Source organism: Enhydra lutris, unplaced genomic scaffold, assembly GCF_002288905.1.
Source record: "Enhydra lutris kenyoni isolate GAN:26980312 unplaced genomic scaffold, ASM228890v2 scaffoldscaffold17, whole genome shotgun sequence".
Lineage (NCBI taxonomy): Eukaryota > Metazoa > Chordata > Mammalia > Carnivora > Mustelidae > Enhydra > Enhydra lutris.
Genome location: NW_019154101.1, coordinates 48,525,858 through 48,649,290, shown reverse-complemented (window position 1 = coordinate 48,649,290; position 123,433 = coordinate 48,525,858). Strand labels below are relative to the sequence as shown.

Sequence of the window (123,433 nt, the reverse complement as noted above, 5' to 3'; positions counted from 1 at the left end):
TTTTTTGACACACAGAGAGAGATCACAAGTAGGCAGAGAGGCAGGCAGAGAGAGAGGGAGAAGCAGGCTCCCTGCTGAGCAGAGAGCCCAATGCGGGGCTCCATCCCAGCATTCTGAGATCATGACCTGAGCTGAAGGCAGAGGGTTAGCCCACTGAGACAACCAGGTGCTGCATATATTCAGGGTAACTATTGAGAGATGTTAGTTAGTGCCATTGTATTGCCAGTAAGGTGACTGTTACTGTATATTGTCTCTGTTCCTTTCTGGTCTATTACTTTTAGGCTCTCTCTTTGCTTAGAGGACCCCTTTCAATATTTCCTGTAGGACTGGCTTGGTGTTTGCAAATTCTTTTAATTTTTGTTTGTCCTGGAAGCTTTTTATCTCTCCTATTTTCAATGATAGCGTAGCTGGGTATAGTATTCTTAGCTGCATATTTTTTTCATTTAGTGCTCTGAATATATCATGCCAGTTCTTTCTGGCCTGCCAGGTCTCTGTGGATAAGTCTGTTGCCAGTCTAATATTTCTACCATTGTATGTTATAGACTTCTTGTCTTGAGCTGCTTCAGGATTTTTCTCTTTGTCACTGAGACTTGTAAGTTTTACTTTTAGATGACGGGGCATGGACCTGTTTTTATTCATTCTGAGGGGGTTCTCTGAACCTCCTGGATTTTGATGCTTGTTCCCTTTGCCATATTACGGGAATTCTCTAGTATAATTTGCTCTGATATACCTTCTGCCACTTTCTTTCTTCTTCTTCTGGAATCCCAATTATTCTATGGTGTCACTTATCTCAAATTCTCCCATTGTGGTCCAGTAGTTCTTTGTCTCTCTTTTGCCCAGCTTCTTTATTCTCCATCATTTGGTCTTCTCTATCACTGATTTCTCTTCTGCTTCATTTATCCTAGCAGTAAGAGCCTCCATTTTTTGATTGCACCTCATTATAGCTTTTTTTATTCCAAGTTGATTAGATTTTAAGTTCTCTTATTTCTCCAGAAAGTGATTTTATTCCTCCAGGAAGGGTTTCTCTAATATCTTCCATGCCTTTTTCAAACCCAGCTAGTGCCTTGATAATTGTCATTCTGAACTGTAGTTTTGACATATTACCAATGTCTGTATTGGTGAGGTCTCTAGCCATTGGTACTGCCTCTTGTGTTTTTTTTTTTTTTTTTTTTTTTTTTTTTTTTTTTTTTTTGTGGTGAGTTTTTCTGCCTTGTCATTTTATCCAGATAAGAATATGTGAACGAGAGAATAAAATGCTAAAAGGGTGGCAAAGAGCCCAGAAAAATGTTGTTTTGGGATGGAATGGAATGGAATCAGAAGAGACCCAAAACTGGGGGGAGAAGCAAGGGGGGAAAAATGTACATATATATATTAGAATGTGGATAGAACAGAGCCACCCATTTGATTTTGGGTGTATTTTGGTCTCTTAGAAGAAACTACCTCCCAAAATTTTAAAGAAAGAAGAACATATATATGTACAAAAATGAAGGTAAATACAATGAAGGGATGGGCTATGACCCTAAAGATGAAAATTTTTAAAAAATTCTAAAAAAGGAATTGTTAAGATAAGCTGAACTCCTGGGACCTGATGTCATATCAATCTGCTACTCCTCCACTGTCTTGCCTCTCTCTCCTTGTATATAATTTTTTTATCCATTTATCCATTGATATCCATTTATCCATATCTTGGCTATTGTAAATAATGTAAATAATGCTGCAGCAAACATGGAGTTAGTGTTTTGTTTTCTTTGGATAAATACCTAGAAGTGGACTTGCTGGATCATAGGTTAGTTCTATTTTTAATTTTTGGGGAAAGCTCCACACTACTTTCCATAGTGGTTATATCAATTTGCATTCCCACCAGTAGTGTATAGGGTTCCTTTTCCTTTATGTCCTTGGCAACACTAATTATTTCTTATTTTTTTGAAAATAGGCATTCTAAAGGAGAAAGGTGATATCTCCTTTTGGTTTTAATTTACATTTCCCTGATTATTAGTGATGTTCAGCATTTTTTATGTACCTGTTGGGTATCTCTATGTCTTCTTTGGAAAATCTATGTAAATCTTTTCGCCATTTTTAAAATTAGATGGTTTAGTTTTTTGCTCTTGAATTGTATGGATTCTTTGGATACTTTATATAGATTAGCCCTTTATCAGAGGTATGATTTCCAAAAATATTTCTCCCATTCAGTAGGTTACTTTTTCATTTTGTTTATGGTTTCCTTTGCTGTGCAGAAACTTTTTAATTTGGTGTGGTGCTACTTGTTTATTTTTGCTTTTGTTGCTTTTGCTGTTGCTATCAGATTAAAAAAATCATCTTCAAGACCTATGTCAGGGAGGTAACTGCATGTGTTTTCTTCTAGGAGTTTTATGGTTTCAGGTCTTAAATTTAAGTCTTTAAGCCATTTGAGTTAATTTTTGGGTATAGTGTAAGATAGGGGTCCAGTTTCATGTTTTTGCATGTGGCTGTCCAATTTTCCCAACACCCTTTATTGAGGAGATTGTCCCCTTGCTATTGTATATTCTTGGTTCCTTTGTTGTAAATCATATATACATGGGTTTATGTCTGGGCTCTCTATTCTGTTCCGTTGATCTATTGTGTTTCTTTGTATGCCAATATCATACTTTTTAATTACTACAGTTTTGTAACATAGTTTGAAATTGGGGTGTGATGCTTTACCTTCTACTTTCTCAAGATAACTTTGGCTGTTTGGGTTTTTTTGTGGTTTTAGGATGGTTTGTTCTATTAAGTATTTATGATCAATACCTTGGAGAAGAGAATTAACATAGAATTTCTATTGTATCTAACCATTATGAAATGGGTTCACTAATTTAAAATCCAGAGGACTAAAATAAAATAGAATGAACTTGAGAGTACAAAAATATTGAAATAAAAATAATTAGGAGATGATAAATAAAAAGATGAAGAAATGTTGAATGTAAAGTCATCCACTCTAGTTATAAAATTTCTGGTATATGGGTGGTTAGTTTTCTTTCCGGTAGTTAAAAACCTGAGGGATAGTAGTTTATCAAATAGTTGACAAATTGTATTTCATTTCTCCAGATCCAAACAGGGCAAAGCAGACAGGGTAGCATATTGGAAAAATACTAGAGGCTCTTTATTTGGTGGCTGAGTTTTCTGTATTTTCCTACAGCCTCCCTAATCAATATATTAGCATTTCTTTTTATTTTTTAGGTATTTATTTTTGAATAGGTAATCATGCTTATGGTGAAGCATTCAGAAGTGGTTTGTAGTAAAATACAAGTAAGATTGCCTTCCATTTCTGTCTCCAGCTATTGGTGCTCTTCTCCAGAGGAACCACTCTTAACCATTTTGTTGTGTCTTCTTCTAGGCATCTTTCATACATGTTCAAGCATAAACATGTAAATGCATATACAATTTTTCCATAAATGGTATTGATATACATCTCATTTTCAAGGACATTGTACAATGTATCTTGCAGATTATTTCATATCTGAAAATATATAGTGGCTTCATTTGATACACGAGTAATATTCTGTTTTATGGACATAATTACTTCTAACTATTTAGGTTTTTTCCATGCTTTACTATTTCAAACAATGACTCAGTGGATATTCTTATACTAACACCATTTCACACATAGATACAGTTTTCCAAGATAAATTCCTGGAAGTAAAATTGCTTGGGTCAGAAAAAAGGTATATTTTACATTTTCATAACTATATTAAATTGCCCTCCAGACTGTATGAGTTTATACGCTTACTGGCAATGGAGAGAGTACATAGTTTCTTACAGTCTTGTCAGTACATAGTAATATCAAACTTTTTGATCTTTCCTATTTTGATGGATAAAAAATAGTATCTCATTATAGTTTTTTAAAAGTCTTTATTTTAATTCCAATTAGTTAACATACAGTGTTATATTAATTTCACATGTACAGTGTAGTGATTCAGTAATTTCATGAATCACCCTTTGTTCATCACTGACAAGTATACTCCTTAATCCCTATTTTACCTATTCCTCCCACCTCCTCTCTGGTAACTGTCAGTTTTTTCTCTATAATTAAGAGTCTGTTTCTTGATTTGTCTCTCTCTCTCTTTTTTCCCTTTGCTCATTTGTTTTTTTCTTAAATTCCACATAGGAGTGAAATCATGTAGTATGTCTTTCTCTGACTGACTGGCTTCACTTAGCGTTATACTCTCTTGCTCCATTCATGTTGTAGCATGGTATCTCATTATAGTTTTAATTTATATTTCTTTTGAGTAAGGTGAGTCTCTTTTTAAAAATCTGTTTAAATTTCCTCTTTTTTTTTTTGAGAAATGTCTTATTCTTTGAGTTTTATTTATTTGGTCTCCTTATTTGTAGAGATTATATATTTAAGAAGCTTTTTCTCCTTTTTTGTCTTAAAATTTTTTAATGCAGGCTTTAAACTGATTAAATGTATTAATCTTTTATTCATAACTCTTGAATTTCAGATCATACTTATTAGAAAGGCCTTTTACTTTGAAATTTTAAAAAAGAGTCTTCCATGCTCTCTTCTGGTGCTTTTATGGTATTATTTTTATGTTTGTCATTGATCTATCTGGAATTTATATTGGTGTAAGGTATAAAGTAAGTATCTAAAGTTCTTTTTTTTTTTTCAGGTTGATACCTAGTTGTTTTGCTACCTGATATTTAATTATCATCTCCTCCTATGGTCCTATGGTAAAGGACTTTCCAGGCACAGAGAACATTATCACAGTGCCTGGCCGTAAAAAGTGAATGATGAGAGTGTTGGTTATTGTGATGGTGATGGGTGGTGGGTGCAGTAAGACAATTTTAGGGGGTAAATTACAGTTTGAGATGCGATTGTTATAAAGATGGTGGATTTAAGTGTGCTTATATCTTGTGGGGACATAGCTAGTAGAGTGTAAAAATACAAAGGAGAAGAAACGAAGCTTTTGGAAAGAAAGAGGTGAACTCCAGAGATACAGAGGTTAACCTTAAGCAGAATAGAAAAAAAGGAGGTGAAGATGATTAATGTAGTTCTAGAATACTGTGGATGTGAAGCTGAAAAGTTGGTATACTTTTATTTTTTTGAAATAGGAATTAGGAACACTTATTTATTTTTAGGGGCACTTATATATAGAGGTGGTTGTAAAGTATCTGAGAGCAAGAGGCTGATTTTGTGCTTTTTTTTTACTTTCTCTCTCTTTCCTTTTATAGGTCACTCTTGCAATTATGGATATTTAAAAGGATCAGACAGTGTGGAGGGGGAGTTCCCCTCCTCACTCCCCCTTGGTGCTTGACTCCAAGAATAATTTATAAACTGTGGAAAGTTTTTTTTTTTTTAAATAAAGGACTTGTATTTGATATAAACTTTATAGAACTATTTATAATTTTTTGATTTAAGTGCCAAAGTAAATTGTACAAAGATATATAGTTTTATACTGTTGCCATTGAGGATTTAAATTATAATCCTAAACAGGTCATTTATTCTCTATAAATCTTTCTGAATAGTACCTTTTTGTCCTGGCTTTTTAATTTTTAAAAATTAGTCTTAACTGACTACTTTAAAGAACTAAACTAAGGAGTATAAAAACAATTAGGATGAATTCTTCCATCCCTGACTGCACATCAAAGTGTCGATCCCTGAAACATGCTTTGGATGTCCTTTCTGTGGTAACAAAGGGGAATGAAAATCAGATTAAGGCCTTCCTCTCCAGTTATTGTTACAATGCTGCAACTATCAAAGATGCTTTTGGCAGAAATGCCCTCCACCTTGTTTCCTCTTGTGGAAAGAAAGGAGTGTTAGATTGGCTTATTGAGAAAGGAGTGGATCTTTCGGTGAAAGACAAGGAATCAGGATGGACAGCTTTGCACAGAAGCATTTTTTATGGACATATTGATTGTGTTTGGTCTCTATTGAAGGTAAGTGTCATTTGTTTATTTAAAACTATTTGGTCTGGCATATATTTTTCTTAGTGTTTTTCAAACACCTCATTTATTTTCCAGAGATTTGAGTTTGTTCTTTTTAGTCGTTTGATGTCTTTTACTGTTGTAACTGACTAATCTTTAGAATTCAAATCCCATATATATTTTTATTTAGATTTTTTATGATGTAGAATTTTAAACATATACCAAAGTTTATAATACATAATGCACTGTTGGTTAATTGTGTCTTATATATGTCTCTACCACCTTTGTTTATCTCACATTATTTTGAAGTGAATCCCATACCTTTTATCATTTAACCCATATTATGTATCTTTTAGTATTCTTGAGAAAAATGGTTTACTTTTCTGTAACTTTTATTAGCTACTTTAAAAGGGCACTAGTTATTGAAATACAACATTTGGGACTGTTTTTTCGGATAATATGCTTATTTCTTGTTTGGCTAGGATAAAGTGTTTATAGTTGTAAAAAACCAATAATTAGAATCAGCTTTATTTATTTGAAATTTCCCATCAAGTAGATTCAATCTAGGTTTGTTGTACTGTATAGTCAAATAATGAAGTGTTTTGAGATGCACTCCAAAGTCATTTCACTAATGAGTGCACATTAAAAACTCAGAAGTCATGAGTTTTAAATTAAAAAATTTTTTTTTTGGGTACAGGCATTTTATCATGCTTGTAGAGGACACAGAGAGGAACAAAACACTTCCTGTCCTCAAGGAACTTATGGTCACATTAGGGAGCTTATTATCTTCAGTGTCTTCATCTATTTTTGATTTTAAAAAAGTTTACCAGTAGTTATGTTAATTCATTCCTCTTACATCTAAAACATTTGATTTAGATGGTTTAATTCTCTTACTTTAATCTATTTTATATAGAAAGCTAGGTTGGTAAGAGTTAAAACATCTCATCAGCCCTACTCTTACCCTTTCCCACTTCTACAGACTCAGCTTTTTTCCTGTTTCTGCTAGAAATTTGGATGATTGCCAGTCCTGTCAAGCTTGAGAGCATCCTTGGATTTTCTGTTGTCATAGGTGTTGCCAATTCAGGTGTCAGGATTTGGGGCTTCAGTTTGAAACAGGGGCTGGTCTGAATTTTTTTTTTTTTTTAATTTTAGCATGGTGTTAGTCTGTATATTCAAGACAAAGAAGGCTTATCAGCTTTGGATCTTGTAATGAAGGATAGACCAACTCATGTAGTATTCAAACCTACTGGTAAGAAAATTCTACAGATAAATTCCATTACGGTACAACTTAGAAAATTTTAATGAAACTTTGTTTTTATTAAAATACCTGAGAAAATTTATTTGTGTGTGGATATCTGCAAAGAACTTTTACCTTGGTGTATGTTAGCTGATAATTTTGGGCATTTATTCAGAACACTGATTTATTTTGCATTTTCAGTTTCAATCTATATAATGTCAGTTTCAACCTATATTATGTCTGTAAGAGTAAAAACACACCCTAAGTGGGAAGACAGAATTGTAACTACTGTTACATCTGGAAAGTGCATCCATCCAGAAAGTAACATTAATACTTGCGGTAGAGGGAAAAAGAAGTGATTCTTCTGCCCTCACATCCTTCTGATTTTACTTATTTCTCTAATTTGTTTGCCTTTGAATTTTGGAAATGGAAATTGGTGGAAAGGGAGAAGAGTTTTAAATGGGCCACTCTATACAATTTGCATTTAAGTAGTGAGCAAGCTAAGTAAGGACACATTTTTCATTTTTATTTCTACCTTGGGTACTGTATTGCAAGTTATAGTTGTAATTCTATTCAAGAAATTTATATGCCTTCCAAAGTAAAAATGAAAACTTAGATCATAAACTTAGCTGCGATTAAGTTTTTCCCACTTTAAAATAGTCATTACTCTGATTATAAGTGTGATTTTTGCATCTATCAAGAGCATACTATTAAAGTTAATGTTTCTATAGGAACAGTAACTGATACCACATTTGCTTCATCTAGAACCCTTACATGTATGTATATAATATATAAATAATATTACTGTATATTATGTATCTGTTGGTAACATTCTGTATTTAAATAACTATAATTATTATTTTCATAGAAACTAAGTGGCTACAGCAGGTGGTATTTTACTCCTCTGGCAGTTAAATTAGCTGCTAATGAAACAAGGAACAAATGTTAGATTCCTAACATTGAGATAGCCCTGTGCTGATTTGGATTTTCTCGTTTCTATTCCTAGAATTAGATAATATGTTAATAGTATCATAATGTAAAAAATAATGTTGGCAGTGTCTTTCTAAATATGCTGGTTGAATTAGTTCCTATGAAGAGTCTCTGTTTGAGGTAAACTTATTAGTAGAGTGTATATATAATTGAACTCAACTGATACTTGTTTTAAAATATAAAAGTAAAAATTAATTTACATTTTAGATCCTACAGATGTCTACACTTGGGGAGATAATACAAATTTCACCCTGGGGCATGGAAGCCAGAATAGCAAACATCATCCAGAGTTGGTGGATCTGTTCTCCAGGAGTGGGGTTTATATCAAGCAGGTATTTTGAGTACGGTCTGAGTACTTTCAGAGATTAAAGAGAACTTTTGTGTTTGATAGTTTATCTTTTCATTTGGATTATGTTAACTTGGTTGAAGGGATAATAACATTTTAATGAAGAAATCCAACAGAACTTCATTAATTCTATTTCAGATTTTGTGTTAGCTTTAATCATATTTAGATTGTGTTAAATACCATAAAACTATGAGATGTTTGTGCAAGCAGTGTTGGAAATTAGAAGACACTATAGAGATACTACTTTTAAAGGTTGAGCTTCTACTGATTCTCTAGGATTTGTTTTCATTTCATAAAAATAGAGTTCTTCGTATTGTTTCTCAAGTGGATTTGTTGTTGAAACTAAGTGTTACTAGTTTTAGGTGAATGAACTTGAGTTCTTAAATATAAGTAATTATAAAATTTGAGTTGATATATTGGAAAGTTTTGGTCTTTGGTCTTAGTTCATTTTGCTGGATGATGTCTTCCACTTCCATGGATTTTGCTACTGTTGACATACTCATCTTTTTCCATAATGCAGCGTCTGTGTGTGTATGTGTGTTCATCTGAGCTTAACTAGGTCCTCAGAATCCTTAAAATGCTCTTCTACCCGTTAGCAGCCACTAACAATTGATCATAGTTGGGGCACTTAAAAAATTTTCCTGTTTTCCTTTTCCGACTTAATACATGATCTAGTCATCTTTCATGAGCTGAGCTTTTTCAGGAGCAAGGATTTTTAAATAAGAGTGAAGGAATAAATGATAGCATTAGGAAACCAGAAACGTTATATCTTCTGGTCCTAGGATATATGTGCTATGGAGGAAATGAGCATATTCAGGAGAAAGCTACACTTAAGGCAAGAAAGTGAGAGTATTTTGTGAAGAGATTAAGAATATAAGGAATTTTATATTCTTATTTGAGGATTGAATGAGGGTTGAAGCAAGCACTATGGATAGGGTAGGAAGGAAAACAGTATAAATAACAAAAGAGAAGGCAAGTTTTATGGAAATATTTATTGAGCACCAGTTATGTAGAGAGCCCCCATTAGTCACTGAAATGAGCTAATGCTATACTACCATGGAGCAGAGATTATTAATCTCAGCATAATATATTCCAGAGTATTAAGCTAATCACGTATCTCCTTAAAAAATTCAGAGGTTTTAAGGTTGGAACACTTAAACTCTGGTATTGGTTGCTGAATATAAGTCAGAAATTGTAAATGGCATTCTAATATTAACTATAAAATTGAACAAAATGTATTATTTCTGGCTTCAAAAAATGATTTTTCTTTTACACATTCTAAGTTTATACTATAAATATGAATATAATTTTGGGTTTTATTTTAAAAGTATTTGTGTTATAGTTAAATGAGATAATGACTTTTTACATTACTTATGATAAGTATATGTATTCACAGAAATTACCAAGTAGTTAAAGGATACGTGTAAGTAGAGCTTGTAATTCAGCTTCTAATTTTCTTGTTTTCCATAACTTGACTTTCTGGAAAATAATTTTAAGATTTATTTCATAATCACTTTTTGTGTCCAAAGTTAGAAAAATGTTTATAGATGACATAAGAAATGTATATGTACATACTTTTTAAAAGTAAGAAAAAAGGATTTTTAAATAATATTAAAGTAAAATTTAATATACTCAATATTAGATGCTTTGAAAAATAGCAGTGCAGTGTAGAGGTTATGTGTGTATGTACATGCAAACAGGCATACTTTGTTTTATTGCACTTCACTTTATTGGACTTTAAAGACACCAGATTTTTTACAAATTGAAGGTCTATGTGAGTCCTACATTGAGTCTTTCATTGCCATTTTTCTAATAGCACTTTCTTACTTCGTATCTCTATAATTCTCTCAATTTTTCAAACTTTTTCATTAGTATTATACAGTTGACCCTTGAAGAAACTGGGGGTTGGGCACTTGACCTCCCCATGCAGTCAAAAATCCATGCATGACTTCTTACTCTCCAAAAACTTAACTTTTCTGACTGGAAGTCTTACTGAGAACATAGTCAGTTAGCACATACTTCTATGCATTATATACTGTATTCTTAGAATAAGGTAAGCTGGAGAAAAGAAAATGTTATTAAAGTCATAGGGAGAAGAGAATACATTTAATTAAGTACTGTACTGTATTTACTGGAAAAAAATCTGCATATAAGTGGATGCATACTAAAGTTCAAACACATGTTGTTTAGCAGTTAACTATATTTCTTCTTGGTGATCTGTTATCAGTGATCTTTGATATTACTATTGTAATTGTTTTGGGGTACCACAAACTGCATCCATATAAGATGGTGAACTTAACTGATGATTGTGTGTGTTCTCTCTGCTCCACTGGCCATTGTTTCCCTCTCTCTCTACCTCTTCTTGGGCTTCCTTAATTCCCTGAGATACAAATTATTGAAATTAAGCCTGTTAAGAACTTGGCAATGGCCTCTAAGTGGTTAAGTGAAAGGAAGAGGTTGATGTCTTCTCACCTTAAATCAAAAGCTAAAAATGATTAAGCTTAGTGAGGAAAGTGTCAAAAGCTGATAGGCTGAAAGGTGGGCCTTTTGAACCAACAAGTTGGCCAAGTTGTGAATTACAAGGAAAATTTCTTGAAGAAAATGAAAAGTGCTTAGTCCAGGGAATACCCAAGTGGTAAGAAGGTGAAACAGCCTTATTACTGGTATGGAGAAAGTTTTAGTGGTCTGGATAGAAGATCAAACCAGCCATAACATTCCTTATAGCCAAAACCTAATCCAGAGCAAGGCCCTAACTCTCTTCAATTCCATGAAGGCTGAGAGAGGTGAGGAAGTTGAGAAGAAAAGTTTGAAACTAGCAGAGGCTGGTGGGTTCATGAAGTTTGAGGGAAGATGCTTTCTCTGTAACATCAGCGTGCAAGGTGAAGTAACAGGTGCTGATGTAGAAGCTGCAGCAAGTTATCCCAAAGATCTGGGTAAGATCATTAATGCAAACGGCTACACTAAACAAGATTTGCAAAGCAGGCAATGAGCTTTTTTTTGGGAGAAGTCAGGTGAGTGGCTTCAAAGTTTCAAAGGACAGGCTGACTGTCTTGTTAGGGCCTAATGCAGTTGGTGACTTGAAGCTGAAACCAGGGTTCATTCTCTTAAGCATACTGAAAATCCTAGGGTTCTTAAGAATAATGCTAAATCTCTGCCTGTGCTCTAAAACTGGAACAAAACCTAGAAGACAGCACATCTGTTTACTGCATGGTTTACTGAATATATGTTTTAAGCCCACTGTTGAGACCTAGTGCTCAGAAAAATAGATTCTTTTAAAATATTACTGCTTATTGATAATGCACCTGGTCAGCCAAGAGCTTTGATGGACACGTACAATGAGATTCATGTTTTCATGCCTGCTAAGACAGCATTCATTTTGTGGCCCATGGATCAAGGAGTCCTTTTGACTTTCAAGTCTTATTATTTAAGAAATACATATCAAATGGCTATAGCTGCCATAGATAGTGATTCCACCTGCGGATCTGTGCAAAATAAATTGAAAATCTTCTGGAAAGGATTCACTGTAATGATATTAAAGATGTATTTGACAAAATCAGAAAAATTAAAAGGATATACTATCTAACTACCAATACCTGTATAGGTGATGTTGGTTTTTAAAAAATGTGCTTAAGCCATTGCCATTATTTTCTTTAATAACATATATCCATATTTGTTGATCTTTGTGCTTCCTGTTGCACTGCCCAGTTCTCATTGTTTGGGATTCCATAAAGTTGGGAAACAGCTGGCTACTGCTTTTTGTAGTTGAGCATTTGAGATTTGCATTTCCTTTGTTTAGTCTCTTTTGTGGGTAACATATGCTAATTTCTTTTTTGTTCTTTTTCTCATTTGTCAGTGTTTGTAGACATGGTTTTAAAATAGAGTGTGTACATTTTTAATTTTTATTACAGAACATATTCAAAGTAGAGAGAACATATAATCTCCATCTCCCCATCATTCTGCTTCAACAGTTAGCCGTATTCTGTAATTTATTTTTTTATAAAATAAAGGATTATTTATTCAGAGAAATTTAATAATAATCTTTTGTTTTCTCTTAGGTGGTGCTTTGTAAATTTCACTCAGTGTTTCTGTCTCAGAAAGGGCAGGTTTATACCTGTGGTCATGGTCCTGGAGGACGTTTAGGCCATGGAGATGAACAGACATGCTTGGTAATTGAAATGTCATTACACATTTTAGGTAACTTCAGTAAAATTCCCATAAAATGGAGACTTCAGTTAAGTTAAAAAAATTTCTAATCTACTATAAGCAGAGAGTAATATAGCAACTGATAGTAGAATTTTAAAAAATCAGTTATTTGGGTCACTTTGGTGGCGCAGTCAGTTAAGCCTTTCTTTCTCAAGTCCTGTTCTCCAGGTCAGGGAACAGACCCCTGATATGGGCTCACTGCTCAGCAGAGAGTCTACTTCCCCTCGCCTTCCCGCCCCCCCCAACTTGTGCACTCTCTCTCTCTCCGAAATAAATAAAATCTTTTAAAAAAATCAATTAGTTTCTTGTTCTATCATGTTCAAATTAAAGGATTTAGATATGCCGAATTCTAAAACGTCAAAGGAAAATTATATTTTGCATTTGGCAAATACTGGGACAGGAGAGCATATAAATAAGCTTTAAAATGTTTCCATAGTTGAAATTGTAAAAGTCAGACTAATTTTTTTTAAAGATTTATTTATGGGGCACCTGGGTGGCTCATTGGGTTAAGCCTCTGCCTTTGGCTCAGGTCATGATCTCAGGGTCCTGGGATCGAGCCCCACATCGGGCTCTCTGCTCAGCAGGAAGCCTGCTTCCCCCTCTCTCTGCCTGCCTCTCTGCCTACTTGTGATCTCTCTCTGTCAAATAAATAAATAAAATAAAATAAAAATAAAAAGATTTGTTTGTTTGACAGAGAATGTGAAAGAACACGCGCATGTGCATGAGCAAGGGGAGTGGCAGAGGGAGAGGCAGATTCCCTATGTAGGGACCTCAGTACAGCTCTATCCCAGGACCCCAAGATCATGACCTGAGCTGAAGGCAGACAGATAACTGACAGCCACCCAGGTGCCCCATAAGTCAGACCAATTGCAAAACCTTGGTGTTCTAATTTTTTTTAACTTCTCATCAAAGTATTGTGGTCTAAAAGTTGAGTTGGGGGTGCCTGGATGGCTCAGTCAGTTAAGCCTCTGAATCTTGGTTTCAGCCCAGGTCATGATCTCATGGATTGTGAGATTTATCCCTGCCTAAGGCTCTGCACTCAGGGGAGAGTCTACTTGAAGATTCTTTCCCTCTGCCCTCCCCCCAACTTGCATGCAGACACATGCATGTTCTCTAAATAAATAAATGATAAAAATGTAAAAGTTGAGCCCATATTTTCTTTGTATAATCACAAAATTGAGTCTTATGGTACAGAAACTTAGTGCTAATTGGAAACCTAATAATTATTGCATTCAATAAGTTGCCTCAGTAGGTTATTTTTTTTTTTAAGATTTTATTTATTTATTTGACAGACAGAGATCACAAATAGGCAGAGGAGCAGGCAGAGAGAGAGGGGGAGGCAGGCTCCCTGCTGAGCAGAGAGCCCTATGCGGGGCTCGATCCCAGGACCCTGGGATCATGACCTGAGCCAAAGGCAGAGGCTTTAACCCACTGAGCCACCCAGGTGCCCCTCAGTAGGTTATTTTTAAGGTAGATTTTTTTGACGGGATTACTGGTGTATTTATCTATTAAAGGGTACTTTAAAAAGAGAGAGAGCTATGACAACAGCTTTCATTTTTCATGAGTTTATTATGTTCCAGATATCAGTGATGCTTTTCATGTAGTATCATTACCTTGACTTAAGCCTCATAGCAACACTGTGAGATTACAGGCATTATTATCTTCATTCTGTGCAGTGTCAGAGACTGTTGTTTTTTATACTTACCAACTCATTTACTCCTCACACCTGTATTTTCCCGTTTATTTATTTATTTTTTTCAATACATCAGTGAATACTTTGGCTAAAGAGCTCTCTTTATTTATACCAACCAAATTTCCACTTGGTGTATGATAAGGGCTCAAAAATCATTTGTTGGATTGAATTATTTTACTGAAATGTCATACTGGAGTTTTGTATTTTACTCATAAATCAATATCCATATCCTGTTAAACTCACCTATCTTTGCTAAACTGTAGAGTTTACTTATGATAGATCAGCCATTTATTAGTCATATCATTTTGGATATAGAATCACCAGATTCTCTTTGTATTTTTGTATAAATGGTTAATATATTATACTAAAGTTAATTTTATTTTGTAGATCCCTAGGCTTGTGGAAGGACTGAGTGGTCATAATTGTTCCCAAGTGGCAGCTGCTAAGGATCATACTGTGGTACTGACTGAAGATGGATGTGTTTATACATTTGGTCTGAATATTTTTCATCAGTTAGGAATTATTCCTCCACCCTCTAGTTGTAATGTACCGAGACAGGTAAGCTTCCTTTTTCAAAAGAAGGTGACTTTTTGCTATAAAACCTGTATGACAAAAGGTGGAAGGTATTGATAGGCAATTTATTTTACTTATATTTGTGGTATATACTTTATTTTTCACAGGAGACATTAAGCATAATACAAATTAGCATTTGTTTGGAGTAAGGGAGAAGGCAATTGGGAAATTAGGCCCCAAAGTGCTTTAGTTTCAGCTTTTAAAGTATTTATAAGCAGAGAGGGATCCACATTTTTGGGGTTTGAAACAAATAATTTTGACGCCCTCCTTAAGAAAAAAATATGAAGTTTTAAAATGCAAAATGGCCATGTAAGTGAGTTACCCAGAAGACTAAGCTTATTGGCCTCATGGAAAATGTGCCTTTGCACCGAAAACATACATGGCAAGTTTATGTGAGGTGTGGACATGTGTCCAAAGCCACTCTTCTTTGTTGTGATTTCCCCCTCCCAATTGCACAACCACCTCCAGAAGGTACCCTTTACTCAGCTTCACAGACCTAGTTCAAAAAACTGGGACTGGTACTCTAATATGTTGCTAGAATCATCACTCAATAACAAGTGAGATTTCAGATCATAAAATTTTGTATTTTCAAAGGTGAAGTTTCTTTATTGATTTAATCCTCTGGATTTAAAGTTATTATTAGGTATATATTTTTAATTAATAAGCTTTTAAATCTAAGCTTTTCCATTCTGGATGACTAATGAATCAATAGGAATTACCAAAAAATTGTTTGAGGCAGTCTCCAATCTGTGGTACTTTTTGGTTGGAAAATCCATTTTCTGTAGTCATGGACTTCATGGATATTTAACCATTTTGTAGATTTCTTTATAAATGGTAGATTTCTTTCCTGTTTTTATTCTTATTGTGTGGCTGTCTTGGAGCTTTAGGTTGATATGGACATATTCAGTATTCTCAGTTACTTTTGCATCCCCAGGAGCCATCTGACAACGTGCAGAGACCTTTTTAATTGTAACAACTGGAGTGGGGGGTGCTACTGACATCTAGTAGGTAGAGTCCAGGGATGCTGCTAAACCTATGTAGTTTAAAAGGTAGTCCCTTACAGCAAAGATTCCTCTGGCTGAATATTAGTAGCGCCACTGTTGGGAGACTCTGAATATGTCCAGTATTTTTTCTCTTTTTTTTTTTTTTTTTCCATTTTCTTTTTTATTTCCCCGACATAGTAAGTGTACTCTTTTAATCCCCACTTACTTGTTTCATTCATTCCCCAATCTACCTCCCATGTGGTGACATTAGTTTGGTCTCTGTAGTTAAGGGTCTCTTTCTTGATTTGTCTTTGTCTCTCTCTTTTTTTCCTTTGCTCATTTTTTTCCTTAAATTCCACATATGAGTGAGATCATATGGTATTTGTCTTTCTCTAACTGACTTCTTTATTTCCCTCAGCATTGTATTCTCTAGCTGTATCCATGTTGTTGCAAATAACAAGATTTAACTCTTTTTTATGACTGAATAATATTCCTGTGTGTGCGTGCATGTGTGTGTGTGTGTGTGTGTACCTCTTTATCCATTCATTTTTTGATGAGTACTTGGCTGTTTCCATAGTTTGGTTATTGTAAATAATACTGCAGTAAACATAGGGGTGCATGTATCTCTTTAACTAGTGTTTTTGTATTCTCTCTGTAAATACCCAATAGTACAATCCCTAGATCATAGGGTAGTTCTATTTTTAATTTTTCGAGGAAACTCCATACAGTTTTCCACAATGGCTGCAGTAGTTTGTATTCCCACCAACAGTGCAAGAGAACTTCCCTTTCTCCACATCTTTGTTACCACTTACTATTTGTGCTTTTTATTTTAGCCATTCTGACAGGTGTGAGGTGGTATCTTATTGTAGTTTTGAATTCTGTTTCCCTGATGTTGAGCATCTTTTTATGGATCTTTTGGCCGTCTATATGTCTTCTTTGGAGAAATGTCTGTTCATGTCGTATGCCTATTTTTTAATTGGATTATTTGTTTTTTGGGTATTGAGTTGTATGAATTCTTTATATAGTTTGGATACTACCCTTTATTGGATATCCCATTTGCAGATATCTTCTCCCATTCCATAGGTTGTCTTTTAGTTTTGTTGGTTGTTTCCTTTGCTGTGTAGAAACTTTTTGTTTTGATGTGGTCTCAGTAGTTTATTTCTGCTTTTGTTTCCCTTGCCTCAGGAGACATGCCTAGAAAAAAGTTTCTATGGTCAGTGTCACAGACCTTACTGCCTGTGTTCTCTTCAAGGATCTTTGTGGTTTCAGGTCTCACATTTAGATCTTTCATCCATTTTGAGTTTATTTTTGTGTATGGTGAGAGAAAGTGGTCCAGTTTATTTTTTGCATGTTGCTGTTCAGTTTTCCCAATACCAAGAGACTGTCTTTTTCCCATTGTAAACATTCATTCCTCTGTTGTAGATTAATTGACCATATAATTGGTTTATTTCTGTGTTTTCAGTTCTATTCCATTGATCTATGTATCTTTTTTTGTGCTAATACCATACTGTTCTCATTACTGCTGTTTTGTAATGTAACTTGGAATCTGGAATTATGATACCTCCAATTTTGGTTTTTTCTTTTGAGATTGCTTTGGCTATTCTTGGGATGCAAGGGTGGTTTAATATTCATACAAGAATCAGTGTAATACATTACATCAATAAGAGTCATCTGGCTGAAAATGTCATTAGTGCCACTGTTGAGAGACCCTGAATATGTCAAATTTAAAAGTACTTTATTTTCTGATAGAATGCCTGTTTTGCATATTGCTTGGTGACCGGTTGGATGATTTGGCTTTTCTACCGTGTTAATTTTTTATATGTTAGAACTGCTGACTTGAAGTGGCTACATCAGAATATCTTGTGTTCTGAGAAGAGTTGGAGTCTTAGTGTTAGTGCTAAGATCTGTTAATGAATTCTGCCATTAGAACTTAACGGGGCACTGGTAGTTAGTGTGCCATATATTTGCTACTCTGGTTTACTGGATCTTTGAAATATTATGTTTGTTCTTAATAATATAATAAACTGTTGTCTTAATTGTCTTTTTGAATAGATGCAGGCAAAATATCTAAAAGGAAGGACAATCATTGGAGTAGCAGCAGGCAGGTTTCATACAGTGCTGTGGACTAGAGAAGCTGTTTACACTATGGGGCTAAATGGTGGACAACTGGGTAAGAAATCTTGATGACATTATCTGAAAAATAAATTGAATTTTTGGATATTTTGTGATTTATTTGTGTAATTTTTTTAGGTTATTTGCCAGATCCCAATGGAGAAAAGTATGTAACTGCTCCTCGTCAAGTCTCTGCCCTTCATCATAAGGATATCACTTTGTCTTTGGTTGCTGCAAGTGACGGGGCCACAGTCTGTGTTACCACAAGAGGAGATATTTACTTACTTGCAGACTATCAGTGCAAGAAGATGGCATCTAAGTATGTGTATTTTTGTAAAGAAATATAACTTTAATAATAATTCAGTTCTTCCAACAAAAACTCTGAGGATTCACTTTATGCTATGCTCTGGAGTGTCAGATGAAGAAAACTGGACAAAGACAATTTAAAGCTGAAAGGAAAAGTTAAGAATTTTTGCCTTTGATAAGCTTAGTCTTTGACATGCACCCAGGAAACATATGTAGAAGTTCTCTGCAAATCATAAAAAAGTATTTCTGAATTATATTTACCATGTGGTTAAATGTGACCTATAAATTTTTCTTCCTTTTTTTATGCTTCAGGTACACAAATCTAGATTAATTATAGTTCTTGGTTTGTGACGCAATCATCATTGGTTCATATGTAGCCTTTTTTTGTTATGTACCTATTTATTTTGAAAAAAAAAAATAGTTACATATCATGGATTCTCAGTCCCTGTGTTTGTAACTGACTGGTATATTTTTTATCTTTAAATTTGTGTAGCCTTTTGTTACCTGAAAGTAGGTTATAGTAGCATGCAGTAGATTAGCAGTTGATTGGCTCATTGAAAAGGTCAGGTAATGCAGGGAACCGTAAAACCTAGGTTTAAGTTTGGATGGGTCTGCCAATTGGAGTTCCCTAGCTTTTGTGCATAAACCATACCTGTAATGTGTCATCTGTGATTTCATTTGAACAGTTTAAGGAGCAAGCTCTTAAAATCAATTGTGAGGTAAATTAATATGGTAAGAGTCCTTTACTTCTCATATATTTCAGTCTTATATAGTTGACTAATTTATTTCTGATTTGACAGCAATTTTTGCTGTGCATTTTTTTAACAGATTTTATTTATTTATTTGACAGAGAGAGAGCACAAGTAGGCAGAGAGGCAGGCAGTAGGTCATATTTTAGTTTTAGAAACATGAAAATGTGAACATAAGTGTTTCTTAGAATTGACTGACTAGGTTTTTCTTTTGAGCATGAGGTGATTTGTGGGATGTTAGGTTTTGTTACTGATTAACATTTATAAAACTTGCCCTGATAACATTAAATTACATAAACATAAGTTATATCCAGGTTTTAAATAAGAAAATTTTTTGTTATAGATTGTTATTTTGGAAAGTAAAAATCTTTTAATGCAGGCAAAATATCTGAAAGGGAGGACAATGATTAGAGTAGTAATAGGCAAGTTTCACACAGTGTTATAGACTATCCCATGTATAGGTATAATGAAATGGCTAGTAGACGAGTTATTAAATTAGCAACATTGCTGATGATTTTCCTGGTAGCTATAGCTATTTAGGCTTGTCCATATTTGAAATTAAGGATTTCTATTTCATTTTCAGGTTTAAAGTTTTTCTTGTCTGTTAAAATGTAAATACTCTTAAGAGCTTTTAGTCTTAGCAGTTATATCCAGTAGAGTAAACGTGTGCGTTCTAAAGTGGGGCTTTAGGTGTCAGAAGTGTGTATATGTATGGGTAGAGGCATTTGGGAGGGAAGTACTTGCTATGAAAAGAAACGGCCATTATATAGGGGACACATACAGAAAGGAGAGACTAAGGTTACCAAAGGCCAAATCATCTTACTTCACCTTTCGTAGTAATCACCCTAGATTATTGTTTGATTAGTAATTTCTTTAAAATTGAGTGTGTCTATTTTAAAGAACATATTAATGAAGAATTTTCTTTTTCACTTAGACAACTAAACTTGAAGAAAGTTCTTGTTTCTGGGGGGCGTATGGAATACAAGGTTGATCCTGAAAATTTGAAAGAAAATGGAGGTCAAAAAATTTGCATTCTTGCAATGGATGGAGCTGGAAGGGTGAGTGTATATTTATGCAAAAGTGTTTTAAAGTAATTTTATTCTGAGTTGATAGCTATAAGGACCTGATAATGTGAACATGTATTACTAGATAATGATGATTCCTGTTGACTTTGTTTCTCTACCCATTTTTGATGTCCAGCACTAATTAGTATGGACCTGGTATTTCAAAGAAAATTTGATGACATTTAACTAATGTTGCATAGTATAGCTTTGTTAAACTGTAGCTTAAAATTTCATTTACTGTGCTTGAAATTGAAATCAATAGGGGATTTTGATGGATTATTTGATATGCATATTGAGTACTGATGAAGATAGCAAATTACATAGATAGGAGATATTTTATGTAACTGCTTCTTAAATTAAAAGCTAAACGGGTGATATTAAAAATTTGTTTCATAATTAGAAAATTTTTCCCAGATTTAGTTTTTTTTTTTTTTTAAGATTTAAAAAAATTTTTTTAATTTATTTGTCAGAGAGCGAGAGATCACAAGTAGGCATAGCAGGCAGAGAGAGAGGAGAAGCAGGCTCCCCACTGAGTGGAGAGCCTGATGCGGTGCTCAATCCCAGGGCTCGATCCCAGGACCCTGAGATCATGACCTGAGCTGAAGGCAGAGGCTTAACCCACTGAGCCACCAAGGTGCCCCCCAGATTTAGTTTTAAGTAAATGTACACATAATGTATATTTTTAGAGATTATAGATGTCATATTTAAGATAATGCCTTCATGGATCACTATAGATAGAATCGCTAATCTCTTTCTGTTTAAGTAGAGTTCAATTAGTTCCCTATGCAAATATATCAGTACATTTCTCTAATAAAATTGTTAAATTAAAATTATATTATACATAGTAACAAAGAGTTTTACACTGTAGCTAGAAAAACACAGATTGCCTTCTGCTTTTTGCTTATCAAATAGAAAAAACAAGAATGTTTTCTGAGGTTTATAAAGTGCTATAAAATACATTTTGGAAATTGAAGAATTAATTATAAAGCTCCATCTACTGGTATAAATCTGTGGTCTATCATTTTAATATAGGGAACTATAATAGAATTAGATCTCTAATTTTATACTAATAGGAGGAGGCAGTGGCATGGGATTATATAAAATAGTGAGTGTAAAAAACATTTGACTCTAGCATGTGTTTCATTTATATTAATAGGGATCTAGTCTATACCTTTCATTGTTACTTTCTGGAAAATTAGAATCTTACTATGAAAACCAGTCTCTGAAGGAATTAATCAGTATAGTCTTTTTTTTTTTTTTTTTTTTTTTTAATTTTTAACGTAACTTTTGAGTGACCTTTGCAGGTACCATTTTGTGTTTTACTTTTCTTAAATATGAGGAGAATTGAACTTTTAAAAATCAGCAGTATTAATTTTTCAAATAAAATCTTTCTTGGGGGGCACCTGGGTGGCTCAGTGGGTTAAGCCGCTGCCTTCGGCTCAGGTCATGATCTCAAGGGTCTTGGGATCGAGCCCCGCATCAGGCTCTCTGCTCAGCAGGGAGCCTGCTTCCTCCTCTCTCTCTGCCTGCCTCTCTGCCTGCTTGTGATCTCTGTCTGTCAAATAAATAAATAAAATCTTTAAAAAAAAAAAAATCTTTCTTGGAATGCAAATATATGAAGCAGATAAGAGTTACTGTTCTGGATAAAGCTGAATTGGGAAACTCAAGACCATACCTCTCTTTATTCTTTCCATCCCTGTGCAGCGGGTTCCAAGTCATTTTTTAGGAATACTAAGGTTTGTAGAACCATTTGGAAGCCATTGAACTCTTTTAATTTTTCTATCTGTAAAATTTTGTTTTAGTTATAAAATAGGGTTATTCATACCACTGCTTTTTTTTCTTGAGAGTTAAAGTTTGGATTTTCAGTAGGCTGATTTTCATTCTTCTTGCAAACAGATGGTATTATAACAAGTGTGATATCTAAATTTTAGCTTTCATACTTTTGTTTTCCTTTATCATTGTAGTAGATTGATTTGTGAAAAGCAAGTAATACTAAATGATACTTCTTAAAAGGAGTGTCTTTTAAATATTTTTAATGTTTCATATTTGCTTAATGTATTTTTTCTGAAAGATACAGTTCTTTAAAAATAAATTGATTTTTATAGTATCTTTTTCTGTGAAAGAATGAACATGATACATTAATTGGGGCTTTTGTTTTAGAGGTATTATTTCTTGATTTCAGTTTTTGGTTGGCCAGGTGATGATGGGAATATATATTCCAATGTAATTTGGTTTTATTTTAGGTATTTTGCTGGAGATCAGTCAGCAGTTCTCTGAAGCAGTGTCGATGGGCCTATCCACGCCAGGTCTTCATTTCTGACATTGCTTTAAATAGAAAAGACATTTTATTTGTCACACAGGATGGAGAAGGATTTAGAGGGAAATGGTTTGAAGAAAAAAAAAAGAATTCTGAAAAGAAAGGTCAGTTCATATATGTGAATAATGCGTAAATTATCTTTCAGTTAACCTTTAATTTCACAAGTGTTTATTACTAGGTTTGACAAGTGTTACTAGGTTTTACCTTTAAGTCTCCTCTTTCGATTTTTGGGGTGTGTGTGTGTGTGTGTGTGTGTGTGCGCGAGTGCGCAGATAAGCTGAATTCAGTTCACTTAAATCTGGTTTTCAACTGTTTATCTGTCTCAGTATATCCTGAGGTCTTGGCTGTAGGGTCAGGGAAGTGTAAATTTTAAAGAAAAAACTTCCCAGATACTTTTAAATCATCTTCCAAGCTCCATTTTTTCTCTTCTTTAAATTGGGAATTGAGTGGCTTATACATGTGTGTGTGTGTGTGTGTGTGTGTGTGTGTGTGTGTGTGTGTGTGTATGTGTAAATATATATATATATAATTTACCCACTTGTATATATAAAATTAAAGTTTTTTAAATGTACATTTCATAGCTTAAAGGGAAATTATGGGAAGAACAAAGTCTATATTAATGAGAATTAAATAAAAGTAGTATTAAACAGTTGCTGAATAGAGAATAGTTTTATTTCATTACTTGGTGAATATAAAGGATAGCTTTAATTAAGATGCCACGACTGAAAATAGAAGTTATTCATTATGTAGTTCATTTTTTTTTTAATTTTTTTTTTTTTTAAAGATTCTATTCATTCATGAGAGAGAGAGAGAGAGCACAAGCAGGGGGAGAGGCAGAGGGAGAAGCAGGCTCCCCAAGGAGCAGGCAGCCCAATGTGGGACTCGATCCCAGGACCCTGGGATCATGACCTGAGCTGAAGGCAGACACTTAACCTTCTGAGCCACTCAGGCGCCCTATATACTTCATTCTTAATTTTATCTGATTATGAATTTATAAATTTTTGGATTACTTGCATTGTTCTTTTAACTTAGGTTACCAACTTTTTTCTTTCATCCATAATTATTAATCTGTTGATTTTTCTGCTGGAAAAACTAGAATTCATTTACCACTTCACAGTTCGTTGGTCCCACTCTGTCCCTACTCACATGGACTACTGTAAAAAATAGGTTTTCCTTAATCATACTCTTATTTCTTCTTATTTATTCTTAATTGATAATCAGAATGATCTTTTAAGATCTGATTCTAATATTCCTGTGTTCAGAACTCATTAATGGTTTCTTCACTTCCTGAACATTATCCTGAAAGCTCCTGCTCTGACCCTTGTTTGTGTCTCTGAACTCCCTTTCATTTACCACTCTCCAGTCAGATTGACCTTCAGGTTTTCAATTTTTTTCAGTAGTACCAGGGCTTTTTCTAATTTTTCACATCTCAGCTTTATTTATACTTCATCAGAGATGTTTTCACAGATCTCTTAATCTAAATTGAAGTACCCTGTGCCACTTTTCATATTCCCTTGGTATTTTCAGGATACAGGTCATTTTTACTTGTTATTTATTTATATTTGTGATTAATTTTTCTAATGCTTACCTCCTATCAGACTGTAAGATGGCAAGGACCTTGACTATTTCACTGTATCCTTAGCATTCAGCATATTTCCTGACACATAGTAGTCCCTTATTAAATCATCTATTAAATGAATAAATTCGTTATTGTATGGTAAAACATATATAAGGAACATTTAAAATCATTCAGAAAATTATAAACCTATTCTTCAAAATCGTAAAGCCACAGTGAAGTGATTACTGATTTGTTGTATTTCTTTTTTTTCTTATAGATTATATAAGTGTATAAACTTTTAAAGTAGATTTACTATGTGTCAGATATAGGGCTATGCTTTATTGATAACAAAATATATGTAAGATAGGCTCGTTTTCAGACATTCATAAGTTTGTAGTGACAATAGACATATACCTAACTATTTACAGTTTACAAATACTAATATGTATATGTTAGGTTTGAGAGTATAGAAATTGCAATAACTGAGTGTTTGGGAAAGATTAGTGAAGCCCCATAAAACAGAAAGAGAGTAAATTTTTTTTTTTAATTTTTTAAATTTATTTTCAGCATAACAGTATTCATTGTTTTTGCACCACACCCAGTGCTCCATGCAATTCGTGCCCTCTCCAATACCCACCACCTGGTTCCCCCAACCTCCCACCCCCCCACCCCTTCAAAACCCTCAGATAGTTTTTCAGAGTCCACAGTCTCTCATGGTTTACCTCCCCCTCCAATTTCCCTCAACTCCCTTCTCCTGAAAGAGAGTAAATTTTGATGGAGTACCCAAAATGTTGAAACTTGTAAATGTTGAAAGTCTTGGAATTGTATCTTAGTCATATTTAGTGGTCTAGAACTGAATTCATGATCTCATGCTCCCACATTTGCTTTTCAATGTTTTCTAAGTAAATGGTTATCTTTGACACCTCACATCCCCCCACTCCAGTATCTGATTGTCACTTCTGTCTCAATTGTTTCTGAAATCTTTCCACTTTTCTCTGCTTGTATTGCTGCAACTTCAGTGTGTTATTTATTCTTTTTTGGACTCTTATAGTTTCCTAAGTGATCTTGTTGTCTTTATTTTTAATTTCTTTCAGCATTCTTCCTATTGCAGCCAGAATCATTTTTTGCATGCAGATTTCATACTTCTTTTCATAGCCTTATCTGACTTGTAATGAAACAATCATTTGTTTAAATGTCTGTCTTCTCTGCTGGATTGTGTATTCTGAGATGGTAGGGATGCCTGTCTTGTTCACTACTGTATCATTAGGGACAGACTGATGATTGCTGTATCACAGTAGCACAGTATGGTCACTCAGATATTTGGAAACAAATAAACATGCAAACAAATTATGAAAAGGCTAAGTTTACATATTTTTAATGCAAGCTGAGGAATTTTAGAAGCCAGTATAGTACTAGATTTGCTTTTTAGAAAGATAACTTTGGTTGCAGTGTGGAAGATGTTTTTGTTGAAAGAAATAAAGTCATGGATAATTGAGAATTGACTAACCAAAATTTCCTGTATAATACCTGTACATAGGGTACAAATTGTGTTTAAGAGAGAGAGGATATACTTCTTCAAAAAGACATATATGAAAGATATTTCTATATTTTAATTGTTTTTCTATTTTCTTTACTCCTAAACCATTTTAGGATTTTCAGTAAAGCCTCCATTAATGGAAGTTTGTTTATTTTTCTTTTTAGCAGAGATTTTATCAAATCTCCATAATTCCTCATCAGATGTGTCTTGTGTCTCTGATATAAATAGTGTATATGAAAGAATTCGGCTTGAGAAACTTACTTTTGCCCATAGAGCTGTTAGTGTCAGCACAGACCCAAGTGGATGCAACTTTGCAATCTTGCAGTCAGATCCTAAAACAAGGTACACTGGTATATATTAAATTTCATTTTTAGAAGGGATAATCACTGGGTTTTCTTTTGTTTTTAGTAGCTCGTGGAGCAAATTTAATTGAAATGCTTTTGCCAAGACTTGTAGAGGCTTTAGACATAAAATCATGTTACCTGGATATCTCAAAGGTAGAATTTGTTACAGTGGGAATGATAAGTGTTTCTCTTAGTTTGTAAACTGTTGTTTATTGAAAGTATTAAAGATATATATGTATATGCACAAAGTTTATATCTTAGTACTTTATGATGTACTCTAGGTTCTCAGATTCTGAGACATATATAATAAGCATTAAATTGTTAGCAAAACTTTCTAACACTTGAATATGATAATTAACAAAAGAAGAGATAGTATAGAGTGGTTTGTAGGGGAGTTTGAATCTCAGTGCAAATCTTCTCTAAGTCACATTAGTAGGGAGATGACAGGTTAAGATAAATATCAGGGGTACTCTTGGAAAGAAGTCCTAGAAGTAGGGTGACCATCCATACTGGTTTGCCCAGGTCTGTCCCATATTTAGCACCAAAACTCTCATCTTCTGAGAAAGCTCTCAATCCAGGGCAAACCTGAAGGTTTGTTTCCCCTACCTGGAAGGGTGAATAGTGGATTGGGAAGGTGTGATAATCATCTTACAATACTGAAAGAACATACTGTATGTCTGTATGTGTATTTATCTTTATATTTAGTTTCTGAGTTTCTATCCTATTCTGGGATTTGGTTGAAGTATTTGCTCAGTTCTTTGTAGATTTAGTTTTCTTCACTTAAAAGGATAAAGGATAAAATAAGAGGATATAAAAGGTTGAGGACTGTATTCTTTTTTGGATATTTTTAGTTTTAAAGTCATTTGTGTTTAGTTACAATCATTTAAAAAATTTCTGTGAAATGGTCATTTGAATTTATGTCCTCGTATTTCCTTGTAGAAATAGAAAACACTGCTTTAGAAGGAAAACTTAAATCTTGTCATTTTAGTGTAGCAGAAAAATATAAAAAGGAATAAAAATATTTTAATGTGTGATATGGTATATAAGACTTTGCAATATTCTTATATTTTAAGAAATGCCAGATTTAAAATCTTGTAAGTTTAATAACGAAAAAAGAAATTGTACTTTAAAAGGAGAATTGATTAGGGATGCTTTTTTTTTCATTTCTTGAAAGTAAAAATGATTTTCGTTTCATTTCTAGCCTTTATGAAATTCCAGCTGTATCCTCATCATCCTTTTTTGAAGAGTTTGGCAAACTCTTAAGGGAAACTGATGAAACGGACAACATACATGATGTGACATTTCAAGTTGGCAATAGAATCTTCCCTGCACATAAATATATTTTGGCAGCGCATTCTGACTTTTTTCAGAAATTGTTTCTTTCAGATGGGACCTCTTTAGACTTTACAGATGTTTATCGGAAAGATGAAGATTCTGCAGGATGCCATCTCTTTGTGGTAGAGAAGGTTCATCCTGACTTGTTTGAGTACCTTTTACAATTTATATACACAGATACTTGTGACTTTTTAATTCATGGCTTCACACCAAGAATAAACTTAAACAAAAAGCCAGAAGAATATCAGGGCACTATGTATTCTCATTCAAATAAAATGAATTGCCATGAAGATAATCAGAAGTCAGCATTTGAAGTTTATAGAAGTAATCAAGCTCATATGGTTAATGAAAAGCAGAAAAGCAAACCAAAATCTTCCAATAAAGGGAAAAGTGTTGGGGAAGATGATCCTGTAAGAATGTTGCAAAATATTGCAAGGAAATTTGGTTTCAGTAATTTGAGTAGTAGGTATGGCTCGTCCTTAATATCTATTCTTGAACCTCTTTATGTCCTTTTAAAAATTCTTCTCTTTTTCTTTACTACCCCTCTTCCCTCCCTCAACTCCTTCTGTTTTGGATGTGTTTTTTCTCCCATTTTTTGCTAAAACTATCTCTGTAGGACTCTCTGGATTAAAACTATGGAGGCTATTAGTGGGTTTGAACTCTCCATGATGTTTGTGTAACAGGAATCTGGAATGGTAGGCAGTGTGGTATACTGGAAAAAGTACTGTCTTAGGAGTTAGACCTGTATATGCCTCTTAGCTCTTCTATGGCTATGGCAGATTTCTTAGTTTCTTTGAACTTCAGTTTCTCAATATATAAAAGGGAGGATAATAGTGATCTCAAATTGTTGGTGTAGTTCTGTCATGTAGCAAGTGTAAAGTGCCTAAGACAGATTTGTCATTTAAGCCAGATTCTTTGGAATTCTCTTTTTTTAAGGTATGTATGTTGCTTGTGGCAGTATAACTTCTAATGTGTGGGGTAGAGAGAGAATCATATATCAGGTTTTCTGTTTAAAAACACTGAAGGACTTTGTGCTATGGCTTTGATATGTTTTATTGTCAGTAACTGTATTTAATGTGCATTTGACCCTTGAAAATCATGGGTTTGAACTGTGCAGATCCACTTGTATTAAGATTTTTTATGATAGGGGTGCCTGGGTGGCTCAGTGGGTTAAGGTCTCTGCCTTCGGCTCAGGTCATGATCCCAGGGTCCTGGGATCAAGCCCCGCATCGGGCTCTCTGCTCAGCAGGGAGCCTGCTTCCCTTCCTCTCTCTCTGCCTGCCTCTCTGCCTACTGTGATCTCTGTCTGTCAAATAAATAAATAAAATCTTTAAAAAAAAATAAAAAAAATTAAAAAAAAAGATTTTTTATGATAAATTCAGTATGGTACTGTAAATGTATACTCTCTATGATTTTCTTAACATTTTCTTCAGCTTTTATTGTAAAAACAACATGTAATGCACGTAACATACAAAGTATAAACATACCAATCTGTTTATGTTATTGGGAAGTCTTCCAGTCAACAGTGGGGTATTAGTATTTAAGTTATGGGGGAGTCAAAATTTTATGCAGATTTCAACTCTGTAAGGGGGGGGTACATAGTGGTGACTAACTGCTGCGTTGTTCAACAATCAACTGTACTTTGAAGTAAAATTGAAGAATATATGGTACTCTTTTATCACAGAATAGAGTTTGTTGAGATCCTTTTCTGGGTGATATAAATTATATGATTATATAAGGTAATTTGTTGGATTTCTGTTGTTTGTTTTGGTCCACCAACTGTTAATTTTTATTTATTCTTGATAGGTTAGATGGAGTCAAATTTGAAAATGGAAAAATTAATGTTATTGAGAAGAAACCTGGTAATAAATCGAAGCTAAATCAGAAAAAGTGGTAAGTTAGGAAATGGAGATAAACTTTTCATCCTTAGACTTTGAAACCTAAGTGTGAAAACAGAGCTCTTCTGATATATGAAGCAAAATATATGAGTAGATACCATTTTATCTTTACTAGTCTTCATTTCTAGGAATGTTGGAGAGATGTTGAGGTAAATGGATAAAATATTAACTATTAACACCTGGTCTGTAATGCAAAAGGAAAATTAGAAGGAATTAGAAGGAAGAACTTTTTTTTTGAATATTTATCAACTGAATATTATCAGTTCCCTTTAAATATTATCTTTATTGTAAGGCCCTTATTATCTTTCCTCAAATGGAAGGAGATGAAGTTCTTTATCTGTATGTATATCCTCAGGTTGTTTGTTCTCTGCTGTCTTTAATTAAAAGAAAATCAACTTAAGCCAAATCCTATAATAAATTTCCTATTTGCTAAATATGTAAAGAAATCATTCTCATTTCAATTTAAAAAATTTATTTTTCAGTTCATTTCTATGTGATGTGACCATGAAATCAGTGGATGGAAAGGAATTTACTTGCCATAAGTGTGTTCTTTGTGCTAGACTTGGTAGGTATACTTCTTAATTAATTGCTGACTTATTAGTATTGTTTAACAGTTCTAATGAATTGTACCTTTTCTTTCCCAGAATATTTTCATAGTATGCTGAGTAGCTCATGGATTGAGGTAAGTTTTAAGCTGAAGCCACATGGCTGGTTTTTCATTTTGGGGAAATTATGTACTAAAGAAATGCAGAATGGGAACTGCATATTTTAAGTCAGTTTCACTTTTGTTTTAAACTTCATTTATGCTCTGGCCTGCTGGAAAATAGAAACATTTGGAATTAAAAATTGTTGCAGAAAAACTTCTTAGGTCAGAATTTCCCCTTTATTATTTGGACATGTGTTTGGAATACCAGTGTGATTGGTTTTTGTTTCAATTTTTCTTGATTCCCCATGTTACAAGGCATTTTAAAATTAAATGTATGTCATTTTAGATTTGTGTTTTATAAATGTTCTTTTGCATTTGATGTTATTCCTATTCAGATTTTCTGTTCCAGTCAGAATGAGATAGTTTTTTTAGTTTAAAATTAATTATTTTACTTTATTTTATTTAGGCTTCCACTTGTACAGCTTTGGAAATGCCAATACATTCTGACATACTAAAAGTTATTTTGGACTACCTCTATACTGATGAAGCTGTGGTGATAAAAGGTATTAATAAGAGGATGTTTTAGATATTTAAGATATAATTGAGTAATGGCAGAATCAACATGAATCTTAATTTCTACTCTAATTGAAATAAGCCATCAACAGAGGCTAAATTTAGAATCAGCAATAGGGATACTTACTAATATTAAACGAGTGGAAAAAGAAAATTTTCAGTACTTATGTGAAAATGAACTCTATAAGGATTATGTATAATGGTTGAGATTAGATTTAACAGTTTCATACCCAGCTGCTTCTGTGATTGAGATCAGGAACAGACAATAGGGAATAGTTTTGGACAAATACTTTACAAGTCTTTTCTTGTTTGTTTTCCTCCTTGTGATAATATCTCTGAAGTAAAAGAAACAGACTAAGAATTGAAGCAAAATTTATGGAGAGATTGCGTTTATATACTTTTTCAAGTAACACACCAATCTTTTAGTTACAGAGGGTTTTCAGTCACCCTTGGTGTACTACTGTGTTTAATTATATGTGTATACCACATTTTTTTAATCCTTTCTTTCTTCAGTGGACATTTAGGCTGTTCTATATCCTCACTGCTGTTAATTGTGCTTAGTGAACATGGGAGTGCAGATATATCTTCAAGATCCCGATTTCAATTCCTTTGGCTAAAAATCTCAAAGTGGGATTGCTATATCGTATGGTAGTTCTATTTTAATTCTTGGAGGATCCTCCATGCTGTTTTCCATAATGGCTGTATCATTTTACACTCCCACCAGCAGTGCACACAAGTGTTCCCTTTTCTGCACATCCTTGCCAACACTTGTTATCTTCTGTTTTATTAATAATAGCCATTGTGACAGGTGTAAGGTGACATCTCTTGTGGTATTGATTTGCATTTCCTGGATAATTAGTGACATCGAACACCCTTTTCATGTACCTGTTGGCCAATTGTATGTTTTTCTGGAGAAATGTCTATTTAGCTCTTTTCCCATTTTTTTATTTGTCCCAATTTGTTATTGAGTTGATGAATTCCTTATATATTTCGGATATTAATCCCTTATCAAATGTAGTTTGCAAATATTTTCTTCCATTCCAAAGGTTGCCCTTTTTTTAAATTTAATTTTTTTATTAATTCTCTTTGCTTTGCAGAAACTTTGTAGTTTCATGTAATTCCACTTGCTTATTTTTGCTTTTGTTGCATGTGATTTTTGATGTCATATTCAAAAGATCACTGGCAAGACTAGAATCTTTTACCCTGTTTTCTTCTAAGGGTTTTACAGTTTCAGGTCTTTTGTTTAATTCTTTAATCCATTCTGAATTGACTATAGTGTATAGTGTAGGTCCAGTTTTCATTTTCTTGCATGTGAATGTTCAGTTTTCCTAGCACTCTTTATTGCAAAGGTCATCCTTTCCCTACTTTGTATTCTTTATACCCTTATTGAAGATTAATTGACTGTAAAATGAGGGTTTATTTCTGGCTCTCTCTTCTGTTCCATTGGTATATATGTCTGCTTTTTATGGAAATATCTTAAGATTTGATTACTGCAGCTTTGTTACATATTTTGAAGTCAGGAAGTGTGATGTTTCTAGCCTTGTTCTTCTTTCTCAAGGTTACTGAGGCTATTCAGGGTTTTTGTGGTTCCGTATAAATTTTAGGATTACTTTTTCTGTTTCTGTGTAAAATGCCATTGGAATTTTGATAGGATTTTATTGAATCTATAGATTGTTTTGGGTAGAGTGGATGTTTTAACAGTATTCCTTCAGTCCCTGTACATGGAATATCTTTCTATTTATTTTTGTCTTCAATTTCTTTCATCAGTGTTTTATAGTTTTTAGAGTACAGATCTTTTATCTCTTTGTTAAATTTATTCCTAAGTGTTTTATTCTTGATATAATTGTGAAAGAAATTGTTTTCTTAATTACTTTTTTGGATAGTTCATTGTGCATAGAAAAGCAACTGATTTTTGTGTTGATTTTGTATCCTGCAATTTTACTGTATTTATTACTTCTGATAGATTTTTGATGCATTTAGGTGCATTTAGGGTTTTCTAGATACAAGATCTTGTCACCTGCAGACTGTTTTACTTCTTCCTTTTCTGTTCGGATGACGTTTATTTTATTTATTTATTTATTTATTTTCCTCATTACTCTTGCTAGGACTTCCAGTACTATATTGAATAGGAATGGCATGAGTGAGCATCCTTATGTTGTTCCTGGTCTTAGACAAATAGCTTTTAGGTATTTACTGTTGAATATGGTGTTAGTTTTGGAGTTGTTGTAGATGGCCTTCATTATGTTGAGGAACATTCCTTCTCTACCTAATTTGTTGAAAGTTTTTATCATGAATGGATGTTGAGTTTTGTCTTAATGCATTTTCTGCCTGTACTGAAATGATCATGTGATATTTGTTCTTTATTTTGTTAAGATAGCATCAACATTTGTTGATTTGTATGTACTGAACCATCCTTGCATCCAAGCATAAATCCCACTTGATCATAGTGTATGATCTTTTTAACATGCTATTGAATTTGGTTTCTTACTATTTTATTAAGGATTTTTACAGGTATATTCATCAGGGATTTGGTACTGTGATTTTCATTTCGGGTAGTGTCCTTGACTCCTTTTGGTAACAGGATGATCTGGCCTCATAAAAGAAATTTGGAAGTTCTCCCCCTTCCTCAGTTTTTGTTTTTTGGGGTTTTTTGTTTTGTTTTTGTTTTTGGTTTTTTTTTTTTTTTTTTTTTGGACAAATTAGAGAAGGATTGGTTTTAATTCTTATTTAAATGTTTGGTAGAATTCATCCATGAAGCCATCTGGTCTAGGGTTTTTCTTTTTTGGGAGATTTTTGATTAATAGTTTCAGTCTCCTTACTCTCTTATTGGTCTATTCAGATTTTCTGTTTCCTCATTCAGTCTTGGTAGATCATGTTTCTAGGAATTCATCTGTTTCATCTAGGTTATCCTATTTGTCTGCCTACGATTGTTGAGAGTAGTCTTTAAAAATTTACATTTCTATGATATCACTTGTAATGTCTTCTCTTTCATTTAGAATTTTATTTTTGAGGGGAATCTTTTTTTATAAGGGTTTGTTAATTATTTCTTTTCAAACAACCAACTCTTAGTTTTGTTGATCTTTTTTGTTCTTGTAGTGTCTAGCTCATATATTTCTGCTCAGTTTTTTTTTTTAAGATTTTATTTATTTGAGAGAAAGCATGAGTGGGGAGAGGAGCAGAGGGAGAGGGACAAGCATACTCCCTGCTGAGCACAGAGCCCAGTGTGGACTTTAGTCCCAGGACCCTGAGATCATTACCTGAGCCTATGTCAGATGCTTAACCTACTGAGCCACACAGGCACCCCTCTGCTCAATCTTTATTATTTTCTTCCTCCTGCTGACTTTCGGCTTTGTTTTTTCTTTTTGTAGTTCCTTTGTTGTATAAAAACCTTCAGTTGTTCTTTCTTTCTTTCTTTTTTTTTTTTTAAAGATTTTTTATTTATTCATTTATTTGAGAGAGAGAGATCACAAGCAGGCAGAGAGGCAGGCAGAGAGAGAGGGGGAAAGCAGGCTCCCCGCTGAGCAGAGAGCCTGATGCGGGGCTCGATCCCAGGACCCTGAGATCATGACCTGAGCCAAAGGCAGAGGTTTAACCCACTGAGCCACCCAGGCGCCCCTCTTTTTTTTTTTAAGATTTTATTTATTTATTTGATAGAGAGAGACAGCGAAAAGAGGGAACACAAGCAAGGGGAGTGGAAGAGGGAGAAGCAGGCTTCCCACTGAGCGGGGAGCCCGATGCAGAGCTCAATCCCAGGACCAGGGATCATGACCTGAGCCGAAGGCAGACGCTTAACGACTGAGCCACCGAGGCGCCCCTCATTTCTTTCAAGATCTTCCTTTTTTGTTAAGGCATTTATCAGTATTAACTTCCTTATTAGAAGTTCTTTTGCTGTATCCCGTAAGTTTTGGTCTGTTTTATTTCCATTTGCATTTGTCTCAAGGTATTTTTTGCTTTCTCTTTGATTTCTTCTTTGAATCACCGTGTTAATTTCCGCATATTTACTCATTTCCCTATTTTCGTCCTGTAATTCTAGTTTTATGCCACTGTAGTTGGAGAATATACTTGGTATCATTCACTCTTAAATTGTTAAGGCTTGTTCTGTGGCCTCATATATGATCTATCCTGAAGAATGTTTTATGTGCTCTGAGAATATGTATTTTGCTGTTGTGAATGGAATGTTCTGTATATATGTGTTAGGTTCTTTTGGTCTCTAGTGTTGTTCAAGTCAGATGTTTCCTGGTTGATTTTCTGTCTCCATGGTCTGTCCATATTTGAACATGAATATTGATATTCAAGCTCTCTTATTACTGTACTGATGACTGTTTTGCCTTCAGCTTATATATTTTATGTATTTAGGTGCTTCACTGTTATATGTTTGTTGCATGTTTCTGTATAGCTGTTAATATCCTACTGATGAATTGACCTCTTTATTATAATGACCTCTTTGTCTTTTCTATTTCTTACTTGAAGCCTATTTGTCTCATAGAAGTATAGCCACTCCAGCTCTCCTTCAGTTACCATTTGCATGGAATATTTTTTTCTATCCTTTCACTTTCAGCCTATGTGTGTTCTTAAAGGTAAAATGAGTTCTTGTAGGCAGTATACAGTTGAATCTTGTTTTTTAATCCATTCAGCCACTTTGTCTTCTGATTAGTGAATTTAATCCTTTTAAAGTAATTCTTGAAAGGGATTTAATAATGCCATTTTGTCAGTTTTCTGACTTTTACAGTTCCTTCTTTCTTATTATCTTCCTTTGTGATTGAATGATGTTTTGGTAGTGATATACTTTGATTCCTTTCTCTGTATCTTTTGTGTATCTACCGTAGGTTTTTCCTTTGTGGTTACCATTAGGCTTACATATAACAGTCTATTTTAAACGAATCATGACTGAATTTCCATTGCATACAAAACCTCTACATTGTACTTCTCCCCACTCTGCCTTTATTTCTTAAAATATTCTTTATGCCTTTTTTTTCTTTTCTCCTGCAACTCTCATATGTATGTTGATATGTTAGATAGTGTTCCATAGGTCTCTAATGTCATGTTAATTTGTATTCATTGTTTTTTCTTTCTGTTCTGTTCTTCAGATTGGACAGTTTCAGTTGACCTATAATTTCTGTCTCTTCATTGATGTCCTTAATTTGAGGAGACATTACTGTCATACTTTCTTTTAATTTTTTAGACATGATTTCCTTTAATTCTTTAATTCCTTTATTAAAAGAATTAAAATAATTAAAATAGCTGATTTTAAAATTTTATTTATTTATTTTTTTAAGATTTTATTTATTTGACAGAGATCACAAGTAGGCAGAAAGGCAGGCAGAGAGAGAGGAAGGGAAGCAGGCTCCCTGCTGAGCAGAGAGCCCGGTGCAGGATGATGCAGGATGCCGGGCTTGATCCCAGGACCCTGGGATCATGACCTGAGCCGAAGGCACAGGCTTTAACCCACTGAGCCACCCAGGCGCCCCTAAAATAGCTGATTTAAACCCTAATAGTTCAGCATCTTGGCTTCCTCAGGTACAGTTTCTCTTTGTTACTTTTTTCCTATATATGAGCCATACTTACATGTTTTTTGCATCTTTCATAATTTTTAATGTATTTTAAATAATATAATGTGGTAACTCTTGAAATCAGATTCTCCTCCCTCCCCAAGGTGTGTTGTTTGTGCTATTTGTTTATTTTTCTGAACTGATTAATTCTGTAAAATCTCTATTCTTTGTCTTGTGTGACCACTGAAGTTTCTGCTGGGTTAGCTTAGTGGTCAGCTAATAATTAGAAATTTCCTTAAATGCCTAAAACAAATAAATTCCCAGTCTTTACCATGGATTCTTTGTGTATTTTGGGGCATGCTTTCATTTCTCAGGCAGGTAATTTATGACTCTACTTTAGCTCTTACTTCCTGCTTTAGCAGAGCCTCATGTCCAGCCAAAGGTAAAACTTTAGGGCCTAAGTTTTTCCTTGGCCTGTATATAGTTGTCTGTATGTGTGTGTGTGGCCTTCTAGATTCACAGCATTGTGTTGGAACTTTTCAAAATCCCCTAGGGACATCTGCATTAGTCAGCTGGAACTGCTATAACAAAATACCATAGCTTATATTAGGTGGCTTAAAGAATAGAAATTAATTTTTCATAATTCTGGAGGTTAGAAGTCCCAGATTAGGGTTTGGCAAGGTTGGTTTCTGGTGAGGACTTTCTTCTTGCCTTGTACACGGATCCCCATATGGCCTTTCCTCTGTGTGTGTGTGTGTGTGTGTGTGTTTGGGGGTGGGGGCAGGAGAGAGGGAAATAGACACCTCTTTGATACCTCTTCTCTTAGAAGGACCCTAATCCTATTGGACCAGAGTTCTACCCTCACAACTTCATTTTTCCTTAATTACTTCCGGAGAGGCTCCATCTCCAAATACAGCCACATTGGAAATTAGTGAATTTTCAGGGAATTTTCAGGGAATACAAACACCCAGTCATAACAACTTCTCTTTCCCTACCTTTTTTTTAATTTTTATTTTTTATTTTTTAAGATTTTATTTATTTGAGAGAGAACAAGAGCACATGCAGGGGGAGGGAGAGAGAGAGAAGCAGGCAGGCACCCTGCTGAGCAGGGAGCCTGATGGGGGCTTGATCTCAGGACCCCCAGGATCATGACCTGAGCCAGAGGCAGAGGCTTAACTGACTGAGCCATCCTCCCTTTTTTCAAAACAACAACAACAACAACAACAACAACAACAACAACAAAAAACCTTTCTTGATCTGCTTCTTGTTTCTACCATCTGTTGTCATTGTCTCAGTCAGCTTCAGTGTTAAACAATTGCTACTGATTGTTTTTGATAAATACCGTGAAGGAAGTACCTCTTATCACCAATAAAGCTTTGAGTCAGGTCAAAATAAAGACAAACCCTGCTAGTAGGATTTCCAGGAAACTGCCAGGCATGTCAAATAATGACAGTTCTTTGATAATGTAGCTTCGTAACTCTTCTGCCTCCTTTAATGGCTGTAGTTGTTTGTTTCTACTGTGATTGCAAGGTTATTGGTTTTTAAGACAACTGTGGAGGAGGGGAGAAGAGGATTTAAATAGAAAAAGCTCCAGTGTCCCATCACTCCCTTTTCCTACCAAGATTCAGACATTTTTTTTTGAGTCAGCACTCCCCAGATTATTGTAATCCTTTGACTAATTTCTTGAATTTTGAAAAAGTTGATTTTGACAGTTTTCATAGTATCTTCATTGCTTTTGTGGAGGAGTTCTAGTAGTCCTTAGTTTGCCATTCAGTGACTTCACCTCTTCCTTCTTTGTTAAAAATGGTTTTTCTATGTTTTTTTTTCTTTGTAATCTTTTTTTCCCCTTTCCTATTGTGGTTTTGTTTTGTTTTTGTATTTATGTTTTTATTCTGGCAGTGTGTTAGGGTGATTGCTCAAGGCCATTAGTAGTACTCAGGACCGAGATTATTTTAAATTAAGGAACTCCTATAGTTTAAAAAGAAAATATACTCTTAGGCTTCTTTATTTAAAACAAAGATGGTTATCTAAGAGCATTATTCACCTCTCTCTCCGTATATATGTATATATTTGTTCTTAACAAATGTAAATGTATTTAACATGTACCTATATAATTTTGATACTGAGATTTGGATTTTCCTTTATTAGATTGAGAAATGTTTAACAACATGGGAGATTTTAAATAGGTCATGCATTCTTGTAGCCTTCTAGACTTAAAGATCAATTCAAGTTGCCCATTTTATGTCCTAGTGTGAACCAGGGCATTTTGGTCTGTTTCTTTCCAGCTTTCTACTTAAAAGGTAGAAAATTCTCACATTATTACTATTTATCAGAGTTGCCATTGCAACATTTAGAAAACAGTCATAATCCTCTTTCTTTGTGTCTTAATTACTTGGAGAGCTTTTTTCCTAGGTATAGCGTTTACAAAGTAATAGTTTTGCTTGTTTTCTTTTTTTTTTAGAATCTCAAAATGTGGATTTTGTTTGTAGTGTTCTTGTGGTGGCTGATCAGCTTCTTATAACTCGATTGAAAGGGATGTGTGAAGTTGCATTAACTGAGAAACGTGAGTACTTTTGAATTTGAGTATTACTACGTTTTCAGGTTGGTATAGGATTATTCATTGACTTCATGATTCCATTTGTGGTAAAATGCACCATTATTTTTTGAATCATGGAAAATATTAAAACATTTAAGCTATTTTGTGTCATTGTAAGCACATTCTTATTTCAGATGTGTCAATAGGTGAAAATACGTACATCTTATAATTGAAATATGTTAAGTTTTTTGAAATGTTGTAAAACCTTGAATTATGAAGATGTTAGGAAATTTATTTTGAAATTTCAAAGATGAGTGTTTGAAAGAAATTTTTTCCTTTTGCCCTGGTCTTGGCTGTAAGTCTGTGTTTAGCTACCTGTTATTATTTGCTGGAATTTTTATATAATTGTCTCATTGATGTATTTGATCAAAACACCTCTCTTTTAAGCTCTTATTTCTTTCTCTGTTCATTATTTCATTTAATGAATACTTCATTTTTAAAAAAATGCTATTTATTTATTTGTCAGAGAGAGAGAGTGTGTGCACGCACAAGTAGGGGGAACAACAGGCAGAGGGAGAACCAGGCTCCCTGCTGAGCAAGGAGCCTGATGCAGGACTTGATCCCAGGACCCTGGGATCATGACCTGAGCGGAAGGCAGATGCTTAATCAACTGAGCCATCCAGGTGTCCCTGAATACGTCATTATTTCAGTTAATTGTATTGCTGTCTTTTTGAACATTCAGCTTTTGAAACCCAAAGCTGTTTTTTATGTTATTTTGTTCTTTGCATCCAAATTCTTTCAGTTGCCAGAACTGCTGCATCTTTAACTATATTTATTGACCACTTTCCCCCCACCTTTTTATTCTGTCACTCTGCTAGTTGAGTTCACTGATATCTGTCCCTTCTGTGTAGTGTCATGGTAATCTTTTAAGTCCTCTTTCTCTCTACTTCTCTTTTTATTCAGTCTTTCTGTTGGAAGTATTATATGTCTTTCTCTCTTTAGGTATTTTTAATTGCTTACTCTAAGATAAAGGTTAGGTTTTCTTAGCCTGATGTAAAAGCTTCTAATTTTATCTTTGTTCATCTTCATTGTCTCATTTCCACTTTAGGAAATATGAAGTGATTTCCTGTCAGAATTTCTAATTTGTACTTGCTGATAATTTGTCTTAGCTCTAGTGTCTTACTTAATTACTTTTCTTGAGCTTTATGGAATATCTTCTCCTTGGTTATCAAAAAGAAATGTTTGTTGCATTCTTTATTTTAATATAACAGGAATAAAGTATACATGTTGGAGATATTTTCAGCTATTCAATTGACTTTCCTGGCACTGCTTGGATATTTTTTTTGGCCTATGCTGCACAACTGTCCTATAAATGAATAGCTTGATCATCCTAGAACTTAGCAAGAGAAGGGTTCAACAGAAGTCTGGTCTCTTAGTATAGGGCAGTCCTTGTTACCAATTCTAAAATTTTTGTATGATCCATTTTCATGAAACGGGAGACTTTGGGTTCATATTTAGTCAAAACTTTAGGTTTGGTTAGGAGTGGGACAAAGACCATAATTGACTGCAGTTGTACCTTTTGATGGAGTTATAAGGAAGAAAGAAAAACAAATGTGGAATATGCCAAGTATAGAAAACAGTTGTGTTCCTCTGTTGGTTCATAGTAAATAAAGAATAGAGGGGTTTGGGAAGCCAAAGTTACATGCTAGGTAGGTAGAATATTCTGAGATGGTCTCTAGCAAATTAGGATACTTCATATGTAAAGTTACTGGGATTGTAATAAAATCCAGAGTCTTTTGTACAGTATGCCAGATTCTGCACTGGCATAAATAATAATACAGTGATATTTAAATGCAGTTGTTTTCCAAATATATAGAGAATGTATTTGTATAAATACACCCACATAAATTCTGATGGATTACTCAATATAAATATGTTTTATAGACTGATTTCATTAGTTTCTCTTGGTGTTTTTTTAAAATTACCCTTAACATTACCTTGACTTTTTAAAATTTATTTATTTATTTATTTATTTATTAAAGATTTTATTTATTTATTTGACAGAGAGAGATCACAAGTAGGCAGAGAGGCAGGCAGAGAGAGGGGGAAGCAGGCTCCCTGCCAAGCAGAGAGCCCGATGCGGGGCTCAGTCCCAGGACCCTGAGATCATGACCTGAGCTGATGGCGGAAGCTTAACCCACTGAGCCACCCAGGCTCCCTTAAATTTATTTTTTTAAGCATATTCTATTTTTTAATTTTTGAAAGTCATCTCTGTGCCCAACATAGGCTCAAACCCATCCCAAGATAATAGTTGCAGGCTCTACTGACTGAGCCAGCCAGTTGCCTCTAGTTTATCTTAATCTTAAGATCTTTTTAGTTTTATAGGAGAGAGAATAACAATTCTGTGTTATATAAATGAAAAGGAAAGTTATTTATCGATGGAAGTTGAAACTGTTCTAAAAATGTTAGGTGGAAGTTTGTCAGTTATTACGTGTTTGCTTTCAGATGACACTGTAACACGTCATCTGGATTTTCTTTTGGTGTGTTTATTTCTCCTCATAACCAGTCATTTAAAATTACTTTGGCACACTGGGATGGAAAGTAGCTTCTAAATTTGCCTTAGTATAAGTTATTTTGGCAAGAAACTACTTTCAGTTTTTCTTGTTCTTAATGTTCAAAGCTGACAACTTTAAAAATAAGTATATTGTATTTGCTGTAGTAACATGGCTTTCATCTCATTTTGAGTATCTTTTCTTTGTAGTTACCCTAAAGAATGCTGCTATGATACTGGAATTTGCAGCAATGTATAATGCTGAACAACTGAAACTGTCTTGTTTACAGTTTATAGGACTGAATATGGCTGCTTTACTTGAAGCAAGGTAGGTTGGGTGCATACATTATATGACTGTTGTAAAAGCAATTATTTATACATGATAGCAGATATATTAGTAACTTAAAAAAGCATAATGATAAATTACAGCTTTGTAGAAAATAAAATGTAAGGGATTTCAGTCATTCCATCAATATTTGAGTGCCTAATATATGCCAGCCACTGCTAAGATACATCAGTGAGCAAAACAGACAAAATCCTTGCCCTCAACAGAGAGCTTCCATTCTTATTGGAAATTTGTAGGAAAATATTATTACGGTATATTCTTTATATGTATGCATATCTCTTTGCTTGTCTAGGCTGATTTACTACTATGTAATTGTTACCTAGGCTTTTGGAAACTATATATAATACTAATTAAGACAGCACATAATTATTTCACATGTAAACATGTGAAAAATTTGTTACTGGTTGATTTCCTTTTCTCTTTGCATTTTTCTCTTTGGATATTTCTTATATTACATATTGCTTCTTTAGTCAAACTTAGGCTGCAGCAGATGGCCTGAAAAATTTAGTTGGTTTAGTTTGTTGGAAGCTGGTATGAATATTTAAATCTTTATGTTGAAATTAATGAGTAATGAAATGATTCTTTGAGAAATGACACATTTTATATAAAACAATTGGCTGAATATATACACCCTATTTTATAAGCTAGTATTTCATATTACTGATGTTTACTTGGATTGAAAAGATTTGTTAATGCTAATAATTTAGGAGTCATAGGTATTTTAGAATTAGACGGATCTTAGAAACTTCATCCCGTTGTTTTTCATTATCTTTAGTGGAGTTGTTTAATGAAATAAATTTACAGATTCCGTTTTTAATATAAGGTCAAATTTTTATTACTATAAAGTCAGTGGTGAGAAAAATGAGTGTTCTGGGGAAGTTTTAGATGAGAGTTCTTCATGCACTTAGCATTTTTCAAGCTCCAGTATCATTTATTTGTGTATTTTATTTTAGCCATAAAATGATAACTAATACTATGTGCCAGGAAGCATCCTAAAAGTGCTATGCAGATGTCAGTTGATTTTCATGGAAACTGATGAAGTAGATTCTGTTTATATCCTCATATTACAGATGAGAAAACCCAGGAACCCTTTTTTTGCAAGAAATCAAAATCTTGATCTATATAATTTATTATAAATGAAAACAGGTTTTTAAAAAAATTTATTTATTTAACTGAAAGACACAGAGAGAGAGGGAACATAAGCTGGGGGGAGTGGGAGAGGAAGAAGCAGGCTTCCTGCTGAGCAGAGAGCCCGATGCGCAGGGAGCCCAGTGTGGGACTGGATTCCAGGACGCTGGGATCATGACCTGAGCCAAAGGCAGACGTTTTATGACTGAGCCACCCAGGTGCCCCTGGAAACAGATTTTTGATATCTCACCTTTCACAGTCAGGATAATCTTAATGAAACTGATTCTAAAATATGATTGAAATAAGAGTGTTCTGATTTTTAGAGGTGAATCACTAATAGGTTCTTAATAATTGCTATATAGGGTTAAATTCAGAGGAAAGTGTTTTGGCAATGTAATGCTTTGTTATTTTGTGAAAATGCTTTTCAAATGTAAATTAATGTTATGGGATGTTAGGCAATAGGATTTTATTTTATTTCAGTTTTTAAAAGATTTTATTTATTAGAGAGTGAATGAGAGAGCACATACAAGTGGGGGGAGGAGCAGAGGGAGAGGGAGAAGCAGACTCCCCACTGATCAGGGAGCCTCACATGGGTCTTGGTAGCAGGACCCTAAGATCCTGACCTGAGCCAGAAGCAGATGCTTAACCAACTGAGCCACCCAGATGCCCCTTCGCAATGTGATTTAAAATGCCTCTGGTGTTTTAGTATCAGAACCTGGCTAGGTTTCAGAATAAATTTCTTTGCTGACATTACATTAATAATTGTAATCAAAGCAGTTTTTTTTTTAACTTTGCCTTGCCAAATTAAGCTCATGCAGTTTCAGACAAGAAATCAATCAAAATACAAAACAGACACCAAATCTATCTAAGATATGATATTGGAAAATGATGTGTCTCAGTACCATTGTTCGGTTGTTATGTTGTGACAAGTGTGTCAGGCGAACCATTAAGAATGGCACTTAGTAGATATCACTTGTATAATTTTACACGAGTAGGTGTGCATAACTTGCCATAAAACAAAGATTTGTACAAATTTAACCATTCCTTATCAAATATGTGTTTCCTAAGGGTGTAAATAAATATTTACAGAGATGTTAAAAAGGAGAACTGTACCAAAACAGATTAATTATCATCAAAATGTTAAGAACTGTTATGGTACAGATTTGACTAGGCAAGTTGTTTTGCATTTGTAAAGATAGGTTAAAATATATTTTAGAATGTAAGTTTTGATTTAAGTTTTCACTGATGCTTTAGAAGTATCTCTTTGGAACTTGGGAGTTCCTTGAACTTTACTTTGAATACAGCTGATCTAGTCCAAACATTATTTTATGCATCATGAACATACTAAAGCCTAAACAGGTAAATTGAGTTGCTCAAAGTCATGCAGTGATAGTTCTAGATAGAATTAAGGTATCATGTTAGGCCATTGTTCTGTCAGTATAGTGTACCTACTGTAGCTAAAGGTTGGAAAGTTGGAGAATGAATACACATGGTCCCTGATTTACCATGGTTTGACTTAGGATTTTTCAGCTTTATGGTGGTGTGGAAGTGAAACACATTTAGTAGAAACTGTCCTTCGAATTTTGAATTTTGATCTTTTCCTCATGCTAGTGATAAGTAGTACAATACTCTCTGGTGATCCTGGGCAGTGGCAGTGAGCCACGGTTGCCAGTGACATACAGGAACACAAGGGTGTAAACAACTGACATGCTTGTTTTTTACTTTCAATACAGTAATGAATAAATTCATAGGATATTCAACACTTTATTATAAAATAGGCTCTGTAAGCTAATGTATGTGTTATGAGCATGTGTAAGGTAGTTTAAGCTAAGCTTTGATGTTCAGTAAGTGGGTATATTAAGTGTATTTTTGATTTAAGAGATTTTTAACTTTTGATGGATTTATTGGGATGTCAAGGAAGAACTGTAGTTGCTATTTTGCTACAATATAAATGATAGAAAAATCTTTTCGAAGAGTTGAGTTTTATTGAAGATGCTTGAAGATTGCTGTTTATTTGAAATATATAACTATACATACTTCCAAAAAGAATTTATAGCAGCTGGCATATTAATGATTTAAAAAATAACTGTTGCTTATTTAGAAATGTAAAATGTCTCTACATATTTGAAAAATCTTGATAAATATTAGGTTACTTAAGTCTTAAAATAGAATTTTGTATCTTGTTTTTTTAGGTCTCTTGATGTTTTAAGTGAAGCTGTTTTGAAGGATCTTTCTGTCTTTTATAGAAAAATGGTAAGGTTTGGGGCGCCTGGGTGGCTCAGTGGGTTAAGCTGCTGCCTTCGGCTCAGGTCATGATCTCAGAGTCCTGGGATCGAGCCTCGCGTCGGGCTCGCTGCTCAGCAGGGAGCCTGCTTCCTCCTCTCTCTGCCTGCCTCTCTGCCTGCTTGTGATCTCTCTGTCAAATAAATAAATAAAATCTTAAAAAAAAAAAAAGGAAAAAAGAAAAATGGTAAGGTTTATGTTTTTTTCAATAATATGATCAAACTAAAGTAGTATTATTAGGTCAGACTTCTCAGTGGAGTAATTTCCTAATGAATTCTAACATATTAGGATCTTTTAAAAATGAGGATGTAAATTTTTTTACAGATCCCACAGATTAGTATGATAATTTTATCCTTAAATATTTTCAATTTTGATTATTTTAATTGCTTTATAAATGAAAGTTCTTGAAAGCTTTTCTTTAGTTATTAATTTACCAAATGTCAGGGCAGTAAAAGTACGTGGATTCACACGATCCCTAAGAAATAGATTAATTTGTATTTGATAAAAAGTAGAGCTTTTTTGAAAAGGTGACAGTTTTTTAGAGTAAAAATGAATGAACCTAACCAGCTTTTTCTCATTATCGTGAACGTAGGAAGTCATTAAGCATTCTAGACTTTTCCTTGTTAATGTTACCACATTATCAGTATGAACAAGTGGGATATACCTATTTTTTTTTTAAAAAGTCTTTATACATTTTGTATTTAACAAGGGACACTTTTTTTTTTTTTTAATAGATTCCAGCAATGGATAGAAGAGTCATTACACCATATCAAGATGGACCAGATATTAGCTATTTGGAAGTAGAAGATGGAGATATCTTTTTGAAAGAAGAAATAAATTTAGAACAGAATTATTCGTAAGCTCTGTTGCTCTTTTTTTTCTTTTCATTCTTTTCTTCTCTCCTCCTCCTTTGTCCACCCCCAATCTTTTACACTAGTAACACTTCCATGCTTAAAAAGAAAAATTGGAGAATCCTGACTTAAGTATATATTTATGTTTATTCTTAGCCTTATTATAAGAGAATAAGTGCATAATTGTTTGCAGATGTAACAGAATTAACTGTAAATATAAAAGGAATACAACCTTCAAGTTAACAATCTGGTTGAATAAGTGCATTTATCTTAGCTACCTTCCCAAATCCTGCTGAAATTATAATAAATAAGAAAGACATACTGCACTAGAGAGAACAGGAAAGGATAAAATAGAGGATTTATGGTTTTTGAAGTTGGAAAGGGGTTGCTGAGAGTAATGACTTAGAACAGAAAAAAGACTAAAACAGAATTCCAGAAAGGCTTAAGAATTAGAGGTAGCAGATTTATGAAGATTAGGTTGAGTCGTTAGATTCAGAAAAGAACATTTTTAGAAATTCTGATATAGAGCAATGACCTCTTTCTGAATCTCATTTACCCAAGTGATTGCCTCTCCCATCCATCTTGACAGAAAGATTTGCTCTCTAGAGAGTTTGAATCTAAGAAGAGTGCACTATGGATTTTTTTCTATGAGAACTTGACTGGTTCAAGAGATAGGGCCTATAGTGACTGACATTTGGGAATTCTCCAACAAAATATCCCAGGTTCTACATTATCTCCCTGTAGTGTGGCCAGCCCTTTAACAAGCCCTGTTTAGAATTTCCAATCTTCGTCTTAGACTCAATTATCAACTGGTTACAGAATTACTTTCCTTCTACTTGATAAATGACTTGTTAAAATCTTTGGGCATTCAAGTCAATTACTATATATATACTATGTATACTAACCATGTAGCTTACTGAGAAACTGGTCTTGGGTTCCAGAGGTTTTTTTTTTTTTTTTTAAAGATTTTTATTTATTTATTTGACAGAGAGAAATCACAAGTAGGCAGAGAGGCAGGCAGAGAGAGAGGAGGAAGCAGGCTCCCTGCTGAGCAGAAAGCCCGATGTGGGGCTTGAACCCAGGACCTGGGATCATGACCTGAGCCGAAGGCAGTGGCTTAACCCACTGAGCCACCCAGGCGCCCCTCCAGAGGTTTTTTTTAACCCCTTTAGCATCTGGGTTACTTGCAGTTTCTGATACCTGATTATTTTACTTTTCAAAGTATTTTCCTATATACTATCTTCTTTTTTTTTTTTTTTTTTTTTTTTGAAGATTTTATTTATTTATTTTGAGAGAGAGCGAGCAAGAGCATAAGCAGGCTGAGAGGCAGGAAGAGGGGGAAGTAGGTTCCCCAGTGAGCAGGCAACCTGGTGTGGGACTTGATCCTAGGACCCTGGGATCATGACTTGAGCCACTCAGGTGCCCTATACCATCTTATTTCTAACTTTCACAGAAATAATAGAGCCAGAACAAGTAAGATTATCACACTGAATTTCACTAAAACATGTAATTTGCTCTGGGCCACATAGATAAATGCAACTAGAGCATGTATATTTTTTGTGTTCTTTGACTAAAATGCTGTATGTATTCATTTGCTCAAAATACATAGTTCTGTTAATCTGTAACTTCTAAAAAATGAATTTCATATTTGCTTTTTTCCTAGGGAAAGTTTGTTCAAGAAGGCAAAAACAAAAGCAAAAAAGAAGCCACGTAAGCGTTCAGATAGTTCTGGAGGTTATAACCTTTCAGATGTTATTCAGAGTCCACCATCCACAGGTTAGTGAAAATATCTTAGGATATATTTCCTGATCTAATCTTTCATGTCTCTGTTCTCTAATTCATTTAACATGTATTAAATACTATTGTATGCCACTTGCCAGGGTTAGGGTTAGCCTATTGTAATAGAAAATAGTCTTTGTCTTAGGGAGGCTACAGAAAATGATAGTATATTTTAATAAATATTCTGATTGAAGTTTGCTTTGGGAGCACAAAAGAAGAGCCCATATTAGTCTGAAGAAATCGGGGAAGACCTCTTAGAGGAAAATAATACGTGAGTTGCATCTTCAAGAATGAGGAATTGGCCAAGAAAAGGAGGCAGGCTAATAGACACACTAAGCAAAAGCAGCAATATGCTCCCAAGACTAGAGGCACTAGAGAAAACTGTACATTTCTTATGCTTGTGGTTCAGCTGAGCCAGCCATGTAGGGTATGTGCATATGGGTGGTAGTTGGAAACTGGTCAGATTTTAGAGGCATTTTATGCTAACCTAAGGAATTCTAATTTTATTCTGAAGGCTGTGGGTAGTTAGTTGATGGAGGTCTATCTATCTATCTATCTATCTATTTATATATATATTTTTGGGGGGTGGGGAGATGGAGATATGGGGGAGGGGCAGCAGGAGAGGGAGAGAGAGAATACCAGCCAGACTCCATGCCCAGTGAGAACCCTGACACTGATTGCTGTCACACCTTGACATCATGACCTGAGCTGAAATCAAGAGTCAGACCAGTTGAGCCTCCCAGGTACCCCTAGTTGATGGATTTTTAAGGCATCTGATGTGAATGGATAAAGTTTATGTTTTTAGAAAGACCACTCTGTCTAGTGGCATAGAGGGTTAGAGATATACAAAATATGGCACAGATACTATTATCACATGGATTAATTTCATTTATATCAGTAATGTCATGTGCATTAGGTTATAATCTAGTAATATAACACATTTCATATCTATGCATTATGTGAGCTGTTTAAAAGTAAAGGTTTAGTTTTTCTAAAATTTTTGTTTATTTTGGAAATCTTATACTAAAAAGATGAAGAAAAATGGAAATCTGTATACCCTTCATTCAGATGTATCATTAACCTCTTACCACGTTTACTTTTTCTTACAGACTTTCTGTTGCTATTTTCCCTCATCCTCCAAACCTTCTATACATTTTTAATAGATCCACTTGGAAGTTGTAGGCATGATATTTTAATGTGAATTAATATTAATATGACTCTTCTAAGAATAAGGATATTATTCTACATAACCACAGTATCACTATCACATCTACAGTATCATCGCATCTAAGACAGCTGGCATTAATTCACTAATATGTAGTATTATAATCTCTGTCCAGATTTCCCTAATTGTCCAAGAATGTTTTTATAGCTTTTTATGTTTTGACCTTAAAAAAGATCTAGTATTCTATGAAGATAGACATTGTCTTTGCTTATAAATGTCTCTTTAGTCTCTTTTAACTAGAGCAGCAGTTCTCACATCTTTTTGTTTTCAAAAGTTCAGGCCAGTGGTATACTAGATTCATTTGATTAGATCCAGATTAAACTATCTAAATTTTAGTAGTTTCTTTAGATAAAAATACGGAAGTATGACCATAAAATACTGAGACTGCAGTATGGCTTTAAGAAATGATATGTGTGTCTATAGCAGTAAGACATAAAACAGGTACAATTTCTATAAGCAGTATTTTCATAGTCAATCAGCCTGATAAGGTAAGTTTGAAAAATTCAAGTGCACAGTTTTTGTCCCTGTCGGGAGAGGGGAGGAGTTGTCATTCAGAGTAAAGAAAGAATGTCTTTTTATGTTTAACATGATGTACAAATGAGGTACTTGATGTTTCGGTAATGCTCAAAGGATAAATCATGTCAAGAATAGTTTTAGATAACACAAAAAGATATACAAAGGATAATATACCTAAATATAAAAAAGATCATATACCTAAATTGATTGATGAAGCACTGAAGATAGGTCTTTCACATTTACTACATCTCCTGATTCCTATTTTAGGACCTTTCAAAATGTAAAATTCTGTGATTTTGTGTTCTCTGTGTTACATGAGTTACCTCTAGTCCTTAGAAGGACACATGGGTGGATTGATGGAAAGATGGAATAAATGGAGAGACAGTCATGAAACTAGTGATTTTTCAAGTCACCTAAAAGACTTGATATTTGATTTTATTTATTTATTTATTTATTTATTTGCGAGACCATGAGTGGGGGGTGAGGGGAGGGTGGAGCAGAGGGAGAGGAAGAAGAACAAATAGACTCTATGCTGACCATGGAGCCCACTATGGGGTTGGATATCAGAACTCTGAGATCCTGACCTCGCTGAAACCGAGAGTCTTACACCTTGACCGACTGAGCCACCCAGGCACCCCATTTGGTTTGCTTTAAGTTGTGATATTATTAGCACATGTGTTAGAATCTTAGCATTTCATAACTGGAAGAGACATTAATAATGACCTAGTTTATGTCCCTTCCTTTAAACCTGAGGAAACAAACTCAGAAAACTTAAGTGATTTGAGGCAGTGACAGGCAGAAATAGGATTTATTTTTTTAATTCCAGCTCTGTGTTCTTTGTGCTGTACTACTCTTTTTGTGGCCAAAGCAGATGATGATTTAGAGGTCAAATTTATTTAAATTTTTAAGCTTTTATTTATTTGAGAGAGAGAAAGAGTGAGAGAGAGAGCACATGCCAAGGAGAAAGGCAGAGGGAGAAGCAGGCTCCTCACTGAGCAGGGAGCCCCATGTGGGTGGGACTCAATCCCAGAGCCCTGGAATCATGACTTGAGAGAAGGCAGATACTCAACCAACTGAGCCACCCAGGTGCCCCTTAAAGGTAAAATTTAAACTGAGGACCAAAAAGACTTGGAAGTAAATTTATTTTTATTGATCCTTAACATTAGACAAAAGACATTCTGTGAAAATGTTTTATACTAAAATTAGTTGTTGGCCACTTTAAACCTCACCTTTATTCACTAGATTTATTTCTGACTGACCTTTGGGAGCATTCTGGCATTAAATATACTCTCTTTAGAGAAAAATTTGCTGCTGGGGTGCCTGGGTGGCAGAGTTGGTTAAACAACTGTTCTTGGTTTCAGCTCTGGTTATTGATCTTGGGGTCATGCGATCTAGCCTTGTGTCCTGCTCCATGCTCAGTGTGGAGTCTGCTTGGGATTCTCTCTCCCTCTGCCCTCCCTGCTCATGTTCTTGCTCTCACTGAAATTAAAAATAAGTCTTTAAAAAAAATTTGGTGCTCTTAAAAACATTTAAAAGATTGCGGGGGTGCTGAATGTTGATTCCAAACTATTTTAGCAGTGACAGCAATGAAAGAGGCATTGTCAAAGTGATTTACTTTAAAGAAAACACACTTACTTGAATATGTGAGAGATATATTTTATTTTGAAGTCATTTGTAAAACTTTTAGTTACTTGTGGTTATAGCTCATATATGTGTTAATGTTTTTTTGCTACCTCATATAGATTCTACTACAATTGAAATATGTGAAAAAAACACATGAGCTTAAACAAAAGTTTATTGTTTCCCCTTTTTACATCTGAAATGACTCTGATGTATGATTGAATACAGATACCAGATATGTCAGGGAGACATATTGCTGTGTAATTGAATATAATTGAAATGGCTGAAACTGTTCTTTAAAGTCTTCTCCATTTCAGTTTTTTACTTTAACTGATTTTTTTCGTCAGTTAGCTTGAATTGTCAAGATTTGATACAGTGAATATAATATAAATGTTATTAAATCTCTGGATAAATGGAAGTTTTTAGCTCTATTTAGTTCACTGAATGTAATATACATGTTTAATGTATATGTGTTTAAATATTTTTTAAAAATTTTACCTTTCAGGATTATTAAAGTCTGGTAAGACCAATTCTGCAGAATCTCTTCCAGAACTGTTGACATCAGACTCTGAAGGAAGCTATGCCGGAGTGGGTAGTCCTAGAGATTTACAGTCCCCTGATTTCACAGCAGGATTTCAGTCAGAAAAACTCGAGGTTTGCTTTTATTTATTAATGTACTGTTTTCTTCAAATTTTAGATCTACAGACAATTTATCTTTAGTTTTTTATAATTGTTTGCTCTAACTTCAAAATACTGTCCTGGCTGGTTTATAAAAAAAAATATATAATATTTGTAGTATTAGTTTTCTCAAATTTGCATTATGTTTCTAGTTTTAAAGATTCTAATGGCAGGGATGCCTGGGTGGCTCAGTTGGTTGGGCGGCTGCCTTCGGCTCGGGTCATGATCCCAGCGTCCTGGGATCGAGTCCCGCATCGGGCTCCTTGCTCAGCAGGGAACCTGCTTCTCCCTCTGCCTCTGCCTGCCTCTCGGCCTACTTGTGATCTCTCTCTCTCTCTCTGACAAATAAATAAATAAAATCTTAAAAAAAAAAAAAATTTTAAAAAGATTCTAATGGCAGTTTAAGCCTTTTATGACATTATATTTCTAATCCTCTTTCTGCAATTAAAGTATAATGTTGATGTAAAATATAGCAACACTGTATAGACCTATGGAAAAATATATTTATAGCTAAATTACTTGTCAAAAAAACTGTCAAGGGACACCTGGGTGGCTCAGTTGGTTAAACTGCTGCCTTCGGCTCAGGTCATGATTCCAGAGTCCTGGGATTCAAGTCCCGCATTGGGCTCCTTGCTCGGCAGGGAGCCTGCTTCTTTCTCCGCCTCTGCCTGCCACTCTGCCTGCTTGTGTGCTCTCTCTCTCTGACAAATAAATAAATAAAATCTTAAAAAAAAAACAAACAAACTGTTAAAACAATTTTGAAAGTAAGCCTAACTTCAAATTCCACATAGTCTCTTTCCTCTATCATGTTGTTAGGAACAATACAATCTGGAATGGAGTTCTCCTTTTCTAGCACAACTGACATTATGCTGCAGAATTTTAGTTTGGTTAAACTCTGGGGAGGCCATTTTTTAGATGTATCTTAACCATTTATTCCATAATTGTTAATCTACAGGAAAGGAAAGTGTCTAACTTATTAGATACAGTCATTTTTCTCTAACCCCTAGACCTCCATAGAACTATTAGGACTTTGAGAAATTTATGAGACAATGGAAAATTTACCCATTCTTCTTGGTATTCTAGGCCTCAAGGATTGATTTTTTTTTTTTTTAACGTGGTTTTTAAAATTTTATTTTTATTTTTTTGTGTGCGTGTAGTATAGAAGTTTGGGGGCAATTCATATTAACCTCAAGGTGGTGTAGAAGACAATTGAGGTTTAAAAGGAAGATTAAAGGCATGCTGTCAGTGTCTGGCAATAATCTTCTATCCTGGCAATGGAAATAGCCATTTTAATAACTTCTTTGACCTACTGTAATGGCAATTCTTTCAGGGTTTCTTTTGAGCTGTCAATATTATTTAACTTTAATTTTAATCAGAGTGAATTATATGACATTAATATGAAACAAAACGAAAGTTCGGCATAAAAGTCATGGACATTAATTTTAAAGTTATTGATTTATAACTTATTTGAACAACTTCATTAACATTTTTCTTTAATACTAATGTTAATAGGGATTTAATGTGCAAACTTACTCCCCAAAGATTATTCCCAAAGCTCATGATAATTGGGTTATATTCACTGATAAGTTTTGAGAATTGGTTAAGGTACTAAACTAGAAGAATGCTGGATGACTATTGTTATATTATGCTTTCATATAATTTAACCAATATTTATTAAGTACCAACTATATGTTAGCTACTATACTAGGGGCCTGCTCTTACTCATTTTTTAAATTTTTCTTTTTTTTATCTCCAGGGGAAAATTAAACCGTATGTTAATGGTATACCTCCTACATATTCTAGAGAAGATTTAAAACCATGGGAAAAATCACCAATTCTTAATGTATCTGCTCCACAGACCATTCCAAGTAACAGAATTGATACTACAAGCTCTTTAAGTTGGGTTGCTGGGTCTTTCAGGTAGGATTTTTGTTTTGTTGTGTGCCTATTTGAGAAATATTCATTTTAGTCCAGTGGAAATTTTAATGAAGCACATTTTACAAGTATTAATGCAAATTTCTAATACACAGAAAATTACCTATATGCATACAAATTAGTAGCCAGCTAAAATAAGCACTTTTTTCCCCAGAATTTAGTTCCCTTTGTACTGTCATTTGTGGAAACTGGCAAATACTACATGACACAGAGATATCTATATCTAGATGTATTGATTTAATAGCTGTTTTTTTGATAGTCTTCCTGAATGGGAGTTTTAACTAATATATACTATTTTGTCATTTGTAGGCTTACTTTATCTTTTTTTTTTTTTTAGCACATTAAAGGGTATTTAAGTTCTCACAAAATGTATTGTTTTTCAGAGGACATTCATTTAATATTTTTCAGAGGACATTAATTTAATATTACACTGTGCTTTGACTTGCCTATATTAAATCCATGTTTTTCTTTTGTTTGGAAAAGTCAATTTTTTAAATTGGAGTAGATATAATTAGAATGCAGTATTCTTTTGAAGTGTTTATTGAGTTGTGCTTCATTTTTATATTATCTACTATGGTTTATCATAGGCTAAAACTGTTAATTGACTCACAATTATATATTATATAATTATATATATATGACTCACAATTATTTATATTTATGTAATTATTTTGAAATGTACTGTATTTTACAAAGTTGGAAGACCAGAACTAGACTGTTTTATTAAATATGTTTTAAGACTAATTCGCTTGGGGTAATGTCAACAAAATAGATTGGCTGTTTCTAAAGGTTGTAGAATTTTTTTTTCTCATTATAGTATTAACTCCCTCAGCTGGGTTTCTAATATTATTGAGCACTCCCAAGCTTCACTGTTAAATTTTTTGCTGTTAACATTAGACAGTAGTAAGACTTTTGTTAAAAATAGAATATAATTTGCAAAAAAAAAAAGAATATAATTTACAAGTTCTGTTCATCTTAAAGGATAAGAATTTATGCATAACTTTGATTACTTCTGTGTGAGTTGGATAAGAATCAATCACTCTTGCTTGGCTTTTTTTTTTTTTTTTTTTTTTTTGAGTTTCAGTTAGATTTCAGATGCATTTTAGTTGTTTTATGTATACATAAAAGTAGCTTTCATTCAGAGTATCCTTTTAGAATTTGGCCATAGCTGACAAACCTAATCATCTTATTATCAATCTTATTTATAGTTTACAGTTTCAGTGAAGTTTGGGGGTTGGACTTTATGGATCAAGAACTGTGTTGTAAAGTACCTTTTATATGTATTTTAGTCCTATCAGCCCTCCTGTCATGGATCTCAGAACCATCATGCAGATTGAAGAAAGTAGACAAAAATGTGGAGCTACACCAAAGACAAATTTGGGGTTGGTTAAAAAAATCATAAAAAAGGAAAGACTGTGTTGTTTCATAGTTCTGTTCTAAAGAATTGGAAAGGCCTACTGGACTTTTTTTGTTTTTTTATATTTGATATTTAACTCACATTATAATCTCTTTCCTAGGCATTCTTAACATTTCTTAAATATATGCTAAAGATTGAGTTGGATTGATAGTCCAGCTCTTGTGGAATATGGTGTTGATTGTCAAAAATAGGCCTCTAAAATGATCATTGTAGATATTTTTGATGCAAGTGTAATATATTAGTAGGAAGGCTCATTTGTAGCTATTATTTGATTATTGATAGTGTAAATTGTTAATGTCTCTGTTGAATCTTGTGGCCATTTTGATCCAATAATAGTAAAATCATATCAGATAAACAGAAAGCAATATAATTACCTATAACCTTCATTAAGTAGAAATTAATGCTAATTCATTTAATTTCTAGCAAAGTGATTTCTCATGGAGTTAAACTTTCTCAGAAGCAACGAAAAATGATTGCAATGACTACCAAAGAAAACAGTTCAGGAATGAATAGCATGGAAACAGCTTCACCTGCTCCTTCAAAAACTCCAAAACCAGCGAATGCATGGTATGCTTTAAATTCTATTAAAATAAACAGAGATCTGCGCATTAGCTTGCAAGGTAGTGCTTGGCTTCTCAGTCTCCCTCCCATCTTTTCAAATATGTCATTCCTTTCTTTGCTTTTAAGTTAAAAATTAGACCTTGTATAGTAATTTTTTGTTTTGATATTTACATCATGGTTTCCAAAATTTTTTGTACATAGATACAATTTCTTCTTAGTATTCTTTCTTTATTTTTTGTATTTGAGAAAGAGCAAGAGAGAGAGCAGGAGCTGGGGGGAGGAGCACAGGGAGAGGGATAAGCAGGCTCTCCACTGAACAGGGAGCCTGATGTGAGGCTCATTCATACCAGAGCCAAAGGTAGATACTTAACCTACTGAACCACCCAGGCGCCCAACTTCTTAGTATTCTAATTAGTGTGTATAGCTAAAGTAATTTAAGGAAGCAGTCTTATTTTTTTCGTTTGTTTTAAGAAACAATATATATCATAGAAAAATTAGATGAACACAATTTTTTTTTACCACCTTAATTTCTTTGTCCTTCTGGATACATCATGAATATCTTTATATTGTTATAATTACGGCTTTCATCATCACTTGTAAGCAGGGGTATTTACTTGCTCTAAGTTTACTCCATTAGAGTTTACCTGAAATGGCAGGATTAATAGGAATAATCTCCAAAAAGGTAAGCTAGCAATTTGAGGTATATAATATAGGTTGTACCTCCTGCTTCCCTTCCAGCCTCCCTTTTCTTTGTAGTTTATATCATTAAAAACTAAAAAGGAATTCTAGAGGAAAAATATATGGATAGTGTGAAGGGCAAGAGATTCATTGAACTCCCATTTCCTCATAAGGACTGAAGAGGGTCTTGGAGTCTACCCTTTGTTGGAGGGAATCCTTTCTTTGCTTCTTTTATTTATTATTTATTATTATTACTATTATCTTTTTTTTTTTTTTTTTTTTTGAGAGAGAGAGAGAGAAAGTGAATGGGGTGGGGAAGCGGGGAAGGGCAGAAGAAGAAAGAGAATCTTAAGCTACAGGCTCAGTGCAGAGCTGTACACGGGGCTCAGTCTCATGACCCTGAAATCATGACCTAAGCTGAAATCAAAGGTTGGGTGGGTAACCCACTGAGCCACCCAGGTGCCCCCCCTTCATTGCTTCTAATGCCACATTTTCCTACTTATAAGATAATAGTTTTCCTAATTCAAATGTAAGTTACTTTGAAAAGCGTGGCAGCTCATTTTGGGTGCTACCAAATGGACTAAATCAATGTCTGTCAGAGCTACTTGTAGATCTAAAGCATGATCACAGAAAAGAAGGTAAACTAAGAGGTGGGAAAACCCAAGTAAAGAGAAAAATTTGAGAGAATTAGTTTAGTAGAATGTTTTAATTCATCAGTATTTTTTGCATACTTCTATATATGAGAAAATATATGGTAGACTGATTTGGTCATTGCCTCTGTAGAGTTTGTGGGAACACTGAATTGTGTTTTCCCTAAAGTATGGAAGAGTCCCCAAAAGTTCTTGGATCAGTTCTCAGGACACTAACTATACTGCAGTCTGAGAGAATGAACTATGCACATGAGGAAGCTTTGGGCTTAGTAATATAGTTTTAACCATGCTATTAATCAGTTTCATTATTTAAAAACAAAAAGTAGAAGAAGATCCTAGGGAAGATGGTTGATTAGGAGGACTAGAAGAAAAACTAGCTGGTAAGCTCTTGGATATCAGTCTGAGCAATATTTTTTGAAGATTTATTTGAGAAAGAATGTGTGTGCACAAGTCAGGGGAGGCACAAAGGGACAGGGAGAGAATATTAAGCAGACTCTGCTGTGCTGAGCAGAGAGCCTGACATGGGGCTCAATCTTATGACCCTGAGGTCATGACCTGAGCTGAAACCAAGAGTCGATGCTCAGCCAACTGAGCCACCCAGGCACCCCTGAGTAACATATTTTTTTGAATTGTCTCCTCTGACAAGGACATCAAAAGCAAAAATAAACAAATGAGACTACATTAAACCAATAAGCCTTTGCGGAGTAAAGAAAACCAACAAAACGAAAAGGCAACCTACTAACTGGGAAAAGATATTTGCAAATGATGTGATTGATAAGGATTTAATATCCAAATTATATAAAGAACTCCTATAACTCAATATCAAAACAAAAAAACCCAACCAAATTTTAAAAAATGGTCTGAGGACCTGAATATACATTTTTCCAAAGACGACCTAGAGATAGCCAACAGATACCTGAAGAGATGTTCAACTAGTCATCTAAGAAATGCAAATCAAAACCACAATGAGCTATCACCATACACCTGTCAGAATAGCTGTTGTCAAAAAGACAATAATAACAAGTGCTGGTGAGGCTATAGAGGAAAAGGAACTTGTTGCTGGAATGAAAATGGTACAGCCATTATGAAAAACGGTATGGAGGCTTCTCACAAAATTAGAAATAGAGCTACCATATGATCCTGCAATTCCACTTCTGGTATTTATATGAAGAAAATGAAACACTAATTTGAAAAGATAAATATAGAATCCTGTGTTCATTGCAGCGTTATTTATAATAGCCAGGTTATGGATACAACTAAGTACCATTGATGGATGAAAGGGTAAAGATGTGGTATATATACATAAAGTGGAGTAGGAGCCATTAAAAAGAATGAGGTCTTAAAAAAAAAAAAAAAGTAAAAGAATGAAAATTTGCCGTTTGTGTAAGATTAATGGATCTAGAAGGTATTATGCTAGGTGAAATAAGAAAGAGAAAGACAGATACTATATAATTTCCCTTATATGTAGAATCTAAAAAACAAATGAACAAAACAGAAACAGACTCATACATACAAAGAACAATCTGGTGGTTACCAGCTGGGATAAGGTGAAGAGGATTAAACAGTCAAAATAACACACTTCTGGTCATAAAATAAGACACGTAGATACAATGTGTAGCATAGGGAATATAGTTAATAATGCGTAACTACTTTGGTGAGAGATGGTGGATTTATGGTGGGTGATCACAATGTGTATAAATATTGAAACACTATGTTGACTACCTGAAATTAATTAATGTATGTCAGCTATACTTTAATAAAATTAAAAAATATACACCAATCAATAGCAGTTTTATGGATCTTAGGATACCAAATAAACTTAATTTTATTCTGAATTATCAAAGTGAGTTATAAAATTAATCATTTATGTTCTTATGACTTAAGACTATTTTTGGTATCTGAAGTTTCTTTTAAAGTTCATTTCTGCTAAATTCTTCTGAATATATAAACTTCTTTCATTTGTACTCATTAAACAGTGGGCTGAGGTAACTTGATAACATATATGTGTGTAAGTTATATGTGCCAGTATGTACATAAAAATAATTATATATGGGTGTCTGGGTGGCTTAGTCAGTTGAGTGTCTGCCCAGGTCATGATCTTGGAGTCCTGAGATCTGAGCCCTGCATTGGGTTCCCTGCTCAGTGGAGAGCCTGCTTTTTCCCTCTGCCTGCTGCTCCCCCAGCTTGTGCTCTCTGTCTCTCATGTTCCATCTCAAATAAATAAAACTTTAAAAAAAAATTGTATATATATAAAATAAGGATATAAAATATATATATATGTATATATATATTTTGGTTATGGACATTTTATAAGTTAATGGCACACATAGGGCATAAATACATGTAATATATGCTTGAAGAAATTAAAAAATAGAATAGGTTTGCTTTCCTGCAAATATCCCATGTAAATGTTAGTCTAAAGAAAGTTGGTAGAATTTAAACTTTACTATACTGTGAATAAATTATAAAATTAAAATTAGCATTTTAATGTGATTTACAAGTAGTGTATATATAGAGTATATTCAATACTGTAGTGATAAAAGTTTTTAAAGATATTTCTCAAAGGTGCATTTTCATCATCGTGAAGAATCCTCTGACACAATTTTATTTTTGTAGAACATGTTTTTATGCTGTATTTATCTTAATATTAAGGTTAAGATACAGTTCATTAGCAAATCACGAATTAGTCCTGTAAATCTGCTTCTGATTGTGGGAGGGATTTTCACCAGTTTGTTCACAGATTCACTCACCTAGTTTATATGTCTCATAATATATAGTTGTACTCCTGCTGTCTACAGTTAGGTGTGGTAATATGTATTAAAGATAACTGGTTCTTGCACTAGAATGAAGTTCTGATCAGCTGAACTTAAATCTAATGTGAAAACACCAAGTGTATATATAAGAGTTGGCCACTTTTCTTTATCACCTGTTTTACTTAGAGAAATAATACATTTCTTACCAGTTATCCTGAGTGAACAAATGCATAATCTTTGTGGCCTGGCTTGATGTATGAATATAAATTCTTCCAAATTCCATGTAGAGGTAACCCATAAATTATAAACTAATTCAATTATTTAACTTTTAGAGCTAAAAATTTTATTTATTAAAGCTAAAATTTCAGGGCTGCTTTAGCTGAGAAATAAAATCTCAATTTTTTATGTGGTTACAAATGTCTACAAATGCTTCTTCATAAAGCTACTGTGGTTGCTAAGATGGAAAATAGCCAGAGCCTGAGTTAAGAAAGCAAAATCATGGGAAATCAGACACTATTTCAAATTATGGCATGATCAGTAGAAAGAATAATAGAACTCATTTATAGAAATCTGGTAAGTCATTCTATAGATGATTGCATGATTAATGAACATTTGAGTTTAAGGTATTTTATAAGGACTGTTAACTTACATGTATTCCCAAGGAGATACTACCAGTAGCTTTTTAAAAAAAGTTTTGAAAGTTTTTTTAAAAAGTATGTATCATTTACCACATATAGGAGTCTCTAAATTACCCCTAGGATGAATCTGACAACTTGTGCTTTATAGATCATTGTGAAATTTCTGTATTTAGAAACATGAATACTTAGAGACATTGAGTGGATTCTCAGTCAAGAACATTGGCCAGCAGTGTTCCCAAATTGCTAATGTTATACTATGCACCATAGTTACCTAGTTTGCTAATAGAAACCTTTAGGTATGTGTGCTTTGGGAGGAAGAAGCACTTAAGGAAATGGGGAATGATTCTTCAGTATATGTGTTCAACTTTTTATGTTTTATGTATGTATGTGTTTATGGAAAAATTTCATGGTCAAGTCAGGTAAGTTCCTTTTGAAGAAATATTTTTAGCATGAATACCTAGGTAGGTCATGTTTCTCTGATGTGATTTAAGGTTTTACTTAGAGCAAATGACTTTTATATGTGGACACAGTATATACTGTGATTAACCTAGGGTTCTGGAGTGAGCCTTGTTTGAGTTTAAATATGGATCTGTTATTTGGTAGCAAAATAAACTTAGATCAGTTACTTAATCTTTCTTTGTCTTACTTACCTTATACTTAAATAGAGCTAAAAACAGTACCGATTTCACAGGGGTATTAAGAAGCTGAAACTGAGTTAAAGCAGGAAACATTTAGCCATTTATACTTTAATAAATTGTAACTTGATTTGTCATGTGGCCACACAATTAACTGATTTCCTTAACATGTATTAAGTTTTTGGCGAACTTTTCTTTTTTCTTAGAAAAATCTTACGTGAGATGTTTTGTAATGATCTAATCTTTACTGAGCAATTTGGTAGAAGTTTACTGAGAAATTTGGTAAAAAGTTACTGTTTTGAGGGCACCTAGGTGGCTCAGTGGGTTAAAGCCTCTGCTTTCAGCTCAGGTCATGGTCCTGGGATCAAGCCCCACATCAGGCATTCTGCTTAGAAGGGAGCCTGCTTCCCTCTCTCTATGCCTGCCTCTCTGCCTGCTTGTGATCTCTGTCAAATAAATAAAATTTAAAAGAAAAAAAAAAGTTACTGTTTTGTTACACAGGATGCTTAGCTCATATGATAACAAAACAAAGTGTGAATCATCAGTATCTTCTTACTATTTGTGTTATCTTTGGCACTTCATAAGAAGTGTTGCCTTGATTTATTACTGAAGGCAGTGGTAGACTAGATAAAGGAGGAGTTCTCTGATCATTAAGAACTGGATTTGGATCCCAATTCTGCCTTCTCTCTGGTGATCCCTGAACTTTAGTTTCACTCCTCTTTGAAACATAGGATATGATAAAAATACTTGTCTTTTAGGATTGTTACTGGAAGAATTAAATGACATGATGCATGTTAAAGTGTTTTGCAAATATGGTTTGGTAATTAGATCCGAGTTAGGTACAAATGAGCTATTCAGATAAAATACAGGACTTTAGAAGACCTTGGTCTTTTATGGGCTATCTCAAATAGTTTATGAACTTAATCTAGGTATGGGACTTTATAATTTCTTGCCAGTATGAATTTAACTTTTTTGGGAATTAATCCAGTGATCATTTGTGTCCACTTAGTAACATGACCACTTTGTTCTTTGAGTAAAGAAAATAGAAAAAAAAAATTAAAGTTAGGCATGGAAATTATTTACATTATTATTGCTTATAATTTTGACTCTAATGTTAAGGATTCTGAAAATGATGCTAAGGATATGATGTAGTTCTAGTGTATTAAATAGTAGCTAAGGGTTATCTTTTAAAAGTTATTTTTCTGAGACTTTAGAAGGAAAGAGATACTAAGCCTGTTATAACTGATTATATGTCTTCATGTCAGAACTTCCTTGTTCTCATTGTCTCCTTTTTCTTTTAGATCACAGTTTTGTTAAATGCTCTGAAAATCATTGATAGTAAGACTTAACATTGCATTTCTTTGTATCAGCTACTGGTTTAAGTATTTTTTTATAAATTAACAATTTGATCCTCATAACAGCCATTATGATGATGGAGATGGTATTAGTAACCTCATGTTATTGATGAGGAAACACAAAAGTTAACTTCCCAAGGTCAGAGCTAAAATTTGAACCCAGTCAGCCTAGCAACAGAGCTTATATGCCTAACTCTATTATCCTGCAAATTGTTTTTGCATTGATTGTAGAATACAACACTGATTGTTGAATTAAGCGATTGATATTATAAAAATCTGAGTAGCAAATCTTTGAAAGCTGAATTAGTCTGTATAGATTTTTTAATTTTTTGCCTGTTTTTTGGTATTATTCTAAAATATATTTCACTTTCAACTAATTATCAAAGTATTACATCTGTGTGGGTGTGATTCATTTTGTGTATTTAGATCAACCTAATTTTTATATCCTCTATTTTTTCAATATAAAATTAGGTTTTCATTTTTTTTTAAGATTCTATTTATTTATTTATTTGACAGACAGAGATCACAAGTAGGCAGAGAGGCAGACAGAGAAAGAGGGGGGGAAGCAGGCTCTCCCCTGAGCAGAGAGCCCGACACAGGGCTCGATCACAGGACCCTGAGATCATGACCCAAGCCGAAGGCAGAGGCTTAACCCACTGAGCCATCCAGGTGCCCCTAGGTTTGCATTTTAAGTAACTTTTTATTAAAACAATATATCCTTAGAAGTACAGTTATAATAAGTGTATAGGTTGAATTTTCACAAACTGAACACATCCTATGCAACCAGCACTCAAACCAAGAAGTAACATTACTAACATCTTCTGAGTCCCCTCCTGCCACCTTTCTACGTCTCCTCCCCCTGCACCAATCTACTATCTTTTTTATCATCCACTATCCTGACTTCTCTTTCCATAGATTTTTCTTTTAATGCATACCAATAGAATTATGTCTGGCTTCCTTTTGTTCAGCATATTTATGAAACTCATTCATATTTTGATGAGTACTAATTTCTACTGTGTAAATATACTGCAACTTACTCATTCAGCTTTTGTTTGCATTTGAGTATCTTTGTTATTTTACTATTAGGCTTAGTGTTGCTATAGATGTTCTAGTTCATGTCTTTGTTGAAGTACTTTTGTATTTCTGTTGGGTATATAACTAGGAATAACTGGATCATAAGATATGCATATATTCATTTTTAGTGGCTGTCACAGATCAGTCTCATCAATGGTGTATGAGCTGTACTTTCTCCACCTCTTTACCAAAACTTGGCATTTTTTAGCTTTATTTTAGTCATTTGGGAAGGAGTTCAGAATTATTTTTCTATTTTTTTTTTAAAGTAACTTTATCAAGGAATAATTTATATATGGTAAATGCATTATTAATTTTGTGTATAGGAGTTTTGACAAATGTATGATCTGTGTATTTACCACCCCAATGAAAATAAAAAGAAATATTTCCATCATTCTAGTACCTTTTCTCAGTCTCCACCTATGCCATCATTGATGAAATTTGTCACTATAACTTAGTTTTTGCCTGTTCTCAAACTTTACCTAAATGGCATATAAGTACAGTTATATTCTGTATTATGTCTGGCTTTCTGTCATTCAGTTTAAAGTTTTGGAGCTTCATCCATATTGTTGCATTTATCTGTAATTTCTTCCTCTTTTGTTGAGAAATACTGGGTTTCCAGTATATTTTTATGAAAAAAAGTTATTATTTATGTATAACTCATAATAGACATGTTTTTATTTCTCTTGGGTAAATACTTAGGAGTGGAATTGCTGGATCATATGTTAAGTGAATGTTAGACTTTATAAGAAAAGCACTAAACAGTGTTCCCAAATGGTCATGTTTTATATTCTGCCAGCAGTGAGTGATAATTCTTGTTGTTACATATCCTTTCCAATACTTGGTACCCTTAATCTTTTTCATTTTAGCTACTAATAGGTGTGGTTTATTTCACATTTCTCGAGGGCTTATTGGCTGTTTTAATATCTTTGGGATACATATTCAGATCTTTGCCTTTTGTTGGTCATATTATGGATCATAGGCCTTTTCTATAAGATTTTTCTACTTTTTCGGGGCACCTGGGTGGCTCAGTGGGTTAAAGCCTCTGCCTCCGGCTCGGGTCATGGTCCTAGTGTCCTGGGATCGAGCCCCACGTCGGGCTCTGTGCTCTGCAGGGAGCCTGCTTCCACCTCTCTCTATCTGTCTGCTTCTCTGCCTACTTGTGATCTCTGTCTGTCAAATAAATTAAAAAAAAAAAAAAAAGATTTTTCTACTTTTTCCTGTTAATGTATGTTTTATATTGATTTTTTTTAACTGTTACACCTACCTTGCATTCCTTGGAAAAAACCTCGCTTAGTCATTGTTTATTATCTTTTTAATAAATTGCTGAGCATTACCCTTATTCCAGGATGTTTTCTTCAGAAAGTTCTCTTTTATCCTGGCTGCCTCCTCCATTCCAGTGTCAATCACTCTCGTGATTTTTCTTCTTTGACCACAGATTAGTTTCAAATCTTATAGAACTTTATATAATGAGAGTGAAACATAATGTAATTTTTTCTGTCTGGCTTCTTTCATTCAGTATGTTTTTCAGTTTCATCTGGCTTGTGTATACCAAAGATTTATTCCTTTTTATTATTCAGTATCTTCCAAGGTATGAGTATACAATTTGTGTTTATTCCTGTTGAATAGTTTTTGGCAGTTATGAATAAAGCTGCTGTTAACATTCTTGTTTGGGCCTTTTTACAGGTACATATTTTAATTTCTCTGGATGAATAGTAGAGACAATTGTTGGATTATACAGAAGATGTATGTTTACTTATTAAGAAACTGCCAGACCTTTTCCCATAGGATTAGTACCATTTTATCTTCCCACCAGCAAGAGCATTGGTTATTTTATATTCTTACCAACATGTGGTATTGTCAGTTAATTTTACCCATTCTGGTGGGTGTGCAGCAGCCTCTCATTGTGGTTTTGTGTTTCCCTGATGAATAATGAGGACTGTTTGATGTGCTTATTGGTCATTAGCATATCCTTATTTGTGAAGTGCCTAGTCGAATTGTTTTTGCTTGCTTTTTGAAATTGCCTTGTCTTTTACTACTTATTTTTTAGTTTTGAGTTCTAGGAGTACTTAAAAAAAAAAAAAGACTTTATTTATTAGAGAGAGAGAGAATAAGCAGTGGGGAGAGGGATAAGCAGGCTCCCCACTGAGCTGGGAGTCCCATGCAAGGCTCAATCCCAGGACCCTGGGACCATGACCTGACCCAAAGGCAGATGCTTAACTGACTGAGCCACCCAGGCACCCCTCTAGGAGTTCTTTCTTTTTACAGTATGGATACAAGCCATTTGTCAACTATGTGTTTTGCAGATTTTTTTTTCTTTTTTCTTTCCCTTTTTTAAAAAAAAATATTTTATTTTCTATTTTCTTAATGTCTTGTGATCAGAAATTTTAATTTTGGTTAAGTCTGATTCACCATTTATTTGGTGTTTATTCCTGTATAAGTCCTAGAAACCTTTGCTTAACACCAAGTTATGAAGAGAGTGTTTTGTTTTCTTCTAGGATATTTAGTTTTTACATTAGGTCTGTGATCCACCTTGAATTAATTTTGGGATATGATGTGAGATAAAAGTAAAGGTTTTTTTCTTCTATCAATCATTCATTATAGATAAAATACTTTTACCACTGAATTGTTTTGGGAATTTAATTAAGAAATTGAAATGACTGTGTATATGAGGATCTATATTTGAGCTCACTATTGTTTTCCACTGATCTGTTTGTTAATCCTTATGTCTATATCCCTCTGTCTTGATTACTTTGACTTGTTCTGTCTTCTTCCAACTTTGTATTTCTTTAAGAATACTTTGGCTAATTTAGGTTTTTTATATTCCCATATAAATTTTAGAATCAACTTGTTAATTTCTACAATAAAAAAATGGTGGGATTAATTCAATATTTAAAATAGAGATAGGTCTATATATATTTTTATTTCATATTTTTGTTACCTTTGATAAATATTTTTTAAAAATATTTATTTATTTCAGAGAGAAAGTGCTTGAGCGGGAGGGGCAGAGAGAGAGGGGAAGCAGACTATACTAAGCACAGAGTTTGACCCCATAACTACAGAGATCATGCCCTGAGCTGAAATCGGATGCTTAACCAACTGAGCCACCCAGGCACCCCAATAAATTGTTTTTTATCAAATGTATTTACATAAAGTAAATATAAATAATTATAATCTTTATTTTTTTAATTCCAGTGGTATCTTATATTAGTTAGATAACCCTAACTAATGTATTATTTAGATAATCCTTAGATTATCCCTAAACAATGGCTTAAAACAATCAGTTTATTGTCTTATAGTTCCTTTAGGTCAGTCTTCACTGAGTAATTGCTTATTGGTATCCCTGGCTCAAGTATCCCACACTGCTGTAATCAAGGTTTAGCCAGGGCTATCGTCATTTCTGATCCTGACTTGGAGAGGATCCTTATCCAGGTTCACTCAGATGGATATAGAATACTGGATTGATAGCATTTTTTCCTAGCTTTCATCAAATTAAAGATGTTGTTCCATTGTCTTTTGGCTTTCCTTGTTTCTAATAAGCTAAGAGTTTCATACTGTGTTATATTTCTTTCAAGATTTTCTTTTGATCTTTGGTTTTTAGCAGCTTGCTTATTACATATCTAAGTATGGTTTTCTTTAGATTGATCTTCTTTGGAGTTTGCTAAAATTCTTGAATCTTTATATCTTCCACCAGATTTGGGAAATCCTTGGCTATTGTTTCATTAAATATTTTTGTCTGCCATATTTCTAACCTCTCTTTCTAGTGCTCCCAGTTACGCTTATGGTAGACCTATTGATATTATCTTATAAGTACCCATGACACAATTTTTCTTCAGTCTTTTCTTCCCTTTGTTTAGTTTTAAAAATTTCTGTTGATTTATCTTCAGTTTTACTGACTCTTTTCGAATTGGCTATTACATCCATCCAGTAAATTTTGTTTTTTAAATACTGTATTAAAAGTTCTTGAATTTCTATTTTGTTCTTTTTCATAGTTTCTTTTCCCTGAGCTTATTCTTCAATTTATTCTGAGCATTTTTTTTTGTTGCTGCCTGGGGCATAGTTATAACACTTGTTTTTAATATCATTGCTAATTTCAGCATCTAGGTTATCTTCAGTGTTGGTCTCCATTGTTTTTTATCACATCATTTTGATTAGTTCACGACTGACAGCAAGAATCTAACATCACATTAAAAACTAATTTATATATCATCACTGTGAAATTTTTATATACATTCTCTCCCCTTTCTCCTGGTAATTCCTAACAATGACCTTTTAAAATGGATGTTTTAACTGATTTTTGTTCTTTTTTGCAGGGCATCTTCTCTGCATTCAGTTTCATCCAAGTCATTCCGGGATTTCTTAGAAGAAAAAAAATCTATTACTGGCCATAGTTCAGGAAATCATGTCAAAAAAGTTTGTTTTAAAGGAATAGAAAATTCCCAGGCTCCAAAAGTTGAAAGGTAATAAGTTAAAAATTTTTTACCTTAAAAAATTCTGTGGTGGTTTTACATTCTGAAATAATCTTTAAAAATTTATCAGGCAGAGTTTTACACATTCTTTTACATTCAAAATTAGCACATCTACCTTTTTGAAGCTTTATTTTGGTATAATTTTCTTACAGTAAACTGTATATACCTTAAGTGTACAATTTGATGTTTTGGCATATGTATGCATTTGTGAAACCATTACTAGCTATATTCAAGACAATGACGATATAACCATCATTCTCAGAACTTTCCTCATGCCCCTTGGTGATCTCTTTCTCCCTTCCTCATTTTGCTCTCTATGCAGCAGCTAATCCTCTTGTGTCAGTAGAGACTATGTTGTATATTCTAGTTTTATACCTGTAGGATCATGTAATCTGTACTTTTAAAAATTCTCTTTTACTCAGTATATAGTTTTTGATTCATCCAAGTTGCTATGTGTATCATTAGTTCATTCCATTTTACTACTGGGTAGTATTTCATTGTCATAAAGCAACCTATATATATCTGCATCAGTTGATGGACGTTTGGGTGTTTCCAGTTCTTTCTCTAGTTATTTTTGATACTAGTTTTTAAAGTTCAGTGTGGTTTTTGTTGTTGTTGTTGTTGTTTTTTGACAGACAAAGATCACAAGCAGACAGAGAGAGAGAGAGAGAGAGAGAGAGAAGGAGGCAGGCCTGCCACCGAGCAGAGAGCCCTATGTGGGGCTCAATCCCAGGACCCTGGGATCACGACCCGAGCTGAAGGCAGAGGCTTTAACCCACTGAGCCACTCAGGCGCCCCCAGTGTGTTTTTTTTTTAAATTTTATTTATTTGACAGAGACACAGCGAGAGAGGGAATAGAAGCAGGGGGAGTGGGAGAGGGAGAAGCAGGCTTCCTGCTGAGCAGAGAGCCCGATGCGGGGCTCGATCCCAGCTTCCTGGGATCATGACCCGAGGTGAAGGCAGACGCTTAACAACTGAGCCACCCACGCGCCCCAGTTCAGTGTATCTTAAAAGATGTTTCATAGGGCGCCTGGGTGGCTCAGTGGGTTAAAGCCTCTGCCTTCAGCTCAGGTCATGATCTCAGGGTCCTGGGATCGAGCCCCGCATTGGGCTCTCTGCTCAGCAGGGAGCCTGCTTCCCCCTCTCTCTCTGCCTGCCTCCCTGCCTACTTGTGATTTCTGTCTGTCAAATAAATAAATAAAATCTTTAAAAAAAAAGATGCTTCATATTTAATTTATTTATTCATTCTTTTATTTATTTATTTATTTTAAAATTTTTAAAGGTTTTATTTATTTATTTGACAGATGGAGATCACAAGTAGGCAGAGAGGCAGGCAGGGAGAGAGAGGAGGAAGCAGGCTCTCCGCAGAGCAGAGAGCCTGATGTGGGGTTCGATCCCAGGACTCTGGGATCATGACCCAAGCCGAAAGCAGAGGCTTTAACCCACTGAGCCACCCAGGCCCCCCTATTCTTTTAAAAAAGATTTTATTTATTTACTTGGCAGAGAGAGATTACAAGTAGGCAGAGAGGCAGGCAGAGAGAGAGGGGGAAGCAGGCTCCCTGCTGAGCGGAGAGTCCAATGTGGGTCTTGATCCCAGTATCCTGAGATCATGACCTTAGCTGAAGGCAGAGGCTTAACCCACTGAGCCACCCAGGCGCCCCTAAAAGATGTTTCATATTTTAAATGACTACATGGAACATGAAAATCTAATCATAATTTAAAAAGCAATTTTCTAATAAAAATAGCTTTTCTGCCATGGTATGTAAATTCTCTTAATCATTGTTCAAAAAAGAACATTCTTGGAGCATTAGATAGTCCAGTGTTGGAAGAAAAAACCGTGTTTCAAGTTGGTTGACTAAATGGAATTTTTTTTTCTTCTTTCTGCTAATATAACGTCTCCCAAAGATATTATTCCTTAAAGTATTTTAGACAAAACAAAAATGTAATTAAGAACGTCATACTGTGACCAGATTAATATTTTACATAATGATAAAGCTTTTTAAACACTATTTGTTAGGCCTTTTTCCTCTAAGCCATTTTTAATGTGAAATCTTATGTCTAATTCCAGTATTATCAAATAGGTTAATATAAATTTCTCTTATTGAATTAAGAAGAGGGGTCTGGGAACAATACTATAGTTCAACCTTATCATATCTGCCTTGTAAGCAACTCCGGAGGAACTATCAAAGTCTTCTAACAACATTGGAAATTACTGGTTTAGATGAACTCTTTAAACATTTTCATTGTTGATATTGTGACCGCATGCCTTATTATAATGTACATTTGGGACCAAAGATCTTGAGCCATTTACTTAAATGATATGGAAAATCAGAGATCAGAAAGAATCTGAAGAAATCATTTTGTCTATCTCCCTATGTTTTTGAAAACTTTTATTAGTGGAACACTACAAAAATCTTAAATGTAATTCTAACATATAAAATAAACTTTTTATATGTTTACTTATGAAAAAGTGAGAATATTAAGGCTGGTTTGTTAGGGTCATAAATACAGAATTGGTTGTGATTTAAGACATTTGTAGTTTTAAAATTAACAAGTATTTAGAGTTACAGTGATAAAATTAATTTAGCCCCTGCCTGTAGAGAACACAGTCCAAAAGAGAAACCTCACACTTGTAATTAAGTGTATAAAATATAATGAAAAATTGTATCAACCTCAACTTTTATTTCAGCATTTGTCTGATATTAAGAAAATTCTGACTGAAATTTATAAATGGTGTAAGATTCTCTAAGAGCATACTTCATTTAAGCAGAGATGGCGGAAGAAATTTTCTTCTTGAATTGGTATAGAAATGAATTAACCTGGCAACAGAAGTTAACATGTCAGTGATCTTTAATGTATTAAAAGTATTTGGAAAAAAAAATATTTGAGTGCATATTTTTTTATTAGTATCAAAATGTATTTCAGAAAAATACTAACAAAGTTTGGTGAACATTTTATGATACACTGAAAATGACTGAACTAAACAATGTAGAGCTATTCAGTATTTTGTAAGTTGTATTCTTAAAAGATGTTGAGTGAGGGGCATTTTATTCCATTCCTAAATGATAGGTAGGCTTTTAAGTGTTATTAAATTCTCAGAGTAAAAATGTTTATTTTCAACTACATTTGAGTGCCACTGTACCCATACACTTGGATTTATGTTTATATATTTATTTCATAAATGTATCTATTAGGTACATAATTCTAAACAAATGTTTTAAAAAGTCATTATCTGTATATCTCATTACATATTTTGATTCCAAAATTTTTTAGAAATTTAAAAAAAAATTGGTTGTCACACACTGTAATGATCGTGCATCTATCACAATATTTTTAAAAATTGAATACAGTATAGTCTTTTTATTGATATTAGAGAAACATAAGATTACTACTGGTTTTTGTAAGTTGTGTGATGAGTGGTGTAGACCAGGCATTTAAATAGAAGACGTGTAACTTCCCTATTTTCTTACTGTGAAACACATTAAGTCTGCCTCTATTTTTATTCATTTTTTTCCTTTCTTATTTTGCACTCAAAGAGTTATTTTTCCTATGTATGGTTAATATTTATACCTGTGCTGGTATCTTCACTCCTTTCCACTTTAAAAGCCTTAAGCTGTTAACTATCCCTCTCTTTTCTTGTGGATATTCAGCTTTGTCCTTTTAGGTAGATACCTCCCATCTGGTTATATACACGCTTATTAGATCTCTCTCATGTGGGCTGGATGAGGTAATGAATCCCTCAGTCATCCCCCACACTTTCTTCTAACAGTTGTCCTATCATTACCAATCCCCTAATCCCTTCACAGACAGATTTCTCAAAAGAGCTGTCAGCTCCCAGTCACTTCTTAATTCAGTCTGGCTTCCAGTCTCCCATTACTAAACTGAAGCGGTTCAGATTAAGTTCAGCAGTGACCTCCATATTGCCAAAAACATGAACTTTTTATATGACTCATTCTATTTAAAGTTCAATTACAGGTCATATTCTCATTTCATTCTCATTCTTTCTCCACCATTTCATGAGCTTCTATTTTCAGTTATCAGCTATACACTAAAGACTCAAAAATCATATTGCCTGCTCACAACTGTCATCTGAGCTTCAGACTTATTCAGCTTTCTTCTTCATAACTCCATCCTACTTGGATGTTCAGAAATATTTTAACTTTGTCTAAAACCAAACGGTGTTTTCCTCAAACCCCTTTCATAAAATCAAAATTACAAAGCAGCCCATTCTTCCTGATTTTTCTTCCAAAATTCTTCCTGATTTACCCAAAGAAAACAAAAACATGAATTCAAAAAGTTACATGTACCCCTGTATTTATTGCATTTTTTTTTTACAATAGCCAAGATATGGAAGCAACCCAAGTGTCCATCAATTGATAAATGGATAGAGAAGATTGTGTGTGTGTGTGTGTGTGTGTGTGTGTGATGGACTATTACTTAGTCATAAAGAAGAATTAGATCTTGTCATTTGTGAGAGCGTGGATGGATCTAGAGGGTACTATGCTAAGTGAAATAAGTCAGACAGAGAAAGACAAATACCATATAATTTCACTTCTAAGTGGAGTCTAACAAAACAAAAGAAATAAGCAAAACATTCATGTCTATAAATGGGTTTGTTGGTGCCAGAAGGGAGGGGGTTGGGAGCATGGGCAAAATAGATGAAGGGGATTAAGAGATACAAACTTCCCATTATAAATAAGTCATGGGGATGAAAAGTACACCATAGGGAATATAGTCAATAAAAAGTAATAATGTTGTATGGCAATAGATGGTGACTACACTTGTGGTTAAGCATAGCATAATATATAGAATTGTTAATCACTCTTGTACACCTAAAACAAATATGACATTATGTTAATTCTACTTCAATTTAAAAATGCATGTATGAAGTCCAGTTCTTCATGAGAGGAATGGAATATTTTATGGTTAGTTGGAAACAAAAAAGTGTATCATAATGCTTAGTTTAAAATAAAGATAAAAGTTCTCTTTAAAAAAAATCCATTCTTCCTGAATTTTCTTCCTTGTTAAATGTCAGGTCTTTACTATTCCGTCTTCCTTCCTTCCAATATTCAGTCTATCATCAGGACACTCCAGTTTTAACTCTTAAATATTCCTTAAATCATACATTAAATTGTATCTCCACTGTTTTTACTTTCATTCAGATTACTATGATCTTTCACCTGGGCCACTTTGAGTAGCCTCCTAACTGGTCTTGCCATAACCTATCTTCCTCTCCTCCAGTATATTGAAGCAGTTTTATTCTTTTTTGAAATGGCAGATCTTACTGCTCTTAGGGTAAAAGCTAGAATTCTTATCTGGGCTTTAAGGCCTTCATAGTCTATTTTCTTCCAACCTCTTATCTTTCTCTTTTAACATCTCTGGATTTTCTCTATCTTGTTCTTCTCTCAGTTTCTCAAATACCATTTACTTCTTGCCACTACCCTTTAACTAGTTGACTCTGATTCTTTCAGTCTCTATTCAGTTATATTCTTTGGAGAAGTCAGACTTCCCTTACTGGGTCAGTATTTTATGATATGTTCCCATAGCACTTCTCACTCATCACACTTTTCACAGTTATTAGTGTGATTCTTTGTTTAATGTTTTCAACTATAAGTATTTTAATGTCTGTATATCTAACTATATGGTCAATGAAAGCATAGGAGAGTCATCTCAATGAGAGATTGATCTCTGCTCCTCACTGAATTACCAATGCTTAGAATATTTTCTAGCATGTAATAGAGCTCAATGAGAACAAGATGAATAAGTTGAGGTAAAATTGTAGCTGTTTCAGGTAACATTTGTTTCTAACGAGTAAGTTATACTGTATGCCTTTGGTGTGTAAATTGTAAGTTATGAGCATTAAGTTCATTTTAATATTTTTACATTTTAAAGATTAACACTATAGATTGAAATTTCTTATTTTCTTTGGATAAGTCTGTCTTAAAATATTGAATATCTGTGGTTTCATAGTTGATCACTAGAGTGTGCTATAACATCAAGGCTCTTAATTGTGAAAAGTGGATTCTGCTATTATATGGGTTTGGAAATTGTAAAGGAGTGTATAATAGTATACAGTATTCTACAGGAGTATTATAACAGTATATACTATAATACAAGAGTATTATATAGGAGTGTATAATGGTGTCATGCCATCCATAGCTTGTCTGTTTGGTAAGTGGAAGTTAATGTTTTAAATAGCTGTATATTATCACTGATCACTATATAATATCATATGATCACTGAGAAGGGAAATTGCTTGACTTTCATTTTTTAATTTCATTATAGAAAATGTGAAATCATAAGTGAGCTTTTTAAAAAAGAAATAATGAAACAAAGTAAATATTAATTCACCAAATTATATATGAACAACATTCTGTGTGCCTCTATTAGGTGTATACATAGCAAGTGTTAAATATAGGCCTAGTCTATTAAATGTTTGAAATATCTAGTTGGTAAGTCTAAATGTGCACACATGAAAGGTAAATGAAAGGTCAAGAATGAAATTGGAATACAATATAACAGTATTAAGTCACAAGCAGTATATGGTTTAAGTGCCAAGTGAGTGGTGAGAGGGGAAAAAATGACTATGGGTTAGAATTATCAAGAAAAACCCAACTGAAGAAGGGCTTGAGTAATAGTTCATAAACACTTTTCTTATTCAGTGCCAAATATTTGATCATTATATGTATGGCCATAATGAATAATGTAAAAAAATATTGATCTATTGCCACAAGCTTTTGAACACAGAAGGGGATTTTTAAGAGAGCAGAAGTGTAATAGAGATGGTGTAAATAGAGGTAATAGTGAGAATTATAGCTGAAAGACAAATGGTATGTTCCTTTAGGGAATTTGTGTGGCAAGTATAATGGAGTTCATCTTAGGAAATTCCTCAAATCATGTATTCTTGTTTTAAATGTAGAAAATACGATTCCCTTCACCCCCCCACCCCCTCCCCCCACCCCCGCCAAGGCTAGGGAAATCCAGGAATGGCAATGTTATTTGGGGATGTTAAAATGCAGAAAAGAGGGATTTGTGGAATTTATGTGTTTATTGTTACTTATATGTTCTTTTTCATTTTCATGTGTTTTCTTTCATTTTCCTTCCACTTAAGCATCCCTTTATGTAATTCTGGGCAGAAAATGATCTTGTGTTTCTTATTGGTAAGGAAAGCTACTTGCGAGGCAAAAGTTATTCTGTCAGCTCTAAACAAAAATCTTTGTAATTAAGCTAATACAGAATTCCTTTAAAAAATTATAAGTCAGTGGTATGAGTAAGAAGTAATTTAGTTATTCTCAAAGTCTAAATTTGGTAAGATTAGTGTTGTTCAGTTTGAACAAAAATCCCTGAAAGTAGATTTTATTTTAGCCAGCCTTTTAATGTTGCTTTTATTTTCAGAAGGCTAAATTTTATACAGATTGTCTATTGAGATGTCTGTTTCTGTGTTGCAAATACCTACAGCTTAACAATGCTGTATTTATTATCTGAAAGCTTATCATGTTTTTGATATTTGTTTAATCAAAGCTCTAATAGTTTTGCTTCATTCTAAGATGAAATTTTCATGAACTTTCAGTTGTTTGGGTAAATTTATAGCTAATGAGATTAGCCACTGAAAAAATCAGTAATGGAAAGAATTCTGGGATTACAATGTTAGAAAACAGATTTGAGTTTCAGTCTAACACAGTAGCCCTCTGTGAACCTTTCTGAATAAGATTAATCACATCTGAAATAAGAATAATATCATACAGGTTTATTATAAGGCTTAATATCTGTTAATGCATATGGAAGTACTTTATAAATTATAAAATGTTATACAGGTCAGTTGTTATACTTAAGCTCTGATTGCTTAAGTTTGATTTAACAAGACCTAAATAAGATATTTTAGTCCTGATATTCAATTTGTTTTAGCCAGTACCATACCATTTTTCACAGACAGCTTGTAACTGCTCTTCTTAATTAAATAATAATGGATTCTACAATATTTTTCCATTTCATTGAAAGTGTCAAACACTTTTAGCCAATCATAGACACTGGAGGGATTTTTGAATAGCACTCAAGTCATTATCTGTGTTTATTCCATGTTATGCTTTAGTGCCCCAGAAGACCTCTAATCTCTAATCTTGGACTGACTTTAGGACCTTTCTTTTCTTTCTTTTTTCCTTTCTTTCCTTCTTTCTGTCTCTCTCTCCTTCTTTCCTTCCTTCAAGGTCTTTTCAAGGAACTTAACCATGGAATTTGCATTTAGTCACTAAAGTAGCACTCTATTCCATCAGAATGTAGAATTTTTTTCATTCATTCTGTAGCTATTCTAGTCTAGATACTCATCATCTTGTAACATTTATTCCAGTAGCTTTCTAATTCATTTTCTTAGCTTCATTTTTCTCCTGGTTAGACGTTTTTTAACTTCATCTTGGAGATTTCTCTTATTTTGATTATCATAGGTCAAGCATCCTATAGATTTCAAGTCCTAGAGCTTAAAACTAAGAACCTATAACTATACCTATTTTCAGTTCACTCAGTACCTACCATCTAGAAGAAAAGAGTTATCCATAATTCAAAGGAATTAGGAACTTTAAAAAAAAAAAAACCTGTTTTCATTTCATACTTAAAGTTCTCTGGCTTTCTTAATCTGTTATTTATTCTTTAATTCTGTTTTTACAAACAACTGTGTTCCAGGTATTCTGTTCGACACACTAGTGAGGCACAGTTCTGTACCTTGAGAGACTAGTCTAGCAGTTAAGACAGATGTGAAAACAAAAGCAACACAGTGTGGGAAGCTCTGTAATAGTAGTTGAAAGTTCTGTAGGAGTAGAGAGAAGGTGGTATTTGAGCCAGTCCTTAAAGAATAAGAAGACATTTGTAGTGGAATGGATTCTAAACTAAGGGAAATTATAGAAATAAAGGCAGGTTTATGATAATGGAAAACATACTGTACTCTGAGTGAAAAAGATCTGCTTCATGTTCTGCTTCTGTTACTTCCCAACCTGTGAATCAGACAATTATATATAATATTCTTTGAGTTTGAATTCCCTAATCACTGTAATAGAAATAATACATGTTTTCTTTATAGAGTATTGCAAAGATTAAGTGAGATAAAATATTTGAAAATACTCTCAGTGAATTTATTTGCCCATACATCAGGTCTAAATGTTTTAGCTTTCAGTGCATTTTGTACTCTGGCACTCATGGTTCATTTTAACTTTAGTTCTCTTTTAATCTCTTCCAAACTCTAATCCTGTCATGCTATTAATATCTTTACTTAAGTTACCAAAGTCTTTTACCATTCCATATATTTTATAGCCAAAAACCCTACTTCAGTGCCACTGTCCTCAGCTCATGTCAGTTTCTCCTATGAATCCATACTACTTTGTGCAAATTGGTACAAGTATCGGTTGTTTTATCTCATATTGTTTTATCATTGTGTATAGATTTTTAAAAAGATTTTATTTATTTGACAGATTGTAAGTAGGCAGAGAGGCAGGCAGAGAGAGAGAGAGGGAAGCAGGCTCCCACCCAGCAGAGAGCCCAATGCTGGACTTGATCCCAGGACCCTGAGATCATGACCTGAGCCAAAGGCAGAGGCTTTAACCCACTGAGCCACCCAGGCACCCCTACAAATAGATTTTTAAATCTTTCCTCTCAGAGTTTTTAGAGGGAAAGGGATTGAGGTTTTTGTTTTTGTTTTTGTTTGTATCTTCAGTTAGCCACTAGATAGTATTAGTTTTTGACATAGTGTTCAATGATTCATTGCTTGCATATAACACCCAGTGCTCATCACAACATGTGCCCACCTCAGTACCCAGCATATGCCCTCCTCAATACCCATCATCTGGTTACCCCATCCCTCCCACCCCCCTCCTCTCTCAGACCCTCAGTTTGTTTCCTGGAGTCCATAATAGTCTCTCATGGTTCATCTCTCTCTCTGATTTCTCCCCCTTCAGTTTTCCCTCCTGAAGGGACTGAGTTTTTATCAGCCTGATTTTCAGCACCATAGTGCTACACATACCTAACAACTGTACAAATGATCCATAAATAAATCAGGAAGTCAATATTTTAGACCCTGTTTGTTCATTCTCTGACTTTGTATTAAACCTGCTTAGGCCTAAATTTGCTCATTCCTGAAAGAGGGCATTTGATTAATCCTGATAAACTCTAGGTACCTTTCTAGCTATAAAATTCCATAATTAGGCCAGTCTCTGTAGTACCTTTGTTAATTTTTTTTCCCTTACAGGAAAACTTCTACCGCCTCATCCTATACCTCTTTTATTGTCTTTTCCATGAGGCCCTCTCAAATACCAAATCTTTTTTTTATTTTCATAATCCTTGTTAGATAGAGTCTAAATTATTTTCTGCTATATATCATTTTATATATTGTTTACTCATTTTGTGAGTTCGTAGAACATAGAAATCATATATGTTTCCATCCTATAATGCCTGGCTTATTAAAGTATTTACTCTATTAGTTGTTCATACAGTTTGGCTAATTATCTGGTGTCTATGTATTTTGAACCTTAGTGCTAATTTTTTCATTTTTATTCATAAACTATTATTAATGTAAAACTTTATTAACAAAGTCTTCCATATTTCCTAATGTGTGTTTGATAATAGTAAATGGTTGTATGAATATTATTAGAAAAAATAGACCATTTCTTGCAACATCTTCCTCTCTGGTATTTTATACACAGGATTTTATAACTACCTGTAGATTCTTTTTTAACGGTTTTTATTTATTTGAGAGAGGGAGCCTGGATGCTGGGCTTGATCCCAGAACACTTAGGTCATGACCCGAGCTGAAGGCAAACGGTTAATTGACTGAGCCACCCAGGCACCCCTGTAGATTTTTTTTTTTACTTATAATTTTAAAGGTAAGTCTGACTTCCACTCATTAGCTTGAATCCTGAGTCAGGACTTGTAATTCTTCCTCTGTATTTCTATTAGTAAACAATTTTACTAATATTAGTAGAAGTTTTAACCTCCAGTTTTGGCATTTGTTTTGCAGATGCTCCACTCATGGTACCCCAGGACCAGAAGGCAACCATATTTCAGATTTACCACTTCTAGACAGTCACAAGTAAGGCTAATTGATTAGCTTTGGAGCCTCCAAAGCTAAGCTATTGTTTAGTAGTGAAAGATAATACTAAAAATTGGGAGTAGTATACTGAATAGAATGAGTTTTCTGACTACTGTCTACTCCATAGTTTGAGTTACCTTTCTGTTTGGTTATATCATTTCTGTTCCATACAGCCTTTTGGTGTTTCCTAAAGTTTTCTCTACAGCACTGATCCAAATAAAATATTAATTCTCCTTGCTTCTCTTTCTCACCTCACCATTCTGTAAAGAGAATGCAAAAGCTTCCAAGTCCCTTCATAGTAGGTCACTGAGAAAAAAATGTAACACTGTTTAATATTTCAGAGGAGAATTTATATGCAAAAATTTGCGATGATGAATGAGAACTTATTGTTACTATTCTTTTAGTCCCTGGCTGTCTTCTTCATTGACTGCTCCTTCCATGGTAGCCCCAGTCACTTTTGCATCTATTGTAGAAGAAGAACTACAGCAGGAAGCAGCTCTTATCAGAAGTCGAGAAAAACCCTTGGCTTTGATTCAGGTAGGTAGTGTGCCTTTATGGATTTAATTTAGAGAAGGACTACATTACATTTCATCTTGAGAAAATTGTTTGTTTTCATCACAAAGGTACATATATTTATCATGTTAAAATGTAATATAAAACTAAGGGACTCAATAGTATTAATTGAAGGAATTCAGGATAATTAATTTAGAACAAAGAAATTGTCACGGGGTAACTTTTTTTTTTTTTTTTTTTTTTTTTTAGCACTAGTGATGCTTTGGACTGTTTTAGTTTTTTTTTAAAGTGATCAATAGGGCACCTGGGTGGCTCAGTCTATTAAGCATGTGACTCTTGGTTTCGGCTCAAGTCATAATCTCAGGGTCATGAAATCAAACCCCTTTTCTGGCTCCACACTGGGTAGTGGAGCTTGCTTAAGATTCTCTCTCTCCCTCTCCCCCTCCTGCCACACTCATGCATGCTCTCTAAAAAATAATAATAATAATAATAAATTAATAAAATTATATATACTATATATATAGTATATATATTTTATTTTATAAATATATTTCATATATATATATATATATATATATATATGGAAGTGATCAGTAATGAACTTGGCATTATCTAGTACTTATGGATCAGTAAGTGTTCTTAGGTTGTAAGCCACAGATACCAACTTTGGCTAACTTATGGAAAAGAGAAATTATTAGAGGGATATTAAAATTCCACAGATTTAGTTGAAAGACCAGGGAGCCAGGGTTGGAAACAGATAAGACCCATAGTTGTCCTAAAGAGTTAGGAGACTTGGAAGCAGAAAGTATCTCACTGAAATTATTGGAATGAATGGATTCCAACAACTATTTTCAGGGTTTTTTTTCCTTTCTGCTTGAGATTAAAATTCAAGGGCGGGTGGGTATCTGATTATTCTTCTTTAGGCTTTAAGCCTTCTACTTGCAAAGGGAATAGCAGGATACCTAATTTAGTTCTGCTGCATTGTATTCATAGAAAGTGGTACTTCCACAAAAGGAAATTTAAAAGCTAATATAATCCTGCTGAAAGATTAAAGCAAGTTTTTTTTTTCACCCTTTTTTCAGATTGAAGAGCGTGCGATACAAGATTTATTGGTTTTTTATGAGGCATTTGGCAACCCTGATGAGTTTGTCATTGTTGAAAGGACACCACAGGGACCACTAGCAGTACCTATGTGGAATAAGCATGGATGCTAATTTGCTCTGGAGATGAAATGCATTTTTCATCAGTCATGATTGTTATAAAGAAGAGCTATGGAAAAAGAGTTCTTACAAATTTGGTAACATCATTCTAGATAGAATGAGAAAGGATCTAATTTCTTTAGTGCAGCTTAGGTATGTAATGTTTGTATGATAAAAACAAATGCCACAGAATTGTGATTTAATAACTTTTTTATGTAAAAATGTGAGGGGAAAAACTTCACTAGGTTAAAAGTTTAAGTAGAATTATTTCTTCTGAATAGTCTGAAAAGGAAAACATGAGTGATTGAAGTATAAAATTTAAGAGTGAGGAATGAAAAATAACTTTCCATTTGAGAATTTGGGATAAATAATTTAGAAGATATTGCCAAATATCTGTTGTCACTCTTTTTTTTTTAATATATTCATGAGCTTAAAATAGGAGTATCAGCCATTACTTCTGATCCATTAATAGCCAAATTTTGTGTTTGCAGTTGTAGTTTGTTTTCATTCTTGTCTTTTGATCAGGCCGTCAATGTTCCAGGTCTGTTTTAAGTGTGGACTGCTCAAATGCTGCATTATTTCAATTTGTACAGCACATTTTGCATTAAATTATGAAATACAGTGAAAAGAGAATGTGAATACTATTCTGAAGCTTAGTCCAAGATAATGGTTCCTTTATTAAATTTGGAGTCATTGTGTGTTGTTGTTTGGTGGGGAGGGGAGACCGTATAAAAACCTGATTATAAATCAATTTCTCGAAATATTAAAGTTTTCCAAAATAGATGGTTAATTATACATACAAGAATTAATAGTTTTGAAGACTCTTTACAATATTATGTAATCAGAAGTTCTCTGAGCCTGAGTTATATGAATAGACATATGCATTGTTTTCTTTACAGTATGATGTTTGGTTTTGAGTGGTTAAATTTGTTAAAAACAAATGTTAAATCTGTGCTCCAGTAAACTAGACAAATTGAGAAGGTTAATGTTCTCATTTCTGAAACAATCCTAGGGGAACATATAGGCAATTCACTGCTGTAATTCAGGTGATGGAAATATGTCTGAAACTAACTTAATACTTGAGGTTTAGCTCTATCTAAAACAGCAAATTTGTAAGCATATGTGCAATAAAAAATAATCTTGATCCATTTTAGTGTTAACATGTCTTTGGTACTATATTGACATCTACCATAGGAGGAATTACTAGCCGGTGTTGTTTGCATTGATGCTGTGTGTTCATTCCTTCAGTGCTTGAAAAAGGCAGTTTTCCTAAGATGCATCTATGATAAGTTTTATATTATGTTTAACTAAATTGAAAAGAAATGGATTTTGTAATGTTTTATTGAAGTTGCAGGAAAGAGGCCTTCTGAAGTAATTGCTTTATTTCATATGAGGCTTTGATTCTTAATGCATATTGGGGTCGTTAACATTTAAAGATGCTATAAAGTGGTGGTTTTCACAGTGCACTCCATGTTGCCTGGAAAGCACCCTAAAAAGCCTTTGTTGGATGAGATTTGAAGGAGGGACAGGGCTAACTGAGTCTGTGGGTCTTTAGGCATTTACAAAGCTCCACCGGAATGTTGCACTTTCTGGCCCATTTTATATAGTGAGGTGTTACATAAAATTTCATTGGGGGGAAAAAGGAATTCTTTTGCTAGTGAAATGAAAGATAAGCATGCTATACACTGTAACTTCCATAAACAGTTCCATGAAGATAGTAACCTACTACTTTACCACCAAAAAGCCCAGGAAAGGGATGGTCCCCCTCCCCCCCAACAACAATATTATTCTGCCTGTAGTATTTAATTCATCTTTAATCTCCTTGATTTCAAGACTTAACAGAATTGAAGAAAATATGGATATTGTCAATTTAAAGGATCAGAGAGTGAAGAGGTTTTTAAGATTGACCAAAACAATCGTAGAACTCTTCAGCCTGGAAAGGTGATGGTTAATGGAGATAGAGTGGTAAAATAAGAATATTTTGAAAACTTGCAAAATTGCCAAGTCTGCCAGTCAAGTAAATTTTTTGACAAAATACTAGGATTTCGGACCTCTCTTAAAGTTCAAAAGAGGTAACTTTAAAACAAAGTTAAGAGATTCCTACTTTATATTATATAGGAATGACAGAGACAGTTGAGAAATACTGCTAGTCAATATCTAGGTTTGTTCTATAGTTCTTGGAGATTGGGTGTATGTGTTTGCGCATGGTAAGGGTGTTAATAGCTATTTCATAAAATTTTAGATCTGAAGAAGTCTAATACATTAACCTTGCATATTGTCTTCATTTTATTTAAAAAAAAAAAAAAAGCGAACTCCAGAGAAAGTGACTAAGAATGAAGCCTATCTTTTCAGTCTGATTCCCCTAGAACTGTGCCTCCTAGAAATTAGCAATTTAACCAAGACTGAGAACAAATCTAAAAAGCACTTAGAAAAGATAAATGTAACCAGAAGCTTTCAGAATTGTCTGTTTAAGAGAGCTTTTCAGATGAAACTAAAACAACCTTCTACCAAAGAATTGAGAACAAGTGATCCAGGTACTGCTTATGTGTATCTTTTTTGCTTGAAGTGATGCTCAGTTATGTTCAGATACCAGAAAAACCTGGTCTTTCCTACACACATAACCATCAAACTGTATCTTAGTCTTTATGGATTTTATTTTTTTAATGTCGCTCTACTTGGCTGTCTTTACTTGTCTCTCTGCTTGGCTGCCATTTCATCTGTGTCAAAACTGAATTCTTGATACCCCAAACTTCCTGATCTTTATTTCCTTATCTCTTATTTTGTCATTCTTACAAGTCATTTGGGCTGAACTTTTGGATTCTACTTTATCTCTTTCCCCATTTTCCCCCCCCCCCCCCGACATTTATTGGTTGTTCAACTCCTATCATTTTTTCCATTTCATTATTCATTTCACTCATTTCCATTACTACTACTGTGTTTTATGTTCTTTTTTTCTTTCCAAAAATTCTTAGACCTTTTGGTCTCAGTACAAAAGGTTTATACTGATAAAATATTACTGAAAACTCTAGAGAGCTTTTGTTTATATGTGTTACATCTATTTGTATTTAATGTATTCAAAATTAGAAATGTAAAAATTCAATTCCTTTAAAAATCATAACCATATGTTAAATAACATTTTTAATAAAAATGTAACTATTTTACAAAGCAAAATTAAGATTGGGATCATTTTATATTTTTATATATAAAAATACAAATACAAAATAAATATAAAAATAAATACAAAATAAATATAAATATAAAAACATATGACTCAGTATTTCAGGTTTAGGTCTTGGCTGTCTGGGTTAATAGAGGACTCCTGGATTCTCCTAGCTGCTTCTACATTCAGTCTGTTGCAGTGTCATTTGTCATACAGTATCTGGAAACTTGAGAGGCTGAGATAAGACAAGTTATGAAAATGGTTTGGATCTGACTCCTGAAAGTTTGAGAACATGGTTAAGAACCACTTCTTTAGTCCCTTAGCTGCTAACCCTTTTTCCATCTGCCTGGTGCAGTTCATTAAACTGTTATTAGCCCCAAGGAATATGTCTTGTCTGTGCTTTGAAAGCTTAAAACTTAAGTTACTCCCTCTACACTTTGAGTTAAGTTCACATTTCCTCAGTTTGGCCTTCAAGTGATTCCCTCCCCAACCCATCTCTACATGTGGTGGCAGAGCCAAACCTGACCTGCTATTTATCCCAAATAGATTTTGCTTTGTTCATACAGATGTCTGCCTAAATTTTTCTTTCTCTTGTCCTACTGAAATTCTCTTCATCCATGATTAAGGCAACCCAAATTCTTCTTCCTTCATAAACTTTTTCCTGTTTTTTTCTCCCTGTAGCTTCTCAAAAGAAAAAAAACAGTATACATGGATTGACTGTGTTCCCATTTCCTTTCAGCACTTTATGCCTTTACAGGGTACTTGTCATATTCTTCCATTAGTTCTGTTTTCCTATTAGTCTTTATCTTTCACTAAATTACTTGTACTTTGAAGGCACAGACTAAGCATTCCTTTATGTGTTTTATTTAAAATCTTGAACCATAACACAGTTAAGTGCAAAAGACAAAAATATTCAGCTAAGTGACTTACCAGTAAATCAAGAAATGGATCATTAATAGCACCTCAAAAGAGGTACTGGATTTGATTTGCTAATACTTAATTGAGAACTTTTACTTCTGTAACTCATGAGAGATAATGGTCTGTGGTTTTCTCTTCTGTTTTTTTCTGGCTTTAGAATCAGTGTAATAATGGCCTCATAGAATGAGTTCAGAAGTATTCCTCCTCTTTTCTGGAACTGTTTATAAATAATTGGTATTATTTCTTATTTAAATGTTTGCCAGCATTAACAACTGAAGCCATCTGAGCTTTTTTTTGGATGAAAAAAATCTTTATTAATTCAGTTTCTATTTCTCTGTAGGCTGTAGGCGTACTGAGATTTTTAAAAAATATCTTCTTGAGTCAGTTACAATAATATATGTCTAGGACTTTATCTGAATAGTTTGTTGGCAAAAAGTTTTTCACAGTATTTCTAATCCTTTTAATCTCTGTAAGATTGGTGAGGTCTCCACTTTCATTCTTAATTTTGAGTCTGTGTTTTCTCTTTTCTCCTTGATCATATTACTTTTGTCTGTCTATTCAAAGAATAAATTTTGAGGTTCATTGATTTTTTTCCCCTTATTTTTTTTCCCATTGGTTTTAACCCTGATCTTCATTACTTCCTTTTTTCTGCTTGCTTTAGCTTTTACTGTTCTTTTTCCAGATGTTTAAACCTAGATTATTAAGAGCTTTTTTCTAAATATAGGCATTTAAAGCTATAAATTTACCAGTTAGCACTGCTTTACCTGCATTCCATAATTTTTTTTTTTTAAAGATTTTATTTATTTGTCAGAGTGAACACAGGCAGAGTGGCAGGCAGAGGCAAATGGAGAAGCAGGCTCCCGCTGAGCAAGGAGCCCGATGTGGGACTCAATCCCAGGACGCTGGGATCATGACCTGAGCCGAAGGCAGCAGCTTAACCAACTGAGCCACCCAGGCGTCCCTCATTCCATAAATTTTTGTTTTGTTTCTATTTTCATTCAGTTTAAAATTTTTAAATTTCCTTTTGATTGCTTTTTTGAGCCATGGATTATTTAGAAGTATATTTAATTTCAAAATAGTTGGGAATTTCTCTATCCTTTTATTTTTGTTTTAATTTTGTTAAGTTTGGAGAATCTATTTTGTATTGTTTCAGTCCTTTTAAATTTATTGAGACATATTTTATCATCTAACATACATAGAATTTTAGAGATTATTCCATGTGTTCATAAGATTATCCCATGTGTTCATGAGTTGACATCATCTTATGAAATGGCACCTTATAGAATTTTGTTTTCTGTGTTGAGAGTGGAAATTGTTACCTAAATAAAGGACAGAAATAGAGGCTGAAGATCAAAAGGTATGGACTGTGCTGGATATCAGTCTATTTGCACCTCAGATCCATTCTCTTTTCTTCTCTCCACTGTCCTGTCTTGTGAGGCTGAACTCTAGAACTTTACCAACTAGCTCATTTTCCTTCTGGCTTCGGGTTACTTTAGCCAGTTTGGAGCAACTAGTATACTGTTGGCATATTGACAGGAGGAAAGAGACTGAACTTTTTTCTTTTTTGTCTTTTGTCTGGAGAGCTTTTTATTAATCAATAGCAAAAGGGGACTATTTATAAATTGCTTATAACTCCCTTTACATCTCAAATTTTAGTATGATTTTTAAAAGATTTTGAATTTCCTTAGGTGCCCTAAAATCCACTAGTCCTAATTCTAACTTGATATAAAGAAAATAATAGTTTTTCCAAAGATCATCCAGAGAGGAAATCAACAACGAAATAATGCACCTAAATGACATGTTAAACTAGAGGGACTTAACAGTTATATACTGAACATTCCATCCAGAAACAACAGAATACACATTCTTCTCAAGTGCACATGGAACATTCTCCAGGATAGATCATAAGTTAGGCCACTAAACAAGGCTTAATAAATTTAAGAAGACTAAAGTGATACCAAGCATCATTTCTGACCACAATGGTATAAACAAGAATCAATCACAGGAAGAAAACTGGAAAATTCAGAAATAATGTGGGGATTAAACAACATGCTACTGAGCAACCAATGGGCCAAAGAACAAATAAAAAGAAATAAAAAAATACCTTGGGAAAAATGATAATAGAAATACAACATAATAAAAGAGGATGCAGCAAAGGTGTTTATAAAAGGGCAATTCATAGCAGTAAATGCCTACATCAAGAGATAACAACAAAAAATCTCAACCTAACTTTATATCTCAAAAAAAAAAAAAAAAAAAAAGAACAAATGAAGTCCAAAATTAGTAGTAGGAAGGAAATAACAAAGGTCACAATGTAAAGAAATGAAATAGAAACTAGAAAGACATGTGTATCAATGGAACTGTTAAGAGCTGTTTTTTTTTAAAAGGTAAATAAGAAGACCCCAAAGAAAAACAAAGCAGGGGGCATCCCTTGCCTGATTTCAAGCTTCACTACAAAGTTGTGGTCACCAAGACAGCATGGTACTGGCACAGAAACAGACACATAGACCAGTGAAACAGAGTTCAAAGCCCAGATATGGACCCTCAACTCTATGGTCAAATAATCTTTGACAAAGCAGGAAAAATATACAGTGGAAAAAAGACAGTCTCTTCAATAAATGGTGCTGGGAAAATTGGACAGCTATGTATAGAAGAATGAAACTCGACCATTCTCTTACACCATGCACAAGGGTAAAGTCCAAATGGATGAAAGACCTCAACATGAGGCAGGAATCTATCAAAATCCTAGAGGAGAACATAGGCAGTAACCTCCGACATCGGCCACAGCAACTTCTTTCAACACATGTCTCCAAAGGCAAAGGAAACAAAAGTGAAAATGAACTTTTGGGACTTCATCAAAATCAAAAGCTTCTGCACAGCAAAGGAAATAGTCAACAAAACAAAGAGGCAACCCACAGAATGGGAGAAGATATTCGCAAATGACACTACGGACAACGGGCTGATATCCAAGATCTATAAAGAACTTCTCAAACTCAACACCCAAAAAAACAGTCATGTCAGAAATTGGGCAGAACACCTGAACATGTCTTCTCCAAAGAAGACATACAAATGGCTAACAGATACATGAAAAAGTGTTCATCATCTTTAGCCATCAAGAAAATCCAAACCAAAACTATATTGAGATATCACCTTACACCAGTTAGAATGGCCAAAATTAACAGGACAGGAAACAACAAATGTTGGAGAGAATATGGAAAGGGGAACCCTCTTTCACAATACAAGGGAATGCAAACTGGTGCAGCCACTTTGGAAAACAGTGTGGAGGTTCCTCAAAAAATTAGGACTAGAGCTATATGACCCATCAATTGCACTACGAGGTATTTATCCAAAAGACACAGATGTAGTGAAAAGAAGGGCCATCTGTACCCCAATGTTCATAGCAGCAATGGCCACAATTGCCAAACTCTGGAAAGAGCCAGGATGCCCTTCAACAGATGAATGGATAAACAAGATATGGTCCATATCTACAGTGGAGTATTATGCCTCCATCAGAAAGGATGTTGATACTTTTTTGTATCAACATGGACAGGACTGAAGGAGATTATGCTAAGTGAAATAAGTCAAGCAGAGAATATCAATTATATGGTTTCACTTACTTGTGGAGCATAAAGAATAACATGGAGGACATTAGGAGAAGGAAAAGAAAAGTGTATTAGAGTAAATTGGAGAGGGAGATGAAGCATGAGAGACTGAACTCTGAGAAACAGGTTGGGGGGCGGGGGGATGGGTGAGCCTGGTGGTGGGTATTAAGGAGGGCACGTATTGCATGGAGTGCTGGGTGTGGTGCATAAACAGTCTTGGAACACTGAAAAAATAAAATTTAAAAATAAAAAATAAATTAAAAAAAAATGATCATTAGCAAGACCCCCCCCCAGGGGAAAAAAAGGACACAAAATTAGAATGAGAGAGATGTTACAACTAAGGCCACAGAAATAAAAAGGATCCATAAGTTACTATGAACAATTATATACCAGTAAATTTGAAAACCTATAAAAATGGATAAATTCCTAGAAACACACAACCTACAAAGACTGAATCATAAATAGAAAACCTGAACAGACTAATAATTCCTATTCAGGACATTGAATTGGCAATCAAAAACCTCCCAACAAATAAAAATGCAGGACCAGACAGCTTTAGCGATGAATTCTACCAAATATTTAAAGGAGAATTAAGAACAATCCTTATCCAAGTCTTCCAAAAAAATAAGAGGGAACACTTCCAAACTCATTTTACAAGACCAGGATCACCCTAATACCAAAGTCAGAAAAGGACACACACAAAAAAACTAAAATTACAATCCTATATCCCTAATGAACATTGATGCAAATTCTTCAACAAAATATTAGCAAATCACAATAATACATTAAAAGGATCATATGTTATGATCAAGTGGCATTTATTTTAGGGATGGTTCAATATCTGTAAAACAGTGTGATACACCACATTAACAAAATGAAGGACCATCTTTAATAGATGCAGGAAAAGCATTTGACAACATGCAGCACCAATTAATGATTAAAACTCAACAAAGTGGATATGGAGGAGATGTACCTCGATATAATGAAGGCCATATACAACAAGCCCACAGCTAACATCATATTCAGCATTGAAAAGCTGAAAGATAAGAAGACAAGGATGCTCACTCTTGCCACTTTTATTTAACATAATATTGGAAGTCCTAGCCAGAGCATTTTGGTAGGAAAAGAAGTAAAAGGCATCAAGATCAGAAAGAAATAAGTAAAACCGTCACTACTTGCAGATAATATGATACTTTATTTACCACTATAAACCCTGAAGACTTCACCCAAAAACTGTTAGAATAAATGAATTCAGTAAAAGTTTCAGGAATCAAAATAAACACACAAAAATCTTTTGTTTTTATATATCAATAATGAACTATCAGAGAATTTTAAATGATCCCATATACAGTTGCAGCAAAAAGAATAAAATTCCTAGGAATAAATTCAACCAAGGAGGTGAAAGATCTGTAACACTGAGAACTATAAAGTATTGATGAAAGAAGCTGAAGAAGACATAAATAGATGTTCTGTACTCATGGACTGGAAGAATTAATGTTAAAATGACCATACTACCCAAAGGAATCCCTATCAAAATTCCAATGTCATTTTTTTCCCTCAGAAATAGGACAGTTCTGAAACTGTATGACTGAATAGCAAAGCAGTTTTGAGGGGAAAACAAAAAAGCTGGAGGCATCACATTTCCTGATTTCAAACTGTAGTACAAAGCTAAACAGCATGGTATTGCCATAAAAAAAAGACACATAGATCAATGGAACATAATAGAGAGCCCAGAAATAAACCCATACGTTTATGGTCAGTTAATTTACAACAAAGGCGTCAAGAACATACAATGGGGAAAGGAGAGTCTCTTCAACAAATGCTGTTGGAAAAACTATTATACATCATGTATAAAATTTAATTCAAACTGGATTAAAGACAGAATAAAGACCTGAAACCATAAAATTACTAAAAGAAAAATAGGTGATAAACTCTTTGACATCAGTCTTGGCAAGGATTTTTTGAATTTGACAACAAAAGCAAAGGCAACAAAAGAAACAAATGGGACTACTTCAAACCTAATAAGCTTCTTCTGCATAGTAAAGGAAGTCAATAAAATGAAAAGGCAACCTACCAAGTGGGAGAAAATATTTGCAAGTGAGGGGCTAATATTCAAAATATATAAAGAACTCCTAAAACTCAACAAACATGTGAAAAGATGCCCAAATTACTAATCACCAGGGAAATGTAAATCAAAATCACAATGAAACATCATGGTGAACCTGTCAGAATGGCTAAAATAAACAATACAAGAAATAACAAATGTTGGCGAGGAAGTGGAGAAAAAAGAATCATTGTACACTGTTGGTGGAATGCAAGCTGGTACAGCCACTGTGGAAAATAGTATGGATGTTCTTCAAAAAATGAAAAATAGAATTACCATTATGATCCAGTAATTCTACTATGGGGTATTTACCCAAAGAAAATGAAAACACTCATTCAAAAAGACGTGCATATTTTCCCTTTTAGCTGGTCCTGGTTTGACCTCTTAAGGTCCAATTCATATATCCTGAGTTGCTCAGAATTTTCTTATTTCTCAGTAGATGTGATTATCCACTTTGATGAGTTTAACTGATGACTTCAGCTTTCAGTAGACTTCAGCATGGTGCTTTGCTCTTACAGCCCAAGCCAATTCAATACCAGCAGGCTGACCTCACATCAGCATCTCAACAGCTCATCAGTTCCCCTAGTCATCTCCACATTGTAGCCTAAAAACCATGGCCTCACTTTCCCTGTGGTGATTTTGCGTGGTTGTGCTCCTTCACTAGTTGGCCCCAAATGGCCAGAACACTGTGTATAAATAAGTTCTGGAGATCTACCACACATACCACCTATAACTAACACTGCTGATTTTATACTTAAAATCTGCCAAGACAAATCCTGTGTTCTTTCTCTCTCTTTCTCACACACACACACACACACACACACACACACACACACACACACACATTACTACTACTAGTAAAGGGGGAAAGAGGAAACTTTGTGAGGTGATGGATATGTCTATGACCTTGATGGTGGTGAAAGTGGTAATGGCTTCAGGGAAATACACTTATTATCAAACTCATCAAGCTGTATACATTAAATATGGACAGCTTTTTACCTGTCAGTCATACCTCAGTTAAGTGGTTTTAAGAAGTAGATTGAAATAAAGAAAAAATGGGTGAAAGAGCTGAACAGGGATTGCGTTTGAACTGGGTCAGGGAGCAGCTATTTTGGCACAAGTCTTTTTTTAGAAGGGTTTGAATTCTAAGCTCTGTAAATATACTTTAAAAATTGAGAAATTAACTATAAACTCAAAAATCTATTAGATAAATGGCTTTATAGAAAAGAAAACCAGACATATTTCTTGTTCAGTATAAATTTTGATTTACCTGGTGTTTAATCTTAAAATTTGAGACTGTAAAGCAAGTACCCTGAACTTGGTTAACATGAAAGCTCCAATTATTCAGCTAAGTTTCCTTCATAAAATAAGCCCCAGTGTCAGAAAATGTACACTGTAAAGATCTATCTTCATTTGCTATAGCTATCAAATATTTTAAGGCAAAAACTATGGTGGAAGCATTTAGATTATTTCCATCTATTAGATCTTGTTTCAGAGTATTTTTTTTAAACGTGTTAAAGCAAAAGACTTTTGAATCCTATTGTGATGTAAAAACAATACAAAGAGAAAAGTAAATTGTGTAATCTGATAAATTACCAAAATATATCATAGAGCATAAGGAATAACACGGAGGACATGGGGAGATGGAGAGGAGAAGGGAATTGGGGGAAATTAGAGGAGGATATGAACCATGAGAGACTGGACTCTGAGAAACAAACAGGATTTTGGAAGGAAGGGGGGTGGTGGTGGTTGGGTGAGCCTGGTGGTGGGTATTATGGAGGGCACATATTGCATGGAGCACTGGGTAAGGTGCATAAACAATGAATTCTGGAACATTAAAAAGAAAAAATAAATTTTTAAAAAATGAACCAAAAGGCTGCAAAAAAATTAATAAATCCACCTAGTAATGGGGAAATATATATATATATACCATAGAGATAGAGCAGTAGATAAGCATATTTAAATAAACCCTTTTCTGGGGCACCTGGGTGGCTCAGTGGGTTGAGCCTCTGCCTTCAGCTCAGGTCATGATGTAAGGGTCCTGGGATCGAGCCCCACATTGGGCTTTCTGCTCAGCAGGGAGCCTGCTTCCTCCTCTCTACCTGCCTCTCTGCCTACTTGTGATCTCTCTCTCTCTCTGCCAGTAAACAAACAAACCTTTTTCTAATAAACATATTAATTGCTGGGTCTTCCTATATGGACTATGAGTCAGTAAAGAAAGTAACTCCAAAGCAGAAAGTTAAAAAAATCAGTTAGTTTATCAATATTTGAGTTTGGTTTTTATTCAAGCTAAGCATTTTTAAAATTGGTCTTAATTTTGTGTTCCATTTCAGTCTTAGATTCTTCTTTGGAATCCTCTGAGGTTTATGTTTTAAGAACATGTGAATCTTAATAGTATTCCAAAATTAGAAATTAGAGGTGTTTTACAGGTAACTATAAGTTCAAAATTCCAAATTTTTATGTTTAATGTAATAAAAGTCTCCAAATGAGGCACTTTCAGATTCATAGAAACAGATGGCATATTAATTTAGAACTTTTACTAGTGAATTACATCAAAATCATAAGCTTAAGAATTGGAAGTGTGAGAGTTTTCTGTGTTCTGTATAAACACACAGTTGCTACATGGATAATATTTAAAGATGGATAAATGTTTAAATAGAATTACACAAAGTACATTCATCAATTTATTTTTCTGTCTTCATTTCATTGTGAGCCAAATAAGTGAGCTTAAAGGACAGAAGGTAAAATAAAATAATAAAAAAAATCAAGTCATAAACATCAAATCAAGCAAATTTTGCTCCATTACAGTTTATAGCTTACTTTAATGAATGAGTCTTAAAATTGTGTGGAACAATATATTCTGGAATTTTACAAAAGTATATTTTGTATACTTTAGGATGAAGAGGAAATAGTAATGTCCACCCTCACTGAAAAGAAGTATTTAATAAGATAGGAAATAAAAGCATCATAATTAAGTTCAATTCATAACAACTTATGCCTGACACTATTAAATGGCTTAGTTTAGACTTCTGAAGTGTTCTCTTGATAGAAATTATAGATGATTCTATTAAAAATATTTAAAGCATTGTGTTGTTGTAACTCAGTTCTTCACTTCTTATGTAATATTTAGAAGAAATAAAATATATTATCATTTTAAATTAATTTTTAGAGAAAATGAATTTATAACTATTTTATCTCTAAAGTTCTATTTGTTACATATGTCACTGGTTTCAATTAAGTCATTTAAAGTTTCTAAAAAAATTTAAAGTTTCTGAAAAAATTACTAATTGCACTTACCAATAAAAAGTGAAATGGAAATAATAGGCTGAAATGAAAAGATGAATTTTCTATTACCTTTCAAGAATAACATAAGAGTCACCAGGCTAATAGGTAATAAAATAGTGTATTTGACTCATTTTGCCACATGAGACATGGAAAACTTTTAGGAAAAAGAGGGATTTAGTATGATTTTATATTAGATGCATGTCTATAACCACATATCTAAAACCATCACCATCAACATCATACTCATTACTAAGCAGCCTCGGAACATTTAATTTGTCATTATGCAATGAAGACTCTCAAGAAGGGACTTTTTCAACATGCTTTATTTTACAATTTACACTAAATCCATTTAACCAATTATTTATTTATTTATTTATTTAAGCAGTATCCCTGAGGGATTGGAGTTCCATGGAAAATATTCTGGATTATATTGGCATCAAAATTAGATATACGCTGTTTGGGTTCTTTTAAAGTAGGGTCCATGCCCAGTGTGGAGTCCAATGTGGGGCTAAAATTCATGACCCTGAGATCAAGACCTGAGCTGAGATCAAGAGTGAGTATGCTTAACCAACTGAATTGACCAGGTACCCCAAAATTAGTTATAAAGCTCTGGAATTAGATAAACTACCAAGTCACTTTACTTCTCTGAGCCCTGAGTTCTCGCCTATTCATTAAGAATAAAATTTCCTACTTAATGAGAGTACTAGAGATTGGTACTTCATATAAAGAACACAGCTTATTATAAGCATAAATCAAAAAGTGCTTACTTATCAAAAAAGCATTAGTTGAAGCACAGTTCACAAATGCAGATACTGTAATTCCTCATCAGAATATACAAAGCCTAGGGGGAGGAAGCAAAATGGTGGGGGAGTAGGAGACTGAAATATCATTAGGTCCCAGGAGTTCAGCTAAATAGTTACCAAACCATTCCAAACACCTACAAACTCAACAGGAGATAGAAGAGATGAAGAGCAGCAATTCTAGGAACAGAAAATCAGCCACTTTCTAGAAGGTAGGACGTGTGGAAAAGTGAATCCAAAGCGACTGGAAGAGAGACCACGGTGGGGAGGGGGCAGCTCCCAGCAAGCGGTGGAGCAGTGCAGAAAAATCGGAACTTTTAGAAATCTGCTCCACTGAGGGATGTTTCTCCACAGGCTAAGTTGGGGTGGAGCCCTTGTGGGGAAATGTGGTCTCAGGACCCGTGGGTTCACAGAAAGACCGGGGTGTCTGAGTATGGCAGAGGTCCCAGGTATCAGAGCGGGGAAGCCAGCTACAGAGACAGAGCCAAGGAGTGAGCTCTCAGCTTGGAGTTACCTTAAACCATGATCCAAGGCACAGAAGGGCCACTGCTTTTTGAGCAAGGACTTCACAACTGTCAGATCTGGAGAGACCCCCTCTTACCTCCTCCAGGAGGAGTGGCATGGGAGCACACAGCAAGAATCTGCTGGGTTTGGAGACTCCAAACAGGGATATATGCCAGAGATAGAATCGCTCATCACAGGTTGGGTGAGTACGGAGCGTGCCCGGAGATGAGGGAGATGGAGGGATAGACTACTTTTCACTGACAGTGCACTGAGGAATGGGGGCCCCAAGCTCTCGGCTCCTATGGGCCAGAGATTGGGAGGCCATCATCTTCATTCTAGTCTTCCAAAGCTGTATGGAAAGTATTCAGGGAACAAAAGCTCCCAAGAGCAAAACTGAGCAGATTACTTAGTCTGGCCCTTGGCAATGGCAGTGCAATTCTGCCTCAGGCAAAGACATTTGAGAATCACTGCAACAGGCCCCTCACCCAGAAGATTAGCAAAAACATCCAGCCAAGACTGAGTTCATCAATCAATGAGAACTGCAGAACTCCAGAGCTAGGGGAAAGCAACACATAGAAGTCAGGGCTTTTTTTCCCATGATCCTTTACATTTCTTAATTTTATTTTTATCTTATTCTATTTTTAAACCTTTCCTCTTTCCTCTTCTAATGTTTTTAGACTATTTTATCTTAACAATACCTTTTTAAAAAGTCTTTTTAAATTTTCATTGTTATATTCATATTTTATCCCTTCATTATAGTTAAGCTTATTTTTTATATACATATAGGGTTTTTTTCTTTAAGATTCTGGGATACAATTTCTTCTAATACATCGAAATATACCCTAAATCTAATGCATGGCTTTGTTCTAGTCTCCAGCCTGATCACATTCTCTCTCTCTCTCTTTTTTTTCTTTTTCCAACCAACTTATCAATTACTTTTTTAGAATCCTTTTAAATTTTCATCTTTATATTCATCTTCCATTCCTTTATTGTGTTTACCTTTTTAAAAATTTTTTTTTATTAACATGTAATGTATTATTAGCCCCAGGGGTACAGGTCTGTGAAACACCAGGTTTATACACTTCACAGCACTCACCATAGCACATACCCTCCCCAATGTCCATATGCCCTTATTTTTGTATATATATATATATATAAGTTTTTTTTTTCTTTAAAATTTTGGGAGTTAGTTTCCTCTAAGAGACCAGAATAAGCCCAAAATCAAGTGGGTGGTTCTGTTCTATTCAACAGTCTAATATATATATATTTTTTTAATTTTTATTTTTTTCACCCTCCAGTTTCAGGTCTCTTCTGATTTGGTTAGCGTATATTTTTCTGGGGTCTTTGCCACCTTTTTAGTATTTTATTCTCTCGTTCATATATTCTTATCTGGATAAAATGACAAGACGGAAAAACTCACCACAGAAAAAAGAACAAGAGGCAGTACTGATGCCTAAGGACCTAATCAATATGGACATTAGTAATATGTCAGAACTTGAGTTCAGAATGATGATTATCAAGGTGCTAGTTGGGCTCGAAGAAGGTATGGAACATATTAGAGAATCTCTTTCTGGAGAAATAAAAATCCCTTTTTGGAGAAATAAAAGAACTAAAATCTAACCAAGTTGAAATTAAAAAAGCTATTAATGAGGTGCAATAAAAAAATGAAAGCTCTTACTGCTAGGATAAATGAGGCAGAAGAAAGAATTAGTGATAGAGAAGACCAAATGATAGAGAATAAAGAAGCTGAGCCAAAGACAACCAACTACTGGATCACGAGGGGAGAATGCGAGAGATAAGTGATACCATAAGATGAAACAATATTAAAATAATTGGGATCCCAGAAGATGAAGAAAGAGAGAGGGGGGCAGAAGACATATTGGAGCAAATTATTACAGAGAATTTCCCTAATATGGCAAAGAGAACAAGCATCAAAATCCAGGAGGCACAGAGAACCCCCGTCAAAATCAATAAGAATAGGTCCACACCCTGTCATCTAAGAGTAAAACTTACAAGTCTTAGTGACAAAGAGAAAATCATGAAAGCAGCTCAGGACAAGAGGTCTGTAACATACAATGGTAGAAATATTAGACTGGCAGCAGACTTATCCACAAAGACCTGGCAGACCAGAAAGAGCTGGCATGATATATTCAGAGCACTAAATGAGAAAAATATGCAGCCAAGAATACTATATCCAGCTAGCCTATCATTGAAAATAGAAGGAGAGATAAAAAGCTTCCAGGACAAACAAAAATTTGCAAACACCAAACCAGTCCTATGGGAAATATTGAAAGGGGTCCTCTAAGCAAAGACAGAGCCTAAAAGTAATAGACCAGAAAGGAACAGAGACAAGATACAGTAACAGTCACCTTACAGGCAATACAATGGCACTAATTCATATCTTTCGATAGTTATCCTAAGTGTAAATGGGCTAAATGCCCCAATCAAAAGATACAGGGTATCAGAATGAATTAAAAAAAAAAAAAAAAGACCCAGCAACATGCTATCTACAGGAAACTCATTTTAGACCCAAAGACACCTCCAGATTTAAAGTGAGGGGGTGGAAAACAATTTACCATGCTAATGGAGATCAAAAGAAAGCTGAGGTAGCAATCCTTTTATCAGATAAATTAGATTTGAGGCCAAAGACTATAATAAGACATGAGGAAGGACAGTATATCATACTTACAGAGCCTGTCCAACAAGAAGATATAACAATTTTAAATATCTCTGCCCCTAACATGAAGCAGCCAACTATATAAACCAATTAATAACAAAATCAAAGAAACACATTAGCAATAATACAATAATAGTAGGGGACTTTAACACCTCCTCACTGAAATGGACAGATCATCCAAGCAAAAGATCAACAAGGAAATAAAGGCCTTAAATGACACACTGGACATCACAGATATATTCAGAACATTACAGATGGACATCACAGATATATTCAGAACATTCCACCCCAAAGCAACAGAATACACATTCTTCTCTAGTGCACATGAAACATTCTCCAGAATAGATCACATCCTGGGTCACAAATCAGATCTCAATCAGTACCAAAAGATTGGGATCATTCCCTGCATATTTTCAGACCACAAGGCTCTGAAACTAGAACTCAATCACAAGAACCCAAATACACGGAGGCTAAAGCGCATCATACCAAAATATGAATGGGTCAACCAGGAAATTAAAGAATTAAAAAAATTTATGGAAACAAATGAAGATGAAAACACAACTGTTCAAAAATCTTTGGGACACAGCAAAGGCAGTCCTGAGAATAAAGTATATACTGATACAAGCCTTTCTCAAGAAACAAGAAAGGTCTTAAGTACACAACTTAAGACTAATGAACTAATGCACAACACCTAAAGGAGCTGGAGAAAGAACAGCAAAGAAAGCCTAACCTAGCAGGAGAAGAGAAATAATCCAGATCAGAGGAGAAATCAATGAAATAGAAACCAAAAGTACAGTAGAACAAGTCAATGAAACTAGGAGCTGGTTCTTTGAAAGAATTAATAAGATTGATAAACCCCTGGCCAGACTTATCCAAAAGAAAAGAGAAAGGACCCAAATTAATAAAACCATGAATGAAAGAGGAGCAATCACAACCAACACCAAAAAATACAAACAATTATAAGAATATATTATGAGCAAGTATACAGCAGCAAATTTGACAATCTGGAAGAAATGGATACATTCCTGGAGACATATAAACTACCAAAAGTGAACCAGGAAGAAATAGAAAACCTGAACAGACCCATAACCAGCAAGGAAATTGAAGCAGTTATCAAAAATCTCCCAACAAAGAAGAGCCCAGGGCTAGATGGCTTCCCAGGGGAATTCTACCAAACATTTAAAGAAGAATTAATACCTATTCTCCTGAAACTGTTCCAAAAAATAGAAATGGAAGGAAAACTTCCAAACTCATTTTATGAGGCCAGAATTACCTGATCCCAAAACCAGACAAAGACCCCATCAAAAAGTAGAGTAACAGACCAATATCCTAGATGAACACAGATTCAAAAATTCTCACCAAAATACTAGCCAACAGGATCCAACAGTATATTAAAAGGATTATTCACCATGACTAAGTGGGATTTACTCCTAGGCTGCAAGTTTGGTTCAGCATCCACAAATCAATCAATGTGATACAATAGATTAATAAAAGAAAGAACAAGAACCATATGATACTCTCAATAGATGCTGAAAAAGCATTTGACAAAGTACAGCATCCTTTCTTGATCAAAACTCTGTAGGGACAGAGCGTACATACTTCAATATAATTAAAGCCATCTCTGAAAAACCCACAGCAAATATCATTCTCAATGGGGGAAAACAGAGCTTTTCCCCTGAGGTCAGGAACATGGCAAGGATGTCCACTATCACCACTGCTATTCAACATAACAATCAGACAACAAAAAGAAATAAAAGGCATCCGGATTGGCAAAGAAGTCAAACTCTCACTCTTTGCAGATTATAGGATACTTTATGTGGAAAACCCCAAAGATTCCACTCCAAAACTGCTAGAACTCCTATAGGAATTCAATAAAGTGTCAGGATGTAAAGTCAATGCACAGAAATCAGTTGCATTTCTATACACCAGCAACAAGACAGAAAAAAGAGAAATTAAGGAGTCGATCCCATTTACAATTGCACCCAAAACCATAAGATACCTAGGAATAAATCTAACCAAAGAGGCAAGGAATCTGTATTCAGAAAACTATAAAGTACTCATGAAAGAAATTGAGGAAGACACAATGAAATAGATGTTCCATGCTCATAGATTGGAAGAACAAATATTGTGAAAATGTCTATGCTAACTAGAGCAATCTACACATTTAATGCAATTCCTATTAAAATACCATCCATTTTTTTTCAAAGAAATGGAACAAGTAATCCTAACTATATATGGAACCAGAAAAGACCTCAAAGAGCCAGACGAATGTTGAAAAAGAAAGCCAATGTTGGTGGCATCACAATTCCAGACTTCAAGCTCTATTACAAAGCTATAATCTTCAAGACAGTATGGTACTGGCACAAAAACAGACACATGGATCAATGGAACAGAATAGAGAGCTCAGAAATAGACTGTCAACCCTATGGTCAACTAATCTTTGACAAAGCAGGAAAGATTGTCCAATGGAAAAAAGACAGCCTCTTCAATAAATGGTGCTGGGAAAATTGGACAGCCACGTGCAGAAGACTGGACCATTTCCTTACACCACACACAAAAATAGACTCAAAATGGATGAAAGACCTCAATGTGAGACAGGAATCCATCAAAATCCTTGAGGAGAACACATGCAGCAATCTCTTCAACCTCAGCTATAGCAACTTCTTCCTAGAAACATTGCCAAAGGCAAGGGAAGCAAGGGCAAAAATGAACTATTGGGACTTCATCAAGATCAAAAGCTTTTGCACAGCAAAGAAAACAGTCAACAAAACCAAAAGACAACTGACAGAATGAGAGAAGATATTAGCAAATGACATATCAGATAAAGGGCTATTATTCAAAATCTATAAAGAATTTATCAAACTCAACACCCAAAGAACAAATAATCCAAACAAGAAATGGGCAAAGGACATGAACAGACATTTCTGCAAAGAAAACATCCAGATGGCCAACAGACACATGAAAAAGTGCTCCACATCACTTGGCATCAGGGAAATACAAATCAAAACCACAATGAGATACCACCTCACACCAGTCAGAATGGCTAAAATCAACAAGTCAGGAAACAACAGATGTTGGAGGGGATGCGGAGAAAGATGAACCCTCCTACACTGTTGGTGGGAATGCAAGCTGGTACAGCCACTCTGGAAAACAGCATGGAAGTTCCTCAAAAAGTTGAAAAATAGAGCTTCTCTATCACGCAGAAATTGCACTACTGGGTATTTTCCCTAAAGATACAAATGTAGTGATCTAAAGGGGCACATGCACCTGAATGTTTATAGTAGCAATATCCACTATAGCCAAACTATGGAGAGAACCTAGATGTCCATCAACAGATGAATGGGTTAAGAAGATGTGGTGTAATATAATAGATAAAGAAGATGTGGCAATGACGTGGATGGATCTAGAGGGCATTATGCTGAACAAAATAAGTAAATCAGATAAAGACAATTATCATATGATTTCTCTGATATGAGGAATTTGAGAGGTAGGGCCAGGGGTTGTGGGGGTTAGGGAAGGAACAAATGAGACAAGATGGGATTGGGAGGGAAACAAACCATAAGACACTCTTAATCTCACAAAACAAACTGAAGGTTGCTGGGGGGTGGGAGGGTAGGTATGGGGTGGTTGGGTTATGGATATTGGGGGAGGATATGTGCTATGATAAGTGCTGTGAAATGTGTAAGCCTGATGATTCATAGACCTGTACCCCTGGGGCAAATAATACAGTATATGTTAATAAAAGTAATTAAAGAAATAATAAAAATAATTAAAAATATAATTTTAAAAAGTAAAAAATATATACAAAGCCTAGAAAAACTGAGCAGTATGTCACCAAAGACATCCATGAAACAACAGGAAAAAAATTGAACTATTTTGTATTAAATACATTTTACTTCGGTTTATGATTCATAATTTAATCTCATAACTAATGGAGATTAAATTATTAAGCTATTTTCACATAATCTTATTTAATCTTCATGAAAATGACTAATACTAGGTTTATTTTTACATTTAATTTTACAAATGAGAAAACTAAAGTAAAAAGTAACTTTCCAAACTCTAACAGCTAATCTGTGGAGCCTGTATTGAAACTGATCTGATTCCAAATCTCATGCTCCATTTTAAAAATTAATATCCTCATATAGTTAAAAACTTTAACATAAAAAGATGAAAAGTCACATCTCCTATCCATGCCTATGTCCTCCAGTACCCACTTTCAGATGCCCCACACTTTCATAAGATTAGGTGTTTTTCCAGTTCCTTTATGCAGATTCAAGCACATACAAATATATATTCTTGGTTTCTCCAAAAATATGTAGAGTTCTTAAGATATCAAAATCATGATTAGTCAAATCAACATATTTTAAAATGTTTATGTTGTGAAAGACCCTGTTAAAAGGATGAAAGACAAAGTATAGACTCTATCTAGAATAAGGAATGACATCTGAAAAATGAATTACAAAATATGCACAAGAAATAAACAGATTTTTCACCATAGAGAAGATTCGGATGGCAAGCACATGAAACCACATTCAATATCAAACATTAGAAAAATGCCAATTACAGAGACAGTGAGGGGTCATTGTACACCTACTACAGTCGCTAAAATGAAAACTAGTGATAATGCCAATTGCCAGTGAGGGAAGATGTGTACAAATTGGGTTTCATTAGCTGGTGAACATGTAAAATGGTATAGCCATTATGGAAGATAGTTTGGCAGTTTCTCAGAAAACTAAACCTGTAGTTAGCACATGATCCACCAGTTGCCCTCTTGGGCATTTATCCTAGAGAAATGAAAACTTAAGTTCACACAAAACCCGTATGCAAATATTCATAGTAACTTTAATTATAGCAGCAAAATACTGGAAACAACTTAAATCTTCAACCCAAATCCACATTGTGGGTGAAGAGGTTTCAGTATTTGTGCCAGTATTTTACTCAGTTACCTGTCAAACTGTGTAACTTGTCTCCAAGATGGCAACAATAATCCTTCCTTATTCTGCATTCAACTAAACAAACTGGTATATATCCATACAGTGCACTAGTATAAGAAGAAGGAATGAGCGATGCAAGCAACAGCCCAGATAGACCTTAAAGGTCTTAGGCTTAGCACAAAAATCAGTCTTGAAAGATTACATGCTGTAAGATTTCATTTATGGAATAGTCTCCAAATAAGAAAATTATATAGATGGAGAACAAATTAGTGGCTGGCAGGGAACAGAGAGTAGATGTGAGGAGGGTGTGGCTGGGAGATGGTGGGCATGGATGCAATGAGACAGCATGAAGGAGTTCTTTTGTGGTGATGGAATAATTCTGTATCTTGACTGTGGTGGTTGTTACACAAATCTACACACAGTATAAAATTGCATAGAACTATAAGCACACAAATAAAGGTTTAAAAATGATGGAAATTTCTTTCGTTAGCAATAATATACTAATGTCAGTCTCCTGGTTTTGATGGTGTACAATATATTGTCCAATAATCATGATATCATACCATAGTTATACTTCTGATACCAGCGTTTTATGAAGTTGGTTGAAGGGTATCTGGGATTCATTGTACCATTTTTGCAACTTCCTGAGAGTCTACCATTATTTCAAAATGCAAGTTAAAAAAAAAAAAATGTGCCTGTGCAAGGGGAGGGATCATTGCCCCGATCTTGGAGACAAGGTACACCGTCCTCCAGGTAAGTACATAGTGACACAGAAACTGAGAACTTGGGCTCTAGGAGTCAGCAAACAAAAGTCAGATTTTGGATGATCTGTCCCTATTTGACTGAAAGGACAGGAAGCAGGAGCCACCGTTGATGAGAACCACCAGGGCTCAGTCTCCATTAATTTGGGTTCAGGATATAGCACCTGTCTTTGAGGGTAAAAAGTCCACCATACAGGGCAACTAACTGGCAACAATGAAAGAGAAACCTAGGCAGAGACCCAGTTCTGAAAAGGAGGCCAAACTGGAGAAAGGAATAGGCAACGTGGGGATTAGGCAGACTTGCAGAGTTTTGGCAAGAGGGGGCATCTGTGCCAGTGGGTCTTGTGCTGGCAATGTGACTCATCACCAAATCCCAAAGCACTGGGTTCAGAGGCAGGTGAAGTGCACAGACTGTTGAAAGACTTCTGGAACTGGGACAGGCCCAAGCTCACACAGGACATTATGGTGAAGAACTGAGAATGTGGACAGTGGAAATCAAGCAAAAGTCAAAGCATAAAGAGAAAATAGTCACTTTCCTTTTTTAAGGAATGCTGTATTTTACCTCCTTTCCTTCGCTATTGCATTTCTTGCATGTGTTTTTAATTAGGAAATGACTGCAAAGTACGATACTTCTTTTTATAGAGCTAAAATACTGATTAGCAAGGATTGTTAAGGTTATACTTAGACAAAATCAAACCACATATGGTGACGGGTCATTCTATTTCTTTGTGGGGGGTGGTAGGGTCGTGGTGGTAGTTCTGAATGGCAGTGTGCTTTCTGGACACTGTCCTTGTTTTTTTCTTTTTCTTTTTCTTTGAATAGAAGGAAGAGCTTTTAAAATAATCTCAGTGTAATACGCCTGTCCCCAAAGCTATATCAATACATTAAAGTATTTGGGCTTAAACTTTTCCCTGACCAAATAGGTCGCCTGTTCTCTTTGCAAGATAGACAAAAAGGCAAGTTACTTTCTCTTTTTTTCGATCCCTGCACCCAGTATAATGGGAGTAGAGCATTACATTGAGTTCTCTTTCCCATTGTGAATGGTCATGTGAGTAAATGGTGACTGTCTTATTCAGAGTCTCTCTGCCTTCCCACCCCATCCTTGAGAAGAAGAACCAACTCCATACATGCTATTTATGCCCATACACAGCTGTGACTCAATCCCCTAAATGAATGTTAGAACTATTGAGTACTGGGTACATACTTCAAGTGCTTTCTTAGGACCTAATTTGATTTCTAAAGATATTCACAATGCCTAGGATTTACAGAGTACATTTTAAAAAATCAATTTGACAGTCAATTATTTTACATTGGCTACTGAATAAACAATGCTTCAAAATCTTGATTAGTGCAGGATACTATGTGTGTTCAATTAAACAAAACATACGGAATAAAAAAAAGTCTGAAGCAATTGTGAATAATAGTTTGGGTGATAAAAATCACTTGCTTAATTGCCCTTATGACTTAAATTTGGCATTTATTTCATGCATATTTTTCTATCAGAATATAATTCCACGTGGTACCAAACATCACAGTGGCTATATTTTAACAAAGACAGTAGTGGCTCTATGGCCAGGACATCAACTACCAGAACTTTCAAATGCTAATGAGAAGATGACTTTGAATTTAGTTTCACATATTGAATAAATGTGTTTCATGAAAGCATGAAGTGACACTTCAGCAGGAAGCCAAGTGCAAAAATGTTTAATCCCAATGTTTGATTGTACTACAGCTGGCTTACTGGCATACCATGCCCTTCCCTGCTCATGACTGCAATCTTCCAATAAGAACCTGGTTAACAGCTGTGTCTTATCTCAATGGGTTGACATCAAAGTTAATTTTCTAAAAAACACAAAGCTCTTTGAGCTTCTCTAACACAAGTGGGAATTATCTCTCATTTTCTGTTTATAAAATAGGTTATTCTTAGGAAAGCACAACATGGAATTCTGGGTCCAGGCCCTAGGGAATGGCTCACAGTCCCCCTTACACATTGTCAGTGACCATTAGGTTACCCTGATTACTCTGTAGTAAGCACAGCCCAGCCTTGACCAGGAACACTGGACACCCTGAAGGGATAACCAGTATTAGACACTGCTATTAGAAGAACCAAAACTATTTCCTATGTCAATAGAGAGATCTGCAAATATTTTTAAGTAGAAAAGGAATATGCTTAAGAGCTGAATCTAGTTTTATATTTGACTCTGAGTCTTGGTAAGTCTTGCCTCTGAAGCATCTTGTGATACTTTCAAAAAAGATTTGCGTGACTGAGTATGTATTACCAAGCTCTGCTAATCAGTGCATGTTTTAATCAAAGGGGAAATATGGATTCTGTGTGCATTCTGAAAGTCAATAGGGATTGGTCAAACTTTGTTCTGAGAACAGAGTAAACATTTAAGTAAGAAGCAGGAGTGAGGGGTGCCTAGGTCTCAGTGGGTTAAAGCCTCTGCCTTCGGCTCAGGTCATGATCCCAGGGTCCTGGGATTGAGCCCCGAATCAGGGTCTCTGCTTGGTGGGGAACCTACTTCCCCCTCTCTTTCTGCCTGCCTCTTTGTCTACTTGTGATCTCCGTCTGTCAAATAAATAAATAAAATCTTAAAAAAAAAAAAAAAAAGAAGGAGTTAACTGGCCTTCGTTAACCTACCTTCATTGAGGTAGTTTTCCTTTGGGCTGACTCCACTCAGAAGTATTATAACCAGCAGTCCAATCTGTAGGACAAAGCCAGTTTAGGATGCTTTGGCTTGATAATATAGCAATATCATCTTGTCACCATAGAGGTGGTTACATTCTGTAGATGATTGCAATTGATCTTGTGAGTTCACAGATCTTTCATCACATAGTAATATGGTGACACAAAACAGTTATTTGCTTTCAACAGTATGTACTGACATCCACTAGGTTGTCAATAATGGATTGACTTTTTATACTCTTGATGGCAAGCCCCACATCAAGAAATGTGTGAGGGGCTGGGTTTTTCAGCAATACTTACTATGGATGAAAAACATGGTAGGACCCCAGAAAGGCTAAAGTTCTTAGCTGTGGTAGTGACTACTGCAAGTGGTTTTCCTTGGGTTAATTAAGGCTGGAAGTACCAATGATATGACTTAAGAAAAGGACATTCTCACACTTGAAGTGATATATGACGTTGGACTTAAGCACTTCCTATGAAGAACCACTTTTTCCCCAGTGGATTTATGCACATTCCTTGAAATGTCAAGTGGAGGCTTTCAGCCACATTAACTATTTGAGCAATGTAATGTCACAATGCATGATGGCCACAAGATTTTTGGTCAAATGCCTTGACAGGAAGCCCTGGAAACAAGAGATCCAGCAACGCAGGTAGTTTGGACTCTCTAAGGAAGCATTCAGAGGATCTACTGCCTTGGGCATCCTACAGTCAAAGAATTTTCCCAGTCCTTACTGAACCATTGTTGGTTCAGGGTGGCTGGTATCCTGCCTGTCTGCTCAGCATGAGAGAAGGCCACAGAAACCTGCTCTTTCTGAGCCACACTGAGGGGAGGGAGAAGGTTATTGAGACAAAATAAGGCTTGCCAACCCTTTCTTACACTTACAGACATTTATGAGCACTGCTACACATTGGGCAGGCTCCTAGGCGTCTTTACTGGCTCCCTTGGCATAGCGTCCAATTCCTCAACTAACTTGTTCCAGATGAGATGAAGAACTATGGTAAGCAGTAGCAGCATCATCATGCAAAACCAAGACATGTGGGAAAAGTTAAAGATGTGGTGTTCCTGTGACTGTGTATTACAATCACCAGTGATGTGAGCAAGTCTCCTCTTTACCAACAGCAAAGAACATTTGTGTTTGGGCTTCAAAGTGGAACTTTTCCTGAGTTCTTCTTAAAATGGGTTCTTAATTTCTTTCTTTTCTTTCTTTTTTTTTTTTTTAAAGATTTTATTTATCCGTTTGAGAGAGAGTGAGAGAGAGCATGAGAGGGGAGAAGGTCAGAGGGAGAAGCAAACTGCCCTTGGAGCTGGGAGCCTGATGTGGGACACCATCCTGGGACTCCTGGATCATGACCTGTGCCCAAGGCAATCGCCCAACCAACTGAGCCACCGAGGTGCCTGGGTTCTTAATTTCTTGAAAAAGTTTTGGAATCTATGGTTGAGAGAAGGATAGTAACGTTCATATGTTGATTTTGCCTTTAAATTGCATCAAGAAATATTGGAAGGTTTAAAAACGTGCTTCAGTATTCAAGCACGGAATAGGATAGACTCAGATGCTGTAAGGTTTCCCATTAGATACTAAATCACGTGTGTGTGCTGCGTGTCTTCTGTAGGGTTTCTAGGGCAGGGTCCATCAGCTTATTTGCACTAGAGCATAGCGAGCAGCAGGGTAAGCTTGTGGTTGCCTTGGATTCAGTAAAGCTGTGATACTGTGGGAACATTTATGATACCACGTTTTTGGTCTCTCTTCTAAAGGGCCACTGAGGGAACCGAGGATCCCTCTGAGGCTCTTGCTTGAGTCATTCGATGCCGCTGTGAGTTATCGGCAAGCACCAGCCAACCCCTCCTACTCCTTTTGCCATCCTGGGAAGCTCATCTTTACCACTTCCATGCATTCCTTCTTCTGTTCTGAAATTCTTGAGAGAGAGAGAGAAAGAGAGAGAGAGAGAGAGGGAGGTAGGGTTGTGCACGAATATGTGCGTGTGTGGGTGGGGGAGGGAGCGCACGCATGCGCGAGAGGAAGGTAGAAGAACAGCTGATTTATAAGTTTCAAATTCTCTTCCATTTTATGGGGGTGAGGGTTGCATGCTATTTCCAAGACAGACATCCTAGAGAAACAGATTTCATTAGAGAGTCTGAAATGACAGGAATGGTTTAAATTTAGCATTGGGGCGGGAATGCTGAGTCTAGGTAATGTACATTTAAAATGATTCCAGTGTTTTATCTGATGCCAGCTGTGCAGCCTTCTGGATAAATCATTTCACATCATATACTTCGCAGCCCTTAGTGCAGATGTATCGCTTAGCCACGAAGATGCTTAAATGAAGCTAGTAGCCACTACAGGGCTCACTGCCTCAAAAGGAGCTCCCTGCCACCCATCCCATTCTCAGCACCAGCACCTCGTCCCACCAGTTTCGGTGACGGGGCTCAGTATGAGGCAGACCAATAAATTCTGCCCAAGGAGACTGAGTTTCCCTGGGCACACTAGCCATTCACTCCGATTTATTTTCCTTGGGACCCGGTGAATCATCTTTTGTACCGTCTCTTACGTTGTGTGACTCATTTTAAGCTATTTTCTGCTCCGCCTGGGCCGAGAGGCTCATTTCTGGAGAGGGCCCTAACTCATCTGCTAAATGTCATGAATCATAACACTGCCCTTCATGGAAACGTCCACGCTTGCTTTACCCGAGAATAAATAAAAAGAGCCATCTAGTGAAGAAGTCGCCTTCATGTGAGAGAAGCCCAGGCCTCTCCCAGGCTTATTTTAAGACCATAATTTGCATATTGCTTTTCAGCAATGATAATGTTGGCCTTTGTAATTTTGTTGCCTTTGCTTTTGTCAGGAGGCATGTATGTATCAAATGCACTGTTGCAACCAACATCTGCTATGTTTTCAGAACAAAAGTGGCTGGGGCTTATTCCCACTTCCTAGTGGCCTCCTTCCCCGTCCCCTCTTCCGTATTCCTTTTCTCCTTGTACATTTTGGAGGAAAAAAAGAAATTAAATTTCTCCTTCCATGCCCTCTCTAGTTGATGACAAAACAGTTTTTCCAGAGGAAGCATTACTAGTTTAATCAGAAAAATAAGAATCTGTCCAGTATATCTATAATTGATGAAATTTATATTCTATGGAGATTCAAGAATCTTCTGGCATATCTCTTAATATTACAGAAGCTAAAAAAAAAAAATCAGTTTCCACCGAAGCACCCGGGAGAAGGTGCAGAATGTCTGGTGTCTGGTTCAGGTGCTTGGGGCAGGCTTGGCTGCCTTCACTCTGCTGAAATTCCTGAGAGCAGGCTGTGGCTCCCGGGCAAATGTTGAATTTTCTCCGCAGAACAAAGGAAATCTTTTCCTATTGTTTTATTTAATTGCTTTCATTTTTTAGGGCAAATTTTCGGTTTATACAAGGGTAAGACTCAGCTTTTCCAGGATTAGGAAACAGATTGTAAAATATTTTGCTGGGTCAGTACACAAAATACTTGACTCTGAGATGAGCTTGAGCTCAGGGTCTTGCCTGAGGCTCAAATGCCTCGAAAGTTTAGGTTCTGAAGAAAATGTTCCAGGAAATGGTTGCATTTCCTAGTGAGCAAAGAGGTCCTGTGTAATCTATGCAAGGTCATGATGAATGGAGAGTGCCACTGCTGACAAGGGGTCCCCACCGACCCAGCACCCCCCCTCCGGCTGAGAGGCGTGCAGCCGCTCCCACAGCTGCAGCCCAGAGAGCACAAGGCACGGCATGCTTTTGCTATGTGTTTTAAATTAGCTTAGTCAAGCTATAAATATTTTTGGTAATTTCTAAAAAAACGAAATGTTTCTGTCTAAGGCAGAAGACTGGGTTGTGCAATTCAAATTAACTTCTTATGGTGGTAGGGTCTGGAAAACAGAAGGGAAGTGTGCTTCTTACCGTGGCTGTTCCACTGGGGTTGTAGATAATTGGTCAAATTTGCTCTGAGGATTTCTTAGTTACCTTAGGCATGAAATTCAAATTCCTGCCCATGGCCTCTGCTAACATCCATTACATGCCAACACCGGCCTCCTGTATGTGTCCCCGTCTCTTGAGGCATATCTCCTCATGAACTGCTCTAAATGGACTGGTTTTCCCTGACTTTCCCTAATTAGAATAATTTCCATCTTCCCATCTGTGGGGGAATCTCTGTTTCCCCTGTTAATACCAATGGAAACCCTCTTATCCCAAGAACTTTGAAGAAATTTAAACAGTTTTTAATCACTTAGGATCACCTCTTTTTTCTTGATTCTGTAAGCAACACTGGTTATATATAAGCAGACTCTGTGTTCACTGGACATTCTGATGGTCCTTGGAACAGGAAAATGATCTGAATAGCATACTGTATTAAAATGATGATAATGTTTGAGAGGGTGGAAATGAGATGACATATACACATATTTTTCTTCTCCTCCTCTATTTCTTCCTCTTTCCCTCTCCTCCTTCTATTGCTTCATAGCTTGAAAGAAACAAGGAAATGCTAGGTAAAGCTGGAGTTCTTAAGATGGATAAATTTGGGCTGGAAACTCTGGGTTGAATAGGGTGATGCTAAGATTTTTTCAGACTTTGGAACTGTCTGGATATCTTAAGTGGAGCGCTGGTCAACCAGACTGCTGCGGGAGTGCTCCAGAAAATAGTGCTGGCACTAGGGTGTGTGGAAGGGATACAAAAAAGAAAGACTTAAAAGAAACATAAAATGCACCATACTCCAGATCATCAAATCTTTATTGTCACTTGGGTTGTGCCTTGTGCAGTGAGGGTTACCATCCAGCAATAGTTTCACACAATATTCTTTCAGTCCTAATGATTGGAGAGACACAGAGTAGCCAGAATTGGATCATAGAGATGGCACTGGGTATGAAAGTCAGATATAATAAGATGGTAAAATGGAGACAGCTTGAGCTGATGGCTGGTGGGGAAGGGGAAGGCCTGGTCTAGGGTGACATTCAGGCTTTGCCTCTGGAAGACATGGTGGATGGGGGCATCATTCCAGTGAATGAGGAATGTTGGTCTAAGTGCAGCAACAAAACTTCTGAGGTTTGCAATTCACTTGGACCACTGAAGATATTGCAGAGTTAACATGGCCAAATTACAACTCTTAATTTCCAATCCTCATCCCCAACCCTATCTCTTAAGCATCTTTCTGTTGAAGTCATTGGCAGCCATCACCCACTCAGTTACTCAGAAGAAAAACCTCAGGGAAATTTTTGTGTTTTTTTGATATTACACCAACAGTTAATCTACTTCCAAAATGTATCTCAAAGGCCTTCCTTTCTTTGTACTACTTGACTACACAACATAGAAAGTTAACTCCATGAGTGTTTGAATGGCATAATCACAATTCCTTTCTCCTTTTGAAATGAAAATGGAAACTAACATCAAAGTGTGGGATTATAAGGCCTTGGGGCTCCCAGAGCATCACGATGTCTGGTACCTTCTTCTTTTCCAATTCACACCCTTGTTCAGTCACTAGTGGCCTGTCTTATGTATGTGAGATCTCTCCTTGACAGGGAGAAAGAAGACACAATGATATTGTGTAATTTTGGGCTAGGTGCCATTTTTTCCTGTCTATTATGATAAGGTGTAAGGTTTTATGTCTATTTTATGAGCTTCTAGAGGAGTCTCTCCTGCCCTCTTTTCCTCTCTCTACTCCTGTCTCCACTGGACCCAAATTCTTCCCTTTGTGCCTTCTTGAGCCATCAATAAGGGACCCTCCACGCACAAATCCTGCGGTACTTCTATTTGCCATGGGAGGATATGCATCTGGGGATAGTTCTGCCAGAAAGACAAGATTGACTAACTCTCCCATCTTAGGGGAATTCAGCATAGAGACAAACACAAAGAGCCAGAGCTATATTTTTATCTTATTCCCTTCTTGAGTATGGTAAAATTTTGTTAAGATTTTTTTTTATTTCCAAGTATCTATAATTTTAAAAACTGTTTTGATAAGAACTCAACACATTTTGTCTATTTAATTATAATTCCAATTCTAATGAACATGAGGACTGTTTTTGAAGATGATCCTACCTCAGGTAAAGGAAGCCAAAATGATTTCTAGTTAGTTGTGCTATTAGCTTTCACCAAGTAGGTTAGCAACCAAGAATTTTTAAATAATATGACTGCAAACTACTCCATTTCTGAGCGATCCAAGAGCTTTCAAATGACTGTGAAAAAATACATATTTTTAAAGAGGCATATTTCATGAAGTATTGAAAAAATAATATAGCTTTACAGAATTAACCTAGCTTCTGTGTAAATGCCCAGGATTCAACTTCTGCTTGTTTATTCACTCCATTAATACATTCACACTTCCATTCTTTCTGAGCTCAAGATAATGTGAAGACACTCATTCTGTATTTATTTAGGCTAAACTTAGTAACTATAATCTTTGATGTGTACTTTTTGAGAAAAATTATACTAAAAATCTATTCATCTCTTTATAGGCAGTGTTGTCTTTGAGTTGCTATTAATGTGTATATACAAAAAGGATTCTAATTTTAGTTATAAAACTTGTTCAGCCTGAAATTCTTTGTAGGACACAAAGAAACAAAGGAAGATACGTATGATAGAAGCACAAAGTTGCCTAAACCCAGTCATTCAAATCCTTTACTATAGCTAGTAACAAAAACTGGTAAAGTTAAGATCCAGAGCTATATCCAAAGGCCGTCTGGACCAATCTTACCCTTGCATCTCAAACAAAACGCAACCAAACAGAATTAATCATATTTCTTTCCAAACCTCCCCAATTGATATATTGTTATAAAAACAATGATAAAGAATCAGCAGTCCCTTCAGGATAGTTAAAAAATGTAGAATATGAATATTTTGTATAAGAAAATTGCAGGGCTATATAAAGGATTAAGGATAAGGTCCCAAATATCTTGTATCTTAGTGTAATTGGCTTAAGTTCAACATAGATGGAAAGGAAATGGATTATTTAGCCTATAGAAATCTTTTGCATACCTCTCCTGCATTGTTAATGATTTAGGAAACTTAGATTTAAGGCACCCTGTACATGGCATTTACCCTATCCAAAGGAATCAGATCAGAAGAAGGTCTGTGAAAAATCTAGGCAAATGGCACATGCAGGGTTTCATGTTTCCTATTTTTCTGAGACCCCTGAGAAAGCTACTATAAACAATCCTGTTCCTCATTTCAGATGACATGATTTGTGGATGTAAAGTCTGGAACCACTGCAGCCATTTTGTCAATATGAGGGAGATATTGGCTTGAGGATAAAGCTAACATGGAGGGCAGGACAGAGAATTGGAAAGAGACTGGTTCCCTGGTGACATCATTAAGCCCTGAAGAATACTTGCCTCTGGACTTTTCATTCATGTGAGCCACCCCCTCCCCCCACACTTTTATTACTTTTAGGACAAGTTTGATTTTTTGTTATTTGAGGTATGAATCCTAACTGATGACCCCTGAGTCATTAGCACATAACTACTATGCAAGACCAGGGAGAACATGTAGAGAAGAAAGACTGAATCCTGGGACATTATAACCTTGGAGGTTGAGTCAAGCAGAGGAACATAAAAGAGAGAGAAGAAACTGACAGAAGGTAAAAGAGAATGAGGAATGTGTGGGGGTCACTGAGAAAAGAAAAAGAAAGAAAAGTGCTTGATGGATGAGGAAGTGGTCACTTCTTTGAGAGTTCCTGGGAATCTGGGTAACACAAGGGCAGATGTGTGACTCTTGGAAACGGCCTCACACAGCTTGTCAGCCGCCCCATGAAGATGAGTCAGTGGAGGGTAGAGCGACACCCTCAGAGGGAAAAGGGCTGAAGCATGAAGACGGTGAATGGATTCATGTTTCACGAGGTTTTGCTATGAAGAGGAGCATAGCAGGGTATCAGAACAGAGGGTTCTCTGGGATTAGGACAGTTTGTCTTAGCTGCTATTGTAATTTGTTTTTTTGAGAATATTAAACACCAGCTTGTCCATGTGCCGATGGATGCACCCAGAGGAGAAGAATAAAAGAGCCTGTGGGAAATGAGACTGGCAGAAGTGTTTCCTTATAAAGGGGCTGGGGGCCAGGAGGAAGGGGAGATGCTTCATAGGGGTGGCAACATCTGTTTCCTTGTCAAAAGGAGGGTGCACAAGACATAAGTATGGGTAAAAGTGGATGTGTGGATTTGTGGTCAGAAGATGGAGAAGCCCCTGTTGGATTTTCTGAGTCAAGTATGAGTGAGCATCAGCTGTCAGGACATAGGGAAACAGAGTTCTTTGTTAGGCTCTTGGAAAGTGAGCTTTTATATTCCTAAAGTTGCAAAACCCTTTCTAGTGAATTTCTTATCTATCAACTTAAAAGGATGCTTTATAATTGTTTTGAAAGCTCGCTGTGCATAGTGGGATCAGAGGGAATGATGGAGGGAGGCGTTTCTTTTACTATCATTTTAAGGTTTAGGCAACTAGATTCAAATTCTCTTAAAGCTGCTTTTTATAAAAAGGAAATTTAAAATATTTACAAGGCAGTGACATATATAGTATTTCCTTTCCAACATGGAGGACTTATTTGCTACAGTCAAGTTAGCTCATATCTCTGGTCTTTGTTGACATAGCCCTAGCCTTTTCTTTTTTCTTTAAATTTCCTCTAGTTCTCTGGTATTGTGAAAATTTGGGAATATAATTTGTAACACTTGTCCAAAGCTATAACTAAAATATATACCCTTAAGAGCCTAGATGAAGAAAAAATATCATATTCCATTTCTCTAGGCAGTTTTATAATAAGATCAAGTTGAGAAACTGTCTGATGTTTCAGGATGATTAGCTATGACTTCTAGTTATAAGTTAGTGAGAGGTTCTTATTACATCTTAATTATAAGTTTAAGCTAACAAAATAATTTAAGCTAATTAGACTATTATAAAGACCATGTGGAGGAAGAAAGAGTGTCTGTTATTGTTTTGTGAACACTTTGCTAGTCTTGTCCTATTTCAGGCAATGTAAAAGGACTTGTTTTGCATAAAACCTCTTAGGGACTTGAAATCCAGCACCTTCTGTGTGGAGTCTTCCTACTATGTATTTCCCAAGAGCCAGCACACCCATCACATCCACCTGTGGATTTCTACTTCTGATGACACGTGGCTAAGAACAAGCACGAGTTTCATTCGGGCAGAGTCAAATACAGATCAATCTCACTGCCTATGATTCAAAGACCTTTGGGGGCAGAGTTAAAAATACAAGGCTTAGTAGCTAAGTTGTTCAAAACACGTGGCCCAGGAGAGAACAAATCCACACAGTTCACAAAACACAATCACTGGGCCAGTTCTAGGCTTGGTGAAAGGGCATCAGTTAAAACTAGTATACAGTTAAAATCAGTATAATGATTTGAATTTGAAACTATAGAAATGAGTTAAATATATGATTTTTAACTTAAGTATATAAGAGCATGTATTGTGTGTGTATGTGTGTGTGTATTAGAAGTTCTTTAGATGAAGGTACTTTAGTGACTGGTAGTGGCTGTGACAGGTGAGGTCCAATAGCTGTGATCGCATTTTTAAAGATGATTCTGGGTGCTTCTCTTATTGCACTGAATGGATCAGCAGCCGCAGGTCATGAGTATAAAGGTGTTTCTGAGAGAAGTCGAGTTCACAGAGTCATCCTTCTTCCTTATATGTCAGCTACAGATTGTTGGTATGCAACTGTTATTGGGGTGATCAGTAAAAAGTTCAATGTGCTGTTTGCAGCCAGAATGAAGTTTTGGATCAGTAGTTAGCCAATAGGTAAGTGGTATCCCTATTGTTTTACATTTTTCTCAACTGGGGCAAGTTGTCTCTGTCCCTTGCCCAGCTCTGAAGTAAAGGATAGAAGGGTGGGAAGTAAAGAAGAAAATAAAGTCTCGGTCCTTCACCTTGGCTTTGTGCCTTTTCTCTCGAATCTTCTTTTCTCAGTGAAAGAATGACATGCTCTGTCAGTGGGGTTCCAGAGTCTTTCACCAGCTTCATTATCGGTGCAGATCTAGAAGATTCAGGTCATTATTTGTAGAAATCTGTTTGTTTTTCATTTCCTCACCCAGACCGATCTGCACCCAGCCCCTGTCCGAAAAGGAGGGCCCAGGGCTCTGAAGTGAGCAGGACAGCGGGCCTGTGTTACCAAACAATGCTTGGAGCGCTGTCCCACTAAGAACTTATGGAAGGAAACCAAACACTCTTCCCCTCCCAGAGAAGCCAACAGGCTTCCATTTTCTCTTGGACATATCCAAAAATCAGCATTTTTAGGCAGAAGATCATGGAAGACAATGTTTTTCTTCTTTTGAAAATATTTAAACATATTAAACTAAAGGAGTGAAATTTTGGGTCATTATTTCATTCTCTTTTGTTCACAGTTTTCCTCAAATTGAAAGAAAAGCATAAACTACAAGTGCAACTGATTTGGAATCAAATGCAAGATTTGCCCGTGAATTCTGCACTGCCGTTTGGTTCCAATTTCTTCCTCTGTCATATGTAATACAGGCTGCCCCAAGCCCAGGGGTATTTTCAAGCGCTGTGTTCCTATGGTGGGGTTTTCAATGCGGGTTCCACACGGAATCAGTGTCACTAAATGTTTCCTCTGTGGGTGGATCTTCTCTCTGTTTACATCAGGCTTGGCTACGTGATCTGCTTCAGCCAATGGAGCGGCGCACGGCTGCCACGTGCCACCGACAGTAAAAGCCTCAAGACCTTAGCAAGGTTCGAGCGTCTTCTTTCCCACTCTTCCATGGACCAGCAGTGGCCCAGTGGGAGCTGCCCTTTCAGCCTTGATCCAAGAGTGAAGAACATGGTGAGAAGAGCCCCCTAGCAGCTATCATGGAAAGCGAACAAGAAACAACGCAGCGCTGGGTAAGCCGCTGAGATTTTGTTACTGCAGCTTCCGAGCCCAGACTTCCAGATGCATTACCTGCACAAAAGGCGATTCTTTGTGTCAAGGACATTTTGAAAATGCTACATATGCTATCCCACTCAAAATAATACACACTGGCATTTTAAGGATGTTTAAAAAAAAGAAATCCTTCCAGAAAGAAATCAGTTTACCACTGTGATATAGCATTTTCCCAGTTATCTTGATTAAAGAATTTTTTTTTTTTTACATACAATACTTAATAACCTTTCTCCAAACATACCTTTTAAAAGAGCTGCCCTGGTGCCTTTTTTCTGTTACCTGAAAGAGAGATTTATTCAAGAAGCTGGTGGCCCTTGTGAACTTTTGCAAACTATTCATTACTAGCTTCATCTTTGGTCATTCATTCATGAAACAATGAAAAAAATATATCAGGAAATAAATCAAGGAAATTGTTCCTATGCTGTTAGTGGGGGAGACACCAAGGTGTCCAACTTCTATCTTTTGGCTGTGCAAGAAATATCACTGTCATTAACTTATATAACTCCATTTAAATTCTGACCACATGTCTGAGCCTTAACATGTACCTAGTTTTGAGATGTACCTAGTTTTGAGAGTATGATTACTACTGGTCACTTCTCAGGCATCCATTGCCCAGTTCCACATGGTGGCTTCAGGACTGGGGAGCTGAGGTTTTCATACTAGTTTCATGGCCAAGCCTGGGTAGAACAAAGGTGAGAACCTTTGCAGGATTTCCTCTGATCCTGTGTTCTTGGCCACCTCATCCAGCCATTCCCTTCATGGCCTTAATGGTGCTGTTGAGAAGCAAGGTTCAGTTATTTGCTCTGGGATGATGGGAGGCAGAATTCTATGATGGCCTCCAGGATTCCTGGTCCCAGGGGTACACATACCTCTTCTTAATTACTCAGAAAACCATCATCTAGGTATTGGCGTGAAAGGCTTTCGCAGATGTAGCTCAAGTCCCAAATCAGTTGATCTTAAATTAGGGAGAATATTCAGGGGGGCCTGATGTAATGACATAGGTCCTTAAGAGCAGAGTGTTTTTTCCTGCTGGTTGCAGAAGAGGAAATGTAGGATTCAAAGCATGAGAAGGATTCACACACCGTCTCAGGCATGAGAGTAAAATGGAGAGCAGCCCTGACTGCCAGCCAGTGGCAAACATGGGCCTCCACCCAAAGACCACAAGAAACGGAGTTCTGCCAACCTGAGTGGGCTGGAAGTAATTTCTCCCAGAGTCTCCAGACAAGTCTCCTCCCCACTGTCACCTCAGCTTCAGCCTGTGATATTCTGAGGGCACTCTGTACCGGACCTACACATCTGTGAGCAGTAGGACTCAGCGGTCCCCGCTGCCCCCATGGCACTGTGAGCTAATGAATGATGTTTCATGCTGCTAGGTTGGTAGTAATTTATGATGCAATAGGAAATGAATATAGGCCCCCAAGGCCTTGCTCATGCTCCTCTTTTTCCCCTGGGGGGTCTGTTTCCAGTTTGGAAGAAAATCAGAAGGCCAGAGGAAAGCTTGCACATCCCTTCTTTCTTTAAGACACTGTCTTTATAACCCCTTTCTTTCATTTCTTTCAAACCCTGCATATGTTTTCTTAAAGTTCAGATGTTGAGAAAGTGAAATCCGGAGACTTGCAGCCCTCCCCTCTCCGTCCTTCCAACACTCAGAACCACGACCGGTTACCCAACAAGATCAACAACATCAGAACTTACAAGATCAGCAGGATCAGAAACTACTGCCTGGCTCTAAGTGGAGAAAGGGAAGAGAATAATCCAGGGAGGGAGAAACACGCTGCCCACTGGGATCTTAGCATATTGTTCCGTCCCAGCAGCTTCCTCCCACAGCCACGTGAATTTAGACAGGGTGGAGGAGAAGCTCCTGGCAGTGCCATCAGACGCAGCATCCCACCAAGTCCCCGAGTCCCTGTAAGTGACTGTGTGGCCTGGCCCCTCCCTCTTCTCCCTAAGTGGGGCAGCAGGGCACAGATCAGCCTGCGAGAAACAGAAAGAAAATTGTTCCTTAGGCCCTGGCCAGTGGGCATGGCACCCCCAGGGAGCACCGCCCCAAGGGCACCCACCTGTGCCAGTCAAGGGTGTCTAGATGGTGGACCTCTGGGAGGCTCTCTGGCAAAGGGAGGAACCATCTGGTGATGCCTCCTGGTATCAAGGGCTGGACAATGGGGACCAAGTCCTCATCTGTCATTGCATAAACACGTGTCTCCCTCAGGTCCAAAGAGGGGGAAATGGCATGTCCTGGGACATGGGCTGTGAGGTACAGAGCTTCCAAGAATCACAGGCAGAGCAGCCTTCTTCTTTCTTTCCCCACTGCAGCCTCTAGGGAGGAGGGGCAAAGAGAACAGGCAATTTCCATGTATTCCGAGGATGCTTTCTGCCAGGCCGTGTACCCCATTTTCCACGCATTATACAGTTTAGCCCTTATGATGAATCTGCAAGGTTGGAAAAACCCCCATTTTAAAGATGAGAAAGTCAAACCACAAAGAGGTTAAAATCCACCACCCAGCTCGGGGGATGGAGTTGTCAGGGCTCAGTCCAGCAGGCCTTGGCTCTTTTACTTTCTAACCAAATGGCCTGTGACATGGAGGGAGATTCTCTAAAACAAGATCACGTGTGGGATGAAGGCGAGAAGGAAAACCGCATGGCTTGGGGACCGTATGAACAGGCATCTGGGTGAATTTGTTTAAATTAGTTGGCAAAGAATCCAAAGTTGAAGGAGACTGTGATTATTCTGATCTTGGTGGCTGCACCTAGACACACTCCCTGGGTACCTCCAAATGTGATTATATTTGTGCTGAGTATGGCTGCCTGAGAGGCTTCAAATCTAACTCACCGCGGTTTTAGGTCTCTACCAGGTCGATGTGGAAAATGACTCCCTCCCGCTGGTCCAACAGCATTTGATTCCAATGGCTTCTATAGTATTTGCCTCATTGTATTAAAGTGTGTTGTCACCAAACAATCCACCTGGCCACCATTAGTATTTATTTTTGTTTCCTCAAGACCAAAGCAAGTCCAGCACATGGTGGGTCTTCAGTATTCGAGAGAAAAAAAAAGAGAAAACAGAAGTCTAGCCACAGAGACATAATGATTTGTTTCCAGGATATGCTCGTACAAATTGGCCAAGATCTAGTCAGCTCCAAAATAAGGAGCATCTCTGCCCTGCCCCTCTGGTGCTTGAACAGAAAGATAATTGCTGACATTGTATAGGGATAGGAAGTCCCCGTCAAGGTGGAGAAGGTCAAGGCTATGGTTATCAGAGCCGGGTCTGAGGCAATACCTGGGGCCTGGTGGGTTGTGGAGCTGAACTGCAGATAAGTAAGGTTCATTTCAAGGGGCCTCCACCAGTAAAGACAACAGAAAATTTCAGTTGCTGCCATTCTCCTCAGTTCCCACAGGAGTCCCTGCTGAAGCCATTACCCAAGAAAGCGACTGTCCTTAAACCTCTGTTCCACTAGCTGGCACTGCTTCCCTTCCGCATCTGGTTCTTTCCACCACTCCCTGCTGGAGCCTTCCTCCTGCCTCCACCAGACCCAGTGGGGGCTGTTCCGGTGGAATTCCACTGGAAGCTCTCCCTGGGGGGCTTAGCCCTGTAATGCTCCATCTGCCAGAAGCTTCTCCTCAGCCAACCCCCAGCCTGTAGATATGCCAGGGCTGAGTCCATCCCCCCCCCAGCCCTACCCCCACCCCCAGCTTTATTGAGCCTGCCTTGCTGCATGCTGGAAGGAGCCCCCTTGTGGCTCAGCAGGATGGGAACTGAGGAGAGGGAGAGGGCTGTGGTTCTGGTAACGCTGTTTGAAACTTGTGCTGTGTTTTCTCAGAAGCAGTGATGATTAGGTTCTAGAATGTTGTTGGTGTCACACTGTCTTGGCTCTGTGATGAGGGTCGCCAGCTATGGTGGGCTGGTCTACCGTAACTCTGCAGAGAAACATATTCTGAGTTCCCAAGGATGTCTTAGAGATGAACTTGGATTCTACAATTGGTTAGGAGCTGCCTGTTCTCAAATTTATCCCAAGGAGCTTACAATTTTTCTAGGGCATGATTTTGAGGTAGCTCTGGTTTCATGATCAGTATGAATCACAGTCAGATCTCAGGCTCTTGGAAGTGAGGATGCTGAGAAGAGAGAAAGTTTTCCTGAAAACATATTTCCTAGAAAGCGACGCAGGAGCTGGACTCCTCATTTTGAACAAACTCTGAACATTCTGCCCTTGGATTTCTTTCCTGTTTTGAATATTACAGGGGAAGGAAGGAACAGAGTGAGTCAAGGGGTGCCCACCTGCGATGGCTGGGTACCCAGATCCCAGGTTCCAGGGAAGCTACTTCCTCCTCAGACAGCTGCCCTTTCTCTTTATGTTCTTTTTAGGATATTATTAGAATACATGTCTACTATGGTCTTAGGACAAAGATTTTGGAAATATCTGCTGATTGAAATTTTGGTCTTTAATTCTTCCTGCTTGGATCTAAGTTATACTTGCTTTTCTTTTCTTTCTTTCTTTCTTTCTTTTTTAAAAAGATTTTATTTGTCAGAGCAAGAGTGTAAAAGTAAGCAGAGTGGCAGGCAGAGGGAGAAGCAGACTCCCCACTGAGAAAGGAGCCCTATGCAGGACTTGATCCTAGGACCCTTGGATCATGACCCAAGCTGAAGACCACCGCTTAACCAACTGAGCCATCCAGGCGTCCCTATACATTCTTTTCTAAATGAAAGAGACGAGATCATCAGTTTTCCTTAAACTGACTCCATCAACCCTAGCAAACCTGGCTGAAGAGGTCAGGCAAGTTCTTTCTCATTTTTTCTTACAAGTTGCTCCCCACTCTTGTCCACATCATCCCCTTGAAATGTTATTAAATGAGTGGCAAATATAATCACAGTCTTTCTTCTCTGGTTTGTCCGTTTCCTCCAGTTTGCGGGCATCTCAAGCAGCCTGAGCAATTGCACGCTGTTTGCAGCGTCCAGAAGGCAACAGGCCACATGCTTAGTGCTCTGAACTTTCAGAAGTATAGGGTTTCTGAAATGCAAAGGAGCCGGAGCAGGACTGCACTGATGTTTTATTATCAAGGCAGCCCTGTTTCTCTTGTATCTTTGAAATGAAAGGTGAGCTTTTCATCATCCAAGGAAATTCACAGGCAGAGAATATCCTTCCCTCTCATTTCACATGGTTCCTACCTGTCTTGGAATAATGAACCTATGACATAGGGGAAATAAAACCCAAATGCAAACCCAAAAGTCAAGAAGCACTGAGAGGCTATCTGGACTTTCTGAAAACTCTGCCCCCTGCATACCCTCCTACTGGCGGGGCTGGGGTGGGAAAACTGTCCAGTGACACTCAGAAGTTGACGCTTGAGGTTTGTACTAAGCGGAATGGTTCGTCTCTGCCATCTTTGTTTCCCTTGAGACCTTTCACAGCCTCTCGCATTGCAAAAGCAGCTCTGAATAAGAACCAGTAATTAGTGCAATGGGTAGTTAATATTTATTATGTTAAGCTCTTAATAACTTGTAATAGTCATTAATCATGTAAACTTACGAAAAATCCTAGGAAATTCGTGAGGAACCATTTTCTAGGTTGATATATAAAACCACAGAGACTATCAAATCTCAACAAATCATCCTTGAAGTGAATTTTGAAGTGAATGAAAAGCAAAACAAATTTGGTGTCTGATTGGGACTTCTGTGAAATGATAATGCGAGTTCTTTGATGCTATTTGGTAAATCATGGGAAGAAACAACTTTGGGTTTTTATTACTAACAAACAGAGTAACTTTATGTGCTTTTAAAGCAAATTTTCATGATTCTGAAAGCTTTTCCAAGGTTCAGGGGATCTATGGACTGTGACACTGAAGTTACAAGAGCATTGTTGGTGGGTGCGAATTTTGGTTTGTTTGTTGCTGTCTGCTTACAGAGTTAGGACAGTGATGAGTTCAGAAGAGGTAGGGTAAATGCAAGCCCAAACACAAGATTTGTTGATCATACATTAGGAAATCTGAATTCACACTTTTTCTAATTTATACACTGTTGACAAAGAAAACCCCTCCCATTCTCTTTTTCACTTTCGAACGATGGCCCCTATTCTTTTGTGCCCCATTCCAGGACGTTCAACTGCAGGAAGGCTCTATAATGGACACTATATATATTTTTTCTTTTCTTGTTGAGAGAAAAGTTCCTTCACATTTTGAATTCCTGGGTTTAAATCAAGTATTAGCTCTCCAGTTAGTCCATGAGTGATGATCCTGAATCCTCATACCTAGCTCGTTCTTCTGCCCACTATCTAGGAAAGAAACATAGATGCTGTTTCCTGAAATGGCTATATTTTCTTTGGATACCAAGTAAGTAAATATTAGCCTCACTTGATCCAGAGGTGTTTTTTTATTATCAGATTTTTTTTAGTTCTGATAATAAAAATTATGTTAAAAATACGGAAATTTCAGAGAAGTTTAATGAAAACTTTTGAAATGAGCAGAAATTCCATCATTTGGAGAGAATTACTGCTAACATTAGCTATTTACATTAGTTATTTTACTTTTAACTATACATTAGTCATTTTTCTTTTAACTATTTATTATCACAGTAATACATGGAGGGTTGCTAGATAAAATAGAAGGCATCCAGTTAAACAAATAATGATGTGCTTTTTAATTAAGTATGTCCTATGCAATCTTTGGGATATATTTACACTGAAAAAGAAAATCAGTCATTGTTTATCTGAAATTCAAATTTAACCAGAAAGCCTCTATTTTTATTTGTTAAATCTGGCAACCCTACATGCATGCTCACTGCATAAATGCAAATAGAATGAAACATAAATCACTAGGATTTGCACATTTTCATCACCCTTGATTCTTTCCCTAATCTCTTAATATC

General features: G+C 35.5%; 1 protein-coding gene across 3 annotated transcripts; it reads left to right on the top strand.

The window, feature by feature from the left end:
- The first annotated feature begins 5,251 nt into the window (after positions 1-5,251).
- On the top strand, positions 5,252-82,597 carry LOC111147784 (inhibitor of Bruton tyrosine kinase). 3 transcript variants are annotated; one of them, XM_022504014.1, is made up of 28 exons: positions 5,252-5,892; positions 7,033-7,129; positions 8,315-8,439; positions 12,509-12,619; positions 14,737-14,907; positions 17,958-18,075; positions 18,156-18,336; positions 20,007-20,130; positions 22,380-22,557; positions 25,716-25,890; positions 27,094-27,693; positions 29,034-29,120; positions 29,608-29,690; positions 29,770-29,807; positions 30,238-30,334; positions 38,295-38,396; positions 41,131-41,248; positions 44,587-44,647; positions 45,412-45,533; positions 47,192-47,304; positions 51,219-51,322; positions 53,103-53,266; positions 54,571-54,663; positions 55,122-55,265; positions 67,353-67,499; positions 78,505-78,576; positions 78,981-79,113; positions 80,172-82,597. In XM_022504014.1, exons 1-28 carry the CDS (start codon positions 5,572-5,574, stop codon positions 80,301-80,303), a joined length of 4,011 nt encoding a protein of 1,336 aa, XP_022359722.1. In that variant the 5' UTR covers positions 5,252-5,571; the 3' UTR covers positions 80,304-82,597. The 3 variants fall into 3 exon arrangements, with proteins under 3 accessions (XP_022359722.1, XP_022359721.1, XP_022359720.1); XM_022504013.1 differs by having other exon boundaries at positions 51,174-51,322; XM_022504012.1 differs by having other exon boundaries at positions 25,713-25,890; positions 51,174-51,322.
- The last annotated feature ends 40,836 nt before the right edge of the window (positions 82,598-123,433 follow it).

Coding starts and splice junctions, on each gene's coding strand:
- LOC111147784 (XM_022504012.1), top strand. CDS start 5,572: ATGAATTCTTCCATCCCTGACTGCACATCAAAGTGTCGATCCCTGAAA. Junction 8,440..12,508: donor GTGGGGTTTATATCAAGCAG/GTATTTTGAGTA, acceptor GTTTTCTCTTAG/GTGGTGCTTTGTAAATTTCA. Junction 45,534..47,191: donor AATTTAGAACAGAATTATTC/GTAAGCTCTGTT, acceptor CTTTTTTCCTAG/GGAAAGTTTGTTCAAGAAGG.